Source organism: Phyllobates terribilis, unplaced genomic scaffold (genome assembly GCF_046119375.1).
Source record: "Phyllobates terribilis strain yellow unplaced genomic scaffold, ASM4611937v1 Scaffold_11__3_contigs__length_659146591, whole genome shotgun sequence".
Taxonomy (NCBI): Eukaryota; Metazoa; Chordata; class Amphibia; order Anura; family Dendrobatidae; genus Phyllobates; species Phyllobates terribilis.
This window is the reverse complement of record NW_027362771.1, coordinates 596,872,440-597,015,550: the sequence shown is the minus strand read 5'-3', so window position 1 is coordinate 597,015,550 and position 143,111 is coordinate 596,872,440. Positions and strand designations below refer to the sequence as shown.

Sequence of the window (143,111 nt, the reverse complement as noted above, 5' to 3'; positions counted from 1 at the left end):
TGCATCTCTCATCCCCCCCATGTGCAGCTCACCCCCGTGCATCTCTCATCCACCCCCCGTGCATCTCTCATCCCCCCCATGTGCAGCTCACCCCCGTGCATCTCTCACCCCCCCGTGCATCTCTCATCCCCCCCGTGCATCTCTCATCCCCCCCGTGCATCTCTCATCCCCCCCGTGCATCTCTCACCCCCCCGTGCATCTCTCACCCCCCGTGCATCTCTCATCTCTCCCCTCCCTCCCATGTGCATCTCTCATCTCTCCCCTCCCCCCATGTGCATCTCTCATCTCTCCCCTCCCCCCATGTGCATCTCTCATCTCTCCCCTCCCCCCATGTGGATCTCTCATCTCTCCCCTCCCCCATGTGCATCTCTCATCTCTCCCCTCCCCCCCATGTGGATCTCTCATCTCTCCCCTCCCCCATGTGCATCTCTCATCTCTCCCCTCCCCCCCATGTGGATCTCTCATCTCTCCCCTCCCCCATGTGCATCTCTCATCTCTCCCCTCCCCCCATGTGCATCTCCCATTCCCCCCACTCCTAGTTAATTGTATTTAAAAAAAAATAAAACTTGTTATACTTACCCCCATGCGATCCCTGCAGAATCCTGGCGCTCGTCCAAATCGCTGACACCAGGTTCTCCTGACTTCCGGCCATGTAACGGCGCCGTCACATGACCGGAAGTCAGGGGAATCATGAAGGTGCTGCCGCAGCAGCGCAGCGCTAAGATGTCCCGGACCCGGCGCTTAGCATGCGGCCGGGGGCCCCATGAGGAGAGAGACGCACAAGAGGGGGGCTCCGAGGGGGCTCCTACTGGCCGGGCCCCATACTGGAGTCAGGGCAGTCATGCCCTGATGGCGGCCCTGCTGGAGGGGCCCCCTCTCCCCGCGGACCGGCTGAAAAACCCCAACGGCCCGGTCCTGGTCCGCGGACCGGCGGTTGGGGACCTCTGCCGTACACTACACGGGTCACACACTGCCATACACTCCACCTGTAGCGCCCCGAGGGCTCGGCCGCTACAGGGGTATTGCACCTCAGTCCAGAGGTGTGATATTCCACTCCCGGGTAAGGATGGAGTATGGACCAGGACTCAGTTAGCTGCATACAGCACACACACCCCATTTCCGAGGGACAGCTCAACGGTGCTCCCACTAGACAGAAGTGCAGGCACGACCGACTATGTCCCTGTCTGGAGTGGGGAGGGGGGTGGAACACCCAGTGCTGTAGGGGCAGATAGGGGTTGGTTCCTGAGCGTAGGTAGGAGCCCATTGGTTGCTGGTCACCTGGGCTCATGGCTAGAGGGAGGTATAAAAGGTGGGCACCATCTTAGATCAGTGTTCAGTCTGTGAGGAGAGGAGAGCTGACAGGGAGCAGCAGCTCAGGCTGAGTGCTGCTCCAGAGGCAGGCCTAGAGAAGAGGCCGGAGCCTGAGAGGAGAAGGACAAGTGGGCCTGGAGAAGAGGCCGAGGAGGAGGAGAAGACAGAACAGGAAAGAAGGAGAAGAGAGAGAGAAACAGAAGGGCTCAGGAACAAGAAGGTGGAAGGGACCCTAAGAACCCACGAGAATCCAGGGTGAAGGGTCAGGCAGATTAAGGGTACCGGATCCCAAGTTGGTGGAGGAGAAACTACCCTCAGCCAAAGACCGGTCGTCGTGATCATTTATTGGTGCGACACCTCATCAAACCTGCTAGGAAGGCACCATATAGGACAGCGGAGGACGGGGCCCACGTTTAACCGCACAGGTCCGCGGCAGCTGGACAAAAGTGGGTCACTGGTGAGGCAGGCCAGAGAAAGGATTAAAGGGGGTCCTGTGCCATGCTCCTGAACTGCCTGGGAGTTGACCGAGCCCCTCACCTGGTGGACGCAGCACGGCTCGGGCAGTCATTCCCTGCAGAAGTAACTTGGATATTAACCGTGAGTAAAGACCCTGGACTGCAGTACGTTGTCTGTGTGCTTTTTCGCTCCTCCGGCACTACAGGTACTGGGAATCTCACCACCATCACTCCCACCATCCACTACACTGCCCTGGGGCCGCACTCTTCCCCTGGGGAGTCACATCATCCCAGCTGCATACATCATCAGCCCCAGCGGTCTGCCCTGCAGCGGCGGTTCCTAACAACCGCAATCCACGGGTGGCGTAGTCGGACATAATCAATAGCACATAACGGACTACCACTGGCCTGACCACCCTGAGCCACGGAACCGGGTTGCCACTACTACTCCCATCGTTCCCTATTGCCCGGATCCAAGTGCCCCACGGCCCAGGGGGCGAGTCACACCCCGTACACTACACGCGTCACACACTGCCATACACTCCACCCCGTACACTACACGGGTCACACACTGCCATACGCTCCACCCCGTACACTACATGCGTCACACACTGCCATACACTCCACCCCGTACACTACACGGGTCACACACTGCCATACACTCCACCCCGTACACTACACGGGTCACACACTGCCATACACTCCACCCCGTACACTACACGGGTCACACACTGCCATACACTCCACCCCGTACACTACACGGGTCACACACTGCCATACACTCCACCCCGTACACTACACGGGTCACACACTGCCATACACTCCACCCCGTACACTACACGGGTCACACACTGCCATACACTCCACCCCGTACACTACACACGTCACACACTGCCATACACTCCACCCCGTACACTACACGGGTCACACACTGCCATACACTCCACCCTGGACACTACACGGGTCACACACTGCCATACACTCCACCCCGTACACTACACACGTCACACACTGCCATACACTCCACCCCGTACACTACACGGGTCACACACTGCCATACACTCCACCCCGTACACTACACGCGTCACACACTGCCATACACTCCACCCCGTACACTACACGGGTCACACACTGCCATACACTCCACCCCGTACACTACACGGGTCACACACTGCCACACACTCCACCCCGTACACTACACGGGTCACACACTGCCATACACTCCACCCCGTACACTATACGCGTCACACACTGCCATACACTCCACTCCGTACACTATACGGGTCACACACTGCCATACACTCCACCCCGTACACTACACGGGTCACACACTGCCATACACTCCACCCCGTACACTATACGGGTCACACACTGCCATACACTCCACCCCGTACACTACACGGGTTACACACTGCCATACACTCCACCCCGTACACTACACGCGTCACACACTGCAATACACTCCACCCCGTACACTACACGGGTCACACACTGCCATACACTCCACCCCGTACAATACACGGGTCACACACTGCCATACACTCCACCCCGTACACTACACGCGTCACACACTGCCATACACTCCACCCCGTACACTATACGGGTCACACACTGCCATACACTCCACCCCGTACACTATACGCGTCACACACTGCCATACACTCCACCCCGTACACTATACGGGTCACACACTGCCATACACTCCACCCCGTACACTATACGGGTCACACACTGCCATACACTCCACCCCGTACACTACACGGGTTACACACTGCCATACACTCCACCCCGTACACTACACGCGTCACACACTGCAATACACTCCACCCCGTACACTACACGGGTCACACACTGCCATACACTCCACCCCGCACACTACACGGGTCACACACTGCCATACACTCCACCCCGTACACTACACGGGTTACACACTGCCATACACTCCACCCCGTACACTACACGGGTCACACACTGCCATACACTCCACCCCGTACACTACACGGGTCACACACTGCCATACACTCCACCCCGTAAACTACACAGGTCACACACTGCCATTCACTCCACCCTGTACACTACACGCGTCACACACTGCCATACACTCCACCCCGTACACTACACGGGTCACACACTGCCATTCACTCCACCCCCTACACTACACGGGTCACACACTGCCATACACTCCACCCCGTACACTACACGGGTCACACACTGCCATACACTCCACCCCGTACACTACACGGGTCACACACTGCCATACACTCCACCCCGGACACTACACGGGTCACACACTGCCATACACTCCACCCCGTACACTACACGGGTCACACACTGCCATACACTCCACCCCGTACACTACACGGGTCACACACTGCCATACACTCCACCACGTACACTACACGGGTCACACACTGCCATACACTCCACCCCGTACACTACACGCTTCACACACTGCCATACACTCCACCACGTACACTACACGTGTCACACACTGCCATACACTCCACCCCGTACACTACACGGGTCACACACTGCCATACACTCCACCACGTACACTACACGGATCACACACTGCCATACACTCCACCCCATACACTACACGCGTCACACACTGCCATACACTCCACCCCGTACACTACACGGGTCACACACTGCCATACACTCCACCCCGTACACTACACGGGTCACACACTGCCATACACTCCACCCCGTACACTACACGGGTCACACACTGCCATACACTCCACCCCGTACACTACACGCGTCACACACTGCCATACACTCCACCCCGTACACTACACGGGTCACACACTGCCATACACTCCACCCCGTACACTACACGCGTCACACACTGCCATACACTCCACCCCGTACACTACACGGGTCACACACTGCCATACACTCCACCCCGTACACTACACGGGTTACACACTGCCATACACTCCACCCCGTACACTACACGGGTCACACACTGCCATACACTCCACCCCGTACACTACACGCGTCACACACTGCCATACACTCCACCCCGTACACTACACGGGTCACACACTGCCATACACTCCACCCCGTAAACTACACAGGTCACACACTGCCATACACTCCACCCTGTACACTACACGCGTCACACACTGCCATACACTCCACCCCGTACACTACACGCGTCACACACTGCAATACACTCCACGGGTCACACACTGCCATACACTCCACCCCGTACACTACACGGGTCACACACTGCCATACACTCCACCCCGTACACTACACGGGTCACACACTGCCATACACTCCACCCCGTACACTACACGGGTCACACACTGCCATACACTCCACCCCGTACACTACACGGATCAAACACTGCCATATACTCCACCCCGTACACTACACGGGTCACACACTGCCATACACTCCACCCCGTACACTACACGGGTCACACACTGCCATACACTCCACCCCGTACACTACACGGATCAAACACTGCCATATACTCCACCCCGTACACTACACGGGTCACACACTGCCATACACTCCACCCTGTACACTACACGCGTCACACACTGCCATACACTCCACCCCGTACACTACACGCGTCACACACTGCAATACACTCCACGGGTCACACACTGCCATACACTCCACCCCGTACACTACACGGGTCACACACTGCCATACACTCCACCCCGTACACTACACGGGTCACACACTGCCATACACTCCACCCCGTACACTACACGGGTCACACACTGCCATACACTCCACCCCGTACACTACACGGATCAAACACTGCCATACACTCCACCCCGTACACTACACGGGTCACACACTGCCATACACTCCACCCCGTACACTACACGGGTCACACACTGCCATACACTCCACCCCGTACACTACACGGGTCACACACTGCCATACACTCCACCCCGTACACTACACGAATCAAACACTGCCATACACTCCACCCCGTACAATACACGGGTCACACACTGCCATACACTCCACCCCGTACACTACACGGATCAAACACTGCCATACACTCCACCCCGTACAATACACGGGTCACACACTGCCATACACTCCACCCTGTACACTACACGCGTCACACACTGCCATACACTCCACCCCGTACACTACACGCGTCACACACTGCCATACACTCCACCCCATACACTCCACGGGTCACACACTGCCATACACTCCACCCCGTACACTACACGGGTCACACACTGCCATACACTCCACCCCGTACACTACACGGGTCACACACTGCCATACACTCCACCCCGTACACTACACGGGTCACACACTGCCATACACTCCACCCCGTACACTACACGGATCAAACACTGCCATATACTCCACCCCGTACACTACACGGGTCACACACTGCCATACACTCCACCCCGTACAATACACGGGTCACACACTGCCATACACTCCACCCCGTACAATACACGGGTCACACACTGCCATACACTCCACCCCGTACAATACACGGGTCACACACTGCCATACACTCCACCCCGTACACTACACGCCTCACACACTGCCATACACTCCACCACGTACACTACACGGGTCACACACTGCCATACACTCCACCCCGTACACTACACGGGTCACACACTGCCATACACTCCACCCCGTACACTACACGGGTCACACACTGCCATACACTCCACCCCGTACACTACACGGGTCACACACTGCCATACACTCCAACCCGTACACTACATGGGTCACACACTGCCATACACTCCACCCCGTACACTATACGGGTCACACACTGCCATACACTCCACCCCGTACACTTCACAGGTCACACACTGCCATACACTCCACCCCGTACACTACACGGGTCACACACTGCCATACACTCCACCCCGTACACTACACGGGTCACACACTGCCATACACTCCACCCCGTACACTACACGGGTCACACACTGCCATACACTCCACCCCGTACACTACACGGGTCACACACTGCCATACACTCCACCCCGTACACTACACGGGTCACACACTGCCATACACTCCACCCCGTACACTACACGCCTCACACACTGCCATACACTCCACCCCGTACACTACACGGGTCACACACTGCCATACACTCCACCCCGTACACTACACGCCTCACACACTGCCATACACTCCACCACGTACACTACACGGGTCACACACTGCCATACACTCCACCCCGTACACTAACACGGGTCACACACTGCCATACACTCCACCCCGTACACTACACGGGTCACACACTGCCATACACTCCACCCCGTACACTACACGGGTCACACACTGCCATATACTCCACCCCGTACACTACACGGGTCACACACTGCCATACACTCCACTCCGTACACTACACACGTCACACACTGCCATACACTCCACCCCGGACACTACACGCCTCACACACTGCCATACACTCCACCCCGTACACTACACGCGTCACACACACTGCCATACACTCCACCCCGTACACTACACGCGTCACACACTGCCATACACTCCACCCCGTACACTACACGGGTCACACACTGCCATACACTCCACCCCGTACACTACACGCGTCACACACTGCCATACACTCCACCCCGTACACTACACGCGTCACACACTGCCATACACTCCACCCCGTACACTACACGGGTCACACACTGCCATACACTCCACCCCGTACACTACACGCGTCACACACTGCCATACACTCCACCCCGTACACTACACGCGTCACACACTGCCATACACTCCACCCCGTACACTACACGGGTCACACACTGCCATACACTCCACCCCGTACACTACACGCGTCACACACTGCCATACACTCCACCCCGTACACTACACGCGTCACACACTGCCATACACTCCACCCCGTACACTACACGCGTCACACACTGCCATACACTCCACCCCGTACACTACACGGGTTACACACTGCCATACACTCCACCCCGTACACTACACGGGTCACACACTGCCATACACTCCACCCCGTACACTACACGGGTCACACACTGCAATACACTCCACCCCGTACACTACACGCGTCACACACTGCCATACACTCCACCCCGTACAATACACGGGTCACACACTGCCATACACTCCACCCCATACACTACACGGGTCACACACTGCCATACACTCCACCCCGTACACTACACACGTCACACACTGCCATACACTCCACCCCGTACACTACACGGGTTACACACTGCCATACACTCCACCCTGTACACTACACAGGTCACACACTGCCATACACTCCACCCCGTACACTACACGGGTCACACACTGCCATACACTCCACCCCGTACACTACACGCGTCACACACTGCCATACACTCCACCCCGTACACTACACGGGTCACACACTGCCATTCACTCCACCCTGTACACTACACGCGTCACACACTGCCATACACTCCACCCCGTACACTACACGGGTTACACACTGCCATACACTCCACCCTGTACACTACACAGGTCACACACTGCCATACACTCCACCCCGTACACTACACGGGTCACACACTGCCATACACTCCACCCCGTACACTACACGCCTCACACACTGCCATACACTCCACCACGTACACTACACGCCTCACACATTGCCATACACTCCACCCCGTACACTACACGGGTCACACACTGCCATACACTCCACCCCGTACACTACACGCGTCACACACTGCCATACACTCCACCCCGTACACTACACGGGTCACACACTGCCATACACTCCACCCTGTACACTACACGGGTCACACACTGCCATACACTCCACACCGTACACTACACGGGTCACACACTGCCATACACTCCACCCCGTACACTACACATGTCACACACTGCCATACACTCCACCCCGTACACTACACATGTCACACACTGCCATACACTCCACCCCGTACACTACACGGGTCACACACTGCCATACACTCCACCACGTACACTACACGGGTCACACACTGCCATACACTCCACCCCGTACACTACACGCGTCACACACTGCCATACACTCCACCCCGTACACTACACGGGTCACACACTGCCATACACTCCACCCTGTACACTACAAGGGTCACACACTGCCATACACTCCACTCCGTGCACTACACACGTCACACACTGCCATACACTCCACCACGTACACTACACGCGTCACACACTGCCATTCACTCCACCCTGTACACTACACGGGTCACACACTGCCATACACTCCACCCCGTACACTACACGCGTCACACACTGCCATACACTCCACCCCGTACACTACACGGGTCACACACTGCCATACACTCCACCCTGTACATTACACGGGTCACACACTGCCATACACTCCACTCCGTACACTACACATGTCACACACTGCCATACACTCCACCCCGTACACTACACGCGTCACACACTGCCATACACTCCACCCCGTACACTACACGGGTCACACACTGCCATTCACTCCACCCTGTACACTACACGCGTCACAAACACTGCCATACACTCCACCCCGTACACTACACGCGTCACACACTGCCATACACTCCACCCCGTACACTACACGGGTTACACACTGCCATACACTCCACCCTGTACACTACACAGGTCACACACTGCCATACACTCCACCCCGTACACTACACGGGTCACACACTGCCATACACTCCACCCCGTACACTACACGCCTCACACACTGCCATACACTCCACCACGTACACTACACGCGTCACACACTGCCATACACTCCACCCCGTACACTACACGCCTCACACATTGCCATACACTCCACCCCGTACACTACACGGGTCACACACTGCCATACACTCCACCCCGTACACTACACGCGTCACACACTGCCATACACTCCACCCCGTACACTACACGGGTCACACACTGCAATACACTCCACCCCGTACACTACACGGGTCACACACTGCCATACACTCCACCCCGTACACTACACGGGTCACACACTGCCATACACTCCACCCCGTACACTACACGAGTCACACACTGCCATACACTCCACCCCGTACACTACACACGTCACACACTGCCATACACTCCACCCCGTACACTACACGGGTCACACACTGCCATACACTCCACCCCGTACACTACACAGGTCACACACTGCCATACACTCCACCCCGTACACTACACGAGTCACACACTGCCATACACTCCACCCCGTACACTACACGGGTCACACACTGCCATACACTCCACCCCGTACACTACACACGTCACACACTGCCATACACTCCACCCCGTACACTACACGGGTCACACACTGCCATACACTCCACCCCGTACACTACACGGGTCACACACTGCAATACACTCCACCCCGTACACTACACAAGTCACACACTGCCATACACTCCACCCCGTACACTACACGGGTCACACACTGCCATACATTCCACCCCATACACTACACGCGTCACACACTGCAATACACTACACGCGTCACACACTGCAATACACTCCACGGGTCACACACTGCCATACACTCCACCCCGTACACTACACGGGTCACACAGTGCAATACACTCCACCCCGTACACTACACACGTCACACACTGCCATACACTCCACCCCGTACACTACACGGGTCACACACTGCCATACACTCCACCCCGTACACTCCACGGGTCACACACTGCCATACACTCCAACCCGTACACTACACGGGTCACACACTGCAATACACTCCACCCCGTACACTACACACGTCACACACTGCCATACACTCCACCCCGTACACTACACGGGTCACACACTGCCATACACTCCAACCCGTACACTACACGGGTCACACACTGCAATACACTCCACCCCGTACACTACACGAGTCACACACTGCAATACACTCCACCCCGTACACTACACGGATCACACACTGCCATACACTCCAACCCGTACACTACACGGGTCACACACTGCAATACACTCCACCCCGTACACTACACACGTCACACACTGCCATACACTCCACCCCGTACACTACACGAGTCACACACTGCAATACACTCCACCCCGTACACTACACACGTCACACACTGCCATACACTCCACCCCGTACACTACACGGATCACACACTGCCATACACTCCACCCCGTACACTACACGCGTCACACACTGCCATACACTCCACCCCGTACACTACACGGGTCACACACTGCAATACACTCCACCCCGTACACTACACACGTCACACACTGCCATACACTCCACCCCGTACACTACACGGGTCACACACTGCCATACACTCCACCCCGTACACTACACGCCTCACACACTGCCATACACTCCACCCCGTACACTACACGCCTCACACACTGCCATACACTCCACCCCGTACACTACACGAGTCACACACTGCCATACACTCCACCCCGTACACTACACGGGTCACACACTGCCATACACTCCACCCCGTACACTACACGCCTCACACACTGCCATACATTCCACCCCGTACACTACACGGGTCACACACTGCCATACACTCCACCCTGTACACTACACGCCTCACACACTGCCATACATTCCACCCCGTACACTACACGGGTCACACACTGCCATACACTCCACCCCGTACACTACACGGGTCACACACTGCCATACACTCCACCCCGTACACTACACGGGTCACACACTGCAATACACTCCACCCCGTACACTACACGCCTCACACACTGCCATACACTCCACCCCGTACACTACACGGGTCACACACTGCCATACACTCCACTTCGCACACTACACGCGTCACACACTGCCATACACTCCACCCCGTACACTACACGGGTCACACACTGCCATACACTCCACCCCGTACACTACACGGGTCACACACTGCTATACACTCCACCCCGTATACTACACGCGTCACACACTGCAATACACTCCACCCCATACACTACACACGTCACACACTGCCATACACTCCACCACGTACACTACACGGGTCACACACTGCCATACACTCCACCCCGTACACTACACGGGTCACACACTGCCATACACTCCACCCCGTACACAACACGCATCACACACTGCCATACACTCCACCCCGTACACTACACGCGTCACACACTGCCATACACTCCACCCCGTACACTACACGGGTCACACACTGCCATACACTCCACCCCGTACACTACACGGGTCACACACTGCCATACACTCCACCCCGTACACTACACGCGTCACACACTGCCATACACTCCACACTGTACACTACACGGGTCACACACTGCCATACACTCCACCCATACACTACACGGGTCACACACTGCCATACACTCCACACTGTACACTACACGGGTCACACACTGCCATACACTCCAACCCGTACACAACACGGGTCACACACTGCCATACACTCCATCCCGTACACTACACGGGTCACACACTGCCATACACTCCATCCCGTACACTACATGGGTCACACACTGCCATACACTCCACCCCGTACACTACACGGGTCACACACTGCCATACACTCCATCCCGTACACTACATGGGTCACACACTGCCATACACTCCACCCCGTACACTACACGGGTCACACACTGCCATACACTCCAACCCGTACACTACACGGGTCACACACTGCCATACACTCCACCCCGTACACTACACGGGTCACACACTGCCATACACTCCACCCCATACACTACACACGTCACACACTGCCATACACTCCACCCCGTACACTACAAGGGTCACACACTGCCATACACTCCACCCCGTACACTACACGGGTCACACACTGCAATACACTCCACCCCGTACACAACACGCATCACACACTGCCATACACTCCACCCCGTACACTACACGGGTCACACACTGCCATACACTCCACCCATACACTACTCGGGTCACACACTGCCATACACTCCACCCCGTACACTACACGGGTCACACACTGCCATACACTCCACCCCGTACACAACACGCATCACACACTGCCATACACTCCACCCCGTACACTACACGCGTCACACACTGCCATACACTCCACCCCGTACACTACACGGGTCACACACTGCCATACACTCCACCCCGTACACTACACGGGTCACACACTGCCATACACTCCACCCCGTACACTACACGCGTCACACACTGCCATACACTCCACACTGTACACTACACGGGTCACACACTGCCATACACTCCACCCATACACTACACGGGTCACACACTGCCATACACTCCACACTGTACACTACACGGGTCACACACTGCCATACACTCCAACCCGTACACAACACGGGTCACACACTGCCATACACTCCATCCCGTACACTACACGGGTCACACACTGCCATACACTCCATCCCGTACACTACATGGGTCACACACTGCCATACACTCCACCCCGTACACTACACGGGTCACACACTGCCATACACTCCATCCCGTACACTACATGGGTCACACACTGCCATACACTCCACCCCGTACACTACACGGGTCACACACTGCCATACACTCCAACCCGTACACTACACGGGTCACACACTGCCATACACTCCACCCCGTACACTACACGGGTCACACACTGCCATACACTCCACCCCATACACTACACACGTCACACACTGCCATACACTCCACCCCGTACACTACAAGGGTCACACACTGCCATACACTCCACCCCGTACACTACACGGGTCACACACTGCAATACACTCCACCCCGTACACAACACGCATCACACACTGCCATACACTCCACCCCGTACACTACACGGGTCACACACTGCCATACACTCCACCCATACACTACTCGGGTCACACACTGCCATACACTCCACCCTGTACACTACACAGGTCACACACTGCCATACACTCCAACCCGTACACAACACGCATCACACACTGCCATACACTCCACCCCGTACACTACACGGGTTACACACTGCCATACACTCCATCCCGTACACTACATGGGTCACACACTGCCATACACTCCACCCCGTACACTACACGGGTCACACACTGCCATACACTCCAACCCGTACACTACACGGGTCACACACTGCCATACACTCCACCCCGTACACTACACAGGTCACACACTGCCATACACTCCACCCCGTACACTACACGGGTCACACACTGCCATACACTCCAACCCGTACACTACACGGGTCACACACCGCCATACACTCCACCCCATACACTACAAGCGTCACACACTGCCATACACTCCACCCCGTACACTACACCATGGGTCTTACGCTGTAATACTCACACTCCAGCCCGTACACTACACCATGGGTCATATACTGTAATACTCACACTCCAGCCCGTACACTACACCATGGGTCATACGTTGTAATACTCACACTCCAGCCCGTACACTACACCATGGGTCAAACGCTGTAATACTCACACTCCAGCCCGTACACTACATCATGGGTCATACACTGTAATACTCACACTCCAGCCCGTACACTACATCATGGGTCATATATTGTAATACACTCCAGCCCGTACACTACACCATGGGTCAGACGCTGTAATACTCACACTCCAGCTCGTACACTACACCATGGGTCATACGCTGTAATACTCACACTCCAGCCCGTACACTACACCATGGGTCATACGCTGTAATACTCACACTGCAGCCCGTACACTACATCATGGGTCATACGCTGTAATACTCACACTCCAGCCCGTACACTACACCATGGGCTGTACGCTGTAATACTCACACTCCAGCCCGTACACTACATCATGGGTCATACACTGTATTACTCACACTCCAGCCCGTACACTACATCATGGGTCATATACTGTAATATACTACAGCCCGTACACTACACCATGGGTCATACGCTGTAATACTCACACTCCAGCCCATAAACTACACCATGGGCCATATGCTGTAATACTCACACTCCAGCCCGTATACTACACCACGGGCCATACGCTGTAATACTCACACTCCAGCCCGTACACTACACCACGGGCCATACGCTGTAATACTCACACTCCAGCCCGTACACTACACCATGGGCCATACACTGTAATACTCACACTCCAGCCCGTACACTACACCATGGGTCTTACGCTGTAATACTCACACTCCAGCCCGTACACTACACCATGGGTCTTACGCTGTAATACTCACACTCCAGCCCGTACACTACACCATGGGCCATACGCTGTAATACTCACACTCCAGCCCGTACACTACATCATAGGTCATACGCTGTAATACTCACACTCCAGCTCGTACACTACACCATGGGCTGTACGCTGTAATACTCACACTCCAGCCCGTACACTACACCATGGGCCATACACTGTAAAACTCACACTACAGCCCGTACACTACACCATGGGTCTTACGCTGTAATACTCACACTCCAGCCCGTACACTACACCATGGGTCATACACTAATACTCACACTCCAGCCCGTACACTACACCATGGGTCTTACGCTGTAATACTCACACTCCAGCCCGTACACTTCACCATGGGTCATACACAGTAATACTCACACTCCAGCCCGTACACTACACCATGGGTCATACGCTGTAATACTCACACTCCAGCCCGTACAGTACACCATGGGCCATACGCTGTAATACTCACACTCCAGCCCATACACTACATCATGGGTCATACGCCGTAATACTCACACTCCAGCCCGTACACTACATCATGGGTCATACGCTGTAATACTCACACTCCAGCCCGTACACTACACCATGGGTCTTACACTGTAATACTCACACTCCAGCCCGTACACTACACCATGGGTCTTACGCTGTAATACTCACACTCCAGCCCGTACACTACACCATGGGTCTTACGCTGTAATACTCACACTCCAGCCCGTACACTACACCATGGGCCATACGCTGTAATACTCACACTCCAGCCCGTACACTACATCATGGGTCATACGCTGTAATACTCACACTCCAGCCTGTACACTACACCATGGGCTGTACGCTGTAATACTCACACTCCAGCCCGTACACTACACCATGGGTCATACGCTGTAATACTCACACTCCAGCCCATACACTACACCATGGGTCATACGCTGTAATACTCACACTGCAGCCCGTACACTACATCATGGGTCATACGCTGTAATACTCACACTCCAGCCCGTACACTACACCATGGGTCATACGCTGTAATACTCACACTCCAGCCCATACACTACACCATGGGTCATACGCTGTAATACTCACACTGCAGCCCGTACACTACATCATGGGTCATACGCTGTAATACTCACACTCCAGCCCGTACACTACACCATGGGTCATACGCTGTAACACTCACACTCCAGCCCGTACACTACACCATGGGCTGTACGCTGTAATACTCACACTCCAGCCCGTACACTACATCATGGGTCATACGCTGTAATACTCACACTCCAGCCCGTACACTACACCATGGGCCATACGCTGTAATACCCACACTCCAGCCCGTACACTACACCATGGGTCACACACTGTAATACCCACATTCCAGCCTGTACACTACATCATGGGTCATACACTAATGCTCACACTCCAGCCCGTACACTATACCCTGGGTCATACGCTGTAATACTCACACTCCAGCCCGTACACTACATCATGGGCCATACACTGTAATACTCACACTCCAGCCCGTACACTACACCATGGGTCATACACTAATACTCACACTCCAGCCCGTACACTACACCATGGGTCTTACGCTGTAATACTCACACTCCAGCCCGTACACTACACCATGGGTCATACGCTGCAATACTCACACTCCAGCCCGTACACTACATCATGGGCCATACACTGTAATACTCACACTCCAGCCCGTACACTACACCATGGGTCATACGCTGCAATACTCACACTCCAGCCCGTACACTACATCATGGGCCATACTCTGTAATACTCACACTCCAGCCCGTACACTACACCATGGGTCATACGCTGCAATACTCACACTCCAACCCGTACACTACATCATGGGCCATACACTGTAATACTCACACTCCAGCCCGTACACTACATCATGGGTCATACGCTGTAATACTCACACTCCAGCCCGTACACTACACCATGGGTCATACGCTGTAATACTCACACTCCAGCCCGTACACTACACCATGGGTCATACACTGTAATACTCACACTCCAGCCTGTACACTACACAATGGGCCATAAACTGTAATACTCACACTCCAGCCCGTACACTACACCATGGGTCATACGCTGCAATACTCACACTCCAGCCCGTACACTACATCATGGGTCATACGCTGTAATACTCACACTCCAGCCCGTACACTACACCATAGGTCATACGCTGTAATACTCACACTCCAGCCCGTACACTACACCATGGGTCATACGCTGTAATACTCACACTCCAGCCCATACACTACATCATGGGTCATACGCTGTAATACTCACACTCCAGCCCGTACACTACACCCTAGGCCATACGCTGTAATACTCACACTCCAGCCTGTACACTACATCATGGGTCATACGCTGTAATACTCACACTCCAGCCCGTACACTACACCATGGGTCATACGCTGTAATACTCACACTCCAGCCCGTACACTACACCATGGGTCTTACGCTGTAATACTCACACTCCAGCCCGTACACTACACCATGGGTCTTACGCTGTAATACTCACACTCCAGCCCGTACACTACACCATGGGCCATACGCTGTAATACTCACACTCCAGCCCGTACACTACATCATGGGTCATACGCTGTAATACTCACACTCCAGCCTGTACACTACACCATGGGTCATACGCTGTAATACTCACACTCCAGCCCGTACACTACACCATGGGCTGTACGCTGTAATACTCACACTCCAGCCCGTACACTACACCATGGGTCATACGCTGTAATACTCACACTCCAGCCCATACACTACACCATGGGTCATACGCTGTAATACTCACACTGCAGCCCGTACACTACATCATGGGTCATACGCTGTAATACTCACACTCCAGCCCGTACACTACACCATGGGTCATACGCTGTAATACTCACACTCCAGCCCATACACTACACCATGGGTCATACGCTGTAATACTCACACTGCAGCCCGTACACTACACCATGGGCCATACGCTGTAATACTCACACTCCAGCCCGTACACTACACCATGGGTCTTACGCTGTAATACTCACACTCCAGCCCGTACACTACACCATGGGCCATACGCTGTAATACTCACACTCCAGCCCGTACACTACATCATGGGTCATACGCTGTAATACTCACACTCCAGCCCATACACTACATCATGGGTCATACGCTGTAATACTCACACTCCAGCCCGTACACTACACCATGGGCTGTACGCTGTAATACTCACACTCCAGCCCGTACACTACACCATGGGTCATACGCTGTAATACTCACACTCCAGCCCATACACTACACCATGGGTCATACGCTGTAATACTCACACTGCAGCCCGTACACTACATCATGGGTCATACGCTGTAATACTCACACTCCAGCCCGTACACTACACCATGGGTCATACGCTGTAATACTCACACTCCAGCCCATACACTACACCATGGGTCATACGCTGTAATACTCACACTGCAGCCCGTACACTACATCATGGGTCATACGCTGTAATACTCACACTCCAGCCCGTACACTACACCATGGGTCATACGCTGTAACACTCACACTCAAGCCCGTACACTACACCATGGGCTGTACGCTGTAATACTCACACTCCAGCCCGTACACTACATCATGGGTCATACGCTGTAATACTCACACTCCAGCCCGTACACTACACCATGGGCCATACGCTGTAATACCCACACTCCAGCCCGTACACTACACCATGGGTCACACACTGTAATACCCACATTCCAGCCTGTACACTACATCATGGGTCATACACTAATGCTCACACTCCAGCCCGTACACTATACCCTGGGTCATACGCTGTAATACTCACACTCCAGCCCGTACACTACATCATGGGCCATACACTGTAATACTCACACTCCAGCCCGTACACTACACCATGGGTCATACACTAATACTCACACTCCAGCCCGTACACTACACCATGGGTCTTACGCTGTAATACTCACACTCCAGCCCGTACACTACACCATGGGTCATACGCTGCAATACTCACACTCCAGCCCGTACACTACATCATGGGCCATACACTGTAATACTCACACTCCAGCCCGTACACTACACCATGGGTCATACGCTGCAATACTCACACTCCAGCCCGTACACTACATCATGGGCCATACTCTGTAATACTCACACTCCAGCCCGTACACTACACCATGGGTCATACGCTGCAATACTCACACTCCAACCCGTACACTACATCATGGGCCATACACTGTAATACTCACACTCCAGCCCGTACACTACATCATGGGTCATACGCTGTAATACTCACACTCCAGCCCGTACACTACACCATGGGTCATACGCTGTAATACTCACACTCCAGCCCGTACACTACACCATGGGTCATACACTGTAATACTCACACTCCAGCCTGTACACTACACAATGGGCCATAAACTGTAATACTCACACTCCAGCCCGTACACTACACCATGGGTCATACGCTGCAATACTCACACTCCAGCCCGTACACTACATCATGGGTCATACGCTGTAATACTCACACTCCAGCCCGTACACTACATCATGGGTCATACGCTGTAATACTCACACTCCAGCCCGTACACTACACCATAGGTCATACGCTGTAATACTCACACTCCAGCCCGTACACTACACCATGGGTCATACGCTGTAATACTCACACTCCAGCCCATACACTACATCATGGGTCATACGCTGTAATACTCACACTCCAGCCCGTACACTACACCCTAGGCCATACGCTGTAATACTCACACTCCAGCCTGTACACTACATCATGGGTCATACGCTGTAATACTCACACTCCAGCCCGTACACTACACCATGGGTCATACGCTGTAATACTCACACTCCAGCCCGTACACTACACCATGGGTCATACGCTGTAATACTCACACTCCAGCCTGTACACTACATCATGGGTCATACACTAATACTCACACTCCAGCCCGTACACTACACCATGGGTCTTACGCTGTAATACTCACACTCCAGCCCGTACACTACACCATGGGTCATACGCTGCAATACTCACACTCCAGCCCGTACACTACACCATGGGTCATACGCTGTAATACTCACTCTCCAGCCCGTACACTACACCATGGGTCATACGCTGTAATACTCACACTCCAGCCCGTACACTACATCATGGGTCATACGCTGTAATACTCACACTCCAGCCCGTACACTACTTCATGGGTCATACGCTGTAATACTCACACTCCAGCCCGTACACTACACCATAGGTCATACGCTGTAATACTCACACTCCAGCCCGTACACTACACCATGGGTCATACGCTGTAATACTCACACTCCAGCCCGTACACTACATCATGGGTCATACGCTGTAATACTCACACTCCAGCCCGTACACTACACCCTAGGCCATACGCTGTAATACTCACACTCCAGCCTGTACACTACATCATGGGTCATACGCTGTAATACTCACACTCCAGCCCGTACACTACACCATGGGTCATACGCTGTAATACTCACACTCCAGCCCGTACACTACATCATGGGTCACACGCTGTAATACTCACACTCCAGCCCGTACTCTACATCATGGGTCATACGCTGTAATACTCACACTCCAGCCCGTACACTACATCATTCGTCATACACTGTAATACTCACACTCCAGCCCGTACACTACATCATGGGTCATACGCTGTAATACTCACACTCCAGCCCGTACACTACACCCTAGGCCATACGCTGTAATACACTCCAGACCGTACACTACACCATGGGTCATACGCTGTAATACTCACACTCCAGCCCGTACACTACACCATGTATCATAAGCTGTAATACTCACACTCCAGCCCGTACACTACATCATGGGTCATATGCTGTAATACACTCCAGCCCGTACACTACACCATGGGTCATACACTGTAATACTCACACTCCAGCCTGTACACTACATCATGGGTCATACACTAATGCTCACACTCCAGCCCGTACACTACACCATGGGTCATACGCTGCAATACTCACACTCCAGCCCGTACACTACATCATGGGCCATACACTGTAATACTCACACTCCAGCCCGAACACTACACCATGGGTCATACACTAATACTCACACTCCAGCCCGTACACTACACCATGGGTCATACGCTGTAATACTCACACTCCAGCCCGTACACTACACCATGGGTCATACGCTGTAATACTCACACTCCAGCCCGTACACTACACCATGGGCCATACACTGTAATACTCACACTCCAGCCCGTACACTACACCATGGGTCATACGCTGTAATACTCACACTCCAGCCCGTACACTACACCATGGGTCATATGCTGTAATACACTCCAGCCCGTACACTACACCATGGGTCATACACTGTACTACTCACACTCCAGCCTGTACACTACATCATGGGTCATACACTAATGCTCACACTCCAGCCCGTACACTATACCCTGGGTCATACGCTGTAATACTCATACTCCAGCCCGTACACTACATCATGGGCCATACACTGTAATACTCACACTCCAGCCCGTACACTACACCATGGGTCATACACTAATACTCACACTCCAGCCCGTACACTACACCATGGGTCATACGCTGCAATACTCACACTCCAGCCCGTACACTACATCATGGGCCATACACTGAAATACTCACACTCCAGCCCGAACACTACACCATGGGTCATACACTAATACTCACACTCCAGCCCGTACACTACACCATGGGTCATACGCTGTAATACTCACACTCCAGCCCGTACACTACACCATGGGCCATACGCTGTAATACTCACACTCCAGCCCGTACACTAAACCATGGGTCATACGCTGTAATACTCACACTCCAGCCCGTACACTACATCATGGGTCATACACTGTAATACTCACACTCCAGCCCATACACTACATCATGGGTCATATACTGTAATACACTCCAGCCCGTACACTACACCATGGGTCATATGCTGTAATACTCACACTCCAGCCCGTACACTACACCATGGGTCATACACTGTAATTCTCACACTCCAGCCCGTACACTACACCATGGGTCATACGCTGTAATACTCACACTCCAGCCCGTACATTACATCATGGGTCATACACTGTAATACTCACACTTCAGCCCGTACACTACACCATGGGTCATACGCTGTAATACTCACACTCCAGCCCGTACACTACACCATGGGTCATACACTGTAATACTCACACTCCAGCCCATACACTACACCATGGGCCATATGCTGTAATACTCACACTCCAGCCAGTACACTACACCATGGGCTGTACTCTGTAGTAATCACACTCCAGCCCGTACACTACACCATGGGTCATACGCTGTAATACTCACACTCCAGCCCGTACACTACACCATGGGTCATACGCTGTAATACTCACACTCCAGCCCGTACACTACATCATGGGTCATACGCTGTAATACTCACACTCCAGCCCGTACACTACACCCTAGGCCATACGCTGTAATACTCACACTCCAGCCTGTACACTACATCATGGGTCATACGCTGTAATACTCACACTCCAGCCCGTACACTACACCATGGGTCATACGCTGTAATACTCACACTCCAGCCCGTACACTACACCATGGGCTGTACGCTGTAATACTCACACTCCAGCCCGTACACTACATCATGGGTCATACGCTGTAATACTCACACTCCAGCCCGTACACTACACCATGGGCCATAAGCTGTAATACTCACACTCCAGTCCGTACACTACACCATGGGTCATACACTGTAATACTCACACTCCAGCCTGTACACTACATCATGGGTCATACACTAATGCTCACACTCCATCTCGTACACTATACCCTGGGTCATACGCTGTAATACTCACACTCCAGCCCGTACACTACATCATGGGCCATACACTGTAATACTCACACTCCAGCCCGTACACTACACCATGGGTCATACACTAATACTCACACTCCAGCCCGTACACTACACCATGGGTCTTACGCTGTAAGACTCACACTCCAGCCCGTACAATACACCATGGGTCATACGCTGCAATACTCACACTCCAGCCCGTACACTACACCATGGGTCATACGCTGTAATACTCACACTCCAGCCCGTACACTACACCATGGGTCATACGCTGTAATACTCACACTCCAGCCCGTACACTACATCATGGGTCATACGCTGTAATACTCACACTCCAGCCCATACACTACATCATGGGTCATACGCTGTAATACTCACACTCCAGCCCGTACACTACATCATGGGTCATACGCTGTAATACTCACACTCCAGCCCGTACACTACACCATAGGTCATACGCTGTAATACTCACACTCCAGCCCGTACACTACACCATGGGTCATACGCTGTAATACTCACACTCCAGCCCGTACACTACATCATGGGTCATACGCTGTAATACTCACACTCCAGCCCGTACACTACACCCTAGGCCATACGCTGTAATACTCACACTCCAGCCTGTACACTACATCATGGGTCATACACTGTAATACTCACACTCCAGCCCGTACACTACACCATGGGTCATACACTGTAATACTCACACTCCAGCCCGTACACTACATCATGGGTCATACGCTGTAATACTCACACTCCAGCCCGTACACTACACCATGGGCTGTACGCTGTAATACTCACACTCCAGCCCGTACACTACACCATGGGCTGTACGCTGTAATACTCACACTCCAGCCCGTACACAACACCATGGGTCATACGCTGTAATACTCACACTCCAGCCCATACACTACACCATGGGTCATACGCTGTAATACTCACACTGCAGCCCGTACACTACATCATGGGTCATACGCTGTAATACTCACACTCCAGCCCATACACTACATCATGGGTCATACGCTGTAATACTCACACTCCAGCCCGTACACTACATCATGGGTCATACGCTGTAATACTCACACTCCAGCCCGTACACTACACCATAGGTCATACGCTGTAATACTCACACTCCAGCCCGTACAATACACCATGGGTCATACGCTGCAATACTCACACTCCAGCCCGTACACTACACCATGGGTCATACGCTGTAATACTCACACTCCAGCCCGTACACTACATCATGGGTCATACGCTGTAATACTCACACTCCAGCCCATACACTACATCATGGGTCATACGCTGTAATACTCACACTCCAGCCCGTACACTACATCATGGGTCATACGCTGTAATACTCACACTCCAGCCCGTACACTACACCATAGGTCATACGCTGTAATACTCACACTCCAGCCCGTACACTACACCATGGGTCATACGCTGTAATACTCACACTCCAGCCCGTACACTACATCATGGGTCATACGCTGTAATACTCACACTCCAGCCCGTACACTACACCCTAGGCCATACGCTGTAATACTCACACTCCAGCCTGTACACTACATCATGGGTCATACACTGTAATACTCACACTCCAGCCCGTACACTACACCATGGGTCATACACTGTAATACTCACACTCCAGCCCGTACACTACATCATGGGTCATACGCTGTAATACTCACACTCCAGCCCGTACACTACACCATGGGCTGTACGCTGTAATACTCACACTCCAGCCCGTACACTACACCATGGGCTGTACGCTGTAATACTCACACTCCAGCCCGTACACTACACCATGGGTCATACGCTGTAATACTCACACTGCAGCCCGTACACTACATCATGGGTCATACGCTGTAATACTCACACTCCAGCCCGTACACTACACCATGGGTCATACGCTGTAATACTCACACTCCAGCCCGTACACTACACCATGGGTCATACGCTGTAATACTCACACTCCAGCCCATACACTACACCATGGGCTGTACGCTGTAATACTCACACTCCAGCCCGTACACTACATCATGGGTCATACGCTGTAATACTCACACTCCAGCCCGTACACTACACCATGGGCCATACGCTGTAATACTCACACTCCAGCCCGTACACTACACCATGGGCCATACACTGTAATACTCACACTCCAGCCCGTACACTACATCATGGGTCATACACTGTAATACTCACACTCCAGCCTGTACACTACACCATGGGCTGTACGCTGTAATACTCACACTCCAGCCCGTACACTACACCATGGGTCATACACTGTAATACTCACACTCCAGCCCGTACACTACATCATGGGTCATACACTAATGCTCACACTCCAGCCCGTACACTATACCCTGGGTCATACGCTGTAATACTCACACTCCAGCCCGTACACTACATCATGGGCCATACACTGTAATACTCACACTCCAGCCCGTACACTACACCATGGGTCATACACTAATACTCACACTGCAGCCCGTACACTACACCATGGGTCTTACGCTGTAATACTCACACTCCAGTCCGTACACTACACCATGGGTCATACGCTGCAATACTCACACTCCAGCCCGTACACTACATCTTGGGCCATACACTGTAATACTCACACTCCAGCCCGTACACTACATCATGGGTCATACGCTGTAATACTCACACTCCAGCCCGTACACTACACCCTAGGCCATACGCTGTAATACTCACACTCCAGCCTGTACACTACATCATGGGTCATACGCTGTAATACTCACACTCCAGCCCGTACACTACACCATGGGTCATACGCTGTAATACTCACACTCCAGCCCGTACACTACACCATGGGCTGTACGCTGTAATACTCACACTCCAGCCCGTACACTACATCATGGGTCATATGCTGTAATACTCACACTCCAGCCCGTACACTACACCATGGGCCATACGCTGTAATAGTCACACTCCAGCCCGTACACTACACCATGGGTCATACACTGTAATACTCACACTCCAGCCTGTACACTACATCATGGGTCATACACTAATACTCACACTCCAGCCCGTACACTACACCATGGGTCTTACGCTGTAATACTCACACTCCAGCCCGTACACTACACCATGGGTCATACGCTGCAATACTCACACTCCAGCCCGTACACTACACCATGGGTCATACGCTGTAATACTCACACTCCAGCCCGTACACTACACCATGGGTCATACGCTGTAATACTCACACTCCAGCCCGTACACTACATCATGCGTCATACGCTGTAATACTCACACTCCAGCCCGTACACTACTTCATGGGTCATACGCTGTAATACTCACACTCCAGCCCGTACACTACACCATAGGTCATACGCTGTAATACTCACACTCCAGCCCGTACACTACATCATGGGTCATACGCTGTAATACTCACACTCCAGCCCGTACACTACACCCTAGGCCATACGCTGTAATACTCACACTCCAGCCTGTACACTACATCATGGGTCATACGCTGTAATACTCACACTCCAGCCCGTACACTACACCATGGGTCATACGCTGTAATACTCACACTCCAGCCCGTACACTACATCATGGGTCATACGCTGTAATACTCACACTCCAGCCCGTACTCTACATCATGGGTCATACGCTGTAATACTCACACTCCAGCCCGTACACTACATCATTCGTCATACACTGTAATACTCACACTCCAGCCCGTACACTACACCATGGGTCATACGCTGTAATACTCACACTCCAGCCCGTACACTACATCATGGGTCATACACTGTAATACTCACACTCCAGCCCGTACACTACACCATGGGTCATACGCTGTAATACTCACACTCCAGCCCGTACACTACATCATGGGCCATACGCTGTAATACTCACACTCCAGACCGTACACTACACCATGGGTCATACGCTGTAATACTCACACTCCAGCCCGTACACTACACCATGGGTCATACGCTGTAATACTCACACTTCAGCCCGTACACTACACCATGGGTCATACGCTGTAATACTCACACTCCAGACCGTACACTACACCATGGATCATAAGCTGTAATACTCACACTCCAGCCCGTACACTACATCATGGGTCATATGCTGTAATACACTCCAGCCCGTACACTACACCATGGGTCATACACTGTAATACTCACACTCCAGCCTGTACACTACATCATGGGTCATACACTAATGCTCACACTCCAGCCCGTACACTATACCCTGGGTCTTACGCTGTAATACTCACACTCCAGCCCGTACACTACACCATGGGTCATACGCTGCAAAACTCACACTCCAGCCCGTACACTACATCATGGGCCATACACTGTAATACTCACACTCCAGCCTGAACACTACACCATGGGTCATACACTAATACTCACACTCCAGCCCGTACACTACACCATGGGTCATACGCTGTAATACTTACACTCCAGCCCGTACACTACACCATGGGCCATACACTGTAATACTCACACTCCAGCCCGTACACTACACCATGGGTCATACACTGTAATACACTCCAGCCCGTACACTACACCATGGGTCATACACTGTAATACTCACACTCCAGCCCGTACACTACATCATGGGTCATACACTAATGCTCACACTGCAGCCCGTACACTATACCCTGGGTCATACGCTGTAATACTCATACTCCAGCCCGTACACTACACCATGGGTCATACGCTGTAATACTCACACTCCAGCCTGAACACTACACCATGGGTCATACGCTGTAATACTCACACTGGAGCCCGTACACTACAACATGGGTCATACGCTGTAATACTCACACTCCAGCCCGTACACTACACCATGGGCCATACACTGTAATACTCACACTCCAGCCCGTACACTACATCCTGGGTCATACGCTGTAATACTCACACTCCAGCCCGTACACTACACCATGGGCTGTACGCTGTAATACTCACACTCCAGCCCGTACACTACATCATGGGCCATACGCTGTAATACTCACACTCCAGCCCGTACACTACACCATGGGCCATACACTGTAATACTCACACTCCAGCCCGTACACTACACCATGGGTCATACGCTGTAATACTCACACTCCAGCCCGTACACTACACCATGGGCTGTACGCTGTAATACTCACACTCCAGCCCGTACACTACATCATGGGCCATACGCTGTAATACTCACACTCCAGCCTGTACACTACATCATGGGTCATACATTGTAATACTCACAATCCAGCCCGTACACTACACCATGGGTCAAACGCTGTAATACTCACACTCCAGCCCGTACACTACACCATGGGTCATACGCTGTAATACTCACACTCCAGCCCGTACACTACACCATGGGCCATACGCTGTAATACTCACACTCCAGCCTGTACACTACATCATGGGCCATACACTGTAATACTCACACTCCAGCCCGTACACTACACCCTGGGCCATACGCTGTAATACTCACACTCCAGCCCGTACACTACACCCTGGGCCATACACTGTAATACTCACACTCCAGCCCGTACACTACACCCTGGGCCATACGCTGTAATACTCACACTCCAGCCCGTACACTACACCCTGGGCCATACACTGTAATACTCACACTCCAGCCCGTACACTACACCCTGGGCCATACGCTGTGTATGTGTATAATGTGTGGAGTGCAGTATGTGGCTTTATTTGGAACAATCCATCGGTGTTTACAGCTGCAGATTTTGGGAGGTCCGCCCATGGGAATATACCTTATAGGCACCAGGAAGGTAAACATTGGGTTCTACATTCGGACTCCTTTATTTGGTTCAGACATCTGCACAGAGCGGTTGTCACCTCCCTTCCCCCGCTGTCATCCTGACAATGAGTAAAGCAGAACTGTATGTGGAGGTCATACACCTGCTATATCAGGAAGCGGCTGCTATATTTACTACCGCTGATAAGATGCTCTGATGATTTCGGTGAGAGATAAAATGAGGGCGCCCTCTGATAACGGCACCCATCCCCCCCTGAACTCTGCCCGTGAAGACAAGAACAGCAGGGCGGCAGGGTAGGAGGAAGCTTCTCCAGACCAGATCAATCATTATGATGTCACAAATTCCAACTGACGCGGATTATTGGTTTATTGATCCCTCCCAAAAGATAAAACATGAACAGTATTTTCCATGATGCTCATCACCAGGAGATACATCCAATGTACACAGTATTTAAAGGGACTGTCCAGTGTAGACCCCCCCTCAAAAGAGTCCTCCAATAAAAAGGCCACTCTTATTCAGTGGAACCCATTATAGTATATCAGCTGGATTGTCTGGAGAAGTGCATTTTAGAGAACTGGCGCAGCACAGGAGGAGACGAGTGGGAGATTCGGATAATAGAGGGTGTCAGTCTTATAGCGTTGTAGAAAGAGATAAGAAAGGAGATATATGGCGGTGCAGAACTCTGGAGGGCTTTGTGGATGAGAGAGATAAGTTTATACTGTATTCTATATCAGATGGGTAGCCAGTGTAATGACTGGCACAGCGTAGAGGCATCGGTGCAGCTGCTGGAGAGGAATACGATCCTGGCTGCTGCATTCGGGATGGATTGGAGAGGGGAGAGTTTAGTAAGAGGGAGACCGAATATTACAGAGTTGCAGTAGTAAGGACGAGTTTTGCAGTATGAAGGATAAAAAAGGTCGGATTTTCGAGATGTTTTTGAGGTGCAGGTGAAATGAGCAAGCGAGTGATCGGATACAAGGAAGGAAGGAAATATAGGACATATAGAAAGTAGTGGATTCCACCTCTGATTTTACGTAGAGGTCCAATTTCATTTTCTCTTGGCTTCTGTAAAAAAAATAATTGTGTCAGGCCCCTCCTTCCTATGCTTTATTATGGAGGGGCTCTCCCATAGAAAGGTTGCAGAGGAGCACGTTGCTGTATGTCGCGTGTCAATAGGTCTGTAATAAAGTAGAAGTAGAGGGGCTCCTTGTGTCGTAGTACAGGGTCACTAAACATGCATGAGTCACAAAGGATATACTGTAGACACCTTTGAGGATATTTTTTTTCTTAGCGTAATGAATATATTTTGGCTAAAAATTATTTGTGTAATTGGGTTTCATTAAAAATGTTGCACTGTTTGCCTATTATAATTATTAACGGCCTTCAGCTCGATCTCGAGCCGTGGCGATTTGATTGGTGAACACTCTGTAGGAAGATCCATCTTGTGCAGCCTAGATAGCTCCACCAGGGTCTTCTCCTCCGTTATCCTGATAATATCAAGCCATCGGGTTGCTGGTCTTCCTCTTCGCCTTGTTCCTTCTATTCTTCCGACCATGATGTTCGTCTCCAGTGATTGCTCTCTTCATATGAGGTGTCTAGAGTAGGAACGTCGTAGCTTGGTGGTCCTTGCTTCGAGTGACACGTCCGGCTTGATTTGTTCCAATATTGATTGGTTTGTTCTTCTTGCCATCCATGGTATTGATCACATTCTTGTCCAGCACCACATTTCAAAGGTGTTGATTCTTCTTCGATCTTTTTTCTTTGTTGTCCAGGTTTCGCATCCATAGGTTACTACAGAAAAGACCAAACTTTGTACAAGTTGCGTCTTTGTCGCCAGTGAGATGTTCCTTGATTTGAAGACCTTGTCCAGTGACTTCATTGCTCATTTTGCTGATAGCTATTCTCCCAATGACTTCCGATGTCGTTGTTTGCTCTCTCTGCTGTCTATGGCGGTGTGCCGAATGAATAATCTGAGAGTCCATGAGCGAGCTCATTCTGCAATGTAAGCTGCTCTCAGCTGATTTATGACCACACGACACAAACTAGAGCTCACATGTGTCCCTTCTATCCCAGCAATATGCCATTACTATATAGGATAGAAATAACCATGCCATGGGGGCGAAGGAAACAACAGTGCCAACACATGCACTCAAGACAGTAGTCACTATTTCTTTTTGCCAGGGTTTCTCACCATTTCGTTACCCGATAGCTCATCTGACGCTTTTTTTTTCTTAGGATACTTTACGCAAACTTCCGATGTTTTTTAATTTTTCCAGTGAGAACGTCCTACAACAAGTCAATGTATAATCGAGGGGCAGTCTGTTGTTCAGCAGATCTAACTTTCTATTGTCATGTCTCATATGGTAGTGGGGAGTGGGGTTGATCCTCCAAATCTCTGGTCAACATAAGCAGTCTTGGCAGATTAGTCGGAAATGATGCTCCACCAGAGAATTAGGAGAGCTGATGTGGTTTCATTATAGTATCGGAGGCCAGGATAGTCATAGTAATGAGCAGCAGCATAGCAGTGGTGGAGACCTGGATGGAGCAGAGCAGTAGAACAAGAGTAGTGAAGATGTGGAAGCAGCAGAGCCGAGCAGTAGAACTAGAGTAATGGAGACTTGGATGCAGCAGAGACAAGAAGCAGAACTAGGAGTAGTGAAGATGTGGAAGCAGCAGAGCCGAGCAGTAGAACTAGAGTAATGGAGACTTGGATGCAGCAGAGACAAGAAGCAGAACTAGGAGTACTGGAGATCTGGATGCAGCAGAGCCCAGCAACAGAAGTAGTACTGTAGATCTGGATGTAGCAGAGCATAGCAGCAGAACTAGGAGTACTGGAGACTAGGGTTGAGCGAACATGCTCGACACTGCTCGGTACTCGCCCGAGCATCACGCTACTCGGGATGTTCGGCGAGCACCGAGCATTTCCGGGTTACTCGGGCGGGAGCTCGGGTCTCCGCCCTGCATGTTTGGCGCTCTTTACAGAGCCAATGAACATGCAGGGATTGCCAGCCAGTCACTGTAATGCCGTTGCCATGTTGTTTGTGGACATTACTGTGATTGGCTGGCCGCACAGCGTCACCTCGAGTATTTAAAACCGGGCGCCGCCATCTTGGACACAGTCGCTCCGGATCAGACAGTGTAGGGACAGCGCTGCTGATTTAGGGAGAGATATAAACTGCGAAATAGTTAGTGTAGGGTCTGTAAAGGCTGCCAGATCAAACAAACAGTCCTTCTCAGGACTAATATCCATCCCAGATATCAGGCAGGCAGGCAGGCTGTATAGGAGACGCAGTGGTTATACCAGCAAACGCTGCATTACAGTCCTGTGTACTGCTCCTGTTGCTGAAATTGCTGGACTTATCTCCAGGTCCCGGGGGCCAGGAAAAATCCTTTTTTTTTTTATCTAAATCCTCTTTTTTTTTCCTCCTTCACAATGTACAAATACCCATCTTATTAACCTTTTGGTGTCTCCCTCCCCCCCCCAAAAAAAAAAGTGTGCCTCTGATTTTTCAGACACAAATATATCTGTTGAAAATAGTCTGCTGTAGGACAGAGAAATAGAAGTGTGGTTTTGCAGTTCTATGGGCCATTTGTATCTAAAAAAAACAGTTTGAGTGCGTTGCTCACTGTTCAGCCGCAAATATATATATTTTAAAAAGTCTGGTATACACCAATAAATTATTACTGTGGTTTTGCTGTTCCACGGTAAAACATCTCTATTATCCTGTTTTTGGCATTTTTTGCTGTATAAAAATAATAATAGTGTCTCCCTGATTTTTCAGACACAAATATATCTGTTGAAAATAGTCTGGTGTAGGCCAGAGAGACAGAAGTGTGCTTTGCTGTTCCACGGTAAAAAATCTCTATTATCCTGCTCTTTGCATTTTTTGCTGTAAAAAAAAAAATAATAGTGTCTCCCTGATTTTTCAGACACAAATATATCTGTTGAAAATAGTCTGGTGTAGGCCCGAGAAATACAAGTGTGGTTTTGCAGTTCCACGGTTCAAACCTCTGTATTATCCACTTTTGGGCCATTTGTATCTAAAAAAAACAGTTTGAGTGTGTCGCTCACTGTTCAGCCGCAAATATATATATATTCAAAAAAGTCTGGTATACACCAGTAAATTATAACTGTGGTTTTGCTGTTCCACGGTAAAACATCTCTATTATCCTGCTTTTGGTATTTTTTGCCGTAAAAAATAAATAGTGTCTCCTGATTGTTCAGACACAAATATATCTGTTGAAAATAGTCTGGTGTAGGCCCGAGAAATACAAGTGTGGCTTTTCAGTTTCACGGTTCAAATCTCTGTATTATCCACTTTTGGGCCATTTGTATCTAAAAAAAGCAGTTTGAGTGTGTTGCTCACTGTTCAGCCGCAAATATCTCTATTTAAAAAAGTGTGGTATACACCAGTAAACAATAACTGTGGTTTTGCCATCCCACGGTAAAAAATCTCTATTATTCAGGTTTTGGTAGTTTTTTTCCGTAAAGAAAAACAGTAGTGTCTCCTGACTGTTGTGACACAAAAATATATCTGTTGAAAATAGTCTTGTGTAGGCCCGACATCCCAGTGTGGTTTCGCAGTTCCACGGGTCAAATCGCTGTACTATCCAGTTTTGGGCCTTTGGTATCTAAAGAAAAAGCAGTTTGAGTGTGTCGCTCACTGTTCAGCCGCAAATGTCTCTATTTAAAAAAGTGTGGTATACCCCAGTAAACAATAACTGTGGTTTTCCTCTTCCACGGTTCTAATCTACTCTTTATTACTCTTTTTCCATTGATAGTGCAAGTGTGAGCTATTTTACTTCATTTACAATGGGCAAGGCGCGTGGCAAGGGACGTGGAAGTGGACGTTCTGGTGATGGTTCGTGCAGAGGACGGGGCCGTGGCCAAGGTGAAAATGTGCCACAACCAACAGCCACATCTTCTCGCTCCCACTTCTTGACCGAATTACTAGGGAAGCACAGAACAACACCAGTATTGAGAACTGATCAGTGTGAACAGGTTATTAATTGGATAGCAGACAATACTTCCAGTTACCTGGGCACCACCACCTCCGGTCTGTCTTCCACACGGTCAACTCTTAGTAGCCGTGAGTCTCGACCGCATACTCCTCCTCACCCTGATGCTCCTTCCTCCCACCATGCCGAGTGTCGTCAGACAGCAAGTGATCCCACACTTGGACACTCTGAAGAGCTGTTCACTGGTCCATTTCCATATTTGGGCCCCTCGCCTGATACGCTTGAAGTGGTGGAAGAGGAGATCCCATGTTGCGATGCCCAAATATTTGAACAGCCACGGCCACAGGAAGTCGACGTTGGCAATCTGTCACAAGAGGTGGACGATGACGAGACACAATTGCCAGGAAGTGAGGAGGAGGATCGTGGTGCGCAAGTGGAAGAGGAGGAGGTGGTGGATGATCTAGTAACTGACCCAACGTGGAAGGAGGACATGCAGAGTGAGGCCAGCAGCACACAGGGGGAGGGAGGCAGAGTACCCCAACAGGCAGGAAGAAGCAGTGTGGTGGCCGCAGACAGAAGGCAGGCAACCGTTCCCCGTAACACCAACACGAGGGACGTTGCCAGTACAAGCGGTAGGTCTTCCAGAGTCTGGAATTTTTTTAAAGACTCTGCTGATAACCTCAAAAAGGCCATATGTTCCACCAAACATGCCAGCATCAGCAGGGGTGACAAAACTACCAGCCTGACCACCACCAGCATGATCAGGCACATGGCAGCAAAGCACCCGACTTCGTGGGGCAAAACTCAGGGTCTAAGACCAGTGTCAGCGGGTGTCACCACTGCTTCTTCCACTGTTCTGCATGCAATAGAACCCCCTGTTGTGTGTGCAAGGCAATCCCCTGTCCATACTGCATGTAAAGATGCCCCCTCCTCTCAGTCTTCACTTGTTATGGCAGTTTCTCAAGAAACGGCATCAACGTCCACCTCCACGTCCCACCGCAGCGTTCAACTGTCCATATCCCAGACCTTTGAATGAAAGCGCAAATTCTCAGCCAACGCCCCACAGGCCACAGTCCTAAATTCGCACATTTCACGACTGCTTGCATTGGAAATGCTGCCTTTTAGGCTGGAGGAGACGGAATCCTTCCGCAATCTTATGGCGGTGGCCGTCCCTCGGTACTCGGTCCCCAGCCGACACTATTTTGCCCGGTGTGCCATCCCCGCACTACACAAGCACGTGTCCCAAAGCATCTGCCGTGCCCTCAACAACGCAGTTACTGGGAGAGTCCACCTGACAACGGACACGTGGACAAGTGCTTGTGGCCAGGGACGGTACATCTCCCTGACTGCACACTGGGTAAACATAGTGGAAGCCGGGACCCAGTCGGACCTTGGGACGGAACACATTCTCCCCACACCGAGGATTGCGGGCCCTATGTCAGTCAGAGTTGCCCCCACAGTGTACAGCTCCTGCGCATCCTCCTCCTCCTCCTCATGTTCAGCCTCCATCTAAGATATCACCACATCAGTTACCAGCTGGAAGCACTGCTGTACTGCCTCCGCCAAGCGGCAACAGGCTGTGCTGAAACTCATAAGCTTAGGTGATAAACCTCACACTGCTTGTGAGTTGTGGACAGCTGTGAAAGAGCAGGCAGATCTGTGGCTGAGACCGCTGAACCTACATCCCGGCATGGTCGTGTGTGACAATGGCCGTAACCTTGTGGCGGCTCTGAGGCGAGGTGAGATCACACACGTACCATGCCTGGCTCATGTGCTTAACCTCGTGGTTCAGCGGTTTCTTAAATCGTACCCCGAGTTGCCAGATCTGCTCGTGAAAGTACGCCGCCTGTCAGCTCATTTTCGCAAGTCGGCTACAGCTTCAGTTGCAGCAGCATTTGCAGCTTCCGGCACACCGACTGGTGTGTGATGTCCCCACACGTTGGAACTCTACCCTCCACATGTTGCAAAGGATTTGTGAGCAGAAGAGAGCAGTTGTGGAGTACCAGCTGCAACAAGGCCGTCGATATTCAGGTCAGACTCCACACATAAGACCTCAGGAGTGGACCTGGATGTCTGACATATGTACCATCCTGACAAACTTTGAGGAGGCCACCAAGATGGTGAGTGGCGATGACGCCATCATTAGTGTCAGCATCCCACTTGTCTGTCTTTTGCAACGCTCTCTGCAGAGAATTAAAGAGGGGGCATTGCAGCCAGAGTATGATGAGATGGATCAAGAAGCCGTAGCGGGCGATTACACACAGCCCAGCCTCATCTCATCCCAACGTGCATTGGGGGACAATGAGGGAGAGGAGGAGGAGGAGGAAGAACAGGAGCTGCTATCATGCGTTGTAGACGGTAGTACCTGTACAAGTGTCATACCGTCGGTTCAGCGTGGGTGGCCTGAGGACAGGGGGGAGGAGGAAGAGGAGGAGGAGAGCATGGTCAGTCGTCATCTTGGTGAGGACACGGAAATCTTGCCCGTTACCAGTCTGGCACGCATGGCTGACTTTATGTTACGCTGCCTTAACCGTGACCCTCGCATTGTCAAAATATTGGGTGACAGTCATTACTGGTTGGTGACACTTGTAGACCCCCGCTACAAGGAGAACTTTCACTCTCTTATTCCTGAGGTGGAGAGGTCTACAAAAATGGGGCAATACCAGAAGGCCCTTGCTGCAGAACTCTTAAAAAAATTCCCATCTGAACACGCTAGCGGCAGAGGTCACAGTTCGTTGCCCAACCAAGGCGTACAGGCGAGAGAGATGCAACTCCAATCCAGCAGAGGCAGGGGAACACTGTCTGGGACAGTTTTCTGACACCCGCCCAGCTTACAGGCCCTGAGGCGCGGGGTACTCTCACAAGGAGTGGAAAGTTTCAAAAGATGGTGAGGGAGTACCTTGCCGATCGTACCAGCATCCTCCGTGATTCCTCTGTGCCTTTTAATTATTGGGTATCCAAGCTGGACACTTGGAATGAACTCACTCTGTATGCCTTGGAGGTCCTGGCCTGCCCTGCCGCTAGCGTGTTATCGGAGCGTGTTTTTAGTGCCGCTGGGGGAATTATAACTGATAAGCGCACTCGCCTGTCAACTGACAATGCTGACAAGCTGACCCTTATCAAAATGAACAAGGGCTGGATTGGGCCAGACTTCTCATCACCACCAAATGACAGCAGAGTAACATAAAGTCAAATCCACTGTGTTATTTCGGGAGGTGTATTCCCATGCATCGCTTCACACCCACACATGGGTATACGCTTCCTCATTTCGGCTGTTTTTTGCTCTTCTCCTTATCCTCTGCCTCCACGACCACTATACCACCAGGGTGACCGTGGTTCATGTTGCCAGCATTGCAAGTTCCTCTGTCCTAATTTTTGGCAGCTTTTGCTTGGAAGGCATAGGCAAAGACTATGGGAGACCCACTCCCCAATAATGGGAATAATGTTTTTAATATGCTGTACTGCATGGCTCTTGTAAGGGGCATTAAAATCGTCTTGTTAAGCTACTGTGATCTCCACGTCTCTTCCAAGGGTCGTTAATATTGTCTTTTTATTCCACTGCGACCTCCACCACTCTTCCAAGGGGCATTAAAAGCGTCTTGTTAAGCTACTGTGACCTCCATGTCTCTTCCACAGGGCGTTGATATTGTCTTCTTATTCCACTGTAACCTCCACCACTCTTCCAAGGGGCATTAAAACCGTCTTTGTTAAGCTACTGTGACCTCCACGTCTCTTCCACGGGGCATTGATATTGCCTTTTTATTCCACTGTAACCTCCACCACTCTTCCAAGGGGCATTAAAACTGTCTTGTTAAACCACTCTGAACTTCACGTCTCTTCCAAGGGGCATTAAAACCATCTTGTTAAGCTACTGTGACCTCCACATCTCTTCCAAGGGGCATTAAAACTGTCTTGTTAAACCACTCTGAACTCCACGTCTCTTCTAAGGGGCATTAAAACCGTCTTGTTAAACCACTCTGAACTCCACAGCTCTTCCAAGGGGCATTGACATGTTGTTTTTAATTACCTCTAACCTCCACGACTCTTGCAACGGGCATTGCATTTCCTCCTAATTTTTGTCAGCTTTTGCTTTTCAATGCATAGGCGAACACTAAGGGAGACCCACTCCCCAATAATGGGTAGAAGGTTTTTAATACGCTGTAATCCACGTCTGTTTCAAGGGGCATTGCAGTGCCTAATAATTTTTGGAAAGCCTTCCATTCCCTGCTTAGGCCAACAGTGTACAGGAGACCCAGTTGCTATAAATGGAAAAAACGGTTTAGTTAAGGCCCTCTGACCTCCATGTCACTTCCAAGGGGCATTGGAGTGCCTCGAAATTTTTGGTAGGCATTGCATTCACTGTATGCCTTATAACTGTGTAGCTGAACCGCTCCTTTTGGTACAGAAACATATCCTACAAGACATGTGTGGTTGGCTGGCCTGATATTGATGTGAATGGTCCCTGTTCCTCCTGCTCTTTCTCCTTTGCCACCACCTCATCCATCATTCATCACCTGAAGCTTTGTTTTAACGGGAGTCATAGAACTGGGATAGTAGCAGGAAAACATCCAGCAATCCTCGAAGGAGGTAGAATATGCGCCAAAACGCTGACCACCTCAGGCCTAGCTGCTACTACATACATGCGCTTGCATTCCAAGGAACAGAAAGCTAAGGAGGTGGATGGCCTCATGATCATGAATAATTTACTCGTTGTGTAGGAGGCCGACCACTGCTGCTGTCTACCTTCTGAACTTTGTGTTGAAGCCTGATTGACCCAGGACCCGCAATCCTCTATGTCTGGAGGACGTGTTGCATCCCAGTGTCCAACTGTGTCCCGGCTTCCACAATATTAACCCAGTGTGAAGGCGTCAGTGAGATGGACCATTCCTGGCCACATTCACTTGTCCACGTGTTTGTGGTTAGGCTGTCCTTCCCACTAAATGCACTGGGGAGGGCACAGGTAATATTTTGGTATGCGCGCTTGTGTATAAGGCGCACCGGGACAAATAGGGGCGGCTGGGGACCGTTTATGGACACCCGGCTACCCCCACGCGGCTGGGGACTGTGTGTGGGCACCCGGCCGCGGGGCGGCTGGGGACTGAGTATGGACACCCGGCCGCCCCCTGGCGGCTGGGGACCAAGCGTGGACACCCGGCCGCCGGGCGGCTGGGGACTGAGTATGAATACCAGGCTACCGACGCAGCCATGACGTGGTGGCCAGATTCCACCTCCCCTGCCTAAAAGGCCCAATTTCAAGTGCAAGCAAGCTAGCAGTATGGTATTGCAGCCTTGGGGTGGGTGGGTGGCAGGCTGCATACTTGCGCTTGTATTGCAAGTTATGGGGGAGGTACAATTGAACACTGCCCTGGGACAAGGACTTGCACGGGGATAGTTGCAAGTCTGCATCTTCTGATGCGGCAAGGTCACTTCTGATGGGCACACTTTTAGGCAGTGACCTGGGTGTCAGAGATGCTTCCATGGGTCTTCCCCATGCTGTTCCCATGTCTTTTTAGCACTGTATGCATGTGTCACACAGCACATGGCCAGATAAGGTTGTAAAATGTTAAAATGACATTTCCTGGTGAATGCATTTGTCACGGTTGAAAGCAATACAAAAGTGCAAAAACGCATAAAAAATGCTACTTGTGAACATAGTCCAAGATGTGGAGGAGTATTTTTGTTTTGGTTATTTATGTTACCTTATACACAAGTCTTTACCCTGGAAAGGATGTTCCTTAACCCCTTTCCGACCTGGTCAGTAATAGTACGCACCAGGTCGGGAAGGCCGGTTCAGCGGGGGCTCCGGCGGTGAGCCCGCACTGAAGCGAGCACATGTCAGCTGATTATTGGAATCGCAATCCACCCGCGGCTGTTAACATGTTAAATCTCTGACAGTGGCATTTAACTCGCGCTTCCGGGAGTCCTAAGCCCCGCCCATCAGTGACCCGTCATGTGATCGTGGATCACCAATGGGTGGGCATGATAACTCAGGGTCTGCAGCAGACGCCTGTGGTTGTCATGTCTCAATTGCTATGAGCGCCACGTAGTGGTCAGCGCTCATAGCAAGTGAGCATTTCTCCTGCATACAAGCGATCTGCTCATCGCTTGTATGCAGTAGAAGCAATCAGACAACTGCTGCTTCTAGTCTCCTCTGGAGACTATAGAAGCAAGCAGAAAGTGTAAAAAAAAAAGTTTTAAAAAAATAAAAAATATATAAAAGTTTAAGTCACCCCCCTTTCGCCCCATTCAAAATAAAATATATATATATATAAAAAAAAACCACATACATATATTTGGTATCACCCTGTTCAGAATCGCCCGATCTATCAATATAAAAGAAGAATTAATACAATCAGTAAACGGCGTAACGAGAAAAAAAATTTAAACGACAGAATTAAGTTTTTTTGGTCGCTACAACTTTGCAATAAAATGCAATAACGGGCGATCAAAACATCGGATCTACCCCAAAATGGTATCAATAAAAACGTCAGCCCGGCACGCAAAAAATAAGCCCTCACCTGGCCCCAGATCCCGAAAAATGGAGAAGCTAAGGGTCTCGGAAAATGGCGTCATTTTTTTTTGTTTTTTTAGCAAGCTTTGGATTTTTTTTTCACCACTTAAATAAAAAAGAACCTATACATGTTTGGTGTCTACGAACTCGTAACGACCTGGAAAATAATGATGGCAGGTCAGTTTTAGCAATCTGTGAACGTGGCAAAAAAAGGACCCAAAAAACAACTGTGGAATTGCATTTTTTTTGCAGTTTCACTGCACTTGGAATTTTTTTCCCATTTTCCAGCACACGATATGGTAAAACCAGTGATGGTGTTTAAAAGTACAACTCGTCCCGCAAAAAATAAGCCCTCACATGGCCATATTGAACGAAAATTAAAAAAGTTCTGGCTCTGGGAAGAAGGGGAGCAAAAAAGGAAAACACAAAAACAGAAAGACCCATGGTCGTTAAGGGGTTAACATATTTCACAGGAAAGCACTTTCACTTTCGTTTTTGAACGTTTTATTGTGACCCTGTAAAAGTGGCTTAATACCTCTGACCACGTTGTTGACAGCAGTGACCTGGGGGTCAGAAATGCTTCCTGGGGCGATCCCCATGCTGTCCCCATGTCATTTGAGCACTGTCACTATCGTTTTGGGCACTTTTTAGGCTTTCTACAGACTGCCGGTGGAGCCGCCGCAAAAATGCTCGGGTCTCCCATAGACTAACATTGGGCTCGTTGCTCGGGTCCAGCACCCGAGTATCACGGCGAGCTCGGCCCGAGCTTCCAGTACCCGAGCATTTTAGTGCTCGTTCAACACTACTGGAGACCTGAATGTAGCAGAGCAGAGTAGGATAACTAGAGTAGTGGAGACCTGAATGTAGCAGAGCAGAGTAGGATAACTAGAGTAGTGGAGACCTGGCTATAGCAGAGCTGAGCATTGTAACTTGGGTAGTGAAGACTTCCATGCAGCAGTGCTGAGCAGCAAATCAGGAGAAATGGAAACCAGGATGAGCTGAGCAGCAAAACTGGAGTAGTGGAGACCTGGATGTAGCAGAGCTGAGCAGCAGACTGGTCAAAAAGAGCAGTCTTAAGAAAGGAGACTTGGATGTTTTAGAGCTGATCAGTGGTATTAGCATAGTGGAGAACCAAGAAGGAACACGAACTACCTGTCATGAGTGACGCGCCCCCTGGGGCATATTCCTTTTTGAGGGGAATACCCGGCACCGGATCAGATGGGGGGGGGTTTGTAGTCTCCGAGCGGCTGTGACCCGGTCCCGTGCCCAGGGCGTCAAGCTCAGTGTGATGTGGCGGTCCTACAGATGTTATTAAGAGTTCTTTTGTGTCGACTACGCCACCCGTTGTGATGCGGTCACTGTGGCCGCCGCTGCAGCAGGGTCCGCTGAGGCTGATGGTGTAAGTGCAGCTTGTGATGGTATAACCCCCAACGGGTGGGGTATAGCCTCAGGGGGACAGGCGCAGAGGATGGGGGTTGTGGTGGTGTAGTGCAGACGGCAGTGAAGACAGAGTCGGGTTGTGCAGTTAAGGGTGTTTACTTACTGCAGATGTTGTACTGGTCACTCCAGCTGCTAGTGACCACCCGAGCCGTGCTGCGTCCACCAGGTCCTGGATCCAGCCAACCCCCAAACAAGTCCGGAGCGTGGCCCTGAGCTCTCCCTCTGTCCTTTCTTCAGCCGTCCCCACCAGTGATCCACCTAGGTCCAGCTCCCTCGGGCCTGCTGTTGGGACACCCTTGGCCTTGGGTTCCCTGACCCTTCATGTGGTGTGCCTTCGGGGTGAATGTGGTGGGTGGCCGTGGCAGATGCTGCCCACGGCCTCCGGTCTCTGGCTGGGGATTGTTTTTACCCCCACCAGTTTGGGTTCCGGTACCCTTTTGCTGACTCCTCACCCGGTGCTCTAATTTGGGTTCTTGGGTCCCTTCAGTCTTCCCCCTCTGGGTCTTTTTCTGCTCCACTCTCTCTCTCTCCAGGGCTGCTGTTTCCTTCTCTCTGCCGATTTGTTCTCTGCATCAGACAGGCTCCTCTCCAACTGACTTGTTCTCTACAACTGACCCTGATTCTAGTTGGTGCCCACCTTATATATCCCTCTATGTGTGAGCTCAGGTGACCAGCCCCCAATGAGCTCCTATCACTACCCAGACTGCTCCCCCTATCTGCCCCTACACTACATGGGATGTTCCACCCCCCTCCCACTCCAGCCAGGAACAGACTCGGTCGTACCTGCACATTTCTAAGTGGGAGTACCGTTGGTCTGTTCCTCGGAAATGGGATGTATGTAGTGCATGCAGCCTACCGAGCTCAGTCCCACACTCCATCCTTACCCGGGAGTGGAATATCACACCTCTGGGTTGAGGTGCAATACCCCTGTAGCAGCCGAATCCTCAGGGTGCTACATTCCCCCCTGGTAAATCACAGCACGTCCTCGGGCTGTAAGACAAAAACACCATAAAACATACAATTTTTTTTTTTTTTTTTTCATAAACAACATAAAACATATAAAACAACATTATATATATATATAAAACATTCTCGTCGCCTCAGGCTCCTCCTCCGGTCACTGTGCAACTTGTGACCGGGTAAAGTGCGACAGTCTCTCTGGAAAACTGGTTTTCCCTATAAAACCGGTAGGGGGCGCTTTAGGACGCGCAACTATTTACAGGGATATGGCCGCTCTCAGTCCTCGGCCAGGTAGAGGGAGGGGAATGGCTGCTCACAGTCCTCAGCCTGTAGGATGAAGGGGTTAACGGGTAAACAGTTCACTGGTCCCAACGGGGACTATTTTAGCAGCAACGGTTCACTGTGCCCCGACAGGCAACTATTTACAGTCTCTACTCCCGTCCTCAACGACGGCTCCCTCCTGCTTTTTCTTGGTGATATGGTGTTGCTTCAGACCCGTCCGGGTCCTCTGGCTCCTCCTCCCCGTACCGCAACTCCTCCTCCGTCAAGCGGTGTACGTGGAGGGCGTAAGGTCCTTTGGCACACTTGTGCCGGGTGAAGGTGACCTCGTCTCCGACGTAGAGGTCACGGCCTTTGTGACCTTCCGGCAGGTGGGACTCGACGTCTCTGCGGGTCACAAAAACGTCACCGCGGTTGTTACGGTCCCGAATAAAGCCCCACCCATGCTGCGGGTTGAACTTTATCACCGTCCCAATGGTGCGGGGACAGTGCGCTGCACGGGGGTTCCTCCTAGTCCGGCTCTTCTGCTCCGCGCTCCGGATTTGGGCCTGTTGTTCTCTGACCCGCCTCTCCTCCCGTTCTCTCGCAAACTCTGCTAGCTGCTGACGACAACACTCAGTACGCTCAGCGGCGACTGCCCGAGTTTCTCCGGTGAACCCCATCAAATCTTCTCCCGTGGGGTCCCACACGAATTGGGCTTCTTCTAAAGGAGGCGAGACCCGAGTCACGGGCTTCGGAGCCGGGATCAGGGGCTCACACAAGGGCCCTAGTCTCTGTTGCCGCTCCAGCTCACAAAACTCCTCGGGCCAGATAAAGGGCCGCCCGTCCGGCCATGTGAGCTGGCTGAAGAGGTCCTTTCCCAAACTCGGCACCCTTGGTTTTGCGGGTGCGGGCGCAGTGGTGGTGGCGCCCAGGTCGCCCAGGCCTTGCGGCCAGGCCTGGGGCACTTGGAACGTAAAGGGCACCGTTAGGACGGCGGCGCCCTGGGCTACTTGGCCCTGCGACCAGGCCGGGGGCTCCGCGGAGGTAGGGGGCGCTGTTGGTATTGCGGCGCCCGGGGGTACTAGGCCTTGCGACCAGGCTGGTGGTACTTCCTGCTTGGTCACGCTCGGGGTCGAGGCGTGTGACGTCACAGGGGTCGCGGCTCCCGTTTGAGGCCTAGTCTGCGGCGGTGACGTTGCAGCGACGGGCACGGCAGGATAGACTTCGGGCTCTGCGACGGGGAGCTGGGGCAGGTTCGCGGTTTCCCGGTTTGGGGTATAGACGTCCCCTTTACCTGCCTCCATGCGTTCGGCTCCCTTCTCGGCGCCGTCTCCGGCCTTTGGTCCTCCCGCGCCATCCTCAGAGGCGGTCTGCTTCCTCTTCCAGGGTAGCGTGCTCCGTTGACTGGTCTCAGCTTGCTGGGTCATCTCCCGGCTCCACTCCGCCAATATCTCGCGCTGTACCCGGGCCATCCTCCGTGCGAGGCCCTCCAGGGCAGTCTGTGCACACTCCCGGTCTCGGGGGAGCTGTGCAAGGACCTCCACTAGGCCTAGTGGGGTCGTGGTGTCCAGCAGGCTCCTGACCAACGGGTCGGTGCTGCTCTGCTCTTCTTCCAGCAGGCTCCTGGCCAGCGGGCCGGTGCTGCTCTGCTCTCTGGACATCTCCGGGTGAGCTCCTCCGCTACTCCTCGTTAGACCTCTTGCCTCCGGGTCCGCTCGCTCCAGACTGCTCCAAGCGGCACCCATCTTTTCTCTCTCCTTTCGTCTCCTCCCACCTCGAGGGCGGTCCCGGGGCAACTCGGTGACTGTCAGCTCCAGGGGTAGTTCTTTCACGCTGACAGACACCTCCAGCATCACAGTCTCTGTTGGTGGGGGCGGTTTCCACTTTTGGCGCCATTTTCTGTCCCGGCCCACGATGGGAGGTGGCCTCTTGCCCTCCTTTGGCACGCCCATAATGGCGTCCGCTGCTCTTCCAAGGCGGGAAATCTGCGGTTTTGGCGGGAAGCGTCGCCCAGTGGCGGGAAACTCTGCAGATGGCGGGAACAAGTTGGAAATGGCGGACAATCGGCGGGAAACGACTGGTGATGGAGTCCGATGGCGGGGACCCTCCGGAACCGGCAGGAGACTTCTTTCTGAGGTAAACTTGCACTTTTCTTCAGGCACGCAGTACCCGGTTGTTGCGGGCACGCTATCCTGCCGACTACGCCAAAGTTGACGCGCCCCCTGGGGCATATTCCTTTTTGAGGGGAATACCCGGCACCGGATCAGATGGGGGGGGGGGTTTGTAGTCTCCGAGCGGCTGTGACCCGGTCCCGTGCCCAGGGCGTCAAGCTCAGTGTGATGTGGCAGTCCTACAGATGTTATTAAGAGTTCTTTTGTGTCGACTACGCCACCCGTTGTGATGCGGTCACTGTGGCCGCCGCTGCAGCAGGGTCCGCTGAGGCTGATGGTGTAAGTGCAGCTTGTGATGGTATAACCCCCAACGGGTGGGGTATAGCCTCAGGGGGACAGGCGCAGAGGATGGGGGTTGTGGTGGTGTAGTGCAGACGGCAGTGAAGACAGAGTCGGGTTGTGCAGTTAAGGGTGTTTACTTACTGCAGATGTTGTACTGGTCACTCCAGCTGCTAGTGACCACCCGAGCCGTGCTGCGTCCACCAGGTCCTGGATCCAGCCAACCCCCAAACAAGTCCGGAGCGTGGCCCTGAGCTCTCCCTCTGTCCTTTCTTCAGCCGTCCCCACCAGTGATCCACCTAGGTCCAGCTCCCTCGGGCCTGCTGTTGGGACACCCTTGGCCTTGGGTTCCCTGACCCTTCATGTGGTGTGCCTTCGGGGTGAATGTGGTGGGTGGCCGTGGCAGATGCTGCCCACGGCCTCCGGTCTCTGGCTGGGGATTGTTTTTACCCCCACCAGTTTGGGTTCCGGTACCCTTTTGCTGACTCCTCACCCGGTGCTCTAATTTGGGTTCTTGGGTCCCTTCAGTCTTCCCCCTCTGGGTCTTTTTCTGCTCCACTCTCTCTCTCCAGGGCTGCTGTTTCCTTCTCTCTGCCGATTTGTTCTCTGCATCAGACAGGCTCCTCTCCAACTGACTTGTTCTCTACAACTGACCCTGATTCTAGTTGGTGCCCACCTTATATATCCCTCTATGTGTGAGCTCAGGTGACCAGCACCCAATGAGCTCCTATCACTACCCAGACTGCTCCCCCTATCTGCCCCTACACTACATGGGATGTTCCACCCCCCTCCCACTCCAGCCAGGAACAGACTCGGTCGTACCTGCACATTTCTAAGTGGGAGTACCGTTGGTCTGTTCCTCGGAAATGGGATGTATGTAGTGCATGCAGCCTACCGAGCTCAGTCCCACACTCCATCCTTACCCGGGAGTGGAATATCACACCTCTGGGTTGAGGTGCAATACCCCTGTAGCAGCCGAATCCTCAGGGTGCTACATGAGCAGGATGCATGACGTCATTAAGAATAGATGACCCCGCATGTCTCAATGACGTCACATCGCTGGGGTCATTTAAACCTGGCTCCGGCGATTGTCTGCAGCTAGAGTATTCGGGCAGCAGCCTGTTTCTGCTTGGTCCTGCACATCTTGTGACACTTGCCACTTTTTTAAGGTGAGGAATAATCATAATCAATTGACAAAAGCTGGGAGGGGCTGAAACGTCTCGCTGAGTTCTGTGGATTGCCACTAAAGAAGCATTTATTGAACAAGTGAGTGCCGCGGCTATTTATTCTTTAGGAATAATCATCACAGCTGAGGACAGGACACGGCCAGGTTGGGTTGGGGGTTTATTGTTTTTGTCCAGGTTAGTGTGGGTGGTCTTGTTACCTCCTCACATGTCCACAATATTCTCAGACTAAATAGTTAAAGAGAGTGAAATAAACAATGGCGGAAACTGAATAAAAAACAAGCTTACTGATAAATTCCCAGGAGTCCGTGAGCTGATAAGGGTAGGTTACCACAGGTCATGGGTATCACTGACGGAGCTGATAATGGTGGGATGCTCAGACTGTGAGATCATCAGATTGCGTCACCAATGAGAACAATGTCACACTGATAGAAAATGTATAAAGTAAAGGGAAAAGGTCAAAAGATGAAGAAAGCACCTGAAATTAGTGGAAACAAACATGTTAGCCTATGTTCAGGCTTCCCTGGTAGGGTAATTGAGGTTTTCCTTCTAGCATTCTTGGTGGACTGTTAGTGGAGATATTCAGTCCGGATTCTCTGGTTTTCTAGAGTAGTGGAGGTTTTCATTCCAGCTTCCTTGGTGGTCTAGGGTGGTACAGGCTTTTATTACAGCTTCTCCGGGGTCTTGAGTAGTGGTGTTCCTTCCAGCTTCCTTGGTGGTCTAGGGTGGTACAGGCTTTTATTACAGCTTCTCCGGGGTCTTGAGTAGTGGTGTTCCTTCCAGCTTCCTTGGTGGTCTAGGGTGGTACAGGCTTTTATTACAGCTTCTCCGGGGTCTAGAGTAGTGGTTTTCCTTCCAGCATCCTTGGTGGTCTAGGGTGGTACAGGCTTTTATTACAGCTTCTGTGGGGTCTTGAGTAGTGGGTTTCCTTCCAGCTTCCTTGGTGGTCTAGGGTGGTACAGGCTTTTATTACAGCTTCTCTGGGGTCTTGAGTAGTGGTGTTCCTTCCAGTTTTCTTGGTGGTCTAGGGTGGTACAGGCTTTTATTACAGCTTCTCCGGGGTCTAGAGTAGTGGGTTTCCTTCCAGCTTCCTTGATGGTCTAGGGTGGTAGAGGTTTTATTACAGCTTCCCTGGGGTCAAGAGTAGTGGAGGTTTTCCTTCTAGCTTCCTTGGTGGTCTAGGGTGGTACAGGCTTTTATTACAGCTTCTCCGGGGTCTTGAGTAGTGGTGTTCCTTCCAGCTTCCTTGGTGGTCTAGGGTGGTACAGGCTTTTATTACAGCTTCTCCGGGGTCTAGAGTAGTGGTTTTCCTTCCAGCATCCTTGGTGGTCTAGGGTGGTACAGGCTTTTATTACAGCTTCTCTGGGGTCTTGAGTAGTGGGTTTCCTTCCAGCTTCCTTGGTGGTCTAGGGTGGTATAGGCTTTTATTACAGCTTCTCTGGGGTCTTGAGTAGTGGTGTTCCTTCCAGTTTTCTTGGTGGTCTAGGGTGGTACAGGCTTTTATTACAGCTTCTCCGGGGTCTAGAGTAGTGGGTTTCCTTCCAGCTTCCTTGGTGGTCTAGGGTGGTAGAGGCTTTTATTACAGCTTCCCTGGGGTCAAGAGTAGTGGAGGTTTTCCTTCTAGCTTCCTTGGTGGTCTAGCGTGGTACAGGCTTTTATTACAGCTTCTCCGGGGTCTTGAGTAGAGGTGTTCCTTCCAGCTTCCTTGGTGGTCTAGGGTGGTACAGGCTTTTATTACAGCTTCTCCGGGGTCTAGAGTAGCGGGTTTCCTTCCAGCTTCCTTGGTGGTCTAGGGTGGTACAGGCTTTTATTATAGCTTCCCTGGGGTCTAGATTAGTGGAGGTTTTCCTTCTAGCTTCCTTGGTGGTCTAGGGTGGTAGAGGCTTTTACTCCAGCTTCCCTGGGGTCTAGATTAGTGGAGGTTTTCATTCCAGCTTCCTTGATGGTCTAGGGTGGTACAGGCTTTTATTACTGTTACGGGTCCGGGTGGTGGAACCTCTGTGCCGAGGTGCAAGGAGGGACCCAGAGGGGCGTGACTAAGTATCAACCCGAACCGACCCTGGTCGGATGGCAGCTAACAACACCGTGACCAGGGAGGATCCGGGCTGAGGGACCAGGTGCTACTCTGGGGACGACCTTGTCAGAGAGCAGGTGGCTCCCACGGGTCAGATGGCTGGGACTGACCGGTATGGCGGATGGACACGGCAAGCAGGCAGAAGTCTCTGGTAGCTGACAGGTGGTCATGGTACGTGACAGCAGAGCAGGTAGTAGTCTCTAGGTTTACCAGGCAGGTGGTCACAGCAAGTGACGGCAGAGCCTCCAGGCAGGCTGGCAGGAAACAGGCGGGTGCTCCAGGTGAGCGGGCAGACCGACAAGGCAGGTAACAGGTGAGCGCTCCCAGGTGAGCGGGCTGATGGACTCTGCAGGTAACAGGCGGATGCTCCCAGGTGAGCGGACTGGCAGACAGGGCAGGTAACAGGTGAGCGCTCCCAGGTGAGTGGGCTGGCAGGCTCGGCAGGTAACGGGCAGATAACAGGCTGACAGGCAGGACGAAGAGTCAGGCGAGCAGCGGGACCTTGGGCTGAAGCAGAGATCAAAAACTGTGCAACAACTTTGCTCGGACACCTCCATTTTGGAGGAGGTGCCCTATATATGGGAGGACCCTCGGCAATTGGTCGGGGACTCCTTAGGACGGCGCGCGCGGCCCCTTTAAGAGGGGGGGGGCGCGCCCTAAGCACAGTGCCCGGGGGACAGCGCGCGCAGACAGCAGGCTGAGAAGCAGAGCGGGGAGCGTGGTGAGAGGGACGGCATCTCTGCCCGGCAGGAGGCAGAGACGCCGAAGCTACAGGGCTGCGCGCGCCGACAGCAGGCTGGGAAGGAGAGCGGGCAGCGAGGAGGTGAGAGGGACGGCGTCTCTGCCTGGAAGAAGGCAGAGACTCCAATGCTACAATTACAGCTTCCCTGGGGTCTAGAGTAGTGGAGGTTTTCCTTCTAGCTTCCTTGGTGGTCTAGGGTGGTAGAGGCTTTTATTACAGCTTCCCTGGGGTCTAGAGAAGTGGTTTTCATTCCAGCTTCCTTGGTGGTCTAGGGTGGTACAGGCTTTTATTACAGCTTCCCTGGGGTCAAGAGTAGTGGAGGTTTTCATTCCAGCTTCCTTGGTGGTCTAGGGTGGTAGAGGCTTTTATTACAGCTTCCCTGTGGTCTAGAGAAGTGGAGGTTTTCATTCCAGCTTCCTTGGTGGTCTATGGTGGTAGAGGCTTTTATTACAGCTTCCCTGGGGTCTAGAGAAGTGGAGGTTTTCCTTCCAGCTTCCTTGGTCGTCTATAGCAGGAAAGAATTTATTCCAGCTTCTCCGGTTGTCTATGGTAGTGGACATGTTCATGTCAGCTTCCCTGGCGGTTTGATACAGTGGAGGTGTCCTCAGCATCATTAATAAAACGGACGACCACGAGCTGCCTTACATGTCACTTTATTTACACAGATATTAATATTCACCAAAAATGGGAAATAATACAATAATGATGAAATGAAAACAAACAAATAAACAATTCACTACAGAACCACAGAAACAAAGTATAGAAGGACTCGCACCTCCATACAAGGGTGGCAGCCAGCTTGTAGGTGGGTCTGATAATCAAGTATTAAGTCAGTACCATCACTGGCTGCTAGCAGTGAAGTCACCCTCAATCAGGTCACTGGCTTTTGATGACGAGGTCACCTTGCATGATGTCACTGGCTCGTGGCAATGAGGTCACCCTTGATGATATCACTGGCTCCTGGTTATTAGGTCAACCTGGATGATGTCGATACGCCTGGGGTTGAAGTCACCGGCTCCTGGCAATAAGGTCACTGGCTCCTGGTGATTAGGTGACCCTCAATGAGGTAACTTGCTCTTGGCTATGATGTCACTGGCTCCTGGCAATGAGGTCACCCTTGATGATGTCACAGGCTCTTGGAGATAAAGAAAGAGGACGCCCTTGATGAGGTTCACTGACTCCTGGTGAGGAGTTCGCCCTGAATGATGTCACCAGCTCCTGGCGATGAGGTCACTCTCGATAAGGTCACTGGCTCCTGGCGTTGAGGTCACACTCGAGGAGGCTGCCGACTCCCGACAATGAGGTCACTGGCTCCTTTTGATGAGGTTATCCTGAATTAGGTAACTTGCTTTGGGCAATGACGTCACTAGCTCCTGGCAATGAGGACACCCGCGATAATGTCATGATGAGGCTGCCGGCTCCAGGTGATGAGGTCACCCTCGTTGATGTCACAGGCTCCTGGTGTAATGGTTGGATTCAGACTGGGCAGACCTACAATTCAGAAGTCTGGGAAAGCTGGGTGACAGTCTGAAAATCCAGACACCTTATTTTCGTGTAAACTGAAAGATGGTTGTGAATTTAATTATTAAGAAGGACTCTAACCACCACCACCACAAATGTGTCTAAGTAACTTTGAGTACTGACCGGTCAAAGTGGCCCCTACAATAAAATCCCTTTAATCTGATGTTAGTGGGTCCTGCAATATCCTCCACCCTCTGATTCTTCTTGTAGACAAAACTTTATGATGTCGCAGGTTCTTGTCCGGCACGGATGACTTTGAAAGGAGGTCCATGTCCGGGCACAATGACGTCGGCCAACCCCAGAAGCTGCCTCCGACTTTTCTCCTGAACTTCTGGGTTTTCGCTGAGTTCTCTCCAGGTGTCCTCATCTCCTTCTCTTTCGAACACGTCCCCAGCGACTGCCACCGTGCCGAGTGTCGTCCCCGGGACGAGGAGGGTGATGTCGCTCCCTGTGTGCCCCGGGGTGGGCACGACTTTCAGGCCTTCTCCTCCTGGCAAGCAGTAGGGTTCTCCGCTCCGGAAGTTGTGCGATACGTAGGAGCCGTCACGCCACAGGTCATAAGACACCAGGATCTCGGCGTTGGGGAACAGGTTCAGGTTGCCCACATGATCAGAATGTCCATGCGTGCAAATCACGTGCGTCACGTCTTCGGGGGAGACCCCGCGGCCTCTCAGAGCGTCCAGGATGAAGTCTCGAGACCAGGGGCCGGCGGTGTCAACCAGTACAGTCAGGGGGCCGCGGACCAGGGTGACGGAGCCGTCGGCTTGGAAGCGATCAGCGCCCACGTCCCTGCAGTAACCTTCCAGCAGGATGTGCACAGAGTGAGGGGAGCCAGGAATGTGGTGGCAGGAGAGAGGAGACGTCACGCACTGCGGAGAGGGAGGAGAGTTGAGACGTCATGAACTGCAGAGAGAGAGGACGGCGGCGATGTCATGCACTGCGGAGAGGGAGGAGAGAGTAGGGAGTCAAGGGGCACATCCCCATATCCGGCGTGTTCCGCGGGTCGTCGGGGGAAGGGCACGTCCCCATATCCGGCGGGTCGTCGCGGGGGAGGGGGGCACGTCCCCATATCCGGCGGTGGAGGCCAACACGTCCCCATATCCGGCGGGTCGTCGCGGGGCACGCCCCCATATCCGTTGTATTACGCGGGTCGTCGCTGGGCACGTCCCAATATCCGTTGTGTTACGCGGGTCGTCGCTGGGCACGTCCCAATATCCGTTGTGTTACGCGGGTCGTCGGGCGGCAAGTCCCTAAATCCGATGTGTTATGCGGGTCATCAGGGGGCACGTCCCTATTTCCGGTGTGTTACGCGGGTCACGTCCCTATATCCGGTGTGTTACGTGGGGTGTCGGAGAGCACGTCCCTATATCCAGTGTGTTACGTGGGTTGCTGGGAGAACGTCCCTATATCCGGTGTGTTACGTGGGTTGTTGGGGAGCACGTCCCTATATCCGGTGTGTTACGTGGGTTGTTGGGGAGCACGTCCCTATATCCGGTGTGTTACATGGGTTGTTGGGTGGCACATCCCTATATCCAGTGTGTTACGTGGGTTGTTGGGGAGCATGTCCCTATATCCGGTGTGTTACGTGGGTTGTTGGGTGGCACATCCCTATATCCAGTGTGTTACGTGGGTTGTTGGGGAGCATGTCCCTATATCCGATGTGTTACGCGGAGTACGTCCCTATATCTGGTGCATTACACAGGGTGTCAGGGGGCACGTCCCTATATCCGGTGTGTTACACGGGGAGTGGGGACGTCCCTATATCCGGTGTTACGCGGGTCATCGGGGGGGGCACGTCCCTATATCCGGTGTGTTACGTGGGCTGTTGGGGGGCGCGTCCCTATATCCAGTGTGTTACGCGGGGTGTCGGGGGGCACATCCCTATATCCGGTGTGTTACGCGGGATGTTGGGGAGCACGTCCCTATATCCTGTGTGTTACACGGGGAGTCAGGGGTCACGTCCCTATATCCTGAGTGTTACGCGGGTCATCGGGGGGGCACGTCCCTATATCCGGTGTTACGCGGGTCATCGGGGGGGCACGTCTCTATATCCGGTGTGTTACTTGGGTTGTTGGGGGGGCACGTCCCTATATCCAGTGTGTTACGTGGGTTGTTGGGGAGCACGTCCCTATATCCGATGTGTTAAGCGGGGTACGTCCCTATATCTGCTGTGTTACGTAGGGTGTCAGGGGGCACGTCCCTATATCTGGTGTGTTACGCGGGTCATCGGAGGGGGGGCACGTTCCTATATCCGATGTGTTACGCGGGGTACGTCCCTATATCTGGTGCTACGTAGGGTGTCAGGGGCACATCCCTATATCCTGTGAGTTACGCGGGTCGTCGGGGGGGGGGGCACGTCCCTATATCCGGTGTGTTATGCAGGTCATCGGCGGGGGGGGGGGGGGCACGTGCCTATATCTGGTGTGTTACGTAGGGTGTCAGGGGGCACATCCCTATATCCAGTGTGTTACGTGGGTTGTCAGGGGACACGTCCCTATATCCGGTGTGTTACGTTGGTTGTTGGGGGACACGTCCCTATATCCAGCGTGTTACGCGGGGTGTCGGGGGGCACATCCCTATATCCGGTGTGTTACGTGGGTTGTTGGGGGGCACGTCCCTATATCCAGTGTGTTACGCGGGGTGTCGGTGGGGTGGGGGCACATCCCTTTATCCAGTGTGTTAGGTGGGTTGATGGGGGGCACGTCCCTATATCCAGTGTGTTACGTGGGTTGTCGGGGGGGGGGGCACATCCCTTTATCTGGTGTTACGTGGGTTGTTGGGGGGCACATCCCTATATCCAGTGTGTTACGCGGGGTGTCTGGGGGGCACGTCCCTATATCCGGTGTTACGTGGGTTGTCGGGGGCACATCCCTATATCCAGTGTGTTACGCGGGGTGTCTGGGGGGCACATCCCTTTATCCAGTGTGTTAGGTGGGTTGTTGGGGGGCACGTCCCTATATCCGGTGTTACGTGGGTTGTCGGGGGGCACGTCCCTATATCCAGTGTGTTACGCGGGGTGTCTGGGGGGCACATCCCTTTATCCAGTGTGTTAGGTGGGTTGTTGGGGGGCACGTCCCTATATCCGGTGTTACGTGGGTTGTCGGGGGGCACATCCCTATATCCGGTGTGTTACGTGGGTTGTCGGGGGGCACGTCCCTATATCCAGTGTGTTACGTGGGTTGTCGGGGGGCACATCCCTATAGCCAGTGTGTTAGGTGGGTTGTTGGGGGGCACGTCCCTATATCCAGTGTGTTACGTGGGTTGTCGGGGGGGCACGTCCCTATATCCAGTGTGTTACGTGGGTTGTCGGGGGGCACGTCCTTATATCCAGTGTGTTACGTGGGTTGTCGGGGGGCACATCCCTATAGCCAGTGTGTTAGGTGGGTTGTTGGGGGGCACGTCCCTATATCCAGTGTGTTACGTGGGTTGTCGGGGGGGCACATCCCTATATCCAGTGTGTTACGCGGGGTGTCTGGGGGGCACATCCCTTTATCCAGTGTGTTAGGTGGGTTGTCGGGGGGCACGTCCCTATATCCAGTGTGTTACGTGGGTTGTCGGGGGGCACATCCCTATAGCCAGTGTGTTACGCGGGGTGTCTGGGGGGCACATCCCTTTATCCAGTGTGTTACGTGGGTTGTCTGGGGGGCACATCCCTATATCCAGTGTGTTACGCGGGGTGTCTGGGGGGCACATCCCTTTATCCAGTGTGTTAGGTGGGTTGTTGGGGGGCACGTCCCTATATCCGGTGTTACGTGGGTTGTCGGGGGGCACGTCCCTATATCCAGTGTGTTACGCGGGGTGTCTGGGGGGCACATCCCTTTATCCAGTGTGTTAGGTGGGTTGTTGGGGGGCACGTCCCTATATCCGGTGTTACGTGGGTTGTCGGAGGGCACATCCCTATATCCGGTGTGTTACGTGGGTTGTCGGGGGGCACGTCCCTATATCCAGTGTCTTACGTGGGTTGTCGGGGGGCACATCCCTATAGCCAGTGTGTTACGCAGGGTGTCTGGGGGGCACATCCCTTTATCCAGTGTGTTAGGTGGGTTGCTGGGGGGCACGTCCCTATATCCAGTGTGTTACGTGGGTTGTCGGGGGGCACATCCCTATAGCCAGTGTGTTACGCGGGGTGTCTGGGGGGCACATCCCTTTATCCAGTGTGTTACGTGGGTTGTCTGGGGGGCACATCCCTATATCCAGTGTGTTACGCGGGGTGTCTGGGGGGCACATTCCTTTATCCAGTGTGTTAGGTGGGTTGTTGGGGGGCACGTCCCTATATCCGGTGTTACGTGGGTTGTCGGGGGGCACGTGCCTATATCCAGTGTGTTACGCGGGGTGTCTGGGGGGCACATCCCTTTATCCAGTGTGTTAGGTGGGTTGTTGGGGGGCACGTCCCTATATCCGGTGTTACGTGGGTTGTCGGAGGGCACATCCCTATATCCGGTGTGTTACGTGGGTTGTCGGGGGGCACGTCCCTATATCCAGTGTCTTACGTGGGTTGTCGGGGGGCACATCCCTATAGCCAGTGTGTTACGCAGGGTGTCTGGGGGGCACATCCCTTTATCCAGTGTGTTAGGTGGGTTGCTGGGGGGCACGTCCCTATATCCAGTGTGTTACGTGGGTTGTCGGGGGGCACATCCCTATAGCCAGTGTGTTAGGTGGGTTGTTGGGGGGCACGTCCCTATATCCAGTGTCTTACGTGGGTTGTCGGGGGGCACATCCCTATAGCCAGTGTGTTACGCAGGGTGTCTGGGGGGCACATCCCTTTATCAAGTGTGTTAGGTGGGTTGTCGGGGGGCACGTCCCTATATCCAGTGTGTTACGTGGGTTGTCGGGGGGCACATCCCTATAGCCAGTGTGTTAGGTGGGTTGTTGGGGGGCACGTCCCTATATCCAGTGTCTTACGTGGGTTGTCGGGGGGCACATCCCTATATCCAGTGTGTTACGTGGGTTGTCGGGGGGCACATCCCTATATCCAGTGTGTTACGTGGGTTGTCGGGGGGCACATCCCTATAGCCAGTGTGTTACGTGGGTTGTCAGGGGGCACATCCCTATATCCAGTGTCTTACGTGGGTTGTCGGGGGGCACATCCCTATAGCCAGTGTGTTACGCGGGGTGTCTGGGGGGCACATCCCTTTATCCAGTGTCTTACGTGGGTTGTCGGGGGGCACATCCCTATAGCCAGTGTGTTACGCGGGGTGTCTGGGGGGCACGTCCCTATATCCGGTGTTACGTGGGTTGTCGGGGGGCACGTCCCTATATCCGGTGTGTTACGCGGGGTGTCGGGGGGCATATCCCTATATCCAGTGTGTTAGGTGGGTTGATGGGGGGCACATCCCTATATCCAGTGTCTTATGTGGGTTGTCGGGGGGCACATCCCTATATCCAGTGTCTTACGTCGGTTGTCGGGGGGCACATCCCTATATCCAGTGTCTTACGTGGGTTGTCGAGGGGCACATCCCTATATCCAGTGTGTTAGGTGGGTTGTCGGGGGGCACATCCCTTTATCCAGTGTGTTAGGAGGGTTGTTGGGGGGCACATCCCTATATCCGGTGTGTTACGCGGGGTGTTGGGGGGCATATCCCTATATCCGGTGTGTTACGTGGGTTGTCGGGGGGCACGTCCCTATATCCAGTGTGTTACGTGGGTTGTCGGGGGGCACGTCCCTATATCCGGTGTGTTACGTGGGTTGTCGGGGGGCACGTCCCTATATCCGGTGTGTTACACGGGGTGTCAGGGGGCACGTCCCTATATCCGGTGTGTTACGCGGGGTGTCGGGGGGCACGTCCCTATATCCGGTGTGTTACGCGGGGTGTTGGGGGGCACATCCCTATATCCAGTGTGTTAGGTGGGTTGTCGGGGGGCACATCCCTATATCCAGTGTCTTACGTGGGTTGTCGGGGGGCACATCCCTATATCCAGTGTCTTACGTGGGTTGTCGGGGGGCACATCCCTATATCCAGTGTGTTAGGTGGGTTGTCGGGGGGCACATCCCTATATCCGGTGTGTTAGGTGGGTTGTCGGGGGGCACATCCCTATATCCGGTGTTACGTGGGTTGTCGGGGGGCACGTCCCTATATCCGGTGTGTTACGCGGGGTGTCGGGGGGCACATCCCTATATCCGGTGTGTTACGTGGGGTGTTGGGGGGCATATCCCTATATCCAGTGTGTTACGTGGGTTGTCGGGGGGCACATCCCTATATCCAGTGTGTTAGGAGGGTTGTTGGGGGGCACATCCCTATATCCGGTGTTACGTGGGTTGTCGGGGGGCACGTCCCTATATCCGGTGTGTTACGCGGGGTGTCGGGGGGCACATCCCTATATCCGGTGTGTTACGTGGGGTGTTGGGGGGCATATCCCTATATCCAGTGTGTTACGTGGGTTGTCGGGGGGCACGTCCCTATATCCAGTGTGTTAGGTGGGTTGTCGGGGGGCACATCCCTATATCCGGTGTGTTAGGTGGGTTGTCGGGGGGCACATCCCTATATCCGGTGTTACGTGGGTTGTCGGGGGGCACATTCCTATATCCGGTGTTACGTGGGTTGTCGGGGGGCACGTCCCTATATCCGGTGTGTTACGCGGGGTGTCGGGGGGCACATCCCTATATCCGGTGTGTTACGTGGGGTGTTGGGGGGCATATCCCTATATCCAGTGTGTTACGTGGGTTGTCGGGGGGCACGTCCCTATATCCGGTGTGTTACGTGGGTTGTCGGGGGGCACGTCCCTATATCCGGTGTGTTACGCGGGGTGTCGGGGGGCACGTCCCTATATCCGGTGTGTTACGCGGGTTGTCGGGGGGCACGTCCCTATATCCAGTGTGTTAGGTGGGTTGATGGGGGGCACGTCCCTATATCCGGTGTGTTACGCGGGGTGTCGGGGGGCACGTCCCTATATCCGGTGTGTTACGTGGGTTGTCGGGGGGCACGTCCCTATATCCGGTGTGTTACGCGGGGTGTCGGGGGGCACATCCCTATATCCGGTGTGTTACGTGGGTTGTCGGGGGGCACGTCCCTATATCCGGTGTGTTACGCGGGGTGTTGGGGGGCACGTCCCTATATCCGGTGTGTTACGCGGGGTGTCGGGGGGCACATCCCTATATCCGGTGTGTTACGCGGGGTGTCGGGGGGCACGTCCCTATATCCGGTGTGTTACGCGGGGTGTCGGGGGGCACGTCCCTATATCCGGTGTGTTACGTGGGTTGTCGGGGGGCACGTCCCAATATCCGGTGTGTTACGCGGGGTGTTGGGGGGCATATCCCTATATCCAGTGTGTTACGCGGGGTGTTGGGGGGCATATCCCTATATCCAGTGTGTTACGTGGGTTGTCGGGGGGCACGTCCCTATATCCGGTGTGTTACGCGGGGTGTTGGGGGGCATATCCCTATATCCAGTGTGTTACGCGGGGTGTTGGGGGGCATATCCCTATATCCGGTGTGTTACGCGGGGTGTTGGGGGGCATATCCCTATATCCAGTGTGTTAGGTGGGTTGATGGGGGGCACGTCCCTATATCCGGTGTGTTACGTGGGTTGTCGGGGGGCACGTCCCTATATCCGGTGTGTTACGCGGGTCATCGGGGGGGGGTGGGAGGAGCGTACCTATATCCAGTGTGTTACGTGGGTTGTCGGGGGGCATATCCCTATATCCAGTGTGTTACGCGGGGTGTTGGGGGGCATATCCCTATATCCGGTGTGTTACGCGGGGTGTTGGGGGGCATATCCCTATATCCGGTGTGTTACGCGGGGTGTTGGGGGGCACGTCCCTATATCCAGTGTGTTACGCGGGGTGTTGGGGGGCATATCCCTATATCCGGTGTGTTACGCGGGGTGTTGGGGGGCATATCCCTATATCCAGTGTGTTACGCGGGGTGTTGGGGGGCATATCCCTATATCCGGTGTGTTACGCGGGGTGTTGGGGGGCATATCCCTATATCCAGTGTGTTACGCGGGGTGTTGGGGGGCATATCCCTATATCCAGTGTGTTACGCGGGGTGTTGGGGGGCATATCCCTATATCCAGTGTGTTACGCGGGGTGTTGGGGGGCATATCCCTATATCCGGTGTGTTACGCGGGGTGTTGGGGGGCATATCCCTATATCCGGTGTGTTACGCGGGGTGTTGGGGGGCACGTCCCTATATCCAGTGTGTTACGCGGGGTGTTGGGGGGCATATCCCTATATCCGGTGTGTTACGCGGGGTGTTGGGGGGCATATCCCTATATCCAGTGTGTTACGCGGGGTGTTGGGGGGCATATCCCTATATCCAGTGTGTTACGCGGGGTGTTGGGGGGCATATCCCTATATCCGGTGTGTTACGCGGGGTGTCGGGGGGCACATCCCTATATCCGGTGTGTTAGGTGGGTTGTCGGGGGGCACGTCCCTATATCCGGTGTGTTACGCGGGTCATCGGGGGGGGGGGGTGGGAGGAGCGTACCTATATCCGGTGTGTTAGGTGGGTTGTCGGGGGGCATATCCCTATATCCGGTGTGTTAGGTGGGTTGTCGGGGGGCACGTCCCTATATCCGGTGTGTTAGGTGGGTTGTCGGGGGGCATATCCCTATATCCGGTGTGTTAGGTGGGTTGTCGGGGGGCACGTCCCTATATCCGGTGTGTTACGCGGGTCATCGGGGGGAGGGGGAGCGTACCTATATCCCAGCACACAGGCCCGGCCTCCGTCCTCCCGCCATCTCTCCCCTCCACCACCTTCATCCCCCATCTCCCACCTGCATTCTGCTGGCAAAATCGTTCCACCTGAATGACAGCCCTCTGGTGGCCCCTGATTGGCCCATACACCCGTCTATCAAACCATATCTATTCTCCCAGCCAATTATTGTCGAGAAGGGCGTATCTAATCAGCATTGGAACTACAACTCCCATAATCCTCCTCGGTTCTTGCATACGAATTATTTTCCGTGACAGAACTTTTTATTTAATCTTTCTCTTCAATGTTATACATATTATCTTATTTCACGATTATAATGTAAACATAGAGATGTACTTTATGCGCATGCGTGAAATTCAACCCGCTTTCTTTAGTACGCATGCGTACAGTAGGTGGCGACGACCTTCTCAGGTCCTGGAAGATACACACTAACCTCCTTATTTTTCCAGGCGAGAACGTGTGTCTTGTATTGATGAGCGGGTCGTTACCACAGCTCTTTGTCACCAGATGTGAGGATGATTTTTATTAAACGTCTTTATGGCTGTTTAGTCACACGGGCGTGCGAGGTGTGTTCCGTCCTGCCAGGATGTTATTGAGGCGGCCGGAAGTTTACCTGGGAACCGGAAACCGTTCTGCAGACCGTCCAGGAGAGCGGCGGTGAGTGCGGGAGCGCCTGTAATAGCGGGGTGATGTCACAGGGGGAGTGTAGTAATGTGATGGGGCAGAGCGTGATGGGGCAGATCTGCGGCTGCTGACACCAGGCGTGGATCAGACTGGGAGTGATGGACAAAGCTGCACGTTATATGGCCGTGTTACATCTAGTTACCTCATCTGCTGCAGAACCTCTTTTTAGATGAAGCAGTAGAAACTTCATGTCCGTCATTGAGTTAAAACATTCTCTTAAAGAAGTTGTCCAGCAGCTGCGGGTTGTGTTCTCCTGTCCTGTCGCCGCCCCCCATGTGTGTGCTGACCCTGCTGCCCCCTCCAGGCTCTGCTGACCCGCTCTCCTGTCATGGCGGAGGGGAAGAAGATCGGGAACGCCGTCCTCCCCAGCGAGTCCATGAAGGTGATCGCAGAGTCCATCGGAGTCTCCCAGATATCGGAGGAGACCTGCCAGCTGCTCGCACAGGAAGTCAGTTTCAGGATCAAGGAGGTCTTCCAGGTCAGTGTCTCTAGTGGCCGGCGCTCTGCCTCTCCGCTCCCGCCCCCCCCAGGGAGCCGGCGCTCTGCCTTTCCACTCCCGCCCCCCCCCCCAGGGAGCCGGCGCTCTGCCTTTCCACTCCTGCCCCCCCCCCCAGGGAGCCGGCGCTCTGCCTTTCCACTCCCGCCCCCCCCCCAGGGAGCCGGCGCTCTGCCTCTCCGCTCCCGCCCCCCCCAGGGGGCCGGCGCTCTGCCTTTCCGCTCCCGGCACCCCCAGGGAGCCGGCGCTCTGCCTTTCCACTCCCGCCCCCCCCCAGGGAGCCGGCGCTCTGCTTTTCCGCTCCCTGCCCCACAGGGGGCCGGCGCTCTGCCTTTCCGCTCCCGGCCCCCCAGGGGGCCGGCGCTCTGCCTTTCCGCTCCCGCCCCCCCCAGGGAGCCGGCGCTCTGCCTTTCCGCTCCCGGCACCCCCAGGGAGCCGACGCTCTGCCTTTCCGCTCCCGGCACCCCCAGGGAGCCGGCGCTCTGCCTTTCCGCTCCCGGCACCCCCAGGGAGCCGGCGCTCTGCCTTTCCGCTCCCGGCACCCCCAGGGAGCCGGCGCTCTGCCTTTCCGCTCCCGGCACCCCCAGGGAGCCGGCGCTCTGCCTTTCCGCTCCCTGCCCCCCAGGGGGCCGGCGCTCTGCCTTTCCGCTCCCGGCACCCCCAGGGAGCCGGCGCTCTGCCTTTCCGCTCCCGGCACCCCCAGGGAGCCGGCGCTCTGCCTTTCCGCTCCCGGCACCCCCAGGGAGCCGGCGCTCTGCCTTTCCGCTCCCGGCACCCCCAGGGAGCCGGCGCTCTGCCTTTCCGCTCCCGGCACCCCCAGGGAGCCGGCGCTCTGCCTTTCCGCTCCCGGCACCCCCAGGGAGCCGGCGCTCTGCCTTTCCGCTCCCGGCACCCCCAGGGAGCCGGCGCTCTGCCTTTCCGCTCCCGGCACCCCCAGGGAGCCGGCGCTCTGCCTTTCCGCTCCCGGCACCCCCAGGGAGCCGGCGCTCTGCCTTTCCGCTCCCGGCACCCCCAGGGAGCCGGCGCTCTGCCTTTCCGCTCCCGGCACCCCCAGGGAGCCGGCGCTCTGCCTTTCCGCTCCCGGCACCCCCAGGGAGCCGGCGCTCTGCCTTTCCGCTCCCGGCACCCCCAGGGAGCCGGCGCTCTGCCTTTCCGCTCCCGGCACCCCCAGGGAGCCGGCGCTCTGCCTTTCCGCTCCCGGCACCCCCAGGGAGCCGGCGCTCTGCCTTTCCGCTCCCGGCACCCCCAGGGGGCCGGCGCTCTGCCTTTCCGCTCCCGGCACCCCCAGGGAGCCGGCGGTTTGCCTTTCCGCTCCCGGCACCCCCAGGGGGCCGGCGCTCTGCCTCTCCGCTCCCGGCACCCCCAGGGGGCCGGCGCTCTGCCTCTCCGCTCCCTGCCCCCCAGGGAGCTGGCGCTCTGCCTTTCCGCTCCCGGCACCCCCAGGGAGCCGGCGCTCTGCCTTTCCGCTCCCGGCACCCCCAGGGAGCCGGCGCTCTGCCTTTCCGCTCCCGGCACCCCCAGGGAGCCGGCGCTCTGCCTTTCCGCTCCCGGCACCCCCAGGGAGCCGGCGCTCTGCCTTTCCGCTCCCGGCACCCCCAGGGAGCCGGCGCTCTGCCTTTCCGCTCCCGGCACCCCCAGGGAGCCGGCGCTCTGCCTCTCCGCTCCCGGCACCCCCAGGGAGCCGGCGCTCTGCCTCTCCGCTCCCGGCACCCCCAGGGAGCCGGCGCTCTGCCTCTCCGCTCCCGGCACCCCCAGGGAGCCGGCGCTCTGCCTCTCCGCTCCCGGCACCCCCAGGGAGCCGGTGCTCTGCCTTTCCGCTCCCTGCCCCCCAGGGGGTCGGCGCTTTCCACCTCCCGATCTTTCCTCTTCACTTCTTCTTTCTTCCAGGATTCGATGAAGTTCATGCACGTGGGCAAGAGACAGAAGCTGAACCCCAGCGACATCGATGCTGCTCTGAAGCTGAAGAATGTGGAGGTAAGGAGCAGGGGCGATGTAGGTCCTGAGGTCCCTGCGCTCCCACCCTCCATGTCCCCCCACTACTGCTCCTGTACGTCTCATGCTTAACCCCTGCCTCTCCCCTCCCCCGACAGCCGATCTATGGATTCCACGCCAAGGAGTTCCTGCCCTTCCGTTACGCCAGTGGCGGAGGACGCGAGCTGCACTTCTACGAGGAAAAGGAAGTGGATCTGTGCGACATCATCAGCACCCCGCTGCCCCGAGTGCCCCTCGACGTGTCCTTGAAAGGTGAGTGACCTGAAGATCGTATCCTGGTGATGGCACCATGTCCTGTGGGTGTGATGGGGTTTGTGGGGTGTCCACCCTTTGGGGAAGTGACACCCCCTGGGTCCTAGTCTCTCCCCAGTTGGACCATATGGATGAATGCAGTCACAGACTGTGTCACATGATCCTTTTCCGGCCTGCAGATTGGTTCTTAGGCATCATGTGATACCACAGACCTAGAAAGTTCTTCCATTTCTGCCCCCTGTCACATTGAGGGGCTTTTATTGGTGTGTAGTTGTATCCCCCAATGTATTTGTTAAACCCTTCCTAACATGTCAGCTCCTAGGTGCTCAGGAGGGGGCCGTGTTACACAGCAGCATTCAGGGCCAGCTCCGACCACCGCTGATGTCCATCTCTTGGCACACAGCCATTTAGGTGGTCCCATCAGCGCTGGGGGGCCGCAGCTCATCCCCACAGCCTTATTTTGGGGTGCTGACTGTTTACCACGGCAGTTTTTGGCCTACTGATGGCCAATATCGTCACCATCTCTGTCCTCGCACAAAGCCCAGGTTCAAGTTCTGCTTTCTTCTCGCAGCTCACTGGCTGAGTATAGACGGAGTGCAGCCGGCCATCCCCGAGAACCCTCCGCCAGGTGAGACCTCTCCCCTTCATCGTACATTACATCCTCCTGTGTCTCTTTTCTTTTTTTATTACGTTTTTTTCTTCCCTCCAGTTCCTAAAGAGCAGCAGAAGATCGAGGCCACTGAGCCGCTGAAGGCCGCCAAACCGGGACAGGAGGAAACCAGAGGACTGGCAGGGAAAGGCCAGGGGGCTGGTGCGGTGGACGGTAAAGGTGAGTGCCCGGCTGATGTGCCCGCTCCTGCTCCGTGATGTCGCCTGGTGGCTTATATGGTGGCCGTGTCTCTGCTCTTTCCAGGGAAGGAGAAGAAGAACCCGATCCTGGAGGGCGCTCCTCTGAAGCTGAAGCCGCGCAGTATCCACGAGCTGTCCGTGGAGCAGCAGCTGTACTACAAGGAGATCACTGAGGCTTGTGTGGGCTCCTGCGAGGCCAAGAGAGCGGTGAGTGGGGGTATACAGAATATACAGGGTATACAGGGATGCGGTGTCTCCTTACATTGCCTCATCTCTGCTTCTTCTGTAGGAAGCCCTGCAGAGCATTGCCACCGACCCCGGCCTGTACCAGATGCTGCCGCGCTTCAGCACCTTCATATCAGAAGGGGTGAGTGATAGGAAACATCGGGCCATGATTGAATGGTCTCCATGCAGGAAGCTTCACCGGCCCCTGGTCCAGTAGTCTTCTGCCACCGGTCCTGAGCCCCGCAACCCTCCCGCCGGCCCACCGTGCGTCACGTCACACCAGGATACCATTGTGGGGTCTCCCAACTTCTTCGCCACACTGTAATTTGCAATTTTTCCCTCCCCTTCTTCCCAGAGCCATAACTTTATTTTTCCATCAATATGGCCGTGTGAGGGCTTGATTTTTGCGGGACCAGTTGTACTTTTGAACCTCATCATTGCTTTTACCACATCATGTAAAAAAAAAAAAATTCAAGTCCGGTAAAATTGCAAACAAATGTGCAATTCTACAGTTGTTTTTTTTATTTCCCCTGTTCACTATATGGTAAAACTGACCTGCCATTCTTATTCTCCAGGTCACTACGAGTTCGTAGACACCGAACATCTATGGGTTCTTCTTTACTTAAGTGGTGAAAAAAATTCCAAAATTTGTAAGAGAATTTTTTTTTTTTCACTTTTGTCGCCATTTTCTGAGGCCCGTAGGGTCTCCATTTTTCGGGATCTAGGGTCAGGTGAGGGCTTAATTTTTGTGCGCTAAGCTGACGTTTTTATTAATACCATTTTGGGGTAGATAGAATCTTTTTATCGCCAGTTATTGTATTTTATTGCAATGTTGCGGCGGCCAAAAAAACGTAATTCTGCCGTTTCAAATTTTTTTTCTCGTTACGCCGTTTACCGATCTGATTAATTATTTTTTTATATTGATAGATCGGGCGATTCTGAACGCAGCGATACTAAATATGTGTGTGTGTGTGTTGTGGTTTTTTTTATTTTTTTTATTTTATTAACCAATATGGCAAAAAAAGGGTGTTTTTTTTAATACTTTATTTTTTTGAAGACTTTAATTTAATACGAGTCTCCTTTATTTAAGTTCTCTGCTTTCTGTAAGTTAATTAAAAACATATTTTTATTTTTGGTTTTATTCACCGCTGAGGGTTTTACACTTGCAGCCGGTCTAGACAGGACTCCATGGGCATTTCTTCTTAAAGGAGTCTTCTACCTCCTTGCGCCCTATGCGTCGCTTCTTCCTTTGTTTAGTGTCACAGTTGAGGTTTTACACCTGGTTCTGTGTCCTGCTCAGGTCCGTGTCAATGTGGTTCAGAATAACCTGGCCCTGCTCATTTATCTCATGAGGATGGTGAAGGCTCTGATGGACAACCCCACCCTGTACCTGGAGAAATACGTAAGTATGGGGGGTCTTATATCAGCCCCTCCTGGGCTGCAGATCATATAACACCTCTGTGCCAACCCTACTGCAGCTGCATGAGCTGATCCCGGCAGTGATGACCTGTATCGTCAGCCGGCAGCTCTGCCTCCGCCCGGACGTGGACAATCACTGGGCGCTAAGAGACTTCGCTGCCCGACTGATAGCGCAGATCTGCAAGAACTTCAGCACCACCACCAACAACATCCAGTCACGAATTACCAAGACTTTCACCAAGGTGAGGAACTCAGGCACGACATATAAGATAATGTTACTACTATCATACTGCTCCTATGTACAAGAATATAACTACTATAATACTTCTCCTATGTACAAGAATATAACTACTATAATACTGCTCCTATGTACAAGAATATAACTACTATAATACTTCTCCTATGTACAAGAATATAACTACTATAATACTGCTCCTATGCACAAGAATATAACTACTATAATACTGCTCCCTATGTACAAGAATATAACTACTATAATACTGCTCCTATGTACAAGAATATAACTACTATAATACTGCTCCTATGCACAAGAATATAACTACTATAATACTGCTCCTATGTACAAGAATATAACTACTATAATACTGCTCCTATGCACAAGAATATAACTACTATAATACTGCTCCTATGTACAAGAATATAACTACTATAATACTGCTCCTATGCACAAGAATATACTATAATACTGCCCCCTATGTACAAGAATATAACTACTATAATACTGCCCCTATGTACAAGAATATAACTACTATAATACTGCCCCCTATGTACAAGAATATAACTACTATAATACTGCCCCTATGTACAAGAATATAACTACTATAATACTGCCCCCTATGTACAAGAATATAACTACTATAATACTGCCCCTATGTACAAGAATATAACTACTATAATACTGCTCCTATGTACAAGAATATAACTACTATAATACTGCTCCTATGTACAAGAATATAAGTACTATAATACTGCCCCTATGTACAAGAATATAACTACTACAATACTGCTCCTATGTACAAGAATATAACTACTATAATACTGCTCCCTATGTACAAGAATATAACTACTATAATACTGCCCCTATATACAAGAATATAACCACTATAATACTGCTCCTATGTACAAGAATATAACTACTATAATACTGCTCCTATGTACAAGAATATAACTACTATAATACTGCCCCCTATGTACAAGAATATAACTACTATAATACTGCTCCTATGTACAAGAATGTAACTACTATAATACTGCCCCTATATACAAGAATATAACTACTATAATACTGCTCCCTATGTACAAGAATATATCTACTATAATACTGCCCCCTATGTACAAGAATATAGCTACTATAATACTGCCCCTATGTACAAGAATATATCTACTATAATACTGCCCCCTATGTACAAGAATATAACTACTATAATACTGCTCCTATGTACAAGAATATAAGTACTATAATACTGCCCCTATGTACAACACTATAACTACTATAATACTGCCCCTATATACAAGAATATAACCACTATAATACTGCTCCTATGTACAAGAATGTAACTACTATAATACTGCCCCTATGTACAAGAATATAACTACTATAATACTGCCCCTATATACAAGAATATAACCACTATAATACTGCTCCTATGTACAAGAATGTAACTACTATAATACTGCCCCTATGTACAAGAATATAACCACTATAATACTGCTCCTATGTACAAGAATACAACCACTATAATACTGCCCCTATGTACAACACTATAACTACTATAATACTGCCCCTATATACAAGAATATAACCACTATAATACTGCTCCTATGTACAAGAATACAACCACTATAATACTGCTCCTATGTACAAGAATGTAACTACTATAATACTGCCCCTATATACAAGAATATAACCACTATAATACTGCTCCTATGTACAAGAATATAACTACTATAATACGGCTCCTATGTACAAGAATATAACTACTATAATACTGCCCCTATATACAAGAATATAGCTACTATAATACTGCCCCTATGTACAAGAATATATCTACTATAATACTGCCCCCTATGTACAAGAATATATCTACTATAATACTGCCCCCTATGTACAAGAATATAACTACTATAATACTGCCCCCTATGTACAAGAATATATCTACTATAATACTGCCCCCTATGTACAAGAATATATCTACTATAATACTGCCCCCTATGTACAAGAATATATCTACTATAATACTGCCCCCTATGTACAAGAATATATCTACTATAATACTGCCCCTATGTACAAGAATATATCTACTATAATACTGCCCCTATGTACAAGAATGTAACTACTATAATACTGCCCCTATGTACAAGAATATAACTACTATAATACTGCCCCTATATACAAGAATATAACTACTATAATACTGCACCCTATGTACAAGAATATAACTACTATAATACTGCACCCTATGTACAAGAATATAACTACTATAATACTGCCCCTATGTACAAGAATATAACTACTATAATACTGCCCCCTATGTACAAGAATATAACTACTATAATACTGCTCCTATGTACAAGAATATAACTACTATAATACTGCTCTTATATACAAGAATATAACTACTATAATACTGCTCCTATGTACAAGAATACAGCTACTATAATACTGCCCCTATGTACAAGAATATATCTACTATAATACTGCCCCCTATGTACAAGAATATAACCACTATAATACTGCCCCCTATGTACAAGAATATAACCACTATAATACTACCCCCTATGTACAAGAATATAACTACTATAATACTGCTCTTATATACAAGAATATAACTACTATAATACTGCACCCTATGTACAAGAATATAACTACTATAATACTGCCCCCTATGTACAAGAATATAACTACTATAATACTGCTCTTATATACAAGAATATAACTACTATAATACTGCTCCCTATGTACAAGAATATAACTACTATAATACTGCCCCCTATGTACAAGAATATAACTACTATAATACTGCCCCTATGCACAAGAATATAACTACTATAATACTGCTCCTATGTACAAGAATATAACTACTATAATACTGCTCCTATGTACAAGAATATAACTACTATAATACTGCTCCTATGTACAGTAATATAACTACTATAATACTGCTCCTATGTACAGTAATATAACTACTATAATACTGCTCCTATGTACAGTAATATAACTACTATAATACTGCCCTTATGTACAAGAATATAACTACTATAATACTGCCCCCCTATGTACAAGAAACTACTATAATACTGCCCCTATGTACAAGAATATAACTACTATAATACTGCCCCTATGTACAAGAATATAACTACTATAATACTGCTCCTATGTACAAGAATATAACTACTATAATACTGCTCCTATGTAGAAGAATATAACTACTATAATACTGCTCCTATGTAGAAGAATATAACTACTATAATACTGCCCCCTATGTACAAGAATATAACTACTATAATACTGCCCCCTATGTACAAGAATATAACTACTATAATACTGCCCCCTATGTACAAGAATATAACTACTATAATACTGCCCCCTATGTACAAGAATATAACTACTATAATACTGCCCCCTATGTACAAGAATATAACTACTATATTACTCTCCTATGTACACGAATATAACTACTATAATACTGCCCCATGTACAAGAATATAACTACTATAATACTGCCCCATGTACAAGAATATAACTACTATAATACTGCTCCTATGTAGAAGAATATAACTACTATAATACTGCCCCCTATGTACAAGAATATAACTACTATAATACTGCCCCCTATGTACAAGAATATAACTACTATAATACTGCCCCCTATGTACAAGAATATAACTACTATAATACTGCTCCTATGTACAAGAATATAACTACTATAATACTGCCCCCTATGTACAAGAATATAACTACTATAATACTGCACCCTATGTGCAAGAATATAACTACTATAATACTGCTCCTATGTGCAAGAATATAACTACTATAATACTGCTCCTATGTGCAAGAATATAACTACTATAATACTGCCCCAATGTACAAGAATATAACTACTATAATACTGTTCCCTATGTACAGGAATATAACTACTATAATACTGCCCCCTATGTACAAGAATATAATTACTATAATACTGCTCCTATGTACAAGAATATAACTACTATAATACTGCCCCTATGTACAAGAATATAACTACTATAATACTGCTCCTATGTGCAAGAATATAACTACTATAATACTGCTCCTATGTGCAAGAATATAACTACTATAATACTGCACCTATGTGCAAGAATATAACTACTATAATACTGCCCCAATGTACAAGAATATAACTACTATAATACTGTTCCCTATGTACAAGAATATAACTACTATAATACTGCCCCCTATGTACAAGAATATAATTACTATAATACTGCCCCCTATGTACAAAAATATAACTACTATAATACTGCCCCTATGTACAAGAATATAACTACTATAATACTGCCCCCTATGTACAGGAATATAACTACTATAATACTGCCCCCTATGTACAAGAATATAACTACTATAATACTGCTCCTATGTACAAGAATATAACTACTATAATACTGCCCCTATGTACAAGAATATAACTACTATAATACTGCCCCCTATGACCCCGACACAAGAATATAATTACTATAATACTGCCCCCTATGTACAAGAATATAACTACTATAATACTGCTCCTATGTACAAGAATATAACTACTATAATACTGCCCCTATGTACAAGAATATAACTACTATAATACTGCTCCCTATGTACAGCATATAACTACTATAATACTGCCCCCTATGTAGAAGAATATAACTACTATAATACTGCCCCCTATGTAGAAGAATATAACTACTATAATACTGCCCCCTATGTACAAGAATATAACTACTATAATACTGCTCCTATGTGCAAGAATATAATTACTATATTACTGCCCCCTATGTACAAGAATATAACTGCTATAATACTGCTCCCTATGTACAGGAATATAACTACTATAATACTGCTCCTATGTAGAAGAATATAACTACTATAATACTGCTCCTATGTACAAGAATATAACTACTATAATACTGCTCCTATGTACAAGAACATAACTACTATAATACTGCTACTATGTACAAGAATATAACTACTATAATACTGCTCCTATGTACTAGAATATAATTACTATAATACTGCTCCTATGTACAAGAATATAGCTACTATAATACTGCTCCTATGCACAAGAATATAACTGCTATAATACTGCCCCCTATATACAAGAATATAACTACTATAATACTGTTCCCTATGTACAAGAATATATCTACTATAATACTGCCACATGTACAAGAATATAACTACTATAATACTGCCCCTATGTACAAGAATATAACTACTATATTACTGCTCCCTATGTACAAGAATATAACTACTATAATACTGCCCCCTATGTACAAGAATATATCTACTATAATACTGCCACATGTACAAGAATATAACTACTATAATACTGCCCCTATGTACAAGAATATAACTACTATATTACTGCTCCCTATGTACAAGAATATAACTACTATAATACTGCCCCCTATGTACAAGAATATAACTGCTATAATACTGCCCCCTATGTACAAGAATATAACTGCTATAATACTGTCCCTGTGTACAAGAATAGAACTACTATAATACTGCGACCTATGTACAAGAATATAACTACTATAATACTGCCCCTATGTATAAGAATATAACTACTATAATACTGCTCCCTATGTACAGGAATATAACTACTATAATACTGCCCCCTATGTAGAAGAATATAACTACTATAATACTGCCCCCTATGTAGAAGAATATAACTACTATAATACTGCCCCCTATGTACAAGAATATAACTACTATAATACTGCCCCCTATGTACAAAAATATAACTACTATAATACTGCCCCTATGTACAATAATATAACTACTATAATACTGCCCCCTATGTACAGGAATATAACTACTATAATACTGCCCCCTATGTACAGGAATATAACTACTATAATACTGCCCCCTATGTACAGGAATATAACTACTATAATACTGCCCCCTATGTACAAGAATATAACTACTATAATACTGCTCCTATGTACAAGAATATAACTACTATAATACTGCCCTTATGTACTAGAATATAACTACTATAATACTGCCCCCTATGACCCCGACACAAGAATATAATTACTATAATACTGCCCCCTATGTACAAGAATATAACTACTATAATACTGCTCCTATGTACAAGAATATAGCTACTATAATACTGCTCCCTATGTACAGCATATAACTACTATAATACTGCCCCCTATGTAGAAGAATATAACTACTAAAATACTGCCCCCTATGTAGAAGAATATAACTACTATAATACTGCCCCCTATGTACAAGAATATAATTACTATAATACTGCTCCTATGTGCAAGAATATAATTACTATATTACTGCCCCCTATGTACAAGAATATAACTGTTATAATACTGCTCCCTATATACAGGAATATAACTACTATAATACTGCCCCCTATGTAGAAGAATATAACTACTATAACACTGCCTCCTATGTACAAGAATATAACTACTATAATACTGCTCCTATGTAGAAGAATATAACTACTATAATACTGCTCCTATGTAGAAGAATATAACTACTATAATACTGCTCCTATGTACAAGAACATAACTACTATAATACTGCTACTATGTACAAGAATATAACTACTATAATACTGCTCCTATGTACTAGAATATAATTACTATAATACTGCCCCTATGTACAAGAATATAACTACTATAATACTGCCCCCTATGTACAAGAATATAACTACTATAATACTGCCCCCTATGTACAAGAATATAACTACTATAATACTGCCCCCTATGTACAGGAATATAACTACTATAATACTGCCCCCTATGTACAAGAATATAACTACTATTTGTGGGGGTCGTGATGACATTCCACTCGTCCTCCAGTCACTCCAAATTCAAACTATGAGCATGGGTCAACCATTCAAAGAATGAGTCAGACAACAAGCTGGTTCAAGCTCAGAGCATGCTCAGAAGACTACTACAGTCAACATCCTCAGCAATGTTCTGCGTTTATTTTTACATACACAAATCTAAATACACTACATAATGGGAGGGAAAAGGGGTTGTCCGGGGCGGGTTAAACAATGAAAGTCCAGTGTCTGGCCACTCCTGATTGGTCCACATCTCCTTATCTCAGTCTCTGGGCAGATATTGCAGCCGTCAGCTTATAATCTTGTTTCGTTTCTCTGAAATGTCTTGGCAACACTGGAAATGTCTTAGTTTAAGTTTCGATTTGAGTAATTACGTAGCAAGGAAAGCTTATTGTTATATGACACAAAATGGTGGTTAGTACATTAGCAAAAAAGCGTATAAAAGTTACAAAAATATAAAAGTTACAAATATATATATTCTCTTTTACCCTGACATTCCCCCCTAAACACTAAGCTTTCCTTTGCTTCGGGGCCTTTGAGACTGTCCATGTGTGGGGAGAGGGGAGGTGGATTTCTTCACCCAATCATCTTAGAAGCTGCCCCCTTATGGGACGCCCCCAGACAATTGAGCCCTATCCTGGGTGACACATGGAGTTCTCCCAACTGATCCTAAACTGAATCTCTCAATTGGACTTTGTCATGGGGGGGCTGGTCAGGCTTGTTCAAAGGAGTGTATTTCTCTATATAAGGGGACTATGCAGCACAGGACCACCAGGCCCAATACTAGTAGACCTCCCATTACTAGACAAACTTGTTGGAGGAATCCCTTGAGCCCTCCCAACCAACTTGAGAAAAAGGAGCTATCTACCCCTGTGTGGTAGCTGTCCACCCTGGGACAGACAGTAAGCATATGGAAAGGATATAGAAGAAGGTAGTCATCTTTTATAGACTCGTTCTGTCTCTCTTGCAGTGGGAGCCGTGAATCCAGGTGCTCTTGCCCTCAAGCTTCAGAGCCGTCGGGGTGGTGAGAAGCACAGTGTACGGTCCCTCGAACCGCGGCTGGAGGCAGTCTTTCCGGACAAACTTCTTCACATACACTAGATCGCCTGGGGTGAAATCATGTACTGCATCACCTGTAGATTCTGGGAGAGAAGCAGATACTGGAGAGCGGGTGTTAGTCAATTCTCTAGACAAAACAATCACAAATTTTACCACTCTATCATGTGTTTCAGACAACTCTTGGGGCCTAATCTCTCCTATCTTGGGTGGGGTCCTAAACAAAATTTTATAGGGAGTCAGCCCATGTTTGGCCTGAGAAGTGTGTGTGATATGATACAATACTATGGGGAGTAGGTCGGGCCAGGGGAGGGGATGATCTTAGGTCATTTTCAAGAGCTGGGTCTTGAGTGTGGAATTCATCCTTTCCACTTTGCCTGAACTGGCAGGATGGTATGGAGTGTGGAGGCCCAAATCTGTTCCCAACATGTTCCAGAGTTCTTCGTAGATATTTGCTGTGAAAGCTGGTCCTTGATCCGATTCTATGACTTGGGGAAACTCCAAATCTGCAGGCAATTTCGGTGATCAGTTTCCTGGCTGTGACTTTAGCAGTCATGTTGACGACCGGGTAGGCCTCGGGCCAGGCTGAGAACATATCCACGGCTACCAAAACGTACTCCTATTTTCTTGCTTTAGGCATTTGGATATGGTCGACTTGTATTCTCTGCCAAGGGTAGTCTGGTTTAGCCAGGTGTTGGAGAGGGACCCGTGCCGTACACGTTGGGTTGCAGGTAGCGCAGACAGAGCAGGATTTTGAGTACGAAGTCACAGTGGAAGAGATTCCGGGTGCAAAATACAGTTTCTTGATACATGCCAAGGCTTGATTCTTTCCTCTGTGTGTAGGCCCGTGAGCCCATGCTGCCACAGCTGAGTACATGCATCTAGGCAAGCAAGGCTTCCCATCCACTTGGTAAAGAGTCGAGTTGACCTTTGAATCTTTGCGACCTGCCAGCACGGCTCCTGCCGCTTTCCATTGCTTGACTTCTTCAGTGGGGGTCTCCCTTTGTTCCTCACACAATTTTTCTTCAGGCATCCTGACCCCCCTGGATTCCATTCGTGTCTCCGCTGGACTTGTATGGTCTTCCGCCGGCTGTTCTTTGGCTCTTGCTCTAGTGAGCGCCACAGCTACGGTTTGCAGGGTTTCTCCTATCTCTTCTTCCTTTTCCTGCCACTTTGATGACACATTCTCCACTGCTGCAGTCTTGGCTGCTTGGTCAGCTAGGTGGTTGCCCCTGGCTTCTCTGGATTCTAGTCTTCCATGAGCCTTGACCTTCATAACAGCAACCTGAATGGGTAGTTCCAGGGCCTTCATTAGGGCCTTAATCCATGAGGCATGTTTCACTGGTGTACCTGCAGCTGTGATGAATCCTCTAGACTTCCACAAAAGTCCAAAATCGTTGCAAATTCCATGTCCATACCTGGAATCGGTATATATATATATATATATTCGCCTTTGTTCCTGCTGCCAGGTGGCAGGCCTCTGTGAGAGCCACAAGTTCAGCTTCTTGTGCAGACATGTATGGTGGTAAAGCTTCAGCCTTGAGGACTGTTAGGTCTGTTGTGACAGCATATCCCGTGTGGAACTTCCCTTGAGGGTCTGCGAGCGGATGTGCCACCATATTCTCTGGAGCAGAAGTCTCTTCCTGCAAAATTTTTATACAATCATGAGGTTCCACCAATGGACCTTCACCCTCTTCACCTTCCCCCCTAGAAGGTGGAAGCAAAGTGGCAGGATTGATAGTCAGACATATGGTAAATGTTATATTGGAGGGCAACAATAGGGAACACTGCAGACGCAGGTGTCTTTGGTTGGTGAGATGTTTCGGAAATGTTTGTTGCAGAACAGCTGAGAGATCATGACCGGCCTGTATAACTAGATCATGTCCAAGGACGATATCAGCTGACTTGTCAAGGAGGATGTGAGCAGCGTGGACCGCCTTAAGGCACATGGGGGCAGTTCAGGCGACAGGGTCCAGGCGGGCTGAGTAGTAGCCTAAAGGCCGATACTTATGATCATAGCGTTGTGCTAGAACTCCAGAGGCATGACCTTCCGATTCCGAGGCAAAAAGATGAAATGGCTGAGTATAGTCTAGTAAGCCCAAGGCCGGGGCAGAGACAACAGCCTGTTTAAGGCGGTCAAAACATAGTCTGTGTTGATGAGAAACACGTGGATCTTCAGCATGAAGCCAAACTGAGCCTTCATTCTTGAGACAGTCGTACAGAGGTTGCATGAGCTTTGAGGCATCAGGGATCCATTGCCTGCAGTAAGTGATGAGGCCAAGGAAAGTCTGCATAGCGGAATAGGTGGTTGGGAAGGTGATATCCATGATGGCTTGCTTTCTTTCTTCAGTCAGATGTCTAGTACCTTGTGATATACAATGTCCGAGGAAAATGACCTTGGGCAGACACCATTGGACTTTGCCTTTTGAGACTTTACAGTTAGCTGAGTGAAGAAACCAGAGAAGGGATGCTGACATCTCTGGCAAATTTTCTTCAGTGCCGCAGAGTAAAAGATCATCCACATACTGTAGAAGGGTGACCTGAGGGTTCTCTTGAACCCATGGCTCCAGAATAGACTTCATAGAATGAGTGAATTGGTTAGGAGAGTTCTGGGCTCCTTGAAAGGTGAAGGCAAAAAGAAACCACGAATCTTCATGTAAGGGTATACTGAAGAAGGCGTTGGCTAGATCTAACACCGTAAACAAGGTGGCCGTTGGAGGCAGCTGAGACAAGAGGGTGTTTGAGTTGGGTACCACTGGAGTTTCTAAAATGGTAGCTGCATTGACGGCTCTGAGATCCTGAACCAACTGGTATCTTGGAGACTCTCCCGGAACGGTTTTCTTTTTTACAGGAAAGAGGGGTGTATTGCATGGAGATACACATCTGACAAGGACTCCTGATTCCAGGAGGGAAACGATTTGGGTACCCAAGCTTTGTTCTTGTGCAGCCTTGAGGGGGTATTGTGGCAACCGTGGATACCTGTGTCCAGGCTTGAGGTGTACTCGGACCGGGGGAACCTGCAGGAGGCCGACGTCCTCTGGCCCACTGGACCACAGAGAGTGAGGGAACTGTGAGGTTGTATGGTCATCATCATGAGAGGGAAGGCTTTAAAAACACAGTGGTCTTCAGTCCCTTGTTCGGAATGAGGGTCCCGCAAAAGAAGCTCCATACCATGGTTTCCGAAGGTAATTGTTGCCTTCATTCGCTCTAAGAGATCGGTTCCCAACAGATTGACAGGACAAGTTTCAGAGACCAAGAATCTTGTGAGTACTCCGGTGAACGGTCCTGCAGACACAGGGACTGTGGGTGGAGAGGAAATATGTTGGCCTTCCACCCCAACACAGGTGAGGGTATCCGGTGATAGGGATACAGAAGGAGGGAGCTGTGCAGAGGAAATAACAGATGTGGCCGCCCCAGTGTCCACCAGGAACTTCAGTGGTTGATGGTCCACCTGTAAAGTGACAGTCTCTGAGGATGTGGTCAAGGCTACCACACTGCCAACATAACATTCATCCTTCAGAATCACGAGGTTGTCTTCTGTTTTTAGATGATCCCTTGTCATCTCTTCTGTCTTGTTTTCTATATGTGGGAGGAGTATCATCACCTGTGCCTTTAACCATTACCCACTTGATTCCATGTTGGTTGCCAGGGGTGGGTAGCTTTCTTGAGCTTGATATACCGTGGCAGAAGCGGCTTTCTTCCTTGGCTTAGTATCCTTTTCCATTTTTAGCATGGCTTTTTGGAAAGCTTTGACAATGTTCACTACGTCGTTGAAAGAAGAAGAACGAATCTCGGGCCGTACTCTCAGGACTTCATCTCTGAGAGCGTCTTGTAGGCCATCTACTAGGGCCTGAACCAACAGGGCGGCCTGCGTCCTGACGTGAAGACTGTATCCGAGATCCTCAAAATGCATGCTGAGTCTTGCAGCATATCTTTCCACAGATTCATCAGGGTCTTGTTGAACATCTTGTACAGACCCAGCTTGATCTGACAAGCGATTCTGAGCCCAGGCTTTTAACTGTTTCATGTATTCTAGGCCGGATTCATACGTACTAAGGGATCCTGCTTTTGTGGAATTCATGGCCTTTTGAAAGCTCTCCGTTTTCGGCTAAGTGAGCCTGGCATTCTGCAGCCAGAGTAGAACCAGCAGCAAGGGCAATTTTACGAACCAATCCTCCAACATGGCTCATACAGGTGTTTGCAGGGTTGGCTATGGCCCCCACCCGATGTGTAAGGATGTCACCATAGCCTATTGACAGAGTGACAGGGTGTCCTGATGGGTCTACTAGGTTCCGGGAGCGGCAGGGGTCCCAGACTTCTGAGGGGCTGGGGGGTGGTGTTCTGTCAGCAGTTGCTTGGAGCAAGGGCCGGAATATGGGTAATGAATGTGGGGTGGAGGATGCCATAGGAGACGTATGGGGTAAAAAGGGGGGGGGGGGGGCTGGAGTATCTTGAGCCCATCCCTCATCTGGCTCCGTATCGTCTTGAGTAACAGTATGTTGGCGGAGGGAGAGCAGTCTGGCCTGAAATTCTGGGGAGTTGAGGAGGATATCCCCAGGGTTGTGGGTGACTCCCATAGGAAACAGGGGAAGCGTCTCAGCATCGTGAACTGGAGCAGAGGGTGTCACATTAGTTTCAGATGGGTACTCTGGGACTACGGGCTTTTCCACCTGTGCTGGTGGCTGGTAATATACACTGGACGGATCTAGTAGTGGATATAGGCTGGATTGGGGCTTTACGGGCCTCCCACAACAAGTAAGAGGTGTAGCAAGATGGCCGTGGGAGGGAGGAGTTAAAATGGAAGTGGGATTATTCTTGGAGGCAGGAAAAGGTGTAGTAAGATGGCCGTTGGAGGGAGGAGGGGGGAGTGGGGGTGGGATTGTTCTTGGGGGCAGGCTGGGCATCGTGCCATGGGCGGCCCGCCCAGAGTGGGTTTTGCTCTCCACACACCCGACACGTCCACCCCTCCGGTGATTTGTTGTTGGCACCATTATAGGGCGGTGGCTGAAGGCTCGGTGTAGTGACAGGCATCAACGGGGTTACGGCCAATTTAGGGTCACATAACAAATCACATTCTGTAGCTTTCATGTATCCGAACAAAGGCTCGGCATTCTCTGTCCCCCCCCTGCACCATCTACTCTAAGATGTGCTTGCAGAAATCCTCACCCAACTTTCCCAACTTCTGTGTAACACATTCATAAGCTTATCATATTCTACAAATTCCTAACATTCTTCTTGCCTTCTTGCCTTCCCGTAACTCCACTAATTGGTTTAACTCCTACAGCAGCATTCCGCAACTTACGAAATCTTTCAAATTTGAATATACACAACATTTTCTTATAGAATGCAATGATCTGTCGCGACTCAGATCACTGGTGCAGCCGACAGGTCGCCACTCCTCAGTGTAGAGACACCTCGATACACTGTTGAGATAGAGAGACACCTCAATCTAACTCCTTTCCTAGCCTTGAATGGCGACTTTACAGTGCGACTCACCACGGCACCCTGACTACAGGTCACCACCCGTCAGTGTAGAGACACCTCGATACACTGATGAGATAGAGAGACACCTCGATCTATCTCCTTTCCTACCACGGTACCACCCGACAGTGTAGAGACACCTCAATACACTGTTTAGATAGAGAGACACCTCAATCTATCTGCTTTCCTACCACAGCACCACCCGACAGTGTAGAGACACCTCAATACACTGTTTCCTAACCTTGACTTAACAGCAGTCTCTGTATTAGACGAAGAGTACTCCTCAATTCGTCACAGATTCTTTCTCCCTTACACTACAATTCAGGAATGCTTTGTAACCTTGACTATCAGTCACGGGAGGCAGCTATCTAAGAAAAGTACAGTGACCGGGGGAGGAGGAGGTGGTGTGCACACGAGCACGCGCAGGCATGCGACGTCACTCGGTTTAACACTTGCTGGTTCAGAACGTGGTGCGGGACGCCCAAGGTCTCACCACTCGACCGGTCACCCACCCAGATCCAACCTGACAACCCCACAGAAACCGCTGCGGCTGACACACAGGCAAGTGAGACATATAAAATACATCTCAACTTACCGTGTTCGATGGAGGTTGATCAGGCCTCAAATTCAGCCACCGCGGTCACCACCAGGGAAGTCAGCAATATGGGTCCGGGAGGGCGGCGTACCGCTAGCCACGCCGCACGTTGAGCGCCATTTGTGGGGGTCGTGATGACATTCCACTCGTCCTCCAGTCACTCCAAATTCAAACTATGAGCATGGGTCAACCATTCAAAGAATGAGTCAGACAACAAGCTGGTTCAAGCTCAGAGCATGCTCAGAAGACTACTACAGTCAACATCCTCAGCAATGTTCTGCGTTTATTTTTACATACACAAATCTAAATACACTACATAATGGGAGGGAAAAGGGGTTGTCCGGGGCGGGTTAAACAATGAAAGTCCAGTGTCTGGCCACTCCTGATTGGTCCACATCTCCTTATCTCAGTCTCTGGGCAGATATTGCAGCCGTCAGCTTATAATCTTGTTTCGTTTCTCTGAAATGTCTTGGCAACACTGGAAATGTCTTAGTTTAAGTTTCGATTTGAGTAATTACGTAGCAAGGAAAGCTTATTGTTATATGACACAAAATGGTGGTTAGTACATTAGCAAAAAAGCGTATAAAAGTTACAAAAATATAAAAGTTACAAATATATATATTCTCTTTTACCCTGACACTATAATACTGCCCCCTATGTACAAGAATATAACTACTATAATACTGCCCACTATGTACAAGAATATAACTACTATAATACTGCCCCTATGTACAAGAATATAACTACTATAATACTGCCCCCTATGTACAAGAATATAACTACTATAATACTGCCCCTATGTACAAGAATATAACTATTATAATACTGCTCCTATGTACAAGAATATAACTACTATAATACTGCCCCCTATGTACAAGAATATAATTACTATAATACTGCTCCTATGTGCAAGAATATAATTACTATAATACTGCCCCCTATGTACAAGAATATAATTACTATAATACTGCTCCTATGTGCAAGAATATAATTACTATAATACTGCCCCCTATGTACAAGAATATAACTACTATAATACTGCCCCCTATGTACAAGAATATAACTACTATAATACTGCCCACTATGTACAAGAATATAACTACTATAATACTGCCCCTATGTACAAGAATATAACTACTATAATACTGCCCCTATGTACAAGAATATAACTATTATAATACTGCTCCTATGTGCAAGAATATAACTACTATAATACTGCTCCTATGTGCAAGAATATAACTACTATAATACTGCCCCCTATGTACAAGAATATAACTACTATAGTACTGCCCCCTATGTACAAGAATATAACTACTATAATACTGCCCCCTATGTACAAGAATATAATTACTATAATACTGCTCCTATGTGCAAGAATATAATTACTATATTACTGCCCTCTATGTACAAGAATATAACTGCTATAATACTGCTCCCTATATACAGGAATATAACTACTATAATACTGCCCCCTATGTAGAAGAATATAACTACTATAACACTGCCTCCTATGTACAAGAATATAACTACTATAATACTGCTCCTATGTAGAAGAATATAACTACTATAATACTGCTCCTATGTAGAAGAATATAACTACTATAATACTGCTCCTATGTACTAGAATATAATTACTATAATACTGCCCCTATGTACAAGAATATAACTACTATAATACTGCCCCCTATGTACAAGAATATAACTACTATAATACTGCCCCCTATGTACAAGAATATAACTACTATAATACTGCCCCCTATGTACAGGAATATAACTACTATAATACTGCCCCCTATGTACAGGAATATAACTACTATAATACTGCCCCCTATGTACAAGAATATAACTACTATAATACTGCCCACTATGTACAAGAATATAACTACTATAATACTGCCCCTATGTACAAGAATATAACTACTATAATACTGCCCCCTATGTACAAGAATATAACTACTATAATACTGCCCCTATGTACAAGAATATAACTATTATAATACTGCTCCTATGTACAAGAATATAACTACTATAATACTGCCCCCTATGTACAAGAATATAACTACTATAATACTGCCCCCTATGTACAAGAATATAACTACTATAATACTGCCCACTATGTACAAGAATATAACTACTATAATACTGCCCCTATGTACAAGAATATAACTATTATAATACTGCTCCTATGTGCAAGAATATAACTACTATAATACTGCTCCTATGTGCGAGAATATAACTACTATAATACTGCCCCCTATGTACAAGAATATAACTACTATAATACTGCCCCCTATGTACAAGAATATAACTACTATAATACTGCTACTATGTACAAGAATATAACTACTATAATACTGCTCCTATGTACTAGAATATAATTACTATAATACTGCCCCTATGTACAAGAATATAACTACTATAATACTGCCCCCTATGTACAAGAATATAACTACTATAATACTGCCCCCTATGTACAAGAATATAACTACTATAATACTGCCCACTATGTACAAGAATATAATTACTATAATACTGCCCCCTATGTACAAAAATATAACTACTATAATACTGCCCCTATGTACAAGAATATAACTACTATAATACTGCCCCCTATGTACAGGAATATAACTACTATAATACTGCCCCCTATGTACAAGAATATAACTACTATAATACTGCTCCTATGTACAAGAATATAACTACTATAATACTGCCCCTATGTACAAGAATATAACTACTATAATACTGCCCCCTATGACCCCGACACAAGAATATAATTACTATAATACTGCCCCCTATGTACAAGAATATAACTACTATAATACTGCTCCTATGTACAAGAATATAACTACTATAATACTGCCCCTATGTACAAGAATATAACTACTATAATACTGCCCCTATGTACAAGAATATAACTACTATAATACTGCCCCTATGTACAAGAATATAACTATTATAATACTGCTCCTATGTGCAAGAATATAACTACTATAATACTGCTCCTATGTGCAAGAATATAACTACTATAATACTGCTCCCTATGTACAGCATATAACTACTATAATACTGCCCCCTATGTACAAGAATATAATTACTATAATACTGCTCCTATGTGCAAGAATATAACTACTATAATACTGCCCCCTATGTAGAAGAATATAACTACTATAATACTGCCCCCTATGTACAAGAATATAATTACTATAATACTGCTCCTATGTGCAAGAATATAATTACTATATTACTGCCCCCTATGTACAAGAATATAACTGCTATAATACTGCTCCCTATGTACAGGAATATAATTACTATATTACTGCCCCCTATGTACAAGAATATAACTGCTATAATACTGCTCCCTATGTACAGGAATATAACTACTATAATACTGCCCCCTATGTAGAAGAATATAACTACTATAATACTGCTCCTATGTAGAAGAATATAACTACTATAATACTGCTCCTATGTAGAAGAATATAACTACTATAATACTGCCCCTATGTACAAGAATATAACTACTATAATACTGCCCCTATGTACAAGAATATAACTACTATAATACTGCCCCCTATGTACAAGAATATAACTACTATAATACTGCCCCCTATGTACAAGAATATAACTACTATAATACTGCCCCCTATGTACAAGAATATAACTACTATAATACTGCCCACTATGTACAAGAAGATAACTACTATAATACTGCCCACTATGTACAAGAAGATAACTACTATAATACTGCCCCTATGTACAAGAATATAACTACTATAATACTGCCCCTATGTACAAGAATATAACTACTATAATACTGCCCACTATGTACAAGAATATAACTACTATAATACTGCCCCTATGTACAAGAATATAACTACTATAATACTGCCCACTATGTACAAGAATATAACTACTATAATACTGCCCCTATGTACAAGAATATAACTACTATAATACTGCCCCCTATGTACAAGAATATAACTACTATAATACTGCCCCTATGTACAAGAATATAACTACTATAATACTGCCCCCTATGTACAAGAATATAACTACTATAATACTGCCCCCTATGACCCCGTCACAAGATTATAATTACTATAATACTGCCCCCTATGTACAAGAATATAACTACTATAATACTGCCCCCTATGTACAAGAATATAACTACTATAATACTGCCCCCTATGTACAAGAATATAACTACTATAATACTGCCCCCTATGTACAAGAATATAACTACTATAATACTGCTCCTATGTACAAGATAACTACTATAATACTGCTCCTATGTACAAGAATATAACTACTATAATACTGCTCCTATGTACAAGAATATAACTACTATAATACTGCTCCTATATACAAGAATATAACTACTATAATACTGCTCCTATGTACAAGAATATAACTACTATAATACTGCTCCTATGTACAAGAATATAACTACTATAATACTGCTCCTATGTACAAGAATATAACTACTATAATACTGCCCCCTATGTACAAAAATATAACTACTATAATACTGCTCCCTATGTACAAGAATATAACTACTATAATACTGTCCCTTATGTACAAGAATATAACTACTATAATACTGTCCCTTATGTACAAGAATATAACTACTATAATACTGCTCCTATGTGCAAGAATATAACTACTATAATACTGCTCCTATGTACAAGAATATAACTACTATAATACTGCCTCCTATGTACAAGAATATAACTACTATAATACTGCCTCCTATGTACAAGAATATAACTACTATAATACTGCCCCCTATGTACAAGAATATAACTACTATAATACTGCTCCTATGTACAAGAATATAACTACTATAATACTGCTCCTATGTACAAGAATATAACTACTATAATACTGCTCCTATGTACAAGAATATAACTACTATAATACTGCTCCTATGTACAAGAATATAACTACTATAATACTGCCTCCTATGTACAAGAATATAACTACTATAATACTGCCCCTATGTACAAGAATATAACGACTATAATACTGCTCCTATGTAGAAGAATATAACTACTATAATACTGCTCCTATGTAGAAGAATATAACTACTATAATACTGCTCCTATGTAGAAGAATATAACTACTATAATACTGCTCCTATGTAGAAGAATATAACTACTATAATACTGCTCCTATGTAGAAGAATATAACTACTATAATACTGCTCCTATGTAGAAGAATATAACTACTATAATACTGCTCCTATGTACAAGAATATAACTACTATAATACTGCTCCTATGTACAAGAATATAACTACTATAATACTGCTCCTATGTACAAGAATATAACTACTATAATACTGCTCCTATGTACAAGAATATAACTACTATAATACTGCTCCTATGTACTAGAATATAACTACTATAATACTGCTCCTATGTGCAAGAATATAACTACTATAATACTCCTCCTATGTACAAGAATATAACTACTATAATACTGCCCCTATGTACAAGAATATAATTACTATAATACTGCTCCTATGTGCATGAATATAATTACTATAATACTGCTCCTATGTGCAAGAATATAACTACTATAATACTGCTCCTATGTACAAGAATATAACTACTATAATACTGCCCCCTATGTACAAGAATATAACTACTATAATACTGCCCCCTATGTACAAGAATATAATTACTATAATACTGCCCCCTATGTACAAAAATATAACTACTATAATACTGCCCCCTATGTACAAGAATATAATTACTATATTACTGCCCCCTATGTACAAGAATATAACTGCTATAATACTGCTCCCTATGTACAGGAATATAATTACTATATTACTGCCCCCTATGTACAAGAATATAACTGCTATAATACTGCTCCCTATGTACAGGAATATAACTACTATAATACTGCCCCCTATGTACAAGAATATAACTACTATAATACTGCCCCCTATGTACAAGAATATAACTACTATAATACTGCCCCCTATGTACAAGAATATAACTACTATAATACTGCCCCCTATGTACAAGAATATAACTACTATAATACTGCCCCCTATGTACAAGAATATAACTACTATAATACTGCCCCCTATGTACAAGAATATAACTACTATAATACTGCCCCCTATGTACAAGAATATAACTACTATAATACTGCTCCTATGTACAAGAATATAACTACTATAATACTGCTCCTATGTACAAGAATATAACTACTATAATACTGCTCCTATGTACAAGAATATAACTACTATAATACTGCTCCTATGTACAAGAATATAACTACTATAATACTGCTCCTATGTACAAGAATATAACTACTATAATACTGCTCCTATGTACAAGAATATAACTACTATAATACTGCTCCTATGTACAAGAATATAACTACTATAATACTGCTCCTATGTACAAGAATATAACTACTATAATACTGCTCCTATGTACAAGAATATAACTACTATAATACTGCTCCTATGTACAAGAATATAACTACTATAATACTGCTCCTATGTACAAGAATATAACTACTATAATACTGCTCCTATGTACAAGAATATAACTACTATAATACTGCCCCCTATGTACAAAAATATAACTACTATAATACTGCTCCCTATGTACAAGAATATAACTACTATAATACTGTCCCTTATGTACAAGAATATAACTACTATAATACTGCTCCTATGTACAAGAATATAACTACTATAATACTGCCTCCTATGTACAAGAATATAACTACTATAATACTGCCCCCTATGTACAAGAATATAACTACTATAATACTGCTCCTATGTACAAGAATATAACTACTATAATACTGCTCCTATGTACAAGAATATAACTACTATAATACTGCTCCTATGTACAAGAATATAACTACTATAATACTGCCTCCTATGTACAAGAATATAACCACTATAATACTGCTCCTATGTGCAAGAATATAATTACTATAATACTGCCCCCTATGTACAAGAATATAACTACTATAATACTGCTCCTATGTACAAGAATATAACTACTATAATACTGCCCCTATGTACAAGAATATAACTACTATAATACTGCTCCTATGTAGAAGAATATAACTACTATAATACTGCTCCTATGTAGAAGAATATAACTACTATAATACTGCTCCTATGTAGAAGAATATAACTACTATAATACTGCTCCTATGTAGAAGAATATAACTACTATAATACTGCTCCTATGTACAAGAATATAACTACTATAATACTGCTCCTATGTACAAGAATATAACTACTATAATACTGCTCCTATGTACATGAATATAATTACTATAATACTGCTCCTATGTGCAAGAATATAACTACTATAATACTGCTCCTATGTACAAGAATATAACTACTATAATACTGCCCCCTATGTACAAGAATATAACTACTATAATACTGCCCCCTATGTACAAGAATATAATTACTATAATACTGCCCCCTATGTACAAAAATATAACTACTATAATTCTGCCCCTATGTACAAGAATATAACTACTATAATACTGCCCCCTATGTACAGGAATATAACTACTATAATACTGCCCCCTATGTACAAGAATATAACTACTATAATACTGCCCCCTATGACCCCGACACAAGAATATAATTACTATAATACTGCCCCCTATGTACAAGAATATAACTACTATAATACTGCTCCTATGTACAAGAATATAACTACTATAATACTGCCCCCTATGTACAAGAATATAACTACTATAATACTGCCCCCTATGTACAAGAATATAACTACTATAATACTGCTCCTATGTACAAGAATATAACTACTATAATACTGCTCCTATGTACAAGAATATAACTACTATAATACTGCTCCTATGTACAAGAATATAACTACTATAATACTGCCTCCTATGTACAAGAATATAACCACTATAATACTGCTCCTATGTGCAAGAATATAATTACTATAATACTGCCCCCTATGTACAAGAATATAACTACTATAATACTGCTCCTATGTACAAGAATATAACTACTATAATACTGCCCCTATGTACAAGAATATAACTACTATAATACTGCTCCTATGTAGAAGAATATAACTACTATAATACTGCTCCTATGTAGAAGAATATAACTACTATAATACTGCTCCTATGTAGAAGAATATAACTACTATAATACTGCTCCTATGTAGAAGAATATAACTACTATAATACTGCTCCTATGTACAAGAATATAACTACTATAATACTGCTCCTATGTACAAGAATATAACTACTATAATACTGCTCCTATGTACATGAATATAATTACTATAATACTGCTCCTATGTGCAAGAATATAACTACTATAATACTGCTCCTATGTACAAGAATATAACTACTATAATACTGCCCCCTATGTACAAGAATATAACTACTATAATACTGCCCCCTATGTACAAGAATATAATTACTATAATACTGCCCCCTATGTACAAAAATATAACTACTATAATTCTGCCCCTATGTACAAGAATATAACTACTATAATACTGCCCCCTATGTACAGGAATATAACTACTATAATACTGCCCCCTATGTACAAGAATATAACTACTATAATACTGCCCCCCATGACCCCGACACAAGAATATAATTACTATAATACTGCCCCCTATGTACAAGAATATAACTACTATAATACTGCTCCTATGTACAAGAATATAACTACTATAATACTGCCCCCTATGTACAAGAATATAACTACTATAATACTGCCCCCTATGTACAAGAATATAACTACTATAATACTGCTCCTATGTACAAGAATATAACTACTATAATACTGCTCCTATGTACAAGAATATAACTACTATAATACTGCTCCTATGTACAAGAATATAACTACTATAATACTGCCTCCTATGTACAAGAATATAACCACTATAATACTGCTCCTATGTGCAAGAATATAATTACTATAATACTGCCCCCTATGTACAAGAATATAACTACTATAATACTGCTCCTATGTACAAGAATATAACTACTATAATACTGCCCCTATGTACAAGAATATAACTACTATAATACTGCTCCTATGTAGAAGAATATAACTACTATAATACTGCTCCTATGTAGAAGAATATAACTACTATAATACTGCTCCTATGTAGAAGAATATAACTACTATAATACTGCTCCTATGTAGAAGAATATAACTACTATAATACTGCTCCTATGTACAAGAATATAACTACTATAATACTGCTCCTATGTACAAGAATATAACTACTATAATACTGCTCCTATGTACATGAATATAATTACTATAATACTGCTCCTATGTGCAAGAATATAACTACTATAATACTGCTCCTATGTACAAGAATATAACTACTATAATACTGCCCCCTATGTACAAGAATATAACTACTATAATACTGCCCCCTATGTACAAGAATATAATTACTATAATACTGCCCCCTATGTACAAAAATATAACTACTATAATTCTGCCCCTATGTACAAGAATATAACTACTATAATACTGCCCCCTATGTACAGGAATATAACTACTATAATACTGCCCCCTATGTACAAGAATATAACTACTATAATACTGCCCCCTATGACCCCGACACAAGAATATAATTACTATAATACTGCCCCCTATGTACAAGAATATAACTACTATAATACTGCTCCTATGTACAAGAATATAACTATTATAATACTGCTCCTATGTGCAAGAATATAACTACTATAATACTGCTCCTATGTGCAAGAATATAACTACTATAATACTGCTCCCTATGTACAGCATATAACTACTATAATACTGCCCCCTATGTACAAGAATATAATTACTATAATACTGCTCCTATGTTCAAGAATATAACTACTATAATACTGCCCCCTATGTAGAAGAATATAACTACTATAATACTGCCCCCTATGTACAAGAATATAATTACTATAATACTGCCCCCTATGTACAAGAATATAACTGCTATAATACTGCTCCCTATGTACAGGAATATAATTACTATATTACTGCCCCCTATGTACAAGAATATAACTGCTATAATACTGCTCCCTATGTACAGGAATATAACTACTATAATACTGCCCCCTATGTAGAAGAATATAACTACTATAATACTGCTCCTATGTAGAAGAATATAACTACTATAATACTGCTCCTATGTAGAAGAATATAACTACTATAATACTGCTCCTATGTAGAAGAATATAACTACTATAATACTGCCCCTATGTACAAGAATATAACTACTATAATACTGCCCCCTATGTACAAGAATATAACTACTATAATACTGCCCCCTATGTACAAGAATATAACTACTATAATACTGCCCCCTATGTACAAGAATATAACTACTATAATACTGCCCCCTATGTACAAGAATATAACTACTATAATACTGCCCCCTATGTACAAGAATATAACTACTATAATACTGCCCACTATGTACAAGAATATAACTACTATAATACTGCCCCTATGTACAAGAATATAACTACTATAATACTGCCCCCTATGTACAAGAATATAACTACTATAATACTGCCCACTATGTACAAGAATATAACTACTATAATACTGCCCCTATGTACAAGAATATAACTACTATAATACTGCCCCCTATGTACAAGAATATAACTACTATAATACTGCCCCCTATGTACAAGAATATAACTACTATAATACTGCCCCCTATGTACAAGAATATAACTACTATAATACTGCCCACTATGTACAAGAATATAACTACTATAATACTGCCCCTATGTACAAGAATATAACTACTATAATACTGCCCCTATGTACAAGAATATAACTATTATAATACTGCTCCTATGTGCAAGAATATAACTACTATAATACTGCTCCTATGTGCAAGAATATAACTACTATAATACTGCCCCCTATGTACAAGAATATAACTACTATAATACTGCCCCCTATGTACAAGAACATAACTACTATAATACTGCCCCCTATGTACAAGAATATAACTACTATAATACTGCCCCCTATGTACAAGAATATAACTACTATAATACTGCCCCCTATGTACAAGAATATAATTACTATAATACTGCTCCTATGTGCAAGAATATAATTACTATAATACTGCCCCCTATGTACAAGAATATAACTACTATAATACTGCCCCCTATGTACAAGAATATAACTACTATAATACTGCCCCCTATGACCCCGTCACAAGATTATAATTACTATAATACTGCCCCCTATGTACAAGAATATAACTACTATAATACTGCCCCCTATGTACAAGAATATAACTACTATAATACTGCCCCCTATGTACAAGAATATAACTACTATAATACTGCCCCCTATGTACAAGAATATAACTACTATAATACTGCCCCCTATGTACAAGAATATAACTACTATAATACTGCTCCTATGTACAAGATAACTACTATAATACTGCCCCTATGTACAAGAATATAACTACTATAATACTGCTCCTATGTACAAGAATATAACTACTATAATACTGCTCCTATGTACAAGAATATAACTACTATAATACTGCTCCTATGTACAAGAATATAACTACTATAATACTGCTCCTATGTACAAGAATATAACTACTATAATACTGCCCCCTATGTACAAGAATATAACTACTATAATACTGCCCCCTATGTGCAAGAATATAACTACTATAATACTGCCCCCTATGTACAAAAATATAACTACTATAATACTGCTCCCTATGTACAAGAATATAACTACTATAATACTGTCCCTTATGTACAAGAATATAACTACTATAATACTGCTCCTATGTACAAGAATATAACTACTATAATACTGCCTCCTATGTACAAGAATATAACTACTATAATACTGCTCCTATGTACAAGAATATAACTACTATAATACTGCCCCCTATGTACAAGAATATAACTACAATAATACTGCCCCCTATGTACAAGAATATAACTACTATAATACTGCTCCTATGTACAAGAATATAACTACTATAATACTGCTCCTATGTACAAGAATATAACTACTATAATACTGCTCCTATGTACAAGAATATAACTACTATAATACTGCTCCTATGTACAAGAATATAACTATTATAATACTGCCCCTATGTACAAGAATATAACTACTATAATACTGCTCCTATGTAGAAGAATATAACTACTATAATACTGCTCCTATGTAGAAGAATATAACTACTATAATACTGCTCCTATGTAGAAGAATATAACTACTATAATACTGCTCCTATGTAGAAGAATATAACTACTATAATACTGCTCCTATGTAGAAGAATATAACTACTATAATACTGCTCCTATGTAGAAGAATATAACTACTATAATACTGCTCCTATGTAGAAGAATATAACTACTATAATACTGCTCCTATGTAGAAGAATATAACTACTATAATACTGCTCCTATGTACAAGAATATAACTACTATAATACTGCTCCTATGTACAAGAATATAACTACTATAATACTGCTCCTATGTACAAGAATATAACTACTATAATACTGCCCCCTATGTACTAGAATATAATTACTATAATACTGCTCCTATGTACAAGAATATAACTACTATAATACTGCTCCTATGTACAAGAATATAATTACTATATTACTGCTCCTATGTACTAGAATATAATTACTATAATACTGCTCCTATGTGCAAGAATATAACTACTATAATACTCCTCCTATGTACAAGAATATAACTACTATAATACTGCCCCTATGTACAAGAATATAATTACTATAATACTGCTCCTATGTGCATGAATATAATTACTATAATACTGCTCCTATGTGCAAGAATATAACTACTATAATACTGCTCCTATGTACAAGAATATAACTACTATAATACTGCCCCCTATGTACAAGAATATAATTACTATAATACTGCCCCCTATGTACAAGAATATAACTACTATAATACTGCCCCCTATGTACAGGAATATAACTACTATAATACTGCCCCCTATGTACAAGAATATAACTACTATAATACTGCTCCTATGTACAAGAGTATAACTACTATAATACTGCCCCTATGTACAAGAATATAACTACTATAATACTGCCCCCTATGACCCCGACACAAGAATATAACTACTATAATACTGCCCCCTATGTACAAGAATATAACTACTATAATACTGCTCCTATGTACAAGAATATAACTACTATAATACTGCCCCTATGTACAAGAATATAACTACTATAATACTGCTCCTATGTACAAGAATATAACTACTATAATACTGCCCCTATGTACAAGAATATAACTACTATAATACTGCCCCTATGTACAAGAATATAACTATTATAATACTGCTCCTATTTGCAAGAATATAACTACTATATTACTGCCCCCTATGTACAAGAATATAACTGCTATAATACTGCTCCCTATGTACAGCATATAACTACTATAATACTGCCCCCTATGTAGAAGAATATAACTACTATAATACTGCCCCCTATGTACAAGAATATAATTACTATAATACTGCTCCTATGTGCAAGAATATAATTACTATATTACTGCCCCCTATGTACAAGAATATAACTGCTATAATACTGCTCCCTATGTACAGGAATATAATTACTATATTACTGCCCCCTATGTACAAGAATATAACTGCTATAATACTGCTCCCTATGTACAGGAATATAACTACTATAATACTGCTCCTATGTAGAAGAATATAACTACTATAATACTGCTCCTATGTAGAAGAATATAACTACTATAATACTGCCCCTATGTACAAGAATATAACTATTATAATACTGCTCCTATGTGCAAGAATATAACTACTATATTACTGCCCCCTATGTACAAGAATATAACTGCTATAATACTGCTCCCTATGTACAGCATATAACTACTATAATACTGCCCCCTATGTAGAAGAATATAACTACTATAATACTGCCCCCTATGTACAAGAATATAATTACTATAATACTGCTCCTATGTGCAAGAATATAATTACTATATTACTGCCCCCTATGTACAAGAATATAACTGCTATAATACTGCTCCGTATGTACAGGAATATAATTACTATATTACTGCCCCCTATGTACAAGAATATAACTGCTATAATACTGCTCCCTATGTACAGGAATATAACTACTATAATACTGCTCCTATGTAGAAGAATATAACTACTATAATACTGCTCCTATGTAGAAGAATATAACTACTATAATACTGCTCCTATGTTGAAGAATATAACTACTATAATACTGCTCCTATGTACAAGAATATAACTACTATAATACTGCTCCTATGTACAAGAACATTACTATAATACTGCTACTATGTACAAGAATATAACTACTATAATACTGCTCCTATGTACTAGAATATAATTACTATAATACTGCCCCTTTGTACAAGAATATAACTACTATAATACTGCCCCCTATGTACAGGAATATACCTACTATAATACTGCCCCCTATGTACAAGAAAATAACGATTATAATACTGCTCCTATGTGCAAGAATATAACTATTATATTACTGCTCCTATGTGCAAGAATATAACTACTATAATACTGCTCCTATGTGCAAGAATATAACTACTATAATACTGCCCCTATGTACAAGAATATAACTACTATAATACTGCCCCCTATGTACAAGAATATAACTACTATAATACTGCCCCCTATGTACAAGAATATAACTACTATAATACTGCTCCTATGTACAAGAATATAACTACTATAATACTGCTCCTATGTACAAGAATATAACTACTATAATACTGCTCCTATGTACAAGAATATAACTACTATAATACTGCCCCCTATGTACAAGAATATAACTACTATAATACTGCCTCCTATGTACAAGAATATAACCACTATAATACTGCTCCTATGTACAAGAATATAACTACTATATCACTGCCCCCTATGTACAAGAATATAACTACTATAATACTGCCCCCTATGTACAAGAATATAACTACTATAATACTGCCCCCTATGTACAAGAATATAACTACTATAATACTGCTCCTATGTACAAGAATATAACTACTATAATACTGCCTCCTATGTACAAGAATATAACTACTATAATACTGCTCCTATGTACAAGAATATAACTACTATAATACTGCCCCCTATGTACAAGAATATAACTACTATAATACTGCTCCTATGTACAAGAATATAACTACTATAATACTGCTCCTATGTACAAGAATATAACTACTATAATACTGCCTCCTATGTACAAGAATATAACCACTATAATACTGCTCCTATGTACAAGAATATAACTACTATATCACTGCCCCCTATGTACAAGAATATAACTACTATAATACTGCCCCCTATGTACAAGAATATAACTACTATAATACTGCCCCTATGTACAGGAATATAACTACTATAATACTGCTCCTATGTACAAGAATATAACTACTATAATACTGCCCCCTATGTACAAGAATATAACTACTATAATACTGCTCCTATGTACAAGAATATAACTACTATAATACTGCTCCTATGTACAAGAATATAACTACTATAATACTGCCCCCTATGTTCAAGAATATAACTACTATAATACTGCCCCCTATGTACAAGAATATAACTACTATAATACTGCCCCCTATGTACAAGAATATAACTACTATAATACTGCCCCCTATGTACAAGAATATAACTACTATAATACTGCCCCTATGTACAGGAATATAACTACTATAATACTGCCCCCTATGTACAAGAATATAACTACTATAATACTGCCCCCTATGTACAAGAATATAACTACTATAATACTGCTCCTATGTACAAGAATATAACTACTATAATACTGCTCCTATGTACAAGAATATAACTACTATACTACTGTCCCTTATGTACAAGAATATAACTACTATAATACTGCCCCCTATGTACAAGAATATAACTACTATAATACTGCCCCCTATGTACAAGAATATAACTACTATAATACTGCTCCTATGTACAAGAATATAACTACTATAATACTGCTCCTATGTACAAGAATATAACTACTATAATACTGCTCCTATGTACAAGAATATAACTACTATACTACTGTCCCTTATGTACAAGAATATAACTACTATAATACTGCCCCCTATGTACAAGAATATAACTACTATAATACTGCCCCCTATGTACAAGAATATAACTACTATAATACTGCTCCTATGTACAAGAATATAACTACTATAATACTGCTCCTATGTACAAGAATATAACTACTATACTACTGTCCCTTATGTACAAGAATATAACTACTATAATACTGCCCCCTATGTACAAGAATATAACTACTATAATACTGCCCCCTATGTACAAGAATATAACTACTATAATACTGCTCCTATGTACAAGAATATAACTACTATAATACTGCTCCTATGTACAAGAATATAACTACTATAATACTGCTCCTATGTACAAGAATATAACTACTATAATACTGCTCCCTATGTACAAGAATATAACTACTATAATACTGTCCCTTATGTACAAGAATATAACTACTATAATACTGCTCCTATGTACAAGAATATAACTACTATAATACTGCCCCCTATGTACAAGAATATAACTACTATAATACTGCCCCCTATGTACAAGAATATAACTACTATAATACTGCTCCTATGTACAAGAATATAACTACTATAATACTGCTCCTATGTACAAGAATATAACTATTATAATACTGCCCCTATGTACAGGAATATAACTACTATAATACTGCCCCCTATGTACAAGAATATAACTACTATAATACTGCCCCTATGTACAGGGGTGTGTTTGTGTGTGTAAATATATATATACAGACACTTGTCTTTCTCTCTCTCGCTCAGAGTTGGGTTGATGACCGCACGCCCTGGACCACACGTTACGGGTCTATTGCCGGTCTGGCGGAGCTGGGGGCTGATGTGAGTTTGGGGGGATTAGTTGCTGTGGGGGATGGGATATTAATGTGATTTTTAAGTAATTTTGCTTTTTTCTTTCTTTTAGGTAATTAAGACTCTGATTGTCCCACGTCTGCAGATAGAAGGCGACCGGCTGCGCAACATCCTGGAGGGTCAGGTGTTGTCCAACATCGATAAGATCGGTGCGGACCACGTGCAGAGCCTCCTGCTGGTAATGTGTAGGCGTTGTACGGCTGTATACAACTCCCACCGGCCTCCTCACGCTGTATACAGGGGCTCTGCACATTACTACAGCGGTCTTGTATCTCCCTATAGAAACACTCGGCCCCAGTGGTGGTGAAGCTGCGCTCTCCCCCTGATGTCCCGGACGCATACAGGGCCGATTACGGCTTTCTGGGCCCCACGCTCTGCTCTCACGTGCTGAAGGCCCGAGCTCAGAGCGCCTTACAGGGGCCGCAGGTGAACCGGACCACCCTGACCGTGACCCAGGTACCTCGTGTAGTGGCCCCTGGGATGAGCATGGTGTCGGGTGACGCTCAGCCATGGCCTGATGTCTAATGATGTGTCTTGTGTCTCCTCTCATCCCCCATCGTCCTCTCTCCGTCTCTTCTTCTGGTGTGTCCTCTCACAGCCTCGTCCCACCCTCACGCTGTCTCAGCCGTCCTCCGGCTCCATCACGCCGTCTACTCGTCCTCCAGGAATTATTAAGATGCCCGGCTCCTTGACTGGATCCTTGACTTTGCCTGTACAGACCTTAGTGAGCGCCCGGTCTGCAACTCCCACCCAGCCATCACCACCACCCACCAAGTACATCGTGGTGTCCTCAGCCGGGAGCAGCGGGACCCAGGTAACGCCGAGTCCTCTCTGTACTGATCTGTGCTGATGTGCTCCTCACACTCCTCCTCTTCTCTAGCTTCTGCCTCTTCTTCTTCTTTTCTAATTTTTCCTTCTTTTGACACAAATCCCCCCCTCCATCTTCCATCCTCCCTATGGGAGATCTATTTGCGCTCTCTCTCGGCCCCTCCCACCGCGTCTCGCTCTGTCTCAGGGGGGGGCCCCCACCGCGTCTCGCTCACATGGACTCCTTCCTGCCTTTGTTTTACTCTGCTCTCTCCATGTTTTCCTCTCTCTGCGCTCTCCGTCCTCCCTGTTTTCCGCTCTCTCCTCTGCTCCCTCTGTGTTTTACACTCTCTCTCTTCTGCTTCCTCTGTTTTACGCTCTCTGCGCTCTCTCCTCTGTTCCCTCTCTGTTTTACGCTCTCTCTCTCCTCTGCTCCCTCTGTTTTACGCTCTCTGCGCTCTTTCCTCTGCTCCCTCTGTGTTTTCCGCTCTCTGCTCTCTCTCTCTCCTCTGCTCCGTCCCTGTTTTCCGCTCTCTGCGCTCTCTCCACTGCTCCCTCCCTGTTTTCCGCTCTCTGCACTCTCTCCTCTGCTCCCTCCCTGTTTTCCGCTCTCTGCGCTCTCTCTCCTCTGCTCCCTCGTTTTCCGCTCTCTGCGCTCTCTCTCCTCTGCTCCCTCCCTGTTTTACGCTCTCTGCGCTCTCTCTCCTCTGCTCCCTCCCTGTTTTCCTCTCTCTGCGCTCTCTCTCCTCTGCTCCCTCCCTGTTTTCCGCTCTCTGCGCTCTCTCTCCTCTGCTCCCTCCCTGTTTTCCTCTCTCTGCGCTCTCTCTCCTCTGCTCCCTCCTTGTTTTGCGCTCTCTCTCCTCTGCTCCCTCCTTGTTTTGCGCTCTCTCTCCTCTCTCCCTGTTTTCCGCTCTCTGCGCTCTCACCTCTCCTCCCTCCTTGTTTTACGCTCTCTGCGCTCTCTCTCCTCTGCTCCCTCCTTGTTTTACGCTCTCTGCGCTCTCTCTCCTCTGCTCCCTCCTTGTTTTACGCTCTCTGCGCTCTCTCTCCTCTGCTTCCTCCCTGTTTTCCGCTCTCTGCGCTCTCTCTCCTCTGCTCCCTCCCTGTTTTACGCTCTCTGCGCTCTCTCTCCTCTGCTCCCTCCCTGTTTTACGCTCTCTGCGCTCTCTCTCTTCTGCTCCCTCCTTGTTTTCCGCCCTCTGCGCTCTCTCCTCTGCTCCCTCCTTGTTTTCCGCTCTCTGCGCTCTCTCTCCTCTGCTCCCTCCCTGTTTTCCGCTGTCTGCGCTCTCTCCTCTGCTCCCTCCCTGTTTTCCGCCCTCTGCGCTCTCTCTCCTCTGCTCCCTCCCTGTTTTCCGCTCTCTGCGCTCTCTCTCCTCTGCTCCCTCCCTGTTTTCCGCTCTCTGCGCTCTCTCTCCTCTGCTCCCTCCCTGTTTTCCGCTCTCTGCGCTCTCTCTCCTCTGCTCCCTCCCTGTTTTCCGCTCTCTGCGCTCTCTCTCCTCTGCTCCCTCCCTGTTTACGCTCTCTGCGCTCTCTCTCCTCTGCTCCCTCCCTGTTTTACGCTCTCTGCACTCTCTCTCCTCTGCTCCCTCCCTGTTTTACGCTCTCTGCACTCTCTCTCCTCTGCTCCCTCCTTGTTTTCCGCCCTCTGCTCTCTCTCCTCTGCTCCCTCCTTATTTTCCGCCCTCTGCGCTCTCTCTCCTCTGCTCCCTCCTTGTTTTACACTCTCTGCGCTCTCTCTCCTCTGCTCCCTCCCTGTTTTACGCTCTGCGCTCTCTCTCTCCTCTGCTCCCTCCCTGTTTTCTGCTCTCTGCTCTCTCTCTCCTCTGCTCCCTCCCTGTTTTCCTCTCTCTGCGCTCTCTCTCCTCTGCTCCCTCCTTGTTTTACGCTCTCTGCGCTCTCTCTCCTCTGCTCCCTCCTTGTTTTGCGCGCTCTCTCCTCTGCTCCCTCCTTGTTTTACGCTCTCTGCGCTCTCTCTCCTCTGCTCCCTCCCTGTTTTCCGCTCTCTGCGCTCTCTCTCCTCTGCTCCCTCCCTGTTTTCCGCTCTCTGCGCTCTCTCTCCTCTGCTCCCTCCCTGTTTTACGCTCTCTGCGCTCTCTCTCCTCTGCTCCCTCCCTGTTTTACGCTCTCTCTCCTCTGCTCCCTCCCTGTTTTATGCTCTCTGCACTCTCTCTCCTCTGCTCCCTCCTTGTTTTCCGCCCTCTGCTCTCTCTCTCCTCTGCTCCCTCCTTATTTTCCGCCCTCTGCGCTCTCTCTCTCCTCTGCTCCCTCCTTGTTTTACACTCTCTGCGCTCTCTCTCCTGTGCTCCCTCCCTGTTTTCCGCTCTCTGCTCTCTCTCTCCTCTGCTCCCTCCCTGTTTTCCTCTCTGCGCTCTCTCTCCTCTGCTCCCTCCCTGTTTTCCGCTCTCTGCGCTCTCTCTCCTCTGCTCCCTCTCTGTTTTCCGCTCTCTGCGCTCTCTCTCCTCTGCTCCCTCTCTGTTTTCCGCTCTCTGGTCTCTCTCCTCTGCTCCCTCCTTGTTTTACGCTCTCTGCGCTCTCTCTCCTCTGCTCCCTCCCTGTTTTCCGCTCTCTGCGCTCTCTCTCCTCTGCTCCCTCTCTGTTTTACGCTCTCTGCGCTCTCTCCTCTGCTCCCTCCTTGTTTTCCGCTCTCTGCTCTCTCTCTCCTCTGCTCCCTCCCTGTTTTCTGCTCTCTGCGCTCTCTCTCCTCTGCTCCCTCCCTGTTTTCTGCTCTCTGCTCTCTCTCTCCTCTGCTCCCTCCCTGTTTTCTGCTCTCTGCGCTCTCTCTCCTCTGCTCCCTCCTTGTTTTGCGCTCTCTCTCCTCTGCTCCCTCCCTGTTTTCCGCTCTCTGCGCTCTCTCTCCTCTGCTCCCTCCCTGTTTTCCGCTCTCTGCGCTCTCTCTCCTCTGCTCCCTCCCTGTTTTCCGCTCTCTGCGCTCTCTCTCCTCTGCTCCCTCCCTGTTTTCCGCTCTGCGCTCTCTCTCCTCTGCTCCCTCCCTGTTTTCCGCTCTCTGCGCTCTCTCTCCTCTGCTCCCTCCCTGTTTTCCGCTCTCTGCGCTCTCTCTCCTCTGCTCCCTCTGTTTTCCGCTCTCTGCTCTCTCTCTCCTCTGCTCCCTCCTTGTTTTACGCTCTCTCTCCTCTGCTGCCTCCCTGTTTTCTGCTCTCTGCGCTCTCTCTCCTCTACTCCCTCCTTGTTTTCCGCTCTCTGCGCTCTCTCCTCTGCTGCCTCCCTGTTTTCCGCTCTCTGCGCTCTCTCTCCTCTGCTCCCTCCCTGTTTTCCGCTCTCTGCGCTCTCTCTCCTCTGCTCCCTCTCTGTTTTCCGCTCTCTGGTCTCTCTCTCCTCTGCTCACTCTCTGGTCTCTCTCTCCTCTGCTCCCTCCTTGTTTTCTGCTCTCTGCGCCCTCCTTGTTTTACGCTCTCTGCGCTCTCTCTCCTCTGCTCCCTCTGTTTTACGCTTTCTGCGCTCTCTCTCCTCTGCTCCCTCTGCGCTCTCTCTCCTCTGCTCCCTCCCTGTTTTCCACCCTCTTCTCTCTCTCTCCTCTGCTCCCTCTCTGTTTTCCGCTCTCTGCGCTCTCTCTCTTCTGCTCCCTCCCTGTTTTACGCTCTCTCTCCTCTGCTCCCTCCCTGTTTTCCGCCCTCTGCGCTCTCTCTCCTCTGCTCCCTCCTTGTTTTCCGCTCTCTGGTCTCTCTCTCCTCTGCTCCCTCTCTGTTTTCCGCTCTCTGGTCTCTCTCTCCTCTGCTCCCTCTCTGTTTTCTGCCCTCTGCGCTCTCTCTCCTCTGCTCCCTCTCTGTTTTCCGCTCTCTGCTCTCTCCTCTGCTCCCTCCCTGTTTTCCGCTCTCTGGTCTCTCTCTCCTCTGCTCCCTCTCTGTTTTTCGCCCTCTGCTCTCTCTCCTCTGCTCCCTCTCTGTTTTCCGCCCTCTGCTCTCTCTCCTCTGCTCCCTCCCTGTTTTCCGCCCTCTGCGCTCTCTCTCCTCTGCTCCCTCCCTGTTTTCCGCCCTCTGCGCTCTCTCTCCTCTGCTCCCTCCCTGTTTTCCGCCCTCTGCGCTCTCTCTCCTCTGCTCCCTCCCTGTTTTCCGCCCTCTGCGCTCTCTCTCCTCTGCTCCCTCCCTGTTTTCCGCCCTCTGCGCTCTCTCTCCTCTGCTCCCTCCCTGTTTTCCGCCCTCTGCGCTCTCTCTCCTCTGCTCCCTCCCTGTTTTCCGCCCTCTGCGCTCTCTCTCCTCTGCTCCCTCCCTGTTTTCCGCTCTCTGCGCTCTCTCTCTTCTGCTCCCTCCCTGTTTTCCGCCCTCTGCGCTCTCTCTCCTCTGCTCCCTCCCTGTTTTCCGCCCTCTGCGCTCTCTCTCTCCTGCTCCCTCCCTGTTTTCCACTCTCTGGTCTCTCTCTCCTCTGCTCCCTCCCTGTTTTACGCTCTCTGCGCTCTCTCTCCTCTGCTCCCTCCTTGTTTTCCGCTCTCTCTCCTCTGCTCCCTCCCTGTTTTACGCTCTCTGCGCTCTCTCTCCTCTGCTCCCTCCCTGTTTTACGCTCTCTGCGCTCTCTCTCCTCTGCTCCCTCCTTGTTTTACGCTCTCTGCGCTCTCTCTCCTCTGCTCCCTCCCTGTTTTACGCTCTCTGCTCTCTCTCTCCTCTGCTCCCTCCCTGTTTTCCGCCCTCTGCGCTCTCTCTCCTCTGCTCCCTCCCTGTTTTACGCTGTCTGCGCTCTCTCCTCTGTTCCCTCCCTGTTTTCCGCCCTCTGCGCTCTCTCTCCTCTGCTCCCTCTGTTTTCCGCCCTCTGCGCTCTCTCTCCTCTGCTCCCTCCCTGTTTTACGCTCTCTGCGCTCTCTCTCCTCTGCTCCCTCCCTGTTTTCCGCTCTCTGCGCTCTCTCTCCTCTGCTCCCTCCCTGTTTTACGCTCTCTGCGCTCTCTCCTCTGCTCCCTCCCTGTTTTACGCTCTCTCTCCTCTGCTCCCTCCCTGTTTTACGCTCTCTGCACTCTCTCTCCTCTGCTCCCTCCTTGTTTTCCGCCCTCTGCTCTCTCTCTCCTCTGCTCCCTCCTTGTTTTACGCTCTCTGCGCTCTCTCTCCTCTGCTCCCTCCCTGTTTTACGCTCTCTGCGCTCTCTCTCCTCTGCTCCCTCCCTGTTTTACGCTCTCTGCTCTCTCTCTCCTCTGCTCCCTCCCTGTTTTCTGCTCTCTGCGCTCTCTCTCCTCTGCTCCCTCTCTGTTTTCCGCTTTCTGGTCTCTCTCTCCTCTGCTCCCTCCTTGTTTTACGCTCTCTGCGCTCTCTCTCCTCTGCTCCCTCCCTGTTTTCTGCTCTCTGCGCTCTCTCTCCTCTGCTCCCTCCCTGTTTTCCGTTCTCTGCGCTCTCTCTCCTCTGCTCCCTCCCTGTTTTCCGCTCTGCGCTCTCTCTCTGCTCCCTCCCTGTTTTACTCTCTCTGCGCTCTCTCTCCTCTGCTCCCTCCCTGTTTTCTGGTCTCTCTCTCCTCTGCTCCCTCCCTGTTTTCCGCTCTCTGCGCTCTCTCTCCTCTGCTCCCTCCCTGTTTTCCGCTCTCTGCGCTCTCTCTCCTCTGCTCCCTCCCTGTTTTCCGCTCTCTGCGCTCTCTCTCCTCTGCTCCCTCCCTGTTTTCCGCTCTCTGCGCTCTCTCTCCTCTGCTCCCTCCCTGTTTTCCGCTCTCTGCGCTCTCTCTCCTCTGCTCCCTCCCTGTTTTCCGCTCTCTGCGCTCTCTCTCCTCTGCTCCCTCCCTGTTTTCCGCTCTCTGCGCTCTCTCTCCTCTGCTCCCTCCCTGTTTTCCGCTCTCTGCGCTCTCTCTCCTCTGCTCCCTCCCTGTTTTCCGCTCTCTGCGCTCTCTCTCCTCTGCTCCCTCTCTGTTTTCCGCTCTCTGCTCTCTCTCTCCTCTGCTCCCTCTCTGTTTTCCGCTCTCTGGTCTCTGTCTCCTCTGCTCCCTCCTTGTTTTACGCTCTCTCTCCTCTGCTCCCTCTCTGTTTTCCGCTCTCTCTCCTCTGCTCCCTCTCTGTTTTCCGCTCTCTGCGCTCTCTCTCCTCTGCTCCCTCCTTGTTTTACGCTCTCTCTCCTCTGCTGCCTCCCTGTTTTCTGCTCTCTGCGCTCTCTCTCCTCTGCTCCCTCCCTGTTTTCCGCTCTCTGCTCTCTCTCTCCTCTGCTCCCTCTCTGTTTTCCGCTCTCTGGTCTCTGTCTCCTCTGCTCCCTCCTTGTTTTACGCTCTCTCTCCTCTGCTCCCTCTCTGTTTTCCGCTCTCTCTCCTCTGCTCCCTCTCTGTTTTCCGCTCTCTGCGCTCTCTCTCCTCTGCTCCCTCCTTGTTTTCCGCTCTCTGCGCTCTCTCTCCTCTGCTCCCTCCTTGTATTACGCTCTCTGCGCTCTCTCTCCTCTGCTCCCTCCTTGTATTACGCTCTCTGCGCTCTCTCTCCTCTGCTCCCTCCTTGTTTTACGCTCTCTGCGCTCTCTCTCCTCTGCTCCCTCCTTGTTTTACGCTCTCTGCGCTCTCTCTCTCCTCTGCTCCCTCCTTGTTTTACGCTCTCTGCGCTCTCTCTCCTCTGCTCCCTCCCTGTTTTCCGCTCTCTGCGCTCTCTCTCCTCTACTCCCTCCCTGTTTTCCGCTCTCTGCGCTCTCTCTCCTCTGCTCCCTCCCTGTTTTCCGCTCTCTGCGCTCTCTCTCCTCTGCTCCCTCCCTGTTTTCCGCTCTGCGCTCTCTCTCCTCTGCTCCCTCCCTGTTTTCCGCTCTCTGCGCTCTCTCTCCTCTGCTCCCTCCCTGTTTTCCGCTCTCTGCGCTCTCTCTCCTCTGCTCCCTCTGTTTTCCGCTCTCTGCTCTCTCTCTCCTCTGCTCCCTCCTTGTTTTACGCTCTCTCTCCTCTGCTGCCTCCCTGTTTTCTGCTCTCTGCGCTCTCTCTCCTCTACTCCCTCCTTGTTTTCCGCTCTCTGCGCTCTCTCCTCTGCTGCCTCCCTGTTTTCCGCTCTCTGCGCTCTCTCTCCTCTGCTCCCTCCCTGTTTTCCGCTCTCTGCGCTCTCTCTCCTCTGCTCCCTCTCTGTTTTCCGCTCTCTGGTCTCTCTCTCCTCTGCTCGCTCTCTGGTCTCTCTCTCCTCTGCTCCCTCCTTGTTTTCTGCTCTCTGCGCCCTCCTTGTTTTACGCTCTCTGCGCTCTCTCTCCTCTGCTCCCTCTGTTTTACGCTTTCTGCGCTCTCTCTCCTCTGCTCCCTCTGCGCTCTCTCTCCTCTGCTCCCTCCCTGTTTTCCACCCTCTTCTCTCTCTCTCCTCTGCTCCCTCTCTGTTTTCCGCTCTCTGCGCTCTCTCTCTTCTGCTCCCTCCCTGTTTTACGCTCTCTCTCCTCTGCTCCCTCCCTGTTTTCCGCCCTCTGCGCTCTCTCTCCTCTGCTCCCTCCTTGTTTTCCGCTCTCTGGTCTCTCTCTCCTCTGCTCCCTCTCTGTTTTCCGCTCTCTGGTCTCTCTCTCCTCTGCTCCCTCTCTGTTTTCCGCTCTCTGCTCTCTCCTCTGCTCCCTCCCTGTTTTCCGCTCTCTGGTCTCTCTCTCCTCTGCTCCCTCTCTGTTTTTCGCCCTCTGCTCTCTCTCCTCTGCTCCCTCTCTGTTTTCCGCCCTCTGCTCTCTCTCCTCTGCTCCCTCCCTGTTTTCCGCCCTCTGCGCTCTCTCTCCTCTGCTCCCTCCCTGTTTTCCGCCCTCTGCGCTCTCTCTCCTCTGCTCCCTCCCTGTTTTCCGCCCTCTGCGCTCTCTCTCCTCTGCTCCCTCCCTGTTTTCCGCCCTCTGCGCTCTCTCTCCTCTGCTCCCTCCCTGTTTTCCGCCCTCTGCGCTCTCTCTCCTCTGCTCCCTCCCTGTTTTCCGCCCTCTGCGCTCTCTCTCCTCTGCTCCCTCCCTGTTTTCCGCCCTCTGCGCTCTCTCTCCTCTGCTCCCTCCCTGTTTTCCGCTCTCTGCGCTCTCTCTCTTCTGCTCCCTCCCTGTTTTCCGCCCTCTGCGCTCTCTCTCCTCTGCTCCCTCCCTGTTTTCCGCCCTCTGCGCTCTCTCTCTCCTGCTCCCTCCCTGTTTTCCACTCTCTGGTCTCTCTCTCCTCTGCTCCCTCCCTGTTTTACGCTCTCTGCGCTCTCTCTCCTCTGCTCCCTCCCTGTTTTACGCTCTCTGCGCTCTCTCTCCTCTGCTCCCTCCCTGTTTTACGCTCTCTGCGCTCTCTCTCCTCTGCTCCCTCCTTGTTTTACGCTCTCTGCGCTCTCTCTCCTCTGCTCCCTCCCTGTTTTACGCTCTCTGCTCTCTCTCTCCTCTGCTCCCTCCCTGTTTTCCGCCCTCTGCGCTCTCTCTCCTCTGCTCCCTCCCTGTTTTACGCTGTCTGCGCTCTCTCCTCTGTTCCCTCCCTGTTTTCCGCCCTCTGCGCTCTCTCTCCTCTGCTCCCTCTGTTTTCCGCCCTCTGCGCTCTCTCTCCTCTGCTCCCTCCCTGTTTTACGCTCTCTGCGCTCTCTCTCCTCTGCTCCCTCCCTGTTTTCCGCTCTCTGCGCTCTCTCTCCTCTGCTCCCTCCCTGTTTTACGCTCTCTGCGCTCTCTCCTCTGCTCCCTCCCTGTTTTACGCTCTCTGCGCTCTCTCCTCTGCTCCCTCCCTGTTTTACGCTCTCTCTCCTCTGCTCCCTCCCTGTTTTACGCTCTCTGCACTCTCTCTCCTCTGCTCCCTCCTTGTTTTCCGCCCTCTGCTCTCTCTCTCCTCTGCTCCCTCCTTGTTTTACGCTCTCTGCGCTCTCTCTCCTCTGCTCCCTCCCTGTTTTACGCTCTCTGCGCTCTCTCTCCTCTGCTCCCTCCCTGTTTTACGCTCTCTGCTCTCTCTCTCCTCTGCTCCCTCCCTGTTTTCTGCTCTCTGCGCTCTCTCTCCTCTGCTCCCTCTCTGTTTTCCGCTTTCTGGTCTCTCTCTCCTCTGCTCCCTCCTTGTTTTACGCTCTCTGCGCTCTCTCTCCTCTGCTCCCTCCCTGTTTTCTGCTCTCTGCGCTCTCTCTCCTCTGCTCCCTCCCTGTTTTCCGTTCTCTGCGCTCTCTCTCCTCTGCTCCCTCCCTGTTTTCCGCTCTGCGCTCTCTCTCTGCTCCCTCCCTGTTTTACTCTCTCTGCGCTCTCTCTCCTCTGCTCCCTCCCTGTTTTCTGGTCTCTCTCTCCTCTGCTCCCTCCCTGTTTTCCGCTCTCTGCGCTCTCTCTCCTCTGCTCCCTCCCTGTTTTCCGCTCTCTGCGCTCTCTCTCCTCTGCTCCCTCCCTGTTTTCCGCTCTCTGCGCTCTCTCTCCTCTGCTCCCTCCCTGTTTTCCGCTCTCTGCGCTCTCTCTCCTCTGCTCCCTCCCTGTTTTCCGCTCTCTGCGCTCTCTCTCCTCTGCTCCCTCCCTGTTTTCCGCTCTCTGCGCTCTCTCTCCTCTGCTCCCTCCCTGTTTTCCGCTCTCTGCGCTCTCTCTCCTCTGCTCCCTCCCTGTTTTCCGCTCTCTGCGCTCTCTCTCCTCTGCTCCCTCCCTGTTTTCCGCTCTCTGCGCTCTCTCTCCTCTGCTCCCTCTCTGTTTTCCGCTCTCTGCTCTCTCTCTCCTCTGCTCCCTCTCTGTTTTCCGCTCTCTGGTCTCTGTCTCCTCTGCTCCCTCCTTGTTTTACGCTCTCTCTCCTCTGCTCCCTCTCTGTTTTCCGCTCTCTCTCCTCTGCTCCCTCTCTGTTTTCCGCTCTCTGCGCTCTCTCTCCTCTGCTCCCTCCTTGTTTTACGCTCTCTCTCCTCTGCTGCCTCCCTGTTTTCTGCTCTCTGCGCTCTCTCTCCTCTGCTCCCTCCCTGTTTTCCGCTCTCTGCTCTCTCTCTCCTCTGCTCCCTCTCTGTTTTCCGCTCTCTGGTCTCTGTCTCCTCTGCTCCCTCCTTGTTTTACGCTCTCTCTCCTCTGCTCCCTCTCTGTTTTCCGCTCTCTCTCCTCTGCTCCCTCTCTGTTTTCCGCTCTCTGCGCTCTCTCTCCTCTGCTCCCTCCTTGTTTTCCGCTCTCTGCGCTCTCTCTCCTCTGCTCCCTCCTTGTATTACGCTCTCTGCGCTCTCTCTCCTCTGCTCCCTCCTTGTATTACGCTCTCTGCGCTCTCTCTCCTCTGCTCCCTCCTTGTTTTACGCTCTCTGCGCTCTCTCTCCTCTGCTCCCTCCTTGTTTTACGCTCTCTGCGCTCTCTCTCTCCTCTGCTCCCTCCTTGTTTTACGCTCTCTGCGCTCTCTCTCCTCTGCTCCCTCCTTGTTTTACGCTCTCTGCTCTCTCTCTCCTCTGCTCCCTCCCTGTTTTCTGCTCTCTGCGCTCTCTCTCCTCTGCTCCCTCCTTGTTTTACGCTCTCTGCGCTCTCTCTCTCCTCTGCTCCCTCCTTGTTTTACGCTCTCTGCGCTCTCTCCTCTGCTCCCTCCTTGTTTTACGCTCTCTGCGCTCTCTCTCCTCTGCTCCCTCCCTGTTTTCCGCTCTCTGCGCTCTCTCTCCTCTGCTCCCTCCCTGTTTTCCGCTCTCTGCGCTCTCTCTCCTCTGCTCCCTCTGTTTTCCGCTCTCTGCTCGCTCTCTCCTCTGCTCCCTCCTTGTTTTACGCTCTCTCTCTGCTGCCTCCCTGTTTTCTGCTCTCTGCGCTCTCTTTCCTCTGCTCCCTCCCTGTTTTCCGCTCTCTTCTCTCTCTCTCCTCTGCTCCCTCCCTGTTTTCCGCTCTCTGCTCTCTCTCTCTCCTCTGCTCCCTCCCTGTTTTCCGCTCTCTGCTCTCTCTCTCCTCTGCTCCCTCCTTGTTTTATGCTCTCTCTCCTCTGCTCCCTCCCTGTTTTCCGCTCTCTGCGCTCTCTCTCCTCTGCTCCCTTCCTGTTTTACGCTTTGCGCTCTCTCTCCTCTGCTCCCTCCCTGTTTTACTCTCTCTGCGCTCTCTCTCCTCTGCTCCCTCCCTGTTTTACTCTCTCTGCGCTCTCTCTCCTCTGCGCCCTCCCTGTTTTCCGCTCTCTGCGCTCTCTCTCCTCTGCTCCCTCCCTGTTTTCCGCTCTCTGCGCTCTCTCTCCTCTGCTCCCTCCCTGTTTTCTGCTCTCTGCGCTCTCTCTCCTCTGCTCCCTCCCTGTTTTCCGCTCTCTGCTCTCTCCTCTGCTCCCTCTCTGTTTTCAGCTCTCTGGTCTCTCTCTCCTCTGCTCCCTCCTTGTTTTACGCTCTCTCTCCTCTGCTCCCTCCCTGTTTTCCGCTCTCTGCGCTCTCTCCTCTGCTCCCTCCCTGTTTTCCGCTCTCTGCGCTCTCTCTCCTCTGCTCCCTCCCTGTTTTCCGCCCTCTGCGCTCTCTCTCCTCTGCTCCCTCCCTGTTTTCCGCCCTCTGCGCTCTCTCTCCTCTGCTCCCTCCCTGTTTTCCGCTCTCTGCGCTCTCTCTCTCCTGCTCCCTCCCTGTTTTCCACTCTCTGGTCTCTCTCTCCTCTGCCCCCTCCCTGTTTTACGCTCTCTCTCCTCTGCTCCCTCCTTGTTTTCCGCTCTCTCTCCTCTGCTCCCTCCCTGTTTTACGCTCTCTGCGCTCTCTCTCCTCTGCTCCCTCCCTGTTTTACGCTCTCTGCGCTCTCTCTCCTCTGCTCCCTCCTTGTTTTACGCTCTCTGCGCTCTCTCTCCTCTGCTCCCTCCTTGTTTTACGTGCTCTCTCCTCTGCTCCCTCCTTGTTTTACGCTCTCTGCGCTCTCTCTCCTCTGCTCCCTCCCTGTTTTACGCTCTCTGCGCTCTCTCTCTTCTGCTCCCTCCTTGTTTTCCGCCCTCTGCTCTTTCTCTCCTCTGCTCCCTCCTTGTTTTACGCTCTCTGCGCTCTCTCTCCTCTGCTCCCTCCCTGTTTTACGCTGTCTGCGCTCTCTCCTCTGCTCCCTCCCTGTTTTCCGCCCTCTGCGCTCTCTCTCCTCTGCTCCCTCCCTGTTTTCCGCCCTCTGCGCTCTCTCTCCTCTGCTCCCTCCCTGTTTTCCGCTCTCTGCGCTCTCTCTCCTCTGCTCCCTCCCTGTTTTACGCTCTCTGCGCTCTCTCTCCTCTGCTCCCTCCCTGTTTTACGCTCTCTTTCCTCTGCTCCCTCCCTGTTTTACGCTCTCTGCACTCTCTCTCCTCTGCTCCCTCCTTGTTTTCCGCCCTCTGCTCTCTCTCTCCTCTGCTCCCTCCTTGTTTTACGCTCTCTGCGCTCTCTCTCCTCTGCTCCCTCCCTGTTTTACGCTCTCTGCGCTCTCTCTCCTCTGCTCCCTCCCTGTTTTACGCTCTCTCTCCTCTGCTCCCTCCCTGTTTTATGCTCTCTGCACTCTCTCTCCTCTGCTCCCTCCTTATTTTCCGCCCTCTGCGCTCTCTCCTCTGCTCCCTCCTTGTTTTCCGCTCTCTGCGCTCTCTCTCTCCTCTGCTCCCTCCCTGTTTTCCGCTCTCTGCGCTCTCTCCTCTGCTCCCTCCCTGTTTTCCGCCCTCTGCGCTCTCTCTCCTCTGCTCCCTCCCTGTTTTACGCTCTCTGCGCTCTCTCTCCTCTGCTCCCTCCCTGTTTTACGCTCTCTGCGCTCTCTCTCCTCTGCTCCCTCCCTGTTTTACGCTCTCTCTCCTCTGCTCCCTCCCTGTTTTATGCTCTCTGCACTCTCTCTCCTCTGCTCCCTCCTTATTTTCCGCCCTCTGCGCTCTCTCTCTCTCCTCTGCTCCCTCCTTGTTTTACGCTCTCTGCTCTCTCTCTCCTCTGCTCCCTCCCTGTTTTATGCTCTCTGCGCTCTCTCTCCTCTGCTCCCTCCCTGTTTTCCGCTCTGTGCTCTCTCTCTCCTCTGCTCCCTCTCTGTTTTCCGCTCTCTGCGCTCTCTCTCCTCTGCTCCCTCCCTGTTTTCCGCTCTCTGCGCTCTCTCTCCTCTGCTCCCTCCCTGTTTTCCGCCCTCTGCGCTCTCTCTCCTCTGCTCCCTCCCTGTTTTCCGCCCTCTGCGCTCTCTCTCCTCTGCTCCCTCCCTGTTTTCCGCTCTCTGCGCTCTCTCTCTCCTGCTCCCTCCCTGTTTTCCACTTTCTGGTCTCTCTCTCCTCTGCTCCCTCCCTGTTTTACGCTCTCTGCGCTCTCTCTCCTCTGCTCCCTCCCTGTTTTCCGCTGTCTGCACTCTCTCCTCTGCTCCCTCCCTGTTTTCCGCCCTCTGCGCTCTCTCTCCTCTGCTCCCTCCCTGTTTTACGCTCTCTGCGCTCTCTCTCCTCTGCTCCCTCCCTGTTTTACGCTCTCTCTCCTCTGCTCCCTCCCTGTTTTACGCTCTCTGCACTCTCTCTCCTCTGCTCCCTCCCTGTTTTACGCTCTCTGCACTCTCTCTCCTCTGCTCCCTCCCTGTTTTACGCTCTCTGCACTCTCTCTCCTCTGCTCCCTCCCTGTTTTACGCTCTCTCTCCTCTGCTCCCTCCCTGTTTTACGCTCTCTGCGCTCTCTCTCCTCTGCTCCCTCCCTGTTTTACGCTCTCTCTCCTCTGCTCCCTCCCTGTTTTACGCTCTCTGCGCTCTCTCTCCTCTGCTCCCTCCCTGTTTTCCGCCCTCTGCGCTCTCTCTCCTCTGCTCTCTCTGTTTTCCGCTCTCTGCGCTCTCTCTCCTCTGCTCCCTCTCTGTTTTCCGCTCTCTGGTCTCTCTCTCCTCTGCTCCCTCCCTGTTTTACGCTCTCTGCGCTCTCTCTCCTCTGCTCCCTCCTTGTTTTCCGCTCTCTGCGCTCTCTCTCCTCTGCTCCCTCCTTGTTTTACACTCTCTGCGCTCTCTCTCCTCTGCTCCCTCTGTTTTCCGCTCTCTGCGCTCTCTCTCCTCTGCTCCCTCTCTATTTTCCGCTCTCTGCGCTCTCTTCTGCTCCCTCCCTGTTTTCCCCTCTCTGCGCTCTCTCTCTTCTGCTCCCTCTCTGTTTTCCGCTCTCTGCGCTCTCTCTCCTCTGCTCCCTCCTTATTTTCCGCTCTCTGCGCTCTCTCTCTTCTGCTCCCTCCTTGTTTTCCGCTCTCTGCTCTCTCTCTCCTCTGCTCCCTCCCTGTTTTCCGCTCTCTGCTCTCTCTCTCCTCTGCTCCCTCCCTGTTTTACGCTCTCTGCACTCTCTCTCCTCTGCTCCCTCCTTGTTTTCCGCTCTCTGCGCTCTCTCTCCTCTGCTCCCTCCTTGTTTTCCGCTCTCTGCGCTCTCTCTCCTCTGCTCCCTCTCTGTTTTACGCTCTCTGCGCTCTCTCTCCTCTGCTCCCTCCCTGTTTTACGCTCTCTGCGCTCTCTCTCCTCTGCTCCCTCCTTGTTTTACGCTCTCTGCGCTCTCTCTCCTCTGCTCCCTCCTTGTTTTGTGCGCTCTCTCCTTTGCTCCCTCCTTGTTTTCCGCTCTCTGCGCTCTCTCTCCTCTGCTCCCTCCTTGTTTTCCGCTCTCTGCGCTCTCTCTCCTCTGCTCCCTCTCTGTTTTACGCTCTCTGCGCTCTCTCTCCTCTGCTCCCTCCCTGTTTTACGCTCTCTGCGCTCTCTCTCCTCTGCTCCCTCCTTGTTTTACGCTCTCTGCGCTCTCTCTCCTCTGCTCCCTCCTTGTTTTGTGCGCTCTCTCCTTTGCTCCCTCCCTGTTTTACGCTCTCTGCGCTCTCTCTTCTGCTCCCTCCTTGTTTTCCACCCTCTGCGCTCTTTCCTCTGCTCCCTCCTTGTTTTCCGCTCTCTGCGCTCTCTCTCCTCTGCTCCCTCCCTGTTTTCCGCTGTCTGCGCTCTCTCCTCTGCTCCCTCCCTGTTTTCCGCCCTCTGCGCTCTCTCTCCTCTGCTCTCTCCCTGTTTTCCGCTCTCTGCGCTCTCTCTCCTCTGCTCCCTCCCTGTTTTACGCTCTCTCTCCTCTGCTCCCTCCTTGTTTTACGCTCTCTGCGCTCTCTCTCCTCTGCTCCCTCTCTGTTTTCCGCTCTCTGCTCTCTCTCTCCTCTGCTCCCTCCCTGTTTTACGCTCTCTGCGCTCTCTCTCCTCTGCTCCCTCCTTGTTTTCCGCTCTCTGCGCTCTCTCTCCTCTGCTCCCTCCCTGTTTTCCGCTCTGTGCTCTCTCTCTCCTCTGCTCCCTCCCTGTTTTCCGCTCTCTGCTCTCTCTCTCCTGCTCCCTCCCTGTTTTCCACTCTCTCGTCTCTCTCTCCTCTGCTCCCTCCCTGTTTTACGCTCTCTGCGCTCTCTCTCCTCTACTCCCTCCTTGTTTTACACTCTCTGCGCTCTCTCTCCTCTGCTCCCTCTCTGTTTTCCGCTCTCTGCGCTCTCTCTCTTCTGCTCACTCCCTGTTTTCCGCTCTCTGGTCTCTCTCTCCTCTGCTCCCTCCCTTTTTTACGCTCTCTGCGCTCTCTCTCCTCTGCTCCCTCCCTGTTTTCCGCTCTGTGCTCTCTCTCTCCTCTGCTCCCTCCCTGTTTTCCGCTCTCTGCTCTCTCTCTCCTGCTCCCTCCCTGTTTTCCACTCTCTCGTCTCTCTCTCCTCTGCTCCCTCCCTGTTTTACGCTCTCTGCGCTCTCTCTCCTCTGCTCCCTCCTTGTTTTCCGCTCTCTGCGCTCTCTCTCCTCTGCTCCCTCTGTTTTCCGCTCTCTGCGCTCTCTCTCCTCTGCTCCCTCCTTGTTTTACACTCTCTGCGCTCTCTCTCCTCTGCTCCCTCTCTGTTTTCCGCTCTCTGCGCTCTCTCTCCTCTGCTCCCTCTGTTTTCCGCTCTCTGCGCTCTCTCTCCTCTGCTCCCTCCTTGTTTTACACTCTCTGCGCTCTCTCTCCTCTGCTCCCTCCTTGTTTTCCGCTCTCTGCGCTCTCTCTCCTCTGCTCCCTCTGTTTTACGCTCTCTGCGCTCTCTCTCCTCTGCTCCCTCCTTGTTTTCCGCTCTCTGCGCTCTCTCTCCTCTGCTCCCTCTCTGTTTTACGCTCTCTGCTCTCTCTCCTCTGCTCCCTCTCTGTTTTACGCTCTCTGCGCTCTCTCTCCTCTGCTCCCTCCTTGTTTTACACTCTCTGCGCTCTCTCTCCTCTGCTCCCTCCCTGTTTTCCGCTCTCTGCGCTCTCTCTCCTCTGCTCCCTCTGTTTTACGCTCTCTGCGCTCTCTATCCTCTGCTCCCTCCTTGTTTTCCTCTCTCTGCGCTCTCTCTCCTCTGCTCCCTCTCTGTTTTCCGCTCTCTGCGCTCTCTCTCTTATGCTCACTCCCTGTTTTCCGCTCTCTGGTCTCTCTCTCCTCTGCTCCCTCTCTGTTTTCCGCTCTCTGCGCTCTCTCTCTTCTGCTCACTCCCTGTTTTCCGCTCTCTGCGCTCTCTCTCTTCTGCTCCCTCTCTGTTTTCCGCTCTCTCTCCTCTGCTCCCTCTCTGTTTTCCGCTCTCTGCGCTCTCTCTCTTCTGCTCCCTCCTTGTTTTCCGCTCTCTGCTCTCTCTCTCCTCTGCTCCCTCCCTGTTTTCCGCTCTCTGCTCTCTCTCTCCTCTGCTCCCTCTCTGTTTTCCACTCTCTGGTCTCTCTCTCCTCTGCTCCCTCCCTGTTTTACGCTCTCTGCGCTCTCTCTCCTCTGCTCCCTCCTTGTTTTCTGCTCTCTGCGCTCTCTCTCCTCTGCTCCCTCCCTGTTTTACGCTCTCTGCGCTCTCTCTCCTCTGCTCCCTTTGTTTTACGCTCTCTGCGCTCTCTCTCCTCTGCTCCCTCCCTGTTTTCCGCTCTCTGCTCTCTCTCTCCTCTGCTCCCTCCCTGTTTTCCGCTCTCTGCTCTCTCTCTCCTCTGCTCCCTCTCTGTTTTCCACTCTCTGGTCTCTCTCTCCTCTGCTCCCTCCTTATTTTCTGCTCTCTGCGCTCTCTCTCCTCTGCTCCCTCCCTGTTTTCCGCTCTCTGCTCTCTCCTCTGCTCCCTCCCTGTTTTCCCCTCTCTGCGCTCTCTCTCCTCTCCTCCCTCCCTGTTTTCCCCTCTCTACGCTCTCTCTTCTGCTCCCTCCTTGTTTTCTGCTCTCTGCGCTCTCTCTCCTCTGCTCCCTTTGTTTTACGCTCTCTGCGCTCTCTCTCCTCTGCTCCCTCCCTGTTTTCCGCTCTCTGCTCTCTCTCTCCTCTGCTCCCTCTCTGTTTTCCACTCTCTGGTCTCTCTCTCCTCTGCTCCCTCCCTGTTTTACGCTCTCTGCGCTCTCTCTCCTCTGCTCCCTCCTTGTTTTCTGCTCTCTGCGCTCTCTCTCCTCTGCTCCCTCCCTGTTTTACGCTCTCTGCGCTCTCTCTCCTCTGCTCCCTTTGTTTTACGCTCTCTGCGCTCTCTCTCCTCTGCTCCCTCCCTGTTTTCCGCTCTCTGCTCTCTCTCTCCTCTGCTCCCTCCCTGTTTTCCGCTCTCTGCTCTCTCTCTCCTCTGCTCCCTCTCTGTTTTCCACTCTCTGGTCTCTCTCTCCTCTGCTCCCTCCTTATTTTCTGCTCTCTGCGCTCTCTCTCCTCTGCTCCCTCCCTGTTTTCCGCTCTCTGCTCTCTCCTCTGCTCCCTCCCTGTTTTCCCCTCTCTGCGCTCTCTCTCCTCTCCTCCCTCCCTGTTTTCCCCTCTCTACGCTCTCTCTTCTGCTCCCTCCTTGTTTTCTGCTCTCTGCGCTCTCTCTCCTCTGCTCCCTTTGTTTTACGCTCTCTGCGCTCTCTCTCCTCTGCTCCCTCCCTGTTTTCCGCTCTCTGCTCTCTCTCTCCTCTGCTCCCTCCCTGTTTTCCGCTCTCTGCTCTCTCTCTCCTCTGCTCCCTCTCTGTTTTCCGCTCTCTGGTCTCTCTCTCCTCTGCTCCCTCCTTATTTTCTGCTCTCTGCGCTCTCTCTCCTCTGCTCCCTCCCTGTTTTCCGCTCTCTGCTCTCTCTTCTGCTCCCTCCCTGTTTTCCCCTCTCTGCGCTCTCTCTCCTCTGCTCCCTCCCTGTTTTCCGCTCTCTGCGCTCTCTCTCCTCTGCTCCCTCCTTGTTTTCTGCTCTCTGCGCTCTCTCTCCTCTGCTCCCTCCTTGTTTTCCGCTCTCTGCGCTCTCTCTCCTCTGCTCCCTTTGTTTTACGCTCTCTGCGCTCTCTCTCCTCTGCTCCCTCCCTGTTTTCCCCTCTCTGCGCTCTCTCTCCTCTGCTCCCTCCTTCTTTTACGCTCTCTTCCCTCGCTGTTGCTTTCCTTCCACATCTCCATTCTTACCTATTTATCTTCTTTCTCTCCAGGTCCTCACCTCCTCCAGCGGCCCCTCTCCCTCCACCCCCTGCCCCCCTGGAGTCCAGCCCATTGTGAAGCTGGTGTCAGGCGGTCAGAGCGGTGGCATCGGTTCCACCACCGGGGGCAGTAGTGGGATGCAGAAATACATCGTTGTGTCTCTTCCAACTGCTGGAGACAGCAAGACCCCTCAACCGTCCCCTCCCCCTTCTCTAGAGACCCCCGGCTTGTGACACTTTTTTTTTTTTACGTGTGTATGGTGTATGAGTGTCTGCGACTGTCTTGGTGTCCGCTGCTTCTTTATTTGGTGTAAAACAATAGATATAAACATTTTGTTAATAAAATTGTAAAACTTTTTTCGTTATTTTGCTTGATAAAACCCAACATAGAAAAAATGAGACGCCCTCCCCGTGTCACTGCGCGGGGCGCCCTCTGATGGTTGCCCCTATAGGGTCACTCGATAGGAGGTCACAGCCTTGTAGTCGATATTGACCCTTCAAAGAGTCCTGGCACGTGACGAAGAGACCTGAGGCTTCTCTGTTTGTACACTGTTGTTTTACTGGGTTCTTGCATCTCATCAGAACAGAGTCCCTGTAAGAAAAACAGATTACTTGTCCCCAAAAATGACTTCCAAAACTCTTGGCGTCTACCAGAAGATTGGTTTGTCAACAGGGTTTAGTATTCCCAACCCATCTGATGCAGATCAATTTCGTACCCTGCACAAAGAAGGCAGGATAGGCAAAAGAGCGCACGCACGCTGCCATATGTGTGTGTAAAGCTTCCTCCCAAGTAGTAGTTCTCGTGCAGTCTGCAGCAGGTTTTCCTCTTAAGATATTACTATACTCTACTTAACCTGTATATTAATTACTTCTGTACTGCCCATAAATCATAAGCGTCTAGTCGGTCCACACTTTACTCCGCAGTGACATTCTAGAACATCACTCCAGAGTAGGCAAGTTGCAGGCGATTGTACAGCTCTGGGGTGCGGGCAGGCAGTTATCAGTCCCACAGAGATAAGCATGGTTTATTACCATGTATACCTTCTCAATCTCTACACAGCACTGAACAAGCATTTATGTATACAGACTAGGAACCACTGACAGTGCCTCCTCCTCTGTACCCAGTGATCATGTGATGACAGGGTCTAGAGAGGGAGCAGGAACTGCTGGGTCCTAGGAGACCCACTCATCTCTGCTGTGCATCCAGGATGTCGAATTTCCCCTGTAACTAGACCTGATATACTGGCCCTGATTAAAGGGGAAATCGGCAATAAAAAGAAATACATTAATATGCTAGAATGCTGCTCAAAGGCGTTTTAAGCTCTTGGGGTTGGGGATGTATCAAATAAAACCAAAAATAAAATAGAAAAAAAAATCAGAAAACTGAACAAAAAAAAGGACAAAGTCTGAATCGCAGTTTCTAGCTCTACCCCCTGTCAAAAAAATATGTCCAATTTATAAAAATTCTACATAAAGGGAATGCAATTTTAAATGTTTTCAACGGTTCTTTGCAGATGTAAAAAAAGAAGTGGACAGTAGAGGCGTAGTTCCTATTCTTACCTTATTGCCCAGATCTAAGCAAGAAAAAAAAAAACGGAATCCGAAAATGACATAAAAATTAAGTTCCAAATAAGCAGCAAAATATCTGAACAAGAGAATTTTTCTCGAGCTGTTAAAGGTGCATGTACAAAAAAAAAAAAAAAAAAAAATGCAGTCAGGAAAGGGTCATAGATTAAGGTCCAGGAGAGGATGCAGCTGTCACTGTGCAGCAGCTGTCACTGTGCAGCAGCACGCCGCATGTCACTGGCAGTGTGCGACGTACGGGCCAGGGAGAGCAGGGGTGACTGGCAACAACCGTGCACCAAAAATTTGGAAATGGAACTTTGCAAAAAAATTAATTGACAAAAGCAGAATAATCCGGACTAGGGAAATGTGTCCTTGTTGTCCGGTGTAGACTCGGCCCAATATGCAGGAATCTACAGGCGCCAGTCGATAAATCAAAGACCTGATTAGAGGGGAAATGGAAACTGATGGTGTGACGGATCAACCCCGTACTTCAAGATTTTGCCACATGGGGGTTGTCGTAGTGCCTATGCAGCTAATGGGACATAATGTTATAAAGTGGGGTGAATATTGTGGATCGCATATTGTTGGACATTCTGTGATGTGACCGAAGCACTCTTGGCCCCCACCTTCCTGTGCTCACTTAGCAGTGGCAAACAGACAATGTGCTGATTAATGGGTTGTTGCATAACTGCTGTCTGAGAGCCTACTGTGGGTATTATCTGGTGAGAACAATGGGTGCTAAAAATAGCCTGTGTGATTCTCTATAAAACCTTCTTGTGAGAATAAAAGTTAAGTTCATCTTGGAGACACTGTGCGATAGTCATATTATATATATCCCAGTGTAAGAAAAGCCTTTCCATGTCAGGGGCCTGCAGAAGAAGATTGGACATCTGCGGATGGGGTAACTAGCTCCAGTCACAGATGGCCTTCACCTACACTTCCCCCCTCGTGCTCGTTGTCTTGCACTAGCAGGTTTTGTGATCGGAGCGGCTGCACATGGGTAACATTTATTAGGTGTAATATCTGCTCCAACCACGTGCCGCTGTCCTGGAACATCAGATCTAAAGGTTCCCACTGATAAGATGGTTATTAGGGAGCAGGGTCCACGTGCGGAGCGAAGGGCAGATGTGCTTCTGATTCACTCTGTGTGGCTGTTATTAGTGAATATAAAGGCTGCAGAGATGATCCGGGAGGGGAAGTCACTGCTGATCAGGGCGATTGCTCATTTTTAAACCCATTTAGAATATTTTACACTATCGGTACTACTAAAGGGCCATCCCCCCATCTTATATGGCAAAAAGTGCAAAATGTTTGTAACAACAAGCAACATCGCAATCGCTAAAATTCCTAACACGTGCTCAGTACTTATAAGCGACCAACGTGGTCACAATTGTTGGTACCCCTCGCTTAATGAAAGAAAAACCCACAATGGTCACAGAAAAAACTTCAATCTGACAAAAGTAATAATTAAAAATCTATGAAAATGAACAAATGAAAGTCAGTAATTGCTTTTCATCCCTGCTGCCACAGAATTAGAAAAAATAATGGTACTCTTAACTTAAGAATAGTTATATTCTTGGACATAGAGGGAAGTATTATAGTAGTTATATTCTTGTACATAGGAGCAGTATTATAGTAGTTATATTCTTCTACATAGGGGCAGTATTATAGTAGATATATTCTTGTACATAGGGAGCAGTATTATAGTAGTTATATTCTTGTACATAGGAGCAGTATTATAGTAGTTATATTCTTGTACATAGGAGGCAGTATTATAGTAGTTATATTGTACATAGGAGGCAGTATTATAGTAGTTATATTCTTCTACATAGGAGCAGTATTATAGTAGTTATATTCTTGTACATAGGAGCAGTATTATAGTAGTTATATTCTTGTACATAGGAGGCAGTATTATAGTAGTTATATTCTTCTACATAGGAGCAGTATTATAGTAGTTATATTCCTGTATATAGGGGCAGTATTATAGTAGTCATATTCTTGTACATAGGGGCAGTATTATAGTAGTTATATTCTTCTACATAGGAGCAGTATTATAGTAGTTATATTCTTGTACATAGGGGCAGTATTATAGTAGGTATATTCTTGTACATAGGAGCAGTATTATAGTAGTTATATTCTTGGACATAGGGGCAGTATTATAGTAGTTATATTCTTGTACATAGGAGCAGTATTATAGTAGTTATATTCTTGTACATAGGGGCAGTATTATAGTAGGTATATTCTTGGACATAGGGGGAAGTATTATAGTTATATTCTTGTACATAGGGGGCAGTATTATAGTAGTTATATTCTTGTACATAGGAGCAGTATTATAGTAGTTATATTCTTGTACATAGGAGCAGTATTATAGTAGTTATATTCTTCTACATAGGGGCAGTATTATAGTAGTCATATTCTGTACATAGGGGCAGTATTATAGTAGTTATATTCTTGTACATAGGGGCAGTATTATAGTAGTTATATTCTTGTACATAGGAGCAGTATTATAGTAGTTATATTCTTGTACATAGGGAGCAGTATTATAATAGTTATATTCTTGTACATAGGAGCAGTATTATAGTAGTTATATTCTTGTACATAGGAGCAGTATTATAGTAGTTATATTCTTGTACATAGGGGCAGTATTATAGTAGTTATATTCTTGTACATAGGGGCAGTATTATAGTAGGTATATTCTTGTACATAGGAGCAGTATTATAGTAGTTATATTCTTGGACATAGGGGGAAGTATTATAGTAGTTATATTCTTGCACATAGGGGGCAGTATTATAGTAGTTATATTCTTGTACATAGGGGGCAGTATTATAGTAGTTATATTCTTGTACATGGGAGCAGTATTATAGTAGTTATATTCTTGTACATAGGGAGCAGTATTATAGTAGTTATATTCTTATACATAGGGGGCAATATTATAGTAGTTATATTCTTGTACATAGTGGGCAGTATTATAGTAGTTATATTCTTGTACATAGGGAGCAGTATTATAGTAGTTATATTCTTGTACATAGGAGCAGTATTATAGTAGTTATATTCTTGTACATAGGAGCAGTATTATAGTAGTTATATTCTTGTACATAGGGGCAGTATTATAATAGGTATATTCTTGTACATAGGAGCAGTATTATAGTAGTTATATTCTTGGACATAGGGGCAGTATTATAGTAGTTATATTCTTGTACATAGGAGCAGTATTATAGTAGTTATATTCTTGTACATAGGAGCAGTATTATAGTAGTTATATTCTTGTACATAGGGGCAGTATTATAGTAGGTATATTCTTGTACATAGGAGCAGTATTATAGTAGGTATATTCTTGGAAATAGGGGGAAGTATTATAGTTATATTCTTGGACATAGAGGGAAGTATTATAGTAGTTATATTCTTGTACATAGGGGGCAGTATTATAGTAGTTATATTCTTGTACATAGGGGGCAGTATTATAGTAGTTATATTCTTGTACATAGGGAGCAGTATTATAGTAGTTATATTCTTGTACATAGGAGCAGTATTATAGTAGTTATATTCTTGTACATATGGGCAGTATTATAGTAGTTATATTCTTGTACATAGGAGCAGTATTATAGTAGTTATATTCTTGTATATAGGAGCAGTATTATAGTAGTTATATTCTTGTATATAGGAGCAGTATTATAGTAGTTATATTCTTGTACATAGGGGGCAGTATTATAGTAGTTATATTCTTGTACATAGGAGCAGTATTATAGTAGTTATATTCTTGGACATAGGGGGAAGTATAGTAGTTATATTCTTGGACATAGGGGGCATTATTATAGTAGTTATATTCTTGTACATAGAGGGCAGTATTATAGTAGTTATATTCTTGTACATGGGAGCAGTATTATAGTAGTTATATTCTTGTACATAGGAGCAGTATTATAGTAGTTATATTCTTGTACATAGGAGCAGTATTATAGTAGTTATATTCTTGTACATAGGGGCAGTATTATGGTAGGTATATTCTTGTACATAGGAGCAGTATTATAGTAGTTATATTCTTGGACATAGGGGGCAGTATTATAGTAGTTATATTCTTGTACATAGAGGGCAGTATTATAGTAGTTATATTCTTGTACATGGGAGCAGTATTATAGTAGTTATATTCTTGTACATAGGAGCAGTATTATAGTAGTTATATTCTTGTACATAGGAGCAGTATTATAGTAGTTATATTCTTGTACATAGGGGCAGTATTATAGTAGGTATATTCTTGTACATAGGAGCAGTATTATAGTAGTTATATTCTTGGACATAGGGGGAAGTATTATAGTAGTTATATTCTTGTACATAGGAGCAGTATTATATTGGTTATATTCTTGTACATAGGGAGCAGTATTATAGTAGTTATATTCTTGTACATAGGGAGCAGTATTATAGTAGTTATATTCTTGTACATAGGAGCAGTATTATAGTAGTTATATTCTTGTACATAGGAGCAGTATTATAGTAGTTATATTCTTGTACATAGGAGCAGTATTATATTGGTTATATTCTTGTACATAGGGAGCAGTATTATAGTAGTTATATTCTTGTACATAGGGAGCAGTATTATAGTAGTTAAATTCTTGTACATAGGAGCAGTATTATAGTAGTTATATTCTTGTACATAGGAGCAGTATTATAGTAGTTATATTCTTGTACATAGGGGCAGTATTATGGTAGGTATATTCTTGTACATAGGAGCAGTATTATAGTAGTTATATTCTTGGACATAGGGGGAAGTATTATAGTAGTTATATTCTTGTACATAGGGGGCAATATTATAGTAGTTATAATCTTGTACATAGGGGGCAGTATTATAGTAGTTATATTCTTGTACATAGGGGCAGTATTATAGTAGGTATATTCTTGTACATAGGAGCAGTATTATAGTAGCTATATTCTTGGACATAGAGGGAAGTATTATAGTAGTTATATTCTTGTACATAGGGGGCAGTATTATAGTAGATATATTCTTGTACATAGAGGGCAGTATTATAGTAGTTATATTCTTGTACATAGGGAGCAGTATTATAGTAGTTATATTCTTGTACATAGGGAGCAGTATTATAGTAGTTATATTCTTGTACATAGGAGCAGTATTATAGTAGTTATATTCTTGTACATAGGAGCAGTATTATAGTAGTTATATTCTTGTACATAGGGGCAGTATTATAGTAGGTATATTCTTGTACATAGGAGCAGTATTATAGTAGTTATATTCTTGGACATAGGGGGAAGTATTATAGTAGTTATATTCTTGGACATAGGGAGCAGTATTATAGTAGTTATATTCTTGGACATAGGAGCAGTATTATAGTAGTTATATTCTTGGACATAGGAGCAGTATTATAGTAGTTATATTCTTGTACATAGGGGGCAGTATTATAGTAGTTATATTCTTGTACATAGGGGCAGTATTATAGTAGTTATATTCTTGTACATAAGAGCAGTATTATAGTAGTTATATTCTTGTACATAGGGGCAGTATTATAGTAGTTATATTCTTGCACATAGTAGCAGTATTATAGTAGTTATATTCTTGTATATAGGAGCAGTATTATAGTAGTTATATTCTTGTACATAGGAGCAGTATTATAGTAGTTATATTCTTGTACATAGGAGCAGTATTATAGTAGTTATATTCTTATACATAGGGGGCAATATTATAGTAGTTATATTCTTGTACATAGGGAGCAGTATTATAGTAGTTATATTCTTGTACATAGGGAGCAGTATTATAGTAGTTATATTCTTGTACATAGGAGCAGTATTATAGTAGTTATATTCTTGTACATAGGGGCAGTATTATAGTAGGTATATTCTTGTACATAGGAGCAGTATTATAGTAGTTATATTCTTGGACATAGGGGGAAGTATTATAGTAGTTATATTCTTGGACATAGGGAGCAGTATTATAGTAGTTATATTCTTGGACATAGGGAGCAGTATTATAGTAGTTATATTCTTGTACATAGGGGGCAGTATTATAGTAGTTATATTCTTGTACATAGGGGCAGTATTATAGTAGTTATATTCTTGTACATAGTGGGCAGTATTATAGTAGTTATATTCTTGTACATAGGGAGCAGTATTATAGTAGTTATATTCCTGTACATAGGGAGCAGTATTATACTAGTTATATTCTTGTACATTAGGGCAGTATTATAGTAGTTATATTCTTGTACATAGGGGCAGTATTATAGTAGTTATATTCTTGTACATAGGGAGCAGTATTATAGTAGTTATATTCTTGTACATAGGGGCAGTGTTATAGTAGTTATATTCTTGTACATAGGGGCAGTGTTATACTAGTTATATTCTTGTACATTTGGGCAGTATTATATTAGTTATATTCTTGTACATAGGGAGCAGTATTATAGTAGTTATATTCTTGTACATAGGGGCAGTATTATAGTAGTTATAGTCTTGTACATAGGGAGCAGTATTATAGTAGTTATATTCTTATACATAGGAGGCAATATTATAGTAGTTATATTCTTGTACATAGGAGCAGTATTATAGTAGTTATATTCTTGTACATAGGGGCAGTATTATAGTAGTTATATTCTTGTCCATAGGGAGCAGTATTATAGTAGTTATATTCTTGTACATAGGGGCAGTATTATAGAAGTTATATTCTTGTACATAGGGGGCAGTATTATAGTAGTTATATTCTTGTACATAGGGAGCAGTATTATAGTAGTTATATTCTTGTACATAGGGAGCAGTATTATAGTAGTTATATTCTTGTACATAGGGAGCAGTATTATAGTAGTTATATTCTTGTACATAGGGGCAGTATTATAGTAGTTATATTCTTGTACATAGGGGCAGTATTATAGTAGTTATATTCTTGTACATAGGAGCAGTATTATAGTAGTTATATTCTTGTACATAGGGAGCAGTATTATAGTAGTTATATTCTTGTACATAGGGAGCAGTATTATAGTAGTTATATTCTTATACATAGGGGCAATATTATAGTAGTTATATTCTTGTACATAGGGAGCAGTATTATAGTAGTTATATTCTTGTACATAGGGAGCAGTATTATAGTAGTTATATTCTTGTACATAGGAGCAGTATTATAGTAGTTATATTCTTGTACATAGGGGCAGTATTATAGTAGGTATATTCTTGTACATAGGAGCAGTATTATAGTAGTTATATTCTTGGACATAGGGGGCAGTATTATAGTAGTTATATTCTTGTACATAGTGGGCAGTATTATAGTAGTTATATTCTTGTACATAGGGAGCAGTATTATAGTAGTTATATTCCTGTACATAGGGAGCAGTATTATACTAGTTATATTCTTGTACATTAGGGCAGTATTATAGTAGTTATATTCTTGTACATAGGGGCAGTATTATAGTAGTTATATTCTTGTACATAGGGAGCAGTATTATAGTAGTTATATTCTTGTACATAGGGGCAGTGTTATAGTAGTTATATTCTTGTACATAGGGGCAGTGTTATACTAGTTATATTCTTGTACATAGGGGCAGTATTATACTAGTTATATTCTTGTACATTTGGGCAGTATTATAGTAGTTATATTTTTGTACATAGGGAGCAGTATTATAGTAGTTATATTCTTGTACATAGGGGGCAGTATTATAGTAGTTATATTCTTGTACATAGGGGCAGTATTATAGTAGTTATAGTCTTGTACATAGGGAGCAGTATTATAGTAGTTATATTCTTGTACATAGGGGCAGTATTATAGTAGGTATATTCTTGTACATAAGAGCAGTATTATAGTAGTTATATTCTTGTACATAAGAGCAGTATTATAGTAGTTATATTCTTGTACATAGGAGCAGTATTATAGTAGTTATATTCTTGTACATAGGGAGCAGTATTATAGTAGTTATATTCTTGTACATAGGGGCAGTATTATAGTAGTTATATTCTTGTACATAGGAGCAGTATTATAGTAGTTATATTCTTGCACATAGGAGCAGTATTATAGTAGTTATATTCTTGTACATAAGAGCAGTATTATAGTAGTTATATTCTTGTACATAGGGAGCAGTATTATAGTAGTTATATTCTTATACATAGGGGGCAATATTATAGTAGTTATATTCTTGTACATAGTGGGCAGTATTATAGTAGTTATATTCTTGTACATAGGGAGCAGTATTATAGTAGTTATATTCATGTACATAGGGAGCAGTATTATACTAGTTATATTCTTGTACATTAGGGCAGTATTATAGTAGTTATATTCTTGTACATTTGGGCAGTATTATAGTATTTAAATTCTTGTACATAGGGAGCAGTATTATAGTAGTTATATTCTTGTACTTAGGGGGCAGTATTATAGTAGTTATATTCTTGTACATAGGGGCAGTATTATAGTAGTTATATTCTTGTACATAGGGAGCAGTATTATAGTACTTATATTCTTGTACATAGGGAGCAGTATTATAGTAGTTATATTCTTGTACATAGGGAGCAGTATTATAGTAGTTATATTCTTGTACATAGGGGCAGTATTATAGTAGTTATATTCCTGTACATAGGGGGCAGTATTATAGTAGTTATATTCTTGTACATAGGGGCAGTATTATAGTAGTTATATTCCTGTACATAGGGGGCAGTATTATAGTAGTTATATTCTTGTCCATAGGGAGCAGTATTATAGTAGTTATATTCTTGTACATAGGGGCAGTATTATAGTAGTTATATTCTTGTACATAGGGGGCAGTATTATAGTAGTTATATTCTTGTACATAGGGAGCAGTATTATAGTAGTTATACTCTTGTACATAGGGAGCAGTATTATAGTAGATATATTCTTGTACATAGGGAGCAGTATTATAGTAGTTATATTCTTGTGCATAGTAGTTATATTCCTGTACATAGAGAGCAGTATTATAGTAGTTATATTCTTGTACATAGGGAGCAGTATTATAGTAGTTATATTCTCGTACATAGGGGCAGTATTATAGTAGTTATATTCTTGTACATAGGGGCAGTATTATAGTAGTTATATTCTTGTACATAGGAGCAGTATTATAGTAGTTATATTCTTGTACATAGGAGCAGTATTATAGTAGTTATATTCTTGTACATAAGAGCAGTATTATAGTAGTTATATTCTTGTACATAGGGAGCAGTATTATAGTAGTTATATTCTTATACATAGGGGGCAATATTATAGTAGTTATATTCTTGTACATAGTGGGCAGTATTATAGTAGTTATATTCTTGTACATAGGGAGCAGTATTATAGTAGTTATATTCCTGTACATAGGGAGCAGTATTATACTAGTTATATTCTTGTACATTAGGGCAGTATTATAGTAGTTATATTCTTGTACATAGGGGCAGTATTATAGTAGTTATATTCTTGTACATAGGGAGCAGTATTATAGTAGTTATATTCTTGTACATAGGGGCAGTGTTATAGTAGTTATATTCTTGTACATAGGGGCAGTGTTATACTGGTTATATTCTTGTACATAGGGGCAGTATTATACTAGTTATATTCTTGTACATGTGGGCAGTATTATAGTAGTTATATTCTTGTACATAGGGAGCAGTATTATAGTAGTTATATTCTTGTACATAGGGAGCAGTATTATAGTAGTTATATTCTTGTACATAGGGGCAGTATTATACTAGTTATATTCTTGTACATGGGAGCAGTATTATAGCAGTTATATTCTTGTACATAGGGAGCAGTATTATAGTAGTTATATTCTTGTACATAGGGGGCAGTATTATAGTAGTTATATTCTTGTACATAGGGGCAGTATTATAGTAGTTATATTCTTGTACATAGGGAGCAGTATTATAGTACTTATATTCTTGTACATAGGGGCAGTATTATAGTAGTTATATTCCTGTACATAGGGGGCAGTATTATAGTAGTTATATTCTTGTACATAGGAGCAGTATTATAGTAGTTATATTCTTGTACATAGGGGCAGTATTATAGTAGGTATATTCTTGTACATAGGAGCAGTATTATAGTAGTTATATTCTTGGACATAGGGGGAACTATTATAGTAGTTATATTCTTGGACATAGGGAGCAGTATTATAGTAGTTATATTCTTGGACATAGGGAGCAGTATTATAGTAGTTATATTCTTGTACATAGGGGGCAGTATTATAGTAGTTATATTCTTGTACATAGGGGCAGTATTATAGTAGTTATATTCTTGTACATAGTGGGCAGTATTATAGTAGTTATATTCTTGTACATAGGGAGCAGTATTATAGTAGTTATATTCCTGTACATAGGGAGCAGTATTATACTAGTTATATTCTTGTACATTAGGGCAGTATTATAGTAGTTATATTCTTGTACATAGGGGCAGTATTATAGTAGTTATATTCTTGTACATAGGGAGCAGTATTATAGTAGTTATATTCTTGTACATAGGGGCAGTGTTATAGTAGTTATATTCTTGTACATAGGGGCAGTGTTATACTAGTTATATTCTTGTACATAGGGGCAGTATTATACTAGTTATATTCTTGTACATTTGGGCAGTATTATAGTAGTTATATTTTTGTACATAGTGAGCAGTATTATAGTAGTTATATTCTTGTACATAGGGGGCAGTATTATAGTAGTTATATTCTTGTACATAGGGGCAGTATTATAGTAGTTATAGTCTTGTACATAGGGAGCAGTATTATAGTAGTTATATTCTTGTACATAGGGGCAGTATTATAGTAGGTATATTCTTGTACATAAGAGCAGTATTATAGTAGTTATATTCTTGTACATAAGAGCAGTATTATAGTAGTTATATTCTTGTACATAGGAGCAGTATTATAGTAGTTATATTCTTGTACATAGGGAGCAGTATTATAGTAGTTATATTCTTGTACATAGGGGCAGTATTATAGTAGTTATATTCTTGTACATAGGAGCAGTATTATAGTAGTTATATTCTTGCACATAGGAGCAGTATTATAGTAGTTATATTCTTGTACATAAGAGCAGTATTATAGTAGTTATATTCTTGTACATAGGGAGCAGTATTATAGTAGTTATATTCTTATACATAGGGGGCAATATTATAGTAGTTATATTCTTGTACATAGTGGGCAGTATTATAGTAGTTATATTCTTGTACATAGGGAGCAGTATTATAGTAGTTATATTCATGTACATAGGGAGCAGTATTATACTAGTTATATTCTTGTACATTAGGGCAGTATTATAGTAGTTATATTCTTGTACATTTGGGCAGTATTATAGTAGTTAAATTCTTGTACATAGGGAGCAGTATTATAGTAGTTATATTCTTGTACATAGGGGGCAGTATTATAGTAGTTATATTCTTGTACATAGGGGCAGTATTATAGTAGTTATATTCTTGTACATAGGGAGCAGTATTATAGTACTTATATTCTTGTACATAGGGAGCAGTATTATAGTAGTTATATTCTTGTACATAGGGAGCAGTATTATAGTAGTTATATTCTTGTACATAGGGGCAGTATTATAGTAGTTATATTCCTGTACATAGGGGGCAGTATTATAGTAGTTATATTCTTGTACATAGGAGCAGTATTATAGTAGTTATATTCTTGTACATAGGGGCAGTATTATAGTAGTTATATTCTTGTCCATAGGGAGCAGTATTATAGTAGTTATATTCTTGTACATAGGGGCAGTATTATAGTAGTTATATTCTTGTACATAGGGGGCAGTATTATAGTAGTTATATTCTTGTACATAGGGAGCAGTATTATAGTAGTTATATTCTTGTACATAGGGAGCAGTATTATAGTAGTTATATTCTTGTACATAGGGAGCAGTATTATAGTAGATATGTTCTTGTACATAGGGAGCAGTATTATAGTAGTTATATTCTTGTGCATAGTAGTTATATTCCTGTACATAGAGAGCAGTATTATAGTAGTTATATTCTTGTACATAGGGAGCAGTATTATAGTAGTTATATTCTTGTACATAGGGGCAGTATTATAGTAGTTATATTCTTGTACATAGGGGCAGTATTATAGTAGTTATATTCTTGTACATAGGAGCAGTATTATAGTAGTTATATTCTTGTACATAGGAGCAGTATTATAGTAGTTATATTCTTGTACATAAGAGCAGTATTATAGTAGTTATATTCTTGTACATAGGGAGCAGTATTATAGTAGTTATATTCTTATACATAGGGGGCAATATTATAGTAGTTATATTCTTGTACATAGTGGGCAGTATTATAGTAGTTATATTCTTGTACATAGGGAGCAGTATTATAGTAGTTATATTCCTGTACATAGGGAGCAGTATTATACTAGTTATATTCTTGTACATTAGGGCAGTATTATAGTAGTTATATTCTTGTACATAGGGGCAGTATTATAGTAGTTATATTCTTGTACATAGGGAGCAGTATTATAGTAGTTATATTCTTGTACATAGGGGCAGTGTTATAGTAGTTATATTCTTGTACATAGGGGCAGTGTTATACTAGTTATATTCTTGTACATAGGGGCAGTATTATACTAGTTATATTCTTGTACATGTGGGCAGTATTATAGTAGTTATATTCTTGTACATAGGGAGCAGTATTATAGTAGTTATATTCTTGTACATAGGGGGCAGTATTATAGTAGTTATATTCTTGTACATAGGGGCAGTATTATAGTAGTTATATTCTTGTACATAGGGAGCAGTATTATAGTACTTATATTCTTGTACATAGGGGCAGTATTATAGTAGTTATATTCCTGTACATAGGGGGCAGTATTATAGTAGTTATATTCTTGTACATAGGAGCAGTATTATAGTAGTTATATTCTTGTACATAGGGGCAGTATTATAGTAGTTATATTCTTGTCCATAGGGAGCAGTATTATAGTAGTTATATTCTTGTACATAGGAAGCAGTATTATAGTAGTTATATTCTTGTACATAGGGAGCAGTATTATAGTAGATATATTCTTGTATATAGGGAGCAGTATTATAGTAGTTATATTCTTGTGCATAGTAGTTATATTCCTGTACATAGAGAGCAGTATTATAGTAGTTATATTCTTGTACATAGGGAGCAGTATTATAGTAGTTATATTCTTGTACATAGGGCAGTATTATAGTAGTTATATTCTTGTACATAGGGGCAGTATTATAGTAGTTATATTCTTGTACATAGGAGCAGTATTATAGTAGTTATATTCTTGTACATAGGAGCAGTATTATAGCAGTTATATTCTTGTACATAGGAGCAGTATTATAGTAGTTATATTCTTGTACATAGGGGGCAGTATTATAGTAGATATATTCTTGAACATAGGGGCAGTATTATAGTGTTTATATTATTGTATATAGCAGCAGTATTATACTAGTTATATTGTTGTACATTTGGGCAGTATTATAGTAGTTATATTCCTGTACATAGGGAGCAGTATTATACTAGTTATATTCTTGTACATTAGGGCAGTATTATAGTAGTTATATTCTTGTACATGGGGGCAGTATTATAGTAGTTATATTCTTGTACATAGGGAGCAGTATTATAGTAGTTATATTCTTGTACATAGGGGCAGTGTTATAGTAGTTATATTCTTGTACATAGGGGCAGTATTATACTAGTTATATTCTTGTACGTAGGGGCAGTATTATAGTAGTTATATTCCTGTACATAGGGGGCAGTATTATAGTAGTTATATTCTTGTACATAGGAGCAGTATTATAGTAGTTATATTCTTGTACATAGGGGCAGTATTATAGTAGTTATATTCTTGTCCATAGGGAGCAGTATTATAGTAGTTATATTCTTGTACATAGGAATCAGTATTATAGTAGTTATATTCTTGTACATAGGGAGCAGTATTATAGTAGATATATTCTTGTATATAGGGAGCAGTATTATAGTAGTTATATTCTTGTGCATAGTAGTTATATTCCTGTACATAGAGAGCAGTATTATAGTAGTTATATTCTTGTACATAGGGAGCAGTATTATAGTAGTTATATTCTTGTACATAGGGCAGTATTATAGTAGTTATATTCTTGTACATAGGGGCAGTATTATAGTAGTTATATTCTTGTACATAGGAGCAGTATTATAGTAGTTATATTCTTGTACATATGAGCAGTATTATAGCAGTTATATTCTTGTACATAGGAGCAGTATTATAGTAGTTATATTCTTGTACATAGGGGGCAGTATTATAGTAGATATATTCTTGAACATAGGGGCAGTATTATAGTGTTTATATTATTGTATATAGCAGCAGTATTATACTAGTTATATTGTTGTACATTTGGGCAGTATTATAGTAGTTATATTCCTGTACATAGGGAGCAGTATTATACTAGTTATATTCTTGTACATTAGGGCAGTATTATAGTAGTTATATTCTTGTACATGGGGGCAGTATTATAGTAGTTATATTCTTGTACATAGGGAGCAGTATTATAGTAGTTATATTCTTGTACATAGGGGCAGTGTTATAGTAGTTATATTCTTGTACATAGGGGCAGTATTATACTAGTTATATTCTTGTACGTAGGGGCAGTATTATAGTAGTTATATTCTTGTACATAGGGAGCAGTATTATAGTACTTATATTCTTGTACATAGGGAGCAGTATTATAGTAGTTATATTCTTGTACATAGGGAGCAGTATTATAGTAGTTATATTCTTGTACATAGGGGCAGTATTATAGTAGTTATATTCCTGTACATAGGGAGCAGTATTATAGTAGTTATATTCCTGTACATAGGGAGCAGTATTATAGTAGTTACATTCTTGTACATAGGGGCAGTATTATAGTAGTTATATTCTTATACATAGGAGCAGTATTATAGTAGTTATATTCTTGTACATAGGGGCAGTATTATAGTAGTTATATTCTTGTACATAGGGGCAGTATTATAGTAGTTATATTCTTGTACATAGGGAGCAGTATTATAGTAGTTATATTCTTGTACATAGGGAGCAGTATTATAGTAGTTATATTCTTGTACATAGGGAGCAGTATTATAGTAGTTATATTCTTGTACATAGGGAGCAGTATTATAGTAGTTATATTCTTGTACATAGGGGCAGTATTATAGTAGTTATATTCCTGTACATAGGGGGCAGTATTATAGTAGTTATATTCCTGTACATAGGGGGCAGTATTATAGTAGTTATATTCCTGTACATAGGGGGCAATATTATAGTAGTTATATTCTTGTACATAGGAGGAGTATTATAGGAGTTATATTCTTGTACATAGGAGCAGTATTATAGGAGTTATATTCTTGTACATAGGGGCAGTATTATAGTAGTTATATTCTTGTACATAGGGAGTAGTATTATAGTAGTTATATTCTTGTACATAGGGAGCAGTAATACAGTACTAATATTCTTGTACATAGGGAGCAGTATTATAGCAGTTATATTCTTGTACATAGGAGGAGTATTATAGTAGTTATATTCTTGTACATAGGAGCAGTATTATAGTAGTTATATTTTTGTACATAGGGGCAGTATTATAGTAGTTATATTCCTGTACATAGGGCGAAGTTTTATAGTATTTATATTCTTGTACATAGGAGCAGTATTATAGTAGTTATATTCTTGGACATAGGGGGCAGTATTATAGTAGTTATATTCTTGTGTATAGGGAGCAGTATTACAGTAGTTATATTCTTGTACATAGGGGACAGTATTATAGTAGTAATATTCTTGAACATAGGAGCAGTATTACAGTAGTTATATTCTTGTACATAGGGGTAGTATTATAGCAGTTATATTCATGTACATAGGGGCAGTATTATAGTGTTTATATTATTGTATATAGGAGCAGTATTATACTAGTTATATTCTTGTACATTTGGGCAGTATTATAGTAGTTATATTCCTGTACATAGGGAGCAGTATTATACTAGTTATATTCTTATACATTAGGGCAGTATTATAGTAGTTATATTCTTGTACATAGGGGCAGTATTATAGTAGTTATATTCTTGTACATAGGGAGCAGTATTATAGCAGTTATATTCTTGTACATAGGGGGCAGTATTATAGTAGTTATATTCTTGTACATAGGGGCAGTGTTATAGTAGTTATATTCTTGTACATAGGGGCAGTATTATACTAGTTATATTCTTGTACATAGGGGCAGTATTATACTAGTTATATTCTTGTACATTTGGGCAGTATTATAGTAGTTATATTCTTGTACATAGGGAGCAGTATTATAGTAGTTATATTCTTGTACATAGGGGGCAGTATTATAGTACCTATATTCTTGTACATAGGGTCAGTATTATAGTAGTTATATTCTTGTACATAGGAACAGTATTATAGTACTTATATTCTTGTACATAGGGAGCAGTATTATAGTAGTTATATTCTTGTATATAGGGAGAAGTATTATAGTAGTTATATTCTTGTACATAGGGGCAGTATTATAGTAGTTATATTCCTGTACATAGGGGGCAGTATTATAGTAGTTATATTCTTGTACATAGGAGCAGTATTATAGTAGTTATATTCTTGTACATTGGGGCAGTATTATAGTAGTTATATTCTTGTACATAGCGGCCGTATTATAGTAGTTATATTCTTGTACATAGGGAGCAGTATTATAGTACTTATATTCTTGTACATAGGGAGCAGTATTATAGTAGTTATATTCTTGTACATAGGGGCAGTATTATAGTAGTTATATTCCTGTACATAGGGGGCAGTATTATAGTAGTTATATTCCTGTACATAGGGGGCAGTATTATAGTAGTTATATTCTTGTACATAGGAGCAGTATTATAGTAGTTATATTCTTGTACATAGGAGCAGTATTATAGTAGTTATATTCTTGTCCATAGGGGGCAGTATTATAGTAGTTATATTCTTGTGCATAGTAGCAATATTATAGTAGTTATATTCCTGTACATAGAGAGCAGTATTATAGTAGTTATATTCTTGTACATAGGGAGCAGTAATATAGTATTTATATTCTTGTACATAGGGAGCAGTAATATAGTAGTTATATTCTTGTACATAGGGAGCAGTAATATAGTAGTTATATTCTTGTACATAGGGAGCAGTAATATAGTAGTTATATTCTTGTACATAGGGGCAGTATTATAGTAGTTATATTCTTGTACATAGGGGCAGTATTATAGTAGTTATATTCTTGTACATAGGGGCAGTATTATAGTAGTTATATTCTTGTACATAAGAGCAGTATTATAGTAGTTATATTCTTGTACATAGGAGCAGTATTATAGTAGTTATATTCTTGTACATAGGAGCAGTATTATAGTAGTTATATTCTTGGACATAGGAGCAGTATTATAGTAGTTATATTCTTGTACATAGGGAGCAGTATTATAGCAGTTATATTCTTGTATATAGGAGCAGTATTATAGTAGTTATATTCTTGTACATAGGGGCAGTATTAGAGTAGTTATATTCTTGTACATAGGAGCAGTATTATAGTAGTTATATTCTTGTACATAGGAGCAGTATTATAGTAGTTATATTCTTGTACATAGGAGTAGTATTATAGTAGTTATATTCTTGTACATAGGGGGCAGTATTATAGTAGTTATATTCTTGTGCATAGTAGCAATATTATAGTAGTTATATTCCTGTACATAGAGAGCAGTATTATAGTAGTTATATTCTTGTACATAGGGAGCAGTATTATAGTAGTTATATTCCTGTACATAAGGGGCAGTATTATAGTAGTTATATTCATGTACATAGGGGCAGTATTATAGTAGTTATATTCTTGTACATAGGGAGCAGTATTATAGTAGTTATATTCTTGTACATAGGAGCAGTATTATAGTAGTTATATTCTTGTATATAGGAGCAGTATTATAGTAGTTATATTCTTGTACGTAGGGGCAGTATTATAGTAGTTATATTCTTGTATATAGGAGCAGTATTATTGTAGTTATATTCTTGTACATAGGGGCAGTATTATAGTAGTTATATTCTTGTATATATGAGGAGTATTATAGCAGTTATATTCTTGTACATATGAAGCAGTATTATAGTACTTATATTCTTGTACATAGGGAGCAGTATTATAGCAGTTATATTCTTGTATATAGGAGCAGTATTATAGTAGTTATATTCTTGTACATAGGGGCAGTATTATAGTAGTTATATTCTTGTACATAGGAGCAGTATTATAGTAGTTATATTCTTTTACATAGGAGGCAGTATTATAGTAGTTATATTCTTGTACATAGGAAGCAGTATTATAGTAGTTATATTCTTGTACATAGGAGCAGTATTATAGTAGTTATATTCTTGTACATAGGGAGCAGTATTATAGTAATTATATTCTTGTACATAGGGAGCAGTATTATAGTAGTTATATTCTTGTACATAGGGGCAGTATTATAGTAGTTATATTCTTGTATATAGGAGCAGTATTATAGTAGTTATATTCATGTACTTAGGGGCAGTATTATAGTAGTTATATTCTTGTACATAGGGAGCAGTATTATAGTAGTTATATTCTTGTACACAGGAGCAGTATTATAGTAGTTATATTCTTGTATATAGGAGCAGTATTATAGTAGTTATATTCTTGTACATAGGGGCAGTATTATAGTAGTTATATTCTTGTATATAGGAGCAGTATTATAGTAGTTATATTCTTGTACATAGGGGCAGTATTATAGTAGTTATATTCTTGTATATAGGAGGAGTATTATAGCAGTTATATTCTTGTACATAGGGGGCAGTATTATAGTAGTTATATTCTTGTACATAGGAGCAGTATTATAGTAGTTATATTCTTGTACATAGGGGACAGTATCATAGTAATATTCTTGTACATAGGAGCAGCATTATAGTAGTTATATTCTTGTATATAGGAGCAGTATTATAGTAGTTATATTCTTTTACATAGGAGGCAGTATTATAGTAGTTATATTCTTGTACATAGGAAGCAGTATTATAGTAGTTATATTCTTGTACATAGGAGCAGTATTATAGTAGTTATATTCTTGTACATAGGGAGCAGTATTATAGTAGTTATATTCTTGTACATAGGGAGCAGTATTATAGTAGTTATATTCTTGTACATAGGGGCAGTATTATAGTAGTTATATTCTTGTATATAGGAGCAGTATTATAGTAGTTATATTCATGTACATAGGGGCAGTATTATAGTAGTTATATTCTTGTACATAGGGAGCAGTATTATAGTAGTTATATTCTTGTACATAGGAGCAGTATTATAGTAGTTATATTCTTGTATATAGGAGCAGTATTATAGTAGTTATATTCTTCTACATAGGGGCAGTATTATAGTAGTTATATTCTTGTATATAGGAGCAGTATTATAGTAGTTATATTCTTGTACATAGGGGCAGTATTATAGTAGTTATATTCTTGTATATAGGAGGAGTATTATAGCAGTTATATTCTTGTACATAGGGGACATTATCATAGTAGTTATATTCTTGTACATAGGAGCAGCATTATAGTAGTTATATTCTTGTATATAGGAGCAGTATTATACTTGTTATATTCTTGTACATTTGGGCAGTATTATAGTAGTTATATTCCTGTATATAGGGAGCAGTATTATACTAGTTATATTCTTGTACATTTGGGCAGTATTATAGTAGTTATATACTTGTACATAGGGGCAGTATTATAGTAGTTATATTCTTGTACATAGGGAGCAGTATTATAGTAGTTATATTCTTGTACATTTGGGCAGTATTATAGTAGTTATATTCCTGTATATAGGGAGCAGTATTATACTAGTTATATTCTTGTACATTTGGGCAGTATTATAGTAGTTATATTCTTGTACATAGGGGCAGTATTATAGTAGTTATATTCTTGTACATAGGGAGCAGTATTATAGTAGTTATATTCTTGTACATAGGGGCAGTATTATAGTAGTTATATTCTTGTACATAGGGGCAGTATTATAGTAGTTATATTCCTGTATATAGGGAGCAGTATTATACTAGTTATATTCTTGTACATTTGGGCAGTATTATAGTAGTTATATTCTTGTACATATGGGCAGTATTATAGTAGTTATATTCTTGTACATAGGGGCAGTATTATATTGGTTATATTCTTGTACATAGGGAGCAGTATTATAGTAGTTATATTCTTGTACATATGGAGCAGTATTATAGTAGTTATATTCTTGTACATAGGGAGCAGTATTATAGCAGTTATATTCTTGTATATAGGAGCACTATTATAGTAGTTATATTCTTGTACATAGGGGCAGTATTATAGTAGTTATATTCTTGTACATAGGAGCAGTATTATAGTAGTTATATTCTTTTACATAGGAGGCAGTATTATAGTAGTTATATTCTTGTACATAGGAAGCAGTATTATAGTAGTTATATTCTTGTACATAGGGAGCAGTATTATAGTAGTTATATTCTTGTACATTTGGGCAGTATTATAGTAGTTATATTCCTGTACATAGGGAGCAGTATTATACTAGTTATATTCTTATACATTAGGGCAGTATTATAGTAGTTATATTCTTGTACATAGGGGCAGTATTATAGTAGTTATATTCTTGTACATAGGGAGCAGTATTATAGCAGTTATATTCTTGTACATAGGGGGCAGTATTATAGTAGTTATATTCTTGTACATAGGGGCAGTGTTATAGTAGTTATATTCTTGTACATAGGGGCAGTATTATACTAGTTATATTCTTGTACATAGGGGCAGTATTATACTAGTTATATTCTTGTACATTTGGGCAGTATTATAGTAGTTATATTCTTGTACATAGGGAGCAGTATTATAGTAGTTATATTCTTGTACATAGGGGGCAGTATTATAGTACCTATATTCTTGTACATAGGGGCAGTATTATAGTAGTTATATTCTTGTACATAGGAACAGTATTATAGTACTTATATTCTTGTACATAGGGAGCAGTATTATAGTAGTTATATTCTTGTATATAGGGAGAAGTATTATAGTAGTTATATTCTTGTACATAGGGGCAGTATTATAGTAGTTATATTCCTGTACATAGGGGGCAGTATTATAGTAGTTATATTCTTGTACATAGGAGCAGTATTATAGTAGTTATATTCTTGTACATTGGGGCAGTATTATAGTAGTTATATTCTTGTACATAGGGGCCGTATTATAGTAGTTATATGCTTGTACATAGGGAGCAGTATTATAGTAGTTATATCCTTGTACATAGGGAGCAGTATTATAGTACTTATATTCTTGTACATAGGGAGCAGTATTATAGTAGTTATATTCTTGTACATAGGGGGCAGTATTATAGTAGTTATATTCTTGTACATAGGAGCAGTATTATAGTAGTTATATTCTTGTACATAGGAGCAGTATTATAGTAGTTATATTCTTGTCCATAGGGGGCAGTATTATAGTAGTTATATTCTTGTGCATAGTAGCAATATTATAGTAGTTATATTCTTGTACATAGGGAGCAGTAATATAGTATTTATATTCTTGTACATAGGGAGCAGTAATATAGTAGTTATATTCTTGTACATAGGGAGCAGTAATATAGTAGTTATATTCTTGTACATAGGGAGCAGTAATATAGTAGTTATATTCTTGTACATAGGGGCAGTATTATAGTAGTTATATTCTTGTACATAGGGGCAGTATTATAGTAGTTATATTCTTGTACATAGGGGCAGTATTATAGTAGTTATATTCTTGTACATAAGAGCAGTATTATAGTAGTTATATTCTTGTACATAGGAGCAGTATTATAGTAGTTATATTCTTGTACATAGGAGCAGTATTATAGTAGTTATATTCTTGGACATAGGAGCAGTATTATAGTAGTTATATTCTTGTACATAGGGAGCAGTATTATAGCAGTTATATTCTTGTATATAGGAGCAGTATTATAGTAGTTATATTCTTGTACATAGGGGCAGTATTATAGTAGATATATTCTTGTACATAGGAGCAGTATTATTGTAGTTATATTCTTGTACATAGGGGCAGTATTATAGTAGTTATATTCTTGTACATAGGAGCAGTATTATAGTAGTTATATTCTTGTATATATGAGGAGTATTATAGCAGTTATATTCTTGTACATATGAAGCAGTATTATAGTACTTATATTCTTGTACATAGGGAGCAGTATTATAGCAGTTATATTCTTGTATATAGGAGCAGTATTATAGTAGTTATATTCTTGTACATAGGGGCAGTATTATAGTAGTTATATTCTTGTACATAGGAGCAGTATTATAGTAGTTATATTCTTTTACATAGGAGGCAGTATTATAGTAGTTATATTCTTGTACATAGGAAGCAGTATTATAGTAGTTATATTCTTGTACATAGGAGCAGTATTATAGTAGTTATATTCTTGTACATAGCGAGCAGTATTATAGTAATTATATTCTTGTACATAGGGAGCAGTATTATAGTAGTTATATTCTTGTACATAGGGGCAGTATTATAGTAGTTATATTCTTGTATATAGGAGCAGTATTATAGTAGTTATATTCATGTACTTAGGGGCAGTATTATAGTAGTTATATTCTTGTACATAGGGAGCAGTATTATAGTAGTTATATTCTTGTACATAGGAGCAGTATTATAGTAGTTATATTCTTGTATATAGGAGCAGTATTATAGTAGTTATATTCTTGTACATAGGAGCAGTATTATAGTAGTTATATTCTTGTACATAGGGGACAGTATCATAGTAGTTATATTCTTGTACATAGGAGCAGCATTATAGTAGTTATATTCTTGTATATAGGAGCAGTATTATAGTAGTTATATTCTTTTACATAGGAGGCAGTATTATAGTAGTTATATTCTTGTACATAGGAAGCAGTATTATAGTAGTTATATTCTTGTACATAGGAGCAGTATTATAGTAGTTATATTCTTGTACATAGGGAGCAGTATTATAGTAGTTATATTCTTGTACATAGGGAGCAGTATTATAGTAGTTATATTCTTGTACATAGGGGCAGTATTATAGTAGTTATATTCTTGTATATAGGAGCAGTATTATAGTAGTTATATTCATGTACATAGGGGCAGTATTATAGTAGTTATATTCTTGTACATAGGGAGCAGTATTATAGTAGTTATATTCTTGTACATAGGAGCAGTATTATAGTAGTTATATTCTTGTATATAGGAGCAGTATTATAGTAGTTATATTCTTCTACATAGGGGCAGTATTATAGTAGTTATATTCTTGCATATAGGAGCAGTATTATAGTAGTTATATTCTTGTACATAGGGGCAGTATTATAGTAGTTATATTCTTGTATATAGGAGGTGTATTATAGCAGTTATATTCTTGTACATAGGGGGCAGTATTATAGTAGTTATATTCTTGTACATAGGAGCAGTATTATAGTAGTTATATTCTTGTACATAGGGGACAGTATCATAGTAGTTATATTCTTGTACATAGGAGCAGCATTATAGTAGTTATATTCTTGTATATAGGAGCAGTATTATACTTGTTATATTCTTGTACATTTGGGCAGTATTATAGTAGTTATATTCCTGTATATAGGGAGCAGTATTATACTAGTTATATTCTTGTACATTTGGGCAGTATTATAGTAGTTATATACTTGTACATAGGGGCAGTATTATAGTAGTTATATTCTTGTACATAGGGAGCAGTATTATAGTAGTTATATTCTTGTACATTTGGGCAGTATTATAGTAGTTATATTCCTGTATATAGGGAGCAGTATTATACTAGTTATATTCTTGTACATTTGGGCAGTATTATAGTAGTTATATTCTTGTACATAGGGGCAGTATTATAGTAGTTATATTCTTGTACATAGGGAGCAGTATTATAGTAGTTATATTCTTGTACATAGGGGCAGTATTATAGTAGTTATATTCTTGTACATAGGGGCAGTATTATAGTAGTTATATTCCTGTATATAGGGAGCAGTATTATACTAGTTATATTCTTGTACATTTGGGCAGTATTATAGTAGTTATATTCTTGTACATATGGGCAGTATTATAGTAGTTATATTCTTGTACATAGGGGCAGTATTATATTGGTTATATTCTTGTACATAGGGAGCAGTATTATAGTAGTTATATTCTTGTACATATGGAGCAGTATTATAGTAGTTATATTCTTGTACATAGGGAGCAGTATTATAGCAGTTATATTCTTGTATATAGGAGCACTATTATAGTAGTTATATTCTTGTACATAGGGGCAGTATTATAGTAGTTATATTCTTGTACATAGGAGCAGTATTATAGTAGTTATATTCTTTTACATAGGAGGCAGTATTATAGTAGTTATATTCTTGTACATAGGAAGCAGTATTATAGTAGTTATATTCTTGTACATAGGGAGCAGTATTATAGTAGTTATATTCTTGTACATTTGGGCAGTATTATAGTAGTTATATACTTGTACATAGGGGCAGTATTATACTAGTTATATTCTTGTACATAGGGAGCAGTATTATAGTAGTTATATTCTTGTACATTTGGGCAGTATTATAGTAGTTATATTCCTGTATATAGGGAGCAGTATTATACTAGTTATATTCTTGTACATTTGGGCAGTATTATAGTAGTTATATTCTTGTACATAGGGGCAGTATTATAGTAGTTATATTCTTGTACATAGGGAGCAGTATTATAATAGTTATATTCTTGTACATAGGGGCAGTATTATAGTAGTTATATTCTTGTACATAGGGGCAGTATTATAGTAGTTATATTCCTGTATATAGGGAGCAGTATTATACTAGTTATATTCTTGTACATTTGGGCAGTATTATAGTAGTTATATTCTTGTACATATGGGCAGTATTATAGTAGTTATATTCTTGTACATAGGGGCAGTATTATATTGGTTATATTCTTGTACATAGGGAGCAGTATTATAGTAGTTATATTCTTGTACATATGGAGCAGTATTATAGTAGTTATATTCTTGTACATAGGGAGCAGTATTATAGCAGTTATATTCTTGTATATAGGAGCACTATTATAGTAGTTATATTCTTGTACATAGGGGCAGTATTATAGTAGTTATATTCTTGTACATAGGAGCAGTATTATAGTAGTTATATTCTTTTACATAGGAGGCAGTATTATAGTAGTTATATTCTTGTACATAGGAAGCAGTATTATAGTAGTTATATTCTTGTACATAGGGAGCAGTATTATAGTAGTTATATTCTTGTACATAGGGAGCAGTATTATAGTAGTTATATTCTTGTACATAGGGGCAGTATTATAGTAGTTATATTACTGTACATAGGGGGAAGTATTATAGTAGTTATATTCCTGTACGTAGGGGGCAGTATTATAGTAGTTATATACTTGTACATAGGAGCAGTATTATAGTAGTTATATTCTTGTACATAGGGAGCAGTATTATAGTAGTTATATTCTTGTACATAGGGGCAGTATTATAGTAGTTATATTCTTGTACATAGGGGCAGTATTATAGTAGTTATATTCTTGTACATAGGGAGCAGTATTATAGTAGTTATATTCTTGTACATAGGGGCAGTATTATAGTAGTTATATTCTTGTACATAGGGGCAGTATTATAGTAGTTATATTCCTGTATATAGGGAGCAGTATTATACTAGTTATATTCTTGTACATTTGGGCAGTATTATAGTAGTTATATTCTTGTACATAGGAGCAGTATTATAGTAGTTATATTCTTGTACATAGGGGCAGTATTATAGTAGTTATATTCCTGTACATAGGGGGCAGTATTATAGTAGTTATATTCTTGCACATGGGAGCAGTATTATACTAGTTATATTCTTGTACATTTGGGCAGTATTATAGTAGTTATATTCTTGCACATAGGGGCAGTATTATAGTAGTTATATTCTTGTGCATAGTAGCAATATTATAGTAGTTATATTCCTGTACATAGAGAGCAGTATTATAGTAGTTATATTCTTGTACATAGGGAGCAGTAATATAGTAGTTATATTCTTGTACATAGGGAGCAGTAATATAGTAGTTATATTCTTGTACATAGGGGCAGTATTATAGTAGTTATATTCTTGTACATAGGGGCAGTATTATAGTAGTTATATTCTTGTACATAGGGGCAGTATTATAGTAGTTATATTCTTGTACATAAGAGCAGTATTATAGTAGTTATATTCTTGTACATAGGAGCAGTATTATAGTAGTTATATTCTTGGACATAGGAGCAGTATTATAGTAGTTATATTCTTGTACATAGGGAGCAGTA

The 143,111-nt window shown here is 46.0% G+C and overlaps 2 protein-coding genes across 3 annotated transcripts; one reads left to right on the top strand and one right to left on the bottom strand.

The window, feature by feature from the left end:
* Positions 1-49,827: 49,827 nt before the first annotated feature.
* MBLAC1 (metallo-beta-lactamase domain containing 1) lies at positions 49,828-59,517 on the bottom strand. 2 transcript variants are annotated; one of them, XM_073654427.1, is made up of 2 exons: positions 59,426-59,517; positions 49,828-51,580 (listed from the first exon to the last, which is right to left on the bottom strand). In XM_073654427.1, the coding sequence occupies exons 1-2, from the start codon at positions 59,489-59,491 to the stop codon at positions 50,930-50,932; spliced, it is 717 nt and encodes a 238-aa protein (XP_073510528.1). In that variant the 5' UTR covers positions 59,492-59,517; the 3' UTR covers positions 49,828-50,929. The 2 variants fall into 2 exon arrangements, 1 of the variants encoding a protein (XP_073510528.1); XR_012251387.1 differs by having other exon boundaries at positions 51,442-51,580; positions 59,348-59,481.
* A 215-nt stretch (positions 59,518-59,732) lies between these two features.
* On the top strand, positions 59,733-115,688 carry TAF6 (TATA-box binding protein associated factor 6). The gene is made up of 15 exons (XM_073654426.1): positions 59,733-60,021; positions 60,353-60,526; positions 62,432-62,518; positions 62,635-62,788; positions 63,360-63,416; positions 63,498-63,617; positions 63,702-63,844; positions 63,927-64,004; positions 65,163-65,264; positions 65,341-65,523; positions 96,427-96,501; positions 96,584-96,709; positions 96,814-96,987; positions 97,130-97,345; positions 115,344-115,688. The coding sequence occupies exons 2-15, from the start codon at positions 60,377-60,379 to the stop codon at positions 115,563-115,565; spliced, it is 1,887 nt and encodes a 628-aa protein (XP_073510527.1). The 5' UTR covers positions 59,733-60,021; positions 60,353-60,376; the 3' UTR covers positions 115,566-115,688.
* The last annotated feature ends 27,423 nt before the right edge of the window (positions 115,689-143,111 follow it).

Bases quoted from the DNA above. Each gene is read 5' to 3' on its own strand.
- MBLAC1 (XM_073654427.1), bottom strand. From the start codon at position 59,491: ATGGGCCAATCAGGGGCCACCAGAGGGCTGTCATTCAGGTGGAACGAT. The intron at 51,581-59,425 runs GTGGGAGATGGG...CCCTCTCCGCAG, and splicing joins ATTTTGCCAGCAGAATGCAG to TGCGTGACGTCTCCTCTCTC.
- TAF6 (XM_073654426.1), top strand. From the start codon at position 60,377: ATGGCGGAGGGGAAGAAGATCGGGAACGCCGTCCTCCCCAGCGAGTCC. The intron at 63,618-63,701 runs GTGAGTGCCCGG...TGCTCTTTCCAG, and splicing joins TGGTGCGGTGGACGGTAAAG to GGAAGGAGAAGAAGAACCCG. The intron at 96,710-96,813 runs GTAATGTGTAGG...ATCTCCCTATAG, and splicing joins ACGTGCAGAGCCTCCTGCTG to AAACACTCGGCCCCAGTGGT.